Here is a 117,741-nt window from a genome sequence, read left to right as displayed (position 1 = left end):
AACCCTACAAGGTACATTAGGCTGGGGTTCTCTGCATATGCTCAGAGATGCATTTATCCGGCAACCGCAAACTCAAGCTGTGATCCAGCAGGGAAATAGATTCTGGGGGCCCCTTCCCTGTAAAAAAACCCCTCCAGCTCTGGAAGGGGTTTACTGTGCTACTGTTAGGAATAATACTGCACTCGCTCTTAAAATGTGGGTCCATATTTACCCAAAATGATACAAGCGAGAGATGTCAGAGGGGGGGGGAAGGTTTGCGGAGGTGCAGTGTGTGAAGCATTTAGGAGGGGAAATCTTGAAGTGGGGGAGCCCCCAAAATAGGCCAACGCAGACTGAGCATGCTCTGTGGGCACGGAATATTGCGTGGGGTGTGTGTGGAATGGAGTGCCCTGTGTAAGGGCCCGTCTGGCTGATGGGAATACTCCACGCTGCAATATTTTGTCGCAGTTTCTGCTGAAGAACTGAGCGTGCAGAAGGCAAATTCCCCTTTGAACTGCTCCTGGGGCCCTGGCAGAGGAAGACAAAGGATTTTAATAAGCGTGAGGCATCTTCCCAGAGGGGCGGTGGTGATTATCTGGGTATTTATGGGGTAAACTCAAAAGGCCTCCTGGCAGCAGGTGGCAGAGAACTTTCCAGAGGCAGCCCTGATACTGGCGAATGAAAACTGAAGCCAAAAGCAGCCCTCTTTGGCCTGTGGGTCACCCCGCAAAAGCCACACCCCAGTTTCCACCCCAAATGTTTCTGCCTGGCTGGAAATGTGTCCTGGAAAGGCCTCTTGCATGTCTGGGGGGGCGGGTGGTGAGAGAGACCTCGAAAACTTTACATCCAGGGCTCCGCCCACTTTTGCCTGCGGCCCCCAGAGTTGCTCAGAAGGGAATGTGTGTGGCCCTTGAGTCAAAGGTCCCCCCTCCCGTCTTCTCCTTTGTAAAAGTGTGGTGCACACTCTTGTCAAACACCACGCATGCAGGTGGCGCTGTAGGAATAATGTACTTTGGACATGCTCAACGGCACACCGTTTCCAAGTAAAACCTTCCAAGATGTTGCAGGTCTGAGGCCTCCCTCTAATAAAGGAGAAAGCGAGGGGGAAATCAATCTGTACACACTCAGGAACACTGTTGTTAGGTCTGAGTCAAGCAGCAACACCATAAAATTGGCCTTGCTTTACAGCACCATTAATGGGAGTGGCTCTGGCAGGCCTCTGCCCCAACACCTTACAGATCTACATTTGGATACATACAATGTTTTCAAATGGTTTTCAAAATTCTGGCCCTTCTTTTTTTACAAGCGAGTTTCAAAAGCCTGAAATAAATATTACCATGCTCACTTTCCTGAGAGTTAGTCCCCTTGGCCAAAGTAGGTCTTACCTCCGAGTAGACCTGCAAAAGAGGCTCGGCCTCTAAGGGGGGCTACAATCCCCGGCGCTTGCTTTCCTCGGGGCTGCTCCCGAGTAGACATGTAGCAGAGACATGCAACAATCCCAGGGCACGCTTTCCCCGGGAGTAAATCCAACCGAACATCAGACCATTTGCTCCCGAGAAAACAAGCAGAGAGAGAGAGAAGATCGCGCCCTACAATCCTCAAGTGCGCCTTCCAGGGAGTTTTAGTCCCGTGACCACCACACCATTTGCTCCCTCGTAGACACTAGGAAAGTGGGGAAGCATCGCGCCCCACAATTCCACGGCGCGCTTTCCCGAGGGTTCACCCAACACGCGCAAACACACAAAAGAGAGAGGATCGCGCCCAACAACCCCACTGCTACGCTTGGCCAGTGGAGGGGGGAAAGCAAATCCCAAAGGAGCATCCTGCCATTTACTCCCGAGTAGACACACACACACAAAAAGAGCGAGCCCCAGCCTCGCGCGCTACTACAACCATCCCCAGGGCGCGCTAACTCATTCGGGAGGCGCCCGGGCGCGCTTACTCCCGAGCAGACCGAGGATCGGGACCGGTCCCAGAAAAGCGGGGCAGCCAGCGGGAAGAGGGAGAAAGGAGAGCAGAGGAGAGGAGAGGGTCTCTCCCGTGCGCAGCTGGGGGCGGCGTCTGCGCGGCGTCGGGGGGCGGGTCGCGGGCCGGCGAGCGCCACGCGGGGAAGGCGAGGCGGGCCGGGCCGGGAGCGCCCGCTGGCGGCCGCGGCTGCCTGGCTCGGTGTGGCTGGGCTCGGCCGGCTGGCTGGCTGGCTGGCGGCGGCGGCGGGAGCTGCGTGGGGCTCGGCGGGGATGTCTTCGTCGCCGTGCGCTGCCGCCGCGGCACCGCTGGCCGAGCTGCTGGGCGAGGCGCTGGCGGCGCCCGACGGCTCGGCGGTGCCCGTGGCCTCGCTGCCGGCGCGGGGCGTCTCGCTCGTGGGGCTCTACTTCGGATACTGCGGCGCCGGCAGCAGCGCAGCCGGAGCCGCCGCCACCGCCGCCGGAGCGGCAGGGGCAGGAGCCGGAGCCGGGCCGGGCGCGCAACTGGCCGCTAGCCTGGCCGCCTTCTACGCGCGCTTCCAGCCGGCCCGAGGCGAAGCCGGAGCCGGAGCCGGAGCGGCGCCGGAGCAGCAGCGCCAGCAGCGCCTGGAGATCGTCTTCGTGTCGGCCGAGCAGGATCAACAGCGCTGGCAGGAAGCCACGCGGGCCATGCCGTGGCTGGCGCTCCCCTTCGCCGACAAGCGCCGGAAGGTGAGCGCGGCGCGGGTCTGCGGGGAACGTGGGAAGCGGGAGACACGCGTGTTGAGGAAGAGAGGGGGATCGGTGGCAGGAGGCCACGTCTCTCTCTCTCTCTCTTTCTGGGAAGCGTCCATGATGGCTCAGACCCTCCTTCCCAACCGCACATCCGTGCGCCCCTCTCCAAAAAACGGTGCTTGGAGAGGCCGGCTTGGGGGACCATCTGTCGTGGCCTCTGGGCGCCGAGAATAACTGTCCCGATCTTTCGTAGGCAGAGTCTGAGAACTCCGCTTAAACGCTTTTTCTGTAGCACAATGCTGCCTGTGCGTGTTCACTCCGAAGTAAGCCCCGTGGAGTTGGGAGGAGCTTTGCTCCGAAGTAAGCGCAGCGTAGCCTGAAAAGGGAGCGCGTAACGGGCCTTACTTTTCTACCAAAACTAGTCCGTCCGTCCCCCTCCCACCCGCCACTTTGCAACATGATTTTTTACAGCCTCGTCTGTAAGCATGCGTTTACTTCTGAAACAAATGCTGTTGCTTTGAACGCGGTTTACTCTTGGGTAGATGCGAGGCTGGGGTGGGGTTGCTGCTGTAAAAGGAATCCATAGTAAAGCAGGCGGTGGCGAGAAGAATCCAAAAATCAAAGCACAGAAATACTGCAATCCTATCCATGTGTCTCTTTACCTGTTGAACTTACGGTGTTTGGCACAAATATTTTTATTTTAGCAGGCATTTTAAGTTTTCTGATTTGTTTTGTGGCTCATTTTAAACTGTTTTTGCTTTTCCTGTATCTTGTGGTAACCTTACCTCTTGGAGAAGAGGCACAGAAAGGATCAAAAGATTAATTACATCTACTCGGAAGTAAACCCCCATGAGTTCCGTGGGGTTTACTACCAGGCAAATGGGTGTAGTTGAAATAAATGGGGTTTTCTGTGCTTGCTGAATGGGTTTTAAATCACCGTTTGGGACCTGCTTAAATCCAGGGACCCCCAAATCTTAGCCTTGGTATTCAGTTTGCAAAGAGACCCGTAAAAAAAAAATCTCCCACCCCAAATTTCCTCCTCTAACCAGAAATCCTGTCTTTAAATAATTTGCTGAAGGCTCCCCTGTCTCCGAAATCCTTTATTCCTATTCCAGCTGTGTTAATTCAGATTAAATTCCATTTTTTCATTCCGGTTTTAGTGAAACTGATAAGGGTGTTTGTCCGTTGCAAGGAGCTGGCGTAAACCGCCCAACCTTGCCTTGCTCCATCATTTTTCAATTCTTTACGCGTCTTATTTTGGGGTGGGTGGGAATCTACTGGTTGGTTCTCTCCTGTTCAGTTGGGGATGCTCCACATCAAATTCAGAAAACGGGATTTTGGTCCCCTGGCAAGGGAGAGCGGGACATCTTTTTCATTTTGCAATAATTTCCAGAGAATCCCCTGAAAGAATATTTTATTAGGTTGTATATGGACTGTCTCCGTATTACGGGGGGGGGGGGGAGATAGAGACTTCGTTAAAACAAAATCTGTACAACGCCCCACATGGACAATTTTGTTCCGCAGATGAGAGGAAGGAAAATATTTCATTAAAAAAAAAACCTGTTAAAAATGCATGCAATTCATTCCAATTCTCCACTCACCCCCTTAAATAATAAAACCCTAGGCCTTCTCTTTGATGCAAGGCCTATGGGTGACATTACAGCAGCTAGCTGTTTTCTACCAGGGGAATTTGGACTTTTGATTCTGATTTTAAAAATTAGTTGTGCGCACCCTTTTTTGGGGTGTGTGTGATTACGTGCATTTAAAAGAAAATTCCTTAATCTGGAAGCAAAGCTGACGCCCCCCCCAACCTGGTGCGCGGACCTCCTAAACCTTTTGGACTGCGACTCTCATGATCCCCAGCTGATCCCCTGGGGACTGATGGGAGTTGTGGTCCAAAAGGTCTGGAGGGCACCAGGTGGGCATTGCTTTCGGATTGAGGAACTTTTGCTTTGTAAGGCACAGTTCAAAGTGGCAAAAGGATTGTTCCTTGCTTGCTAGAACAAAAAACCTCTTAAGTTTACAGCAGCATCTAAAATATTTATTAATGCCAGACAATATAAAAAAACCAAAAGTTACACGAGAAATTTAAAATAATAAAAATAGTAATTTATTATTTATACCCCGCCCGTCTGGCTGGGTTTCCCCAGCCACTCTGGGCGGCTTCCAACAGAATATTTAAAAATAGAATCAAACATTAAAAATTTCCCTGAACAGGGCTGCCTTCAGATGTCTTCTAAAAGCCTAGTAGTTGTTTATTTCCTTGACATCTGGTGGGAGGGCGTTTCACAGGGCAGGCGCCACCACCAAGAAGGCCCTGTGCCTGGTTCCCTGTAACCTCACTTCTTGCAGCGAGGGAACCGCCAGAAGTCCCTCCCTGGAGCTGGACCTCAGTGTCCGGGCTGAACAATGGGGGTGGAGACGCTCCTTCAGGTATACAGGACCGAGGCCGTTTAGGGCTTCAAAGGTCAGCACCAACACTTTGAATTGTGTTTGGAAACGTACTGGGAGCCAATGCAGATCTCTCAGGACCGGTGTTATATAGTCCCGGCGGCCACTCCCAGTCACCAGTCTAGCTGCTGCATTCTGGATTAGTTGCAGTTTCTGGGTCACCTTCAAAGGGAGCCCCACGTAGAGCGCATTGCAGTAGTCCAAGCGGGAGATAACTAGAGCATGCACCACAATATACATCACTGATGTTAAAACATTTAACTGAAACCACGTAGCAAAATGCCATGCAGAATTGAGTTGACCAGGAAACAAAGGATTTCAGCAGGGGCCAAAAACGTACAATGAAGAAGCCTGTCTAATTTCAATGTGCGGGGAGTTCCGAAGTGTAGGGTGACATGGCAATTGTAAATGGGCCAGTTACACAGATCCCAGCAGTGAATGGGTATATATGGAGACGATCCTGCAAGTAAACTGGTCCCAAGCGGTCAAGGGCTTTACATACCAATAGTGACACCTGGATCTATGTTGATCTCATTTGTAGCCCCGTCAGCAGTGCAAAAGGAAGGGGCAGGCAGGGGAATCACAACTGGTTTTCTGACGTTACTCCTCTCTCCCCGTATTCAACTGGAAAGGCCACGACTCCGTGGCAGAACTAGGCCCATATAAGGCAGCTTTCTTTCTCGTTAAACCAGCCCTTAATTTTGGACCCTGAGGACTGGATCCTTGGCTTTCTTTTTAGGTGAGGTGTTTGTTGTAGCTCAGTGGTTTTGCAGAACGTCTCCGCTTCGATTCCCGGCATCTCCAGCTAGGTCTGGGGAAAGACTCCCATCTGAAACCCTGGACAGCTGTTGCCAGTCAGTGTGTAGTAGACCATACTGAGCTGGTCTGGCCCTGTAAAAGGCGGCTCCATGCCTTCCTAGGATCGCATCCTTAAGCTAAGCAGCCACAGAGTTTGCAAGCGCCCTGACTTGGGAGCCCGATATCCTTGCAGATCTGTGCAAATGCATGCAACATCATTCATAATGGTAATACATAGACCATGGGTAGGCAAACTAAGGAAGTTTGCATAGTTTTTCCTGTTGCCCCGGATCAGGTATAGCCATGATGGTTCTCTCTGGATGTTGCTAGTCATGGGTAGGCAAACTAAGGCCCGGGGGCCGGATCCGGCCCAATCACCTTCTAAATCCGGCCCGCAGACGGTCCAGGAATCAGCGTGTTTTTACACAAGTAGGATGTGCCCTTTTATTTAAAATGCATCTCTGGGTTATTTGTGGGGGGGCATAGGAATTCATTCATTCCCCCCCCCAAAAAAAAATATAGTCTGGCCCCCCACAAGGTCTGAGGGACAGTGGACCGGCCCCCTGCTGAAAAAGTTTGCTGACCCAGCTGTGGAGTAAGTCAAGATGCACAAAGCGGTTTTCTAATTTGCATGTGTACCCTTGCTTGGGACAAAAAAAACCCCCTAAATATTGGCTCTGTGCAGTGTAAGAAGGAGTAACAGCTAGTGGGCCATATTTCACTGCTGGCTTCCGATGTAAATATAGCAAGCGGTGGGGAACCTGTGGCATCGGACTCCAGATCCCATCAGCCCCAGCCAGCATGCCCAACGGTCATGGATGATGGGTGTTGTACTCCAGGAACGTTTGGAAGGCCGCAGGTTCCCTGGTATGTAGGGCCAGTGGCGAGAAAACAATATGGGACAAAAAGTACCTAAACCAGAAGGGAGTGATTCACATCTGCAGTGGGATCTTTCCAAGTCCTGGTCACACCTGGGCATGGATTTTCAGTTTTCTGTTTCCAGGCAGCCAGGAAGCATTACAGGAACGAATTCCCTTTGTTTCTCTATCCTGATGACTGACCCAGGAATGCTTAGCAGGCAGGTGATGAAAATCCAACAGATTTCTCTGCAAGGCTGCTAGATCTAATGAGACACTTCATTTTATGAAACTTGCATCACTCAAGGTGGTACCAAAAAAAATGTTTTAGGTAAAAACAACCCATTGTTTGCAGTGCTTTTCCCGCCTGGAAAAATAGGTGGAGGAACTCACCACAAAGTATGTTTGTTTGTTTATTGCGGGCCCAGTCGCAGTGCTGCTGCCACCCCCCCTCCCCACCAGGGCAGTGGCTAAATGTAAAATGTGATTAATAAACTCAAGCAGACAATGATGTGGATCAAAAACGGCCACAACTTTATTGGTTACAGATACAGGTGGATTTTTGGCTCGGGCATTGGGTGCATATCCATTCCAGCCCGGCCAGACAAAAAAGAAAAAATTAAAAGGTGAGGGAACTTACGGTAGTTCCCCCAAGTTTCTGCTCAAAAAATCCCCTGGTTGTTTGTATTTGTTTGTGAATCTCTACCTTGGCTGATCCGAAAGACATGAGCGGATTTGATGCTGCCGAGTTTGGGCTTGATCATGAAAAGGGAGCGGCTTTGTTGGACTAAGAATTATCACACCTTTTTTATATTGCATAATCCACTGCAGAGCTTATACAAGTTGCTTCCCTGGTTTCCCAGACTATCATGCATCGACGGCACTCCTCGTTGCACCATGAGGCCTAGGCCCTTGATTTTTTCTTCACAAATTCTCAGGATTCTCAGGATCCCACATCCTGCATCCCGTGCCGTATGTTGGTCTGTTAATGTGAAAAACAGGTGCATTACACCTGGCCCGGTCTGCTTGCAGCCCAGCCATCTTTGGAAACGGGCCTACTGATCCCAAACTCTTATCTAACTGATGCTTTTTATAGCAGGACCTCCTCGTAAGTCAGGGCTGGTGAAGCTTTATGAAGGCCAAGGGCCGCATTCCCTTCTGGGCAAGTTCCTGGGGGCCACATGCCCATGGTTGGAAGGGCCAGAGGGAAAAGGGGGCAGAGTAACATTTTTTTTGTCCACTTGGCTAGTTTTTACACTCTCCCCCCAAAAATCCTACTTGCAGGCTAGCAAAAGGCATGATGGGAGTTCAAGGAGATTTTCTAGCCCGGCGAATGAGAGGCAGCGAGAGAGTCAGAGGAGGGTTCGAAGGGCCTGATAGAAAAGTCTAGGGGGCCACATTGATTAAACATTACGCGGTAAGTAGTTTGCTGTGGAACAAAGTGCTTCGAATGGTCCCTGCCAGTCACTGAGTGTCATTATAAATGACAAATATGTCAGAAACGTGTTTTGGAATTGGAAGGAATTGAGTGGTGTGTGGAATTTCGAGGGTTTGACGTTCTCCGCCAGAAATCTCTTTTATGGCTGTTAGTTGATTCACGTGGAGGGAACAAAACCGGGTTTGAAAAAGGGACTTGGGTCTCCTTTCAGGCACTGGCATGACTTAGAAGTGACCTGAGCATGTTTGAGATCGATGTGGAGCGTCCCAAATTTTATTTTTCCAAACAGGAAGGATATTTTTTTTTCCTCCACCCCGATATTGAAGGGGTTGGGGTGCTTTTGGGTTGAAGGGTGATGAGATTCTAAAAATGAACTGCCCCCCCCCCCCCGGCCTCGAAAGGTGTTTGGATTCCACAGTCTCCCTTTTGAAGCGAAATTTCTGCCAGAGCTTAAAAATGGGGAAATCAGTGGCGTGGGATGCTGGGCGTGAACCCCCGAGGACAAAAGAAGACGTGTGGGGAAGTTGCCCAATTTTCAGTTGTTGAAAGTGGGTGAGCCGGTAATCCGCAGAGTTTAGCGCTGGGTGCAGACATGTGCTGCAGAGCTGTGGTAGCACAGGTCTAAGACGCATGCTTTGATTGCAGAAGGTTCAACCCACAGCATTGGGAGATTTGTTTATTTTGAATAAATTTCATTGGGAATCCGAAATCCGAAACTAAAACGTTAATCTAGATAAAAACACAGATCCAGAGAGCCAGCGTGGTGTAGTGGTTAAGATTGGTAGACTCATAATCTGGTGAACCGGGTTCGTGTCTCCACTCCTCCACATGCAGCTGCTGGCTGACCTTGGGCTAGTAGTCACACTTCTCTGAAGTCTCTCAGCCCCACTCACCTCACAGAGTGTTTGTTGTGGGAGAGGAAGAAGGGAAAGGAGAATGTTAGCCGCTTTGAGACTCCTTCGGGTAGTGATAAAGCGGGATATCAAATCCAAACTCTTCTTCAAAGGAAGAGGGAGAGAAAGAAAAAAGAAGGGGGAAAGAGAGAGAGAGAGAGAGAAAGAAAGAAATAGGGAGAGATAAATAGAAAAAGGATTAAACGAGGAAAAAGGAAATAAAGGGGGGGGAATTAATTTAAGAAAATAAAGAACCTCTGATTCTTTGTCTTTCCAGTATAACACCTAGCCAGGCTACTTTCTAGAAGCCAACATTATCTTCAGCCTTCAAACCCAAATGTCATTCATCCATTTTGTGTTTCACGCAAAAATTCATCAGGAGGTTTAAGACAGGCAGAAGAGAGCCCTAAAGACCCCACAGTGCGTACGTAGTAAGAATGTGGAACTCACTCCCACAGGAGACAGCGATGTCCAACTTAAAAGTGGATGTTAGACAGATCAGGGAGAACTGGCTATTAATGGCTACCAGCCGGGATGGCTATGTTCTGCCTCCATAGTTTAGAGGCAGCTTCGCATCTGCATCCCAGTTGCTGAAAACCGCAGGCGGGGAGAGAGGGCTGCTGTGCTCAGGTCCTGATGGAGCGCTTCCTGCAGGCACCTGGGTGGTCACTGAGCACAGGATGCTGGACTAGGTGGCACTGGCAGACTTCTCTTATATATCATATTTTCACCCTCCCTTTTCCACCAAGTTGCTCTGCTGCCCGTCAACTTGGAGGGCTTTAAAAGACGGAGAGATTCACGGGGGGGAAGAAGAAGAAGAGTTTGGATTTGATATCCCGCTTTTCACTACCTGAAGGAGTCTCAAAGCGGCTCACATTCTCCTTTCCCTTCCTCCCCCACAACAAACACTCTGTGAGGTGAGTGGGGCTGAGAGACTTCAAAGAAGTGTGACTAGCCCAAGGTCACCCAGCAGCTGCACGTGGAGGAGCGGAGACGCGAACCCAGTTCACCAGATTATGAGTCTACCACTCTTAACCACTACACCACACTATGGGTGACTCGTCACCACGATGGCTGCTCTCAGAGGCAGAATCTGGGACTTGGGATTAGCTCAGTTGGTCGAGCATGAGACTCTTAATCTCAGGTTCATGGGTTCAAGCCTCACACCGGGCAAAAGATTCCTGTTTTGCAGGGCGTTGGGCGAGATGACCCTCGAGGTCCCTTCCAACTTTGGAATCCTATGATCTGTGATCTTATTCTATGCCAATGCATTCTAGTAACTGGGAGTCGCAAGTGAAGAGAGACTCTACATGCAGTTTCTCCAAGGATCTGTCCTGTTCCCCCAAACGCCAGGGCTGCGGAAGAGCTCTGTGCCGCTCTGTGGATTGCCAGTTTCCCTCGATCCAAGCCGAGGTCGGGAGTGGAGAGGGATTCCTGCGCTTCCAACATGACCTGCGGTGTCTTCAGAGTGTGTGCCGGCGTGCGGCTGGGTTTTTGCGGCGGCAAAGAACGATTTCTCCCTTTCCGATTCAGTTCGCAGCTAATCTGCTCTGAAAGCTGTCGGGCGGCTCAAAGCGGCGTCCTGCTGTGTTGTTCCATATTTTGCTTTTATTTTATTTTCTCCCCACGGCACCTCCATGCGCTTGAGCGTCAAGAGAGGGCTGGACTCTGCGTGTGGAATGGCAAGGAGCTTCTTCGGAAGAAGACGGGGCTCGCGCCGATCCGATGGGAGGGTATGCTTGCTGGTTGCCTGCTTTGCGTTTGGCGGCAGTCTTGTATTTCTTCTTCCCCAGGATGCGGGCAAAACTTGTGCAGACCGGCAAGGCTGTGTTGGACGGTGCCCTTGCCACGTTTTATTCCAGATGCCGGGAAATGGCCCAGAGCTCCGTGATGGGGCACCTGCTTCGTTCCTATTCTATCTGCCCTTAATTCAGAACCATGAGGACTGGAAACCTGTTGTATCTTTATGGGGAAGAGCCATTGCTCAGTGGGAGAGCACCTGCATGCAGAAAGTCCCAGGATCAATTCCAGGCAGCATCTCCCGGTAGGGCTGGGAAACCCTGGAGAGACCCTGCCAGTCAGTGTAGACAATACCAAGGTAGATGGGTCCTATGGGCTTACTCAGTACGAGGCAGCTTCTTATGTCCCTATGTATCTTCCTCTTCCTCTTCCTGGATGCAAGTGGAAGGTTAGGGGGGGAAAGGTCCTGTAAGTCTGTAGCAAAAAGCTGGTTGGTGGAGGACAGCGACTGGCTAGCGCCTGTGACGTCTACAACACCCCCTTTCCGTCCCAGATTGTTGGAGCAGTTTTGCAGTTCTTGGACGATCTCCCCCCCCCCCTTTTTTCTCTTTATAAATCTCTGCTCCTTTAGATAAATAAATAAACTCCAATGAAAGGTAATGCCACAAACCAGTAAATGTACAGATGGTGTTTGCTTAAAACAAAACAAATAAATTAAATCAACAATGGGGCAGCCCACCGAGGCATGTAAGGAATTGCTAGAATGTGAAGGAGGCTGAAGGCGGGAGCGAAAAATCTTTTGCACCTTCTCTTCAAAGCTCAGGCTCTCGCCCTGAGCACTGAGTTTCCGAAGTGTGTCCTGGAAGCTGCGAGGGGCATGTTATTGTTGGGATCCTTGTGGGGCCAAACGGAGAAAATTTGGAGGGCCGCATTCAGCAACCTGCCTGAAATTCACTGCCCTTCATTTCTGCTCTTTAGTTGACACTGTTAAATATTTCCTGGTTTGCTCGGTTTCCCGAGCAGTAGCTCCGTTAAGCCTTTTGCAGCAAAACCCACAGTGTCTTGTGGCCCCTTAAAGACGTACAGATTTATTCCGGTGTAACGCAAGAAGGCTGCCTTACGCTGAGTCAGACCAATGGTCCACATAGTTTAGTATTGTCTACACTGGCAGGCAGCGGCTCCTTAGGGTTTCAGGCAGGGGGACATTCCCAGCCTGAGCTGGAGATGCCGCTGGGGATAGAGCCTGGGACCTTCCGTCGGTAAGGCAAGCGCTCTACCATAAGAGCTGTGTGCCCCTTCCACTAAAAGTGAAGTTAGATTCTAGTCCTCATGATCCAGCACCCAGTTCTCACAGTGGCCAATAGGGGTGCCTCTCCTGGGAAGCCCAGTAGCAGGACCTGAGCACCCTCCCTTTCCGTGGTGAGGCTCACGTTGCAGCAAGAGTCAAGGCGACATTTTCCCATCTTCGCCGTATCAAGCAGTTGGTCCCTTACCTCTCCCGCCCCGACCTGGCCACAGTGATCCATGCGACGGTCACCTCCAGGCTTGACTACTGTAACTCGCTCTACGCGGGGCTGCCCTTGAAACTGTCCCAGAAACTCCAGCGGGTGCAGAATGCTGCAGTGAGGCTCCTCACGGGGTCCCTGCCATGGGAGCATATTCACCCAGTGTTTTACCAGCTGCACTGGCTCCCGGTGGAGTACCGGGTCAGGTTTAAGGTGCTGGTTTTCTTTTTTTTTTTTTCTTTTTAAAGATTTTATTATTTTTCCATATGCATATATAAAAAACAAAACATACACCAATACACTAAAAATACAAACTACAATACACAATAAACAACTCAAACAACAACACAATAAACATAAGAAAAAACACATACAAACCTGTCTAAACACTAATCTTTATCTCATTCTTCTTTTTTCTTCTAAGCATAGGGGGACTTCCCCCACACCCTCCACTGCGTTATTAATCCAAATATACTTTAAGTAGCTATATATCTACTTTCATAACTAATAACCATCTTAATTGTCCTTAGATTCATTTACTAAAAACATAGTTCTTAATCTATTCCCAAAATCTTCAGACACTCTTATTTGTATCTTGTACTATAAAATTCTTACCAAAATTTTAACTTATATTTATCTAGCTAAAGCCTATTCGACAGCTAATTCTGCTCAGATATTCAGTTTTACACTATTAACTAAATAATCCTTAAATTTCTTCCAATCCTTCGACACCTTCTCCTCCCTCTGGTCTCGGATTCTCGCGGTCAGCTCAGCAAGCTCCATAAAGTCCATTAACTTCATCTGCCATTCTTCCACCGTTGGGATCTCTTCACCCTTCCAGTTTCTTGCCAATAAAATCCTAGCTGCTGTTGTGGCATACATAAAAAATACTCTGTCTTGGCTGGGTATCTGTTCATTGGTCATGCTCAAAAGGAAAGCCTCTGGTTTCTTACTAAAGGTAATTTTCATTACCTTTTTGAGTTCATTGTAGATCTTATCCCAGAAGGCTTTAACCCTTGGGCATGTCCACCACATATGATAAAAGGTACCTTCCACTGATTTACATTTCCAACACAAGTTAGTCATTGACGGATTCATCTTAGCGATTTTAACTGGTGTTAGATACCATCTATATAACATTTTCATAATGTTTTCTCTTAAGTTATTACAAGCTGTAAATTGGATACCTTCCTTCCACAGTCTTTCCCAGTCCTCTAACATAATATTATGTCCCACATCTTTTGCCCAATCTATCATTGTTGATTTAACCATTTCATCTTTCGTATGCCACTCTAGCAGCAAATTATACATTTTGGAAAGGTTTTTTGAATTCGATTCTATTAGCTCTGTTTCCAGTTTTGATTTTTCAACTTGAAAACCAATCTTCTTGTCTGCTTTAAAAATCTCATAAATTTGATGATATTGCAGCCAGTCGGTGACCTCGCTTTTTACCTGGTCATATCCTTTCAGTTTAAACGATTCACCTTCCTGCTGCAATATATCTATATATCTTAACCATCTTGCAGACATGTTGGGTCTCTTATAGGCCTTGGCCTCCACTGGTGAAATCCATCTAGGAGTCTTTCTCTCTAACAAGTCTTTATATCTCGCCCAAACCTGATACAAGGCTTTTCTAACTATATGGTTTTTAAAAGTCTTGTGGACCTTAGCCTTGTCGTACCAAAGATAAGCGTGCCATCCAAACATGTTGTCAAAGCCTTCCAAATCTAAAACATTAGTATTTTCCAATTTGAACCAATCTTTCAGCCAGCAAAAGGCCGCCGCTTCAAAATAAATCCTTAAGTCCGGCAGAGCAAAGCCTCCTCTCTCTTTAGAGTCCGTTAAAATCTTGAATTTAATTCTGGGCTTTTTCCCTTGCCATAAGAATTTTGATAGGTCCTTTTGCCATGTTTTAAAGCAATCCAACTTATCTAAAATTGGAATGGCTTGAAATAAAAACAGCATCCTTGGCAGGACATTCATCTTCACAGCAGCTATTCTACCCATTAGTGAAAGTTTCAATCTCGTCCATATCTCTAAGTCCTTTTTTATCTCGGTCCACAGCTTCTCATAGTTGTCCTTGTACAAGTTCAGGTTTTTTGCAGTGAGATTGATCCCTAGATATTTTACTTTCTTGGCAAAACTGAGGCCAGTGGATTCTTGCAGCACTTGTAATTGTTCTGTTTTCATATTTTTAGTCAACACTTTGGTCTTCTGTTTGTTAAGTTTGAAGCCGGCTACCTGCCCATACTTCTCGATTAATTCCAACGCTTTGGGGACACTACTTTCAGGATCTTGTAGGGATAACATTAAGTCATCGGCAAAGGCACGTACCTTGTATTCCTTCTCTCCCACCCTTATTCCTTTAATCTGGTTCTCTTTTCGTATCATATTTAGAAGAACCTCCAGGACCGTAATAAATAATAAAGGTGAGATAGGGCACCCTTGTCTTGTTCCTTTTTCCACTCTGATCTCCTCCGATATCACACTGTTAATTATAATTTTAGCTTTTTGTTCTGTATAAATGGCATTAATGCCATTCAAAAATCGTTGTCCAACTGCCATTCTTTCCAGATTTTTCTTCATAAATGTCCAAGAAATATTATCAAAGGCTTTTTCTGCATCTATAAACAACAGTGCCGCGTCCGTATTTATATTTTTTTCCAGTTTCTCTAGGATGTCCACAACTATTCTAGTATTATTACTTAGTTGTCTTCCTGGTAAAAAACCTGCTTGGTCTTTGTGTATATAATCCTTGAGCACTCTTTTTAATCTTGTAGCCATAACATTCGCAAAAATCTTGTAATCCACATTTAACAAAGAAATTGGACGATAATTTTTCATATTTGTCTTGTCTGTGTCTGGCTTCGGAATCAGTGTGATATAGGCCTCTTTCCATGTCTCTGGTGCCCTATCTCCCTCTAATATGCTATTGCAGACTTCTTTTAAAGGCTGTGATAGCCAATCTTTCAAACTTTTGTAATATTTTGCAGTTAATCCATCTGGTCCTGGTGCCTTTCCTATCTGCATACTGTTGATTGCTTCTTCAATCTCTTGTGTCGAAATAGGGTGGTTGAGTATTCTTAATTTGTCTTCTGGGACTTTTTGCAATCCATTTTTCTCCAGGAATTGGTCTATCTCTATTTCATCTATCTTCTCCTCCTTGTACAGTTGTTTGTAAAACCTTTGGAAATGCCATCTAATTTCCTCTGGATTCTCCACCATCTTTCCATTTACTTCCAAGTTATTGATGATATTTGCTTTTTGTCTTTTCTTTAGTTGCCAAGCTAGTAGTTTTCCACACTTATTTGCTGACTCGAAGGATCTCTGTTTCATCATTTTAATCTTCCATTCGATGTCCTGATTTATGATTTTAGCATATTGGGATTGCAAGTATTTTATTTCTTTTTGTATTTTTTGATTCTTAGGGTGTCCTCTTAGTTCTTTCTCTTTCCCTTGAATTAATTTCAAAAGTCTTTCCATTTCTGCGTTTTGTTGTCTCTTCTTCTTTGCCTTTTCACTTATCAGGAACCCTCTCATTACTGCTTTGCTTGCATCCCAAACAGTCCTCTTTTCCACCTCCGAATTTAAATTAAATTGAAAATACTCCTTCATCTTTTTTACTGCCCTTTCTACTAGCTTGGTATCTCTCATCAAGGTGTCATCCATTCTCCATCTAAAGGAGTCCTTGGAAATTAGTTTTAGATTTGCTTGTACAGGGTTATGGTCTGAAAATGTTTTAGGGCCAATTTCTGCTTTGCATAATTTCGGTGTCAGTTCGTTCGATATCCAAATATAATCTATTCTCGACCATGACTGCTGAGGTTCGCTGAAAAAAGTTGCCTCTGTTTCCATAGGATTTCTTAACCTCCAAGCGTCCACCAAATTTAAATTGTCCACCATTTCAAAGAAAGTCTTCGGCAGTTTCCCCTCGTTTGTTAATTTGGCCCTCTGAGATCTGTCCATTAGTGTGGAAACTGCCCCATTGAAATCTCCTAGGCATATTATTCTATAGTCCAAATATTCCAGCAGCATGTCATGGATCTTTTTATAAAAAATTGACTTGCCATCATTAGGTGCATAAAGTCCCAGAATCAAAAATTTTTCGCCTTGTGCTTTAATTTCAATTGCAATGTACCTCCCTTCTTCATCTTTGAATAGCTGTCTTGGGCTGTATTTCTCTTTCGCATATATTACCACTCCTCTCTTCTTGACTTTATCCGATGATATAAATTCTTGGCCTAATTTTTTGTTTTGTAGAATTCTTCTGTGTCGTCGAACCACATGGGTCTCCTGTAGACATATTATATCTAAATTCTTCTTTTCCAAACTGTAAAACACTCTGTGTCTCTTTGGTCTCTGGTTCAATCCCCGAACATTCCATGTCATCAGTTTTAGAGCCATTTTTTAAGTCTTTATTCTGATCCTCCTGTCGCTAGGTCTTTCTTGTCTTTTTCTGGATCACTTGGGTCTCCTGTTCCTGGTGACCCTGAAGGTGGAAGCACTCCTGGGGTTCCTGGAGGTGGGAACACTCCCGGTAGTCGGTACATAAACGCTGGGTCTAAAGCAGAACCCTTGAAGTCTTCCAAGTGTTTATCTAAGAACTTTTGCTTGTCAGCCAGGGATCTTATCCTGATTCTTTTTTCTTTAAACAAAAAAGTCAATCCTTCTGGAAATTCCCAGCTAAAGGAGATGTTTCTTCTTCTTAGCTCAGCTGTTAAATCGTTATATGGTACTCTTTTGTCCAGGAAAAATTTGGGGATGTCTTTAAAAAGGACAACTCTATTTTGCTGTACCACTAGGTTGTTCTTGTAGTGAAGGTCCAAAATATAGTCTCTTTGATATCTGTTGTTCAACACAATAAGACAGTCACTCACCGTCTTAGAGCTTTTCTTTCCTTTAACACCAAATCTGAAGGCCTTCACTATGAGTGCTGAGACTTCGTCTTCTTTCAAATGCCAAAATGTTGAAAATTGAGTTACGATGAAATCCTTTAGGCTTCCCTCCTCCAATTCTGGTAGGCCTCTGAGACGGAGGTTTCCTTCTCTCTGTTGTAGTTGCAGAAACGCAAGAGATTCTTCCACACTTCTCTGCCTAGATCCAATTTTTTCTATATTCTCCAGGTCAATATTGTCCAGCTTCTGTTCCACTGTCCGAATTTTCTCTTTTACTACCTTAATTTCCTCTGTCTCCTTTTTCAGGACAGTGACCTCCTGAGCAACTTTATTAATTTCTTCTCTATTCTTCCTCACGTTTTGCTCAATTTGACCAATAGATGCTTCAAGTCTTTGGGAAGATTCTTTTATTTCTGCTTGTAGTTTCTCTGTTGCAGAGTTTACTGTTGAATTAACAGAGTTTACTGAGGATTGTGTCTGTTTCACATCCTCAGAAACTTTTTTCAGTCCCTCTGTAATTTCTGCAATACTTGAAGTTAATTTCTCAATAGCCTGGGCCATTTGTTCTTGTGTAGTTAAAGAGAAGGAGCTCTTTCTTTGTTGTGTTTTAGCTCTTGTACTTTCTTGCATATCTTGTTCCCTTTGCAGCTGCAGTCTCAAGGTCACACCAGTTTTAGTAATTGTCCCAGACATTCACAGTAGAAAGCCAACAGTCCCAAAAGTCAACACCAGGTGGCCAGCAATTCTATCCAGATAACAAAGAGGCAACAGAGCAAACCAAAAGTCCCAGGCAGATCCAGGCAGTTTCAACCAGTTCTAACCCCCAAAAATAGGCAAAGATCCTTATGGTTTAAAGTTCTAAAGTCTCTCAAAAGTCAAGAAGAAGTTAGTTACCAACAGCCCAAGGCAACATAAAATTTTGTTTAGTGTATCCACCAAGTCCACAATGTTTCCTAGGCTGCAGACGGCCACAAAAAAAGTTTACTCTCTGGAAACAGTTGCAAAAAATAATCCAAGGGAGAAAAAATGGCAACTAGGTTACGCTGCCTGCTTACTGACCCGGAATCCTATCCAGAGGGTGAAGCAGTGTCTTCTTCAGTTGCCATTCTCGGTTTTAAGTCTTAATAAACAGTTTAAACAACTTTACAGTCACTTTAACAAAGTTCAGCAGAGTTAGCAAAACTTTTTCCCGTTAGACGCGGCTTAGCGCTCTTGCCGCTACCTCGCTCTGTCAGCAGTTCAAAGAGAGCGGGCTTCCTTTTCAGGTTCCTCTGTAAGATTTACACGTCAAAAGTCTTAGTTCCAGCAAGAAAAGCAGATTTACTTACAGAGTCTCTACAGCAGTCCAAGTTAGGAAGTGTCAGATGCTCAGGTAAGGCGAAATCGCTGCTTCGTTCCGCGGGGGCAGCCGACTCTTCAGTCCCGTGTCAGCGCTCCGTTCACCCGTTCTCCCCCCTTACGAGGGTCGATCGGGAGCGGAGATGGCACGTCTGGGACCCACGAGTCCGGAGTCCACAGGACGCTCTTCCTGTGGTTTTAAGGGGCCCGTGGCGCAGGCACTGCAGCCCCTATAGCCCACCGGGGAACCGGAGCTTCTCAGCTCCCGTCCGCCATTACCCGGCACCTAACCGGAAGTCCTAAGGTGCTGGTTTTCACCTTTAAAGCCCTATGCGGCCTAGGACCCTTGTACTTACTGGACCACCTCTCCTGGTATGTCCTGCAGAGGACCCTAAGGTCCATGAATAATAATAGCTTAAGGGTCCCGGGCCCTAAAGAAGCCAGATTATCCTCCACCAGGGCCAGGGCCTTTTCAGTGATGGCCCCGACCTGGTGGAATGCTCTGTCCCACGAGACTAGGGCCCTGCAGGACTTGATCTCCTTCTGCAGGGCCTGTAAGACAGACCTATTCCGCCTGGCCTTCAATTTAGACTGATCCTTCATTCCTTTTCCCCTTCCCTTTTTCTAGGAAGAAACCCTTCTGTGTTTTTTTTTTTTAAGTATATAATATTTATTAAGATTTTTGACATAACAAAAGAAAAATAACAACATAAAAACTACAATAACATACATTAACAAAACACAACACAATAACACCTTATTACTTCAATAGAAAAAATTTCAATTTTCCTCACATCTTAGTAGGACTTCCTCCTATCTCCTCCTTCTGCGTCCCTTGTGAATACCTTTTTCGTAACTTCCAAAACCTATATAATTCTAATCTATTTTCTAACAAACAACTTATCCATTTACTTATCCATTTATATCTCTTATCTCATATTATAAACCTTGTCTAATCAAAAATAACTGATTTCTAATCTACAGCCTATCTTATCCTCAAAATATATCTAACTTTCAATCTTACAATGCTCCTTTAAATACATTTTAAATTTTCCCCATTCTTTCTCCACCGCGTCGTCTCTCTGGTCACGGATCTTCCCGGTCATTTCTGCGAGCTCTATATAGTCCATCATTTTCATCTGCCATTCTTCAGTCGTTGGTAATTCTTCTGTCTTCCAGTTCTTAGCTATCAAAACCCTAGCTGCTGTGGGTCCCTACATTTAAACTCTTCCCTGGTCTCCTTGCTGGCCCTAGCAGGACTAACTTGGCCAGTTAGCCCTGGCGATGCTACATTTGTGTTGTACTTCATGCTGTTTTTAAGCTGTTTTTTAAATCGTTTTTAATCAATGTTTTATATTTGTTGTTAGCCGCCCTAAGCCCGGTTTTTAACAAAAATATTTTTTTAATTATTGTTATTATTATTTATTATTACCAGCAACATTCATCTTGCACCAGCATCGTTAATCTGTACTAGCCAATTCCTTCCTACAAAGCTGCTGCAGATTCTGATATATCTGAAACCTCAATTTTTGTTGAATCCGTCTCAACCAGCTCTTGATGGAAAGGATACCCTGGCCTTGGAAAGGCTAAAAAACAACACCTTTGTCGCTGTTTGATCCACAAGCGACAGCAGTGAAATCTTTTCTGTCGGCTCACCTGTTTTGAAAGCCTTTCCAGCGAACTCTGGACGGGCCCCAGAGAGCCTAATAAGTTTCCTTTATGAGGAATATCGAAAATTGAATCCTGGCCTGCCTTTGCTCCACACGCCCCCTGAGTATCTTTAGGGAAGCGTTAGGAGTGGCTGCAAATTTTATATTTTGGTTCTGCTTTTATTCTATGAGAACATAGCACTTTTTTTAAAAAAAAAAGTAAATAAATGATGGTGTCTTTAAGAAGGGGAAAAGGGGGTTGGGCAGGGGCTGGCATTCCCCAAAAGTTCAGTATTGTGGTTTGGATTTGTGTTCCTGCAGAGTGCTGAGTAATTTTGGAGGCGTGTGGGGATGTGGCTGTGCTTTGTAAGGACCTCTTAATCTGGGGATAACAGAGCTTTGCTTGTAAGCTTATAACTGGCAATTAACGTTGGGTGGATCAGGTTTCGAAACAGACGGTTTATAAAAACTGAAGGTTTGGCGCGCTCGGAGTTCGGGGAGGCAGCCTTGGAAGTGTGCATCTCAGATCTGAATGGGGGGAAATTAGTTGTTGTTTTTTTTTAAAAAAAGAACCCAGATATCTGTTGTATGGATCTGCAATTTGAGGCCTTAGGACCAAATCCAGCCCTCCTAACTGATAGCTTCCCAGTGGCATGACTGGGGGGTCTCTGATTCTCTGCCTGCTTGACTTGCAGCTGAACTCTTGCGAAGCTCATGCTACTTGCCTGAATAAACCTGAGCGCTTGCAAAGAGTGCTGTTGCCTCGGCTGAGTAGCGCAGTCTGTGTACGTTCTATAAAGCACCTACACAACCCAGGCATACAGTTGGTTTTAAATAAGATATTTGTTTCTGAATTGTCTTGCAGCTGACCTCTTGCAAAGCTCTCCTGAAATTAGTCTATGGAGGAGATGAGCTCTTGTAAGGAGTTCTGCTGCACTGGCTTTTAATTCTTTTTTTTAAAAAAGTATTTTTTATTAAAGATTTTCTTGATTTACAAGGGTATGTGCAGTGTGTCTCTCGTATTTTTCCCATGTAACATTTTTACAAATCAGTTTCGTTTGTTGAGACATTAGGAAGAAAAGGGGGAAAGAGGTGGACAAGGGGAAAGATGGGTGGGGTGGGGTGACGATGTTTCTATTTTACTTAATATATGTAGGGTTTGGTGTCAGCGTTGCTTGTGCAGGTTCTCTGTTGTTCGCTTGTGCTCCTTTTGGTGCTGGCTTTTAATTCTTGATTTTAAAGTTGCAACTGAGCTCTTGCAGAGGAGCTGAGCTTTGGCAGAGGTGTCCCGGTTTGATTCGGTGGTTTGCCGGAACAAGACCTGTGCCGATAGGAAGAGATCTCTCATAGCCTTCAGTGAGTCAGACCATATGTACTGAGTCAGACCATTGGTTCATTTTACTCCATGTTGTTTACACTGACAGGCAGGAGTTCAGGCAGGGGACATTCATGGCCTTATCTGAGAATTGTCAGGATTGGACCCAAACTTTCTGCATGCGAAGCAGAACCACAACCCTTCCCCATAGATCTGTGGGGGGCTGGACTGGCACCACCCCTCCTCTACAGAAGGTTGCTAGGTCCTGGTACCCAACCTGGCGCAAGTTGCTAGGCAACCGCAGCATCACTCCTCTGTCCTGTCAAACTGGCTGCCCCAGGTTGGTTATCTGAGCGGCAGCTTAATGGTGGGAGGTAGCTCCTCCCCTCACCCTTCAAATTAAGTAGGCAGGGGCTCATCTGATAATACCAGCTGTTGGACCCAGAGACATGACTTTTCTGGGAGATCTAGGAAAACCAGGAGCCAGGCCTAGTCGCTCCCCTCCAGATGTTGCACAGATGTTGTTCCGCTTAGCCAGAGAGAGAGAGAGAGAGAGAGAAGGCGATTATGATATTACTTGCATATGGGGCCTATTTATTGTTCCCTTAATGCTCAGAAAGTGCTGGGTTGAAGCTGCCCCAAGCTTGCAAAATGAGTCCAGCTGAACTGTCCTGCATCTTCCTAAAAGGTGTAAAGGGGTGGGGTGTGGGGGTATACACTCAGGGTTATAGCCGGTGCTAGAAATTCACCAAGTGCATTTTGTGACTGGCGCGGGTCCAACTGAGACCATGTGGAGATCTCTGGATGCCAGGTTGGCGACGGACATTTCCACCTGCCTGGCCTCTCCAGCTTTCTTAAGCAGGTAAGCAGATGAGCTTATTTAATTGCATTTACAGTATATCCCACCTTTCCCCTCAGGAGTTCATGGTTAATGCCTACAATGTCCCTGTGACTGACTCCCAAGGTCACCCAGTGAGCTTCCTGACCAAGTGGGGATTTAAACCCTGATCTCTCCAACACTCTGAACCACTCAATCACACTGGCTTCCTAGAGTTCTTCTGCTTTGGGGCAGCTCTATAAATTAAGTAGGTAAATGAATATGGGGAAAGCGAAATGCCCCTTAGAGAAGGATCTGAAATATTTCCCTTGGCCTCTGTGAGGTTTAGATGGGCCACCCTGGCCTGATCCAGCAGGACTCTCCTTATATTTTTATGACTGGTTAGAATTTTGTGCATCTCTCTTCACATTGCTTAATTGCTTTTTATAAATGCATTTTTAAAACGTTGCTTTTGCGTGTGGACGAGGGCCTTAAATTCAAATCTCTTCTCTTCCCCCCCCCCCTTGCCACATGCTTTAGCCTGTTAGTTTTTGGTTGACACATGCACACAATCCCACCCCCCACCCCCCACTTTTGTGGCTTTGTGTTGTAAGCATCGGTGGTGGAAAGGAATGCCAATCCTCCTTCCTGCCTGCGAAGGGAACAGATTCCAAATGTGTTTAGCACTAACGTGAGGCAGGGGATTAAAATTCTCCTGCGGCTCAGCAGAAATGCAACCTCCTTTCCTTTATTTTGCACTGAGCTTTTGCACTGGAGAAAAACACTGATGCTTGAGAGTCGTGTGTGTGTGTGTGTGTGTGTGTGTGTGTGTGTGTGTAGTCACTAGCCTACTGCAGAATGATAAAATTAACATTTTTTGTTCCACCCACTTTTGTCTCTGGCCCTGCCCACTCCTGAAATGCGGCCCCTGAGAGGTTTCCCAGAAGGCAATGTGGCCCATGAACTGAAAATGATTCCCTACTTCTGATAGATACTTGCAATCCCCCCCCCCCCCCGGAAGATCAGAGATTAGGGGTGTCGTTTGCATCAGTTGAAGGAAATTTTAAATGATGAAATTTGATGGGTTCTTAGCAGTGCAGTTCTCTACAGGCTTACTTGGAGATCATAGGGACTTGCTCCTAGGCAGCAGGTATATAGCATCTTTGTTGATCAAGCTGTCAATTCAACTGGTAGATGGATTTAAAAATAATAATCCCAGTACAGTGAAACCTCGGTTCTTGAACGGCTCCGTTTTCAAACGATTCAGCTCCTGAATGCAGTTTTTGAACATTTTCCGGAAGTCGAACAGCTTCCAGGGAGGTTTTTTCTTTTTTCTCCATTGACTTTGCCGACCGCCCTTTGATCCTCAGTCGTCTAACATTTCGGACAACTGAGGTTTGACTGTATTTATTCTGAAATCTGAAGAGGCAGAGCTTTCTTAAAAGTTTGGATGCCACAGCGATGGGTCTAAGCAGGCATCATAGGAAGGCTTTTCTGTTCTTGTTCGGTGGTCAAAGGCATGTCTCGTGCTTATCAAAAGCTTTTGGAAACAGGCTTAAAGGCATGCAGGACAGCTTGGGTTACTTGATCTGTTAGGATCGTGGAGCGGTAGAGTTGGAAGGGACCCCCAAGGGCCATCTAGGCCAACCCCCTGCGATGCAGGAATCCCAGCTAAAGAACCCCTGACAGGTGATCATCCAGTCTCTTCCTAAATGCCTCCTTCGGAGGTAGCCCATTCCGCTGTGGAACAGCATCAGAAAGTTCTTCCTGGTGTTTATTCAGAATCTCCTCCCTTTTGCAATTTGAATCCGCTGTTTCAGGCCCTGTCATCTGGAGCGGCAGGAAACAAACTCTCTCTCCTCTTCCGGGCTAAACATCCCCAACTCCTTCAACCGTTCCTCACCAGGCTTGGTTTCTGTATCCTTGAACACCCTGGTCATCCTTCTCAGCTCACCTTGCAGTTGGCTGTTTCCTCCATCTCTATCTTACTGGTTACGATGATGGGGCAGCTCAAGGGGAGCTAACAATCCTCAACTGTGGATTTTTCTCATAATCTCTCTCCCCACGCCACTGCCTTCCAGGAAGGCTACACACACACACACACACACACACACACACACACACACACACTTTTTAAAAAATCTGGCCTTGTGCTTTCACATCTGGCTGAAATCTGGACTGCCGGCGGTCAGGCCAGATGTGGCGGCTTGACTTGAGCATGAGGGATTATTTCATAAGGCGGCTTTCTTGTGGCAATGTCGAGGCTTGAAAGGATAAAAAGATATATGTCTGAGCACTTCCTTGCTGCCTTTTTTATTATTATTAAAGAAAAAGGCTGACTGGCGCCCACAGGAGCTCAAACGTATACAGAGGCTTCCCTGTTCCCAAATTGGTGGCAGTCACCAGTACACATCTATTGGCAGAGAATTGTACTAGGGTGCTTTGCGAAGATTCACCTCTCTGTTGTCTGTCCTGAATCTTTTGACAGCCCTGGGATGACTCCCATTGGCCCAGTTGCTGTGATGTCACAGAGAGGCGGCAGCCTGATGCGGGGCTACAGAGGAATTCTAAAATGACATTTAGGATATGAAATCCCAGATCGGTAAGGAACTCCTGGCAAACTGTACCACATATTAATAATTCCTGCTTTGCCAGGGGGTTGGACTAGATGACCGTTAGGGTGCCTTCCAACTCTATGATTCTGTGATTTTTGAAGGCCTTGTATAAAAGGGCTGTCGTGTATTATTTACACCGCTTTTTAGCATACCTCATCCCTAAAGCTCACAGTAGTCCACATGGGTGAAGCTTGTATGTAACTAGTCGCCTGGGGCGAGTAAGAATCTCCTTTAGTCAATCAGCCGAGAAAGGCAGGCAGGTGAACAGCTCTGGAAAATCTTCAAGACTTTCTGTAGTAAAGGTGTATACAATATTGGAGTAGAGCTGAACTTCACCCTTTGGGGGTGAAGTTTGTGTAGCCTCTCCCCAAAAGGATGGCTCATTGGGTGACAATGTGACAGCCTGAACCCACTGGGTATTTGTGTGTGTGTGTGTGTGTCTGTCTCTCTCTGTGTGTTTTGTCACTAAGCTGTTTTGGAGGTTGCAGAGTAGCCTAGGAGATGACAGGCTCTGCATCTTCTGGGTCGATTCCCCCATTGTGGCATTTTGATCTTGCTGTTGAGATGAAAGGAAACACCCCCTTTTTTGCATTCGAAAAGCAGGCCAATTCATTCTTCCGGGGCAGGGATCTGAACAACGGTATATATACATACATACATACATATACATATATACATATACATATACATATATATATATATATTCTATCTATCTATCTATCTATCTATCTATCTATCTATCTATATCTGTTGTGAGATCCTTGAGAAATCTCAGCAACGTGTTCGTATCAGCTGGCATCAACAGAGAGTAGAATATCTTAGGAAATGAGGTTTCAACACCCAGCATGAATTTAGGCCAAGTGGGTCTTGGGGGTGGGAATTTTTGGAAAGAAAAGAGGCTTTCTGAGGCGTTTTCAAGCAGCAGGAAAGCTGTTAACTCCCCTCCCCTCGCATCCCGAGGAAGCTGCTAGAAAGCCCAAACATTTTTCATATAGCTTCCTCATCTTGCATTTTTCAAAATTTGAATCAGAGCCAAACGGATACGATGATGAACATCTATGTCTCTTTTGCCCTCTCGGTGACACCGCCAGAGAGGTGGCGTTTCCTTCCCTTCAGTAACATAGGAACAACGTTAGCGGTCTTTTCCTTGGTCCATCCAGCTCAGTATTGTCTACACTGACTGGCAGCAGCTCTCCCCAGCGTATCTTGCAAGAGGTCTCTCTCCCAGGCCTGCCTGGAGATGCTGGTGACTGACCCATCAGACGTTGAGTGCATAAAGTACCATAGGTGCTGTCTCACTGAGCTGCATCTCTTCCCCTGAAAAAAAGCCAAGATTCCAGTCCTCATGTGTGACGGGAATGGTACAGTTTGAACCCAGATCTCACTCAGCTAATTTTGCTTTCCCCCCCCTCCCCCATTAGATTGTGAGAAGTCCTTTGGAGAGGTCCTTACTGAAGGGATTTTATGGTTGTAAAATCCATCGCTGTTAATAGGTTTCCTGGGGTGCGTGGAAACCGTTTTGAGATAATTTGCACAGGATAATTTACATAAGAAAAAACGAAGTTTGCATTGGTTTTTTTCAGTTGTCCTGGATCAGGCATAGTCATAATGGTTCTCTCTGGATGTTGCTGGACTATAGCCACATTTGCACCATGCATTTAAAGGGCTACAGTACCACTTTGCTTTTCCCCCTCCCCCAAAAAATATATATTCTGGGAGTTGTAGTTTGTTAAGGCTGTTAGGAGACCCCATATCCCCCTCCCAGAGTTCCATGTGAAGAGCAATTGATAGCTAAACCACTCAGTATTAAAAAGTTAAAACAAACTACAGTCGTACCTTGGTTCTCAAATGTAATCCATTCCGGAAGTCCGTTCGACTTTCGGAAACCAAGACGCAGCTTCCGATTGGCTGCAGAAGCTTCCTGCACTCAATTGGAAACTGTGGAAGCCACGCCGGATGTTCGGGTTCCAAAAACCGGAACACTTACTTCCGGGTTTTCGGCGTTCGGGAGCCAAAATGTACGACTACCAAGGCGTTTGAGAACCAAGGTATGACTGTACATGTGCAGGAATAGGGTGGCTAACACATGCACAAGTGGGAATGAGTGTACCTGCGTTGATTTGTACTGTTCAATTATCGTGTACACAGGTATGCAGGCTATACACTCGTTGGAAAGCTACATGTGAATACTTGTACACTGGTTGAATGCAATGTGCAAACATCCCTACTGTAACCTAAGGAACAGGGAATCCTGCAGCCCTCCTGGATGTTCTGAGACTACAAGTCCCTAACACTTTGGCCACATTGGCAGGGGCTGATGGGAGTCCAGTGGCACCCAGAGACCCCATCTTTGGCTTGGGGTTCAAGATCTGGAGAGAGCGGGATGCCTAGCAACTTGTCAAACAAACCAAAGCATATCCCTTTGGCTCTGTAACCTACACAAAGGAACGGAAGTGTTAAGACTCTCTGCAGCCCACAACCTGATCGCTCGACAGCACTTTGTGGCTTCTGTGGTCTGTGAGATGACGTCTGGATTCCCTTCTGCTGATGCTTTTGTGTGTGTCTTAAATTACGTAAGCAGCTTTTTAAAGGTGGCAGCAGACTGGTTCGTTTCTCCCCGCCCCCCCCGCCCCCCAGTCTGGCTTTAGACTGCTGAAGACGAGCCTTCACAATTTTGTACCACTAGTTATTGAGGATCAACCAGGGATTTTGATTTAGATTTTTTAAAGTTGCTTCACGAACTCTTAGCTACATTTGGGACTGGTGCCAAATCGCAGCTACCTGGTGCATAGAGCAAGAGGGTGTGGCCTTTTTCAGACCAGGGGCCACATTCCTTTCTGGGCAAGCTCCCGGGGGCTACATGCTATTTGAGGGCAGGAGCAGAGGGAAAAGTGAGCAGAGCCACAACTGTAAATGTAAGCTTTAAATGTAAATCTAGGCTTATTTACGCTCGCACTCCCTGCTCTCTGTCCTCCATAGATAAAGGTAAAGGTACCCCTGACCATTAGGTCCTGTCGCAGACGACTGTGGGGTTGTGGCGCTCATCTTGCTCTATAGGCCGAGGAAGCCGGTGTTTGTCCGTAGACAGCTTCCAGGTCATGTGGCCAGCATGACTAAGCCGCTTCTGGTGAACCAGAGCAGCGCACGGAAACGCTGTTTACCTTCCTGCCGGAGCGGTACCTACCGGTATTTATCTACTTGCACTTTGACGTGCTTTCGAACTGCTAGGTGGGCAGGAGCTGGGACGGAACAATGGGAACTCACCCCGTCACGGAGATTCGAACCCCCGACCTTCTGATCGGCAAGCCCTAGGCGTCCCTACCTGTCCCTACATGCAAAGAGTCACAATCGAGAATTCGAAGCCACATTCCCAGCCAGGCAAAAACCCTTGAGGGTGTGGATCAGGACCACTAAGGGGCCTGGGGACAGTAGGCTTGGAGTAAGGGGGTGGGGCACATTTGCAGAAGTTCTCCAACCCTGTTGTGAAGGGTAAGAAGGCATCTGAGGCACACGATGAGATACAACAAAATTGTGAGCACCATTTAAGAGAATAGCACATATAGGCAGGCGGGCAGGCAGGCAGGCAGAGACCCAGACCCACACCGTACTGTGGTGGGCAGAAGATTTGAAAACTGGCAAAAGGAGACCTTTCCACATAGGAACATCATTAACATATGGAGTTGGTTAATGCAGGATGTAAATGGTGCTCAGCTCCCCCCCCCCCCCCAGCCACTGCCCAGATTACATGGCTTTGTGGGGTGGGATTTACAAAGTCTTAGAAAGGTATGTGAAAGACTCAAGTCCATCGACCCGATATGTGGCAGCTCAGGGAAGACCCCATGTTTAGAGGCAGTGCATTTGAGTTCCAGATGGTGAGGGTGTGGAGGGGGGGGGGAGAGTTTGGCAGGCAGAAACTTGGAGGGGACCTCCTTGAGGGTTTTTCCCAGAGGCAAGATCCTGGAGCAGTTTGATCCAGCAGGGAAATGCCAGCATTTTTTATCCATTGTGGTATAAACCGCTGGAAAAACCATTTGGGAAGGGGAAGTGCCGGTGAACCAGCAAATGCAGCAGTCCATTTCCCCCTCCCTGTTTCTTTTTAATTTTCAACCATGTCATCATCTTAGAATCATAGCATTGGGTCAACCCCCCGCAATGCAGGACTCTTGGTTCAATCTGATCTTTCTGTTGGGGCTACACTGTGGTGGTGGTGGTGGGGGCAGTTGTGCCTTCAGTTGCGGGGAGGGGGGGCAAAATGCTGCCACCTGAAAGAAAGGGCTTGATCTGCAGCTTTTAGGCCACACTCATTATATACTACTCATTACGTCTCGAAAGGAACATTTCGTACAAAGATTACCACAATTAAGGACAAAAGTGGAAAGGACCTAACAGAAGCAGAAGACATCAAGAAGAGGTGGCAAGAATACACAGAGGAATTATACCAGGAAGATATGGAGGTCTCATACACCCCAGGAAATGTGGTTGCTGACCTTGAGCCAGACATCCTGGAGAGTGAAGTCAAATGGGCCTTAGAAAGCCTTGCTAACAACAAGGCCAGTGGAAGTGATGATATTCCAGCTGAACTATTTAAAATTTTAAAAGAGGATGCTGTTAAGGTGCTGCACTCAATATGCCAGCAAGTTTGGAAAACTCAGCAGTGGCCAGAGGATTGGAGAAGATCAGTCTACATCCCAATCCCAAAGAAGGGCAGTGCCAAAGAATGCTCCAACTACCGCACAATTGCACTCATTTCACACGCTAGCAAGGTTATGCTTAAAATTCTACAAGGCAGGCTTAAGCAGTATGTGGACCGAGAACTCCCAGAAGTGCAAGCTGGATTTCGAAGGGGCAGAGGAACCAGAGACCAAATTGCAAACATGCGCTGGATTATGGAGAAAGCCAGAGAGTTCCAGAAAAACATCTACTTCTGCTTCATTGATTATGCAAAAGCATTTGACTGTGTCGACCACAGCAAACTATGGCAAGTTCTTAATGAAATGGGAGTGCCGGATCACCTCATTTGCCTCCTGAGAAATCTCTATGTGGGACAAGAAGCTACAGTTAGAACTGGATATGGAACAACTGATTGGTTCAAAATTGGGAAAGGAGTACGACAAGGCTGTATATTGTCTCCCTGCTTATTTAACTTATATGCAGAATACATCATGCGAAAGGCTGGACTGGATGAATCCCCAACTGGAATTAAGATTGCCGGAAAAAATATCAACAACCTCAGATATGCTGATGATACTACCTTGATGGCAGAAAGTGAGGAAGAATTGAAGAACCTTTTAATGAGGGTGAAAGAAGAGAGCGCAAAATATGGTCTGAACCTCAACATCAAAAAAACTAAGATCATGGCCACTGGTCCCATCACCTCCTGGCAAATAGAAGGGGAAGAAATGGAGGCAGTGAGAGATTTCACTTTCTTGGGTTCCATGATCACTGCAGATGGTGACAGCAGTCACGAAATTAGAAGACGCCTGCTTCTTGGGAGAAAAGCAATGACAAACCTAGACAGCATCTTAAAAAGCAAAGACATCACCTTGCCAACAAAAGTCCGTATAGTTAAAGCTATGGTTTTCCCAGTAGTAATGTACGGAAGTGAGAGCTGGACCATAAAGAAGGCTGATCGCCGTAGAATTGATGCTTTTGAATTATGGTGCTGGAGGAGACTCTTGAGAGTCCCGTGGACTGCAAGAAGATCAAACCTATCCATTCTCAAAGAAATCAGCCCTGAGTACTCACTAGAAGGACAGATCCTGAAGTTGAGGCTCCAGTACTTTGGCCACCTCATGAGAAGAGAAGAATCCCTAGAAAAGACCCTGATGTTGGGAAAGATGGAGGGCACAAGGAGAAGGGGACGACAGAGGATGAGATGGTTGGACAGTGTTCTTGAAGCTACTAACATGAGTTTGGCCAAACTGCGAGAGGCAGTGAAGGATAGGCGTGCCTGGCGTACTCTGGTCCATGGGGTCACGAAGAGTCGGACACGACTGAACGACTGAACAACAACAACATTACGTCTCTGGTAATTAAGCTTGAGGGCAGATCAGAAGCAGCGGGTGGGAATCTTCAGACAAGCAGATTTGGGCTAACAATGGCCTCTGTATTTGTGCCAAGGAACACCCTGCAAGGCCACACCTCTCAACTGCCCTGTGTCCTTGAACTCTGAGCATGCCTCTTGGTGGCCTGGATGGAGAAGAGAAACACTCTTGTCTTGTGAGTGTACAAATGTGCATTTGTTGTTTCACTCACTTCTGCCTCTGGCATGTGGCCCCCAGTAGGTTGCCCCAAAGCAATTGTGGCCCTTGGGTTGGAAAACATTACCCAACCCCTGGGGCAAGTGAAATCGGAGAGTCTACCCCTACTTTGTTTTTTTCTCACTGTCCTCCGTTGTCTAATTTGTTTCTGTCTCTAATGGGTTAAGGCTATCAGGAGAAGGGAGTCTGTCCAGAGTCATTCTTTTGAAGAAAAAAAAAATATGGATGGAGATGCAGTTATTTGTTTGTTTGTTTGTTTTATTTTATTGCATTTATATCCCACATTTTTCTACAAGGAGCTCATGGAGATGGCTCTCCCCCTCCTCATTTAAGCCCCGCAACAACCCTTTTGGGTAGGTTAGGCTGAGAGAGACAGTGGCTTCACCCAATGAACTTTGTGGCCAAGTAGGGATTTGAACTCGGGTCTCCTAGGTCCTAACGCTCTAACCACTACACCACACCAGCTTATTATTATTCATATAAAACCATAGTCATTTCCTAGCTCTGAAAGAGATTTTTGGAACTCTTCGGTAACCTTGGTACCAATTTTCACGCCCAGCTTTTGCCCACAACATCTGGGCAAATGACTTGGTGGGTTTTTAAATTTTATTTTAAAGCAACCTCTATTGAGCTTTCGCGGCCAATGCAGCGCCGCCACCAAACCAGCTGCCTCCGGAGCATTCGCTTCAATGGCCTTGGGAAGGTGCATTGTGGGGGATTTTCCAGGAGAGAAATTGTCTTGCACGAGGGCATTGCCTCTGAGGCCAGTTGTGCGACTCAAGGCCGTCTCCCAAAGACATGCAGGGCGGGGCGGGGGTGATTTATAGATCCTTTGTCCCCACACAGAACATGATGCCCGCCTGGAAAATCGCTGTGTGTCCTTGCTTTCCTGGACGCTGATATACAGCCTTGTTAAAAATGATTGCTCCATTGCAATGCGAGGCGGGTGGAAGGAGCAGGGAGATGGCATTGATGCAACGGAAAAATAGACATCAACGTATTAAATCTGTTAATGGCAGCAGTGCAGGGGGGGTGAATAATGTGTGTGGTTGTGTTTTATGGCTGCGGCAAGGCTTCCTTGCGTCTTTGTCCCGTAACTGGCACATGTAGCCGCCGTTTTGTAGGGAAATATGATGGTTTGAAAAGATGTAGGGCCAACCAGCTGTTGTTATTATTTTAAATGAGAAAGGATATCCTGCATCTGAACAAGAACCAGGAAAAGCGCAATGGAAAAATGGTTCAAGAAGGTAGATGCATTGCAGTGGGTTGGACTAAATGACCCTTCTAATTCTACAATTCTATGATAATCTGTATTAGGAAGGAAGACTTAAATGAGTGTTTGGCCCTCCCAGTTCCCAGTTGCTTGTTCCCTTGTAGGCAGTTAACTTGGCTGCGTCGTTTTAGCACCTTCCTCCGAGAAGGTACTGTCCTTCCCATTTTCCTTCACAACAACCCTGCAAGGCAGGCTCGGCCATGGGAGAATCGCCGTGCCGAGCGAATGGGAATTTGAACCCAAGCCTGCGCTGTTCCTATTGGGGCAGTGGGTGGGGAATATTTTCAACCCAAGGGCCGCATTCTCTCCTAGGTGAACTTCTGAGGGCCACATGCCAGTGGGCGGGACCAGATGCAAAAGTAGGTGGAGCAACAAATGATATTTTTTTACTGGCCACACCCCCCTCCATTCAGGCCAAGCAAGGGGCATTACCAGAGTTCAAATGCTTCTTTTGGCTGCAAATCAGGGTTCATGAATGGTGTCGCCTGGAAGAGAGTCCTGGACTAGATGTGCCATTGGACTATCCAACGGACTCTTGCTAAACTCTTCTGCATGGGAAGAAAAAGGGAAGATTTTGTGACAGGGTGGTTTTTGTCTTATATTTTTGCCCCCAAATGTTTTGTGTTGAAGACTGACTGAATGCAGTTCTCTCCCCGAGGCTCTCCTCTCTCTCTCTCTCTCTCTCTCTTTTTCTCTTTGCCGTTCGATGGAGCTCATCCCTCTGGCTGGGATTTCCATACATGGAAGCGCCAGGGCTGCAGCCAGAGGGAGCGGCCCTGGATGCCAGTCCATCTGGGCCTCGGTTTCCCCCGCAGCTGACGCAGCGCTCAGGCAGATGGCTTTGGTTTCTCTGCAATAATCCCGCACGAAAAGGCAAATAAGACGGGATCCCACTGCTCAGGGAGGGAGTGGGAGAGCGAGGGTATCGTTTTACGGGCCATTCAGGCCAGCCAGGAGGTTTTTAACCTGTTCTTGCTGAGCTCTGGAAAATAACCTCATTTTTAAAAATATAAATATATAAAAATAAGAATAAGGCACTAGTTTTTCTTGAGGTTTGCAACCACCGCTTCTGAGAGAAGTCATATTCCCATGTTGTGGGTTCACTCTGTCACACTCTATATCCCTGTTTGCTGCTTCTAGGAACTGTAGTTTGCTAGGGGTGCTGGGAGTTGTTAAAGGACCCCATTCCTCTAGCAGAACTACAGTTCCCATAGTGGTTCAACAACCAATTCCTATTGCCAGGGTATTCTGAGAGTTGTAGCTCCCTGAGAGAAATGAGGGTTCTCTAACAACTCTCAGCACCTTTAACAAACTACAGTTCCCAAGCTTCTTCAAAGTGGTATAACAGTGCTTTTATTGCAAAGTGCGGACATGGCCATGGGACACAGGAGATCTTCCCACAGAGATTTTATATGAAGGCAGTATTGTGTGGGAGCAGTTGTCTTTGAGATCCCCTCTTTGGGGATTTAAAGGGATCAGGCCCAGAAATGGATAGGAAGTCTGTATAGTGCGCAAATCGTATGCTCCAGGTAAGCTGCCCCTAACAGCAGTGTTCAACCTCACTTATACTTTTGGAACACTCTTCAAGGGCAGACCCAAAGAGACAGTAGTCTAGTAGAGATGTATCCCAATCACATGCAACAGTTGCATCCCTCTGCGGGCAAGACAATAGCTTCGTGGCAGAGCATCTGAAGGTCCTGGGCTCAGCCCCTAGCATCTTCAAAATGCTCCTGTCAGAAACTCCGGAGAGCCACTGCCAATCAGTGTAGACAGTATTGAGCTAGATAGTCCCAGTGGTCTGATTCCAGAATAAGGCTGTTTTCTCTCTGCTGTCTGGAAGGTCACCTGAAACCCACCAGGCCAAAGGAGACCCCCTCTGATTCTTCTCACAGATTCCTCTCTGCTCAACAGGAAAGCAAACCTTTCCTGCTGTCCTTGTGAAATATTAACAGCAAGAACTGGAGAAATATGGACCATCCGGAACAAATTCCTTTATCGAGGCTTAGAGCATATTAAAGGCATCAGCACCCCAAGTCGGAATGGGCTTGGCCTGAGTTTCCTCAGAGAGCATCCCGGCCAAAGCAAACATCTGGTGCCAAAATGATAGCAAGATCTTATTACACTTGCTTTAAAAAGATGAGGCCCTTTTTGTGAGATAAAGACTCTGCATCCCCCTTCAGATTTCTCCTCCATACAAACTTTGCTTGCTTTCATTTAGCAAATGGGAGTTGCCTTCATCTCAGGGGAGTTTGGGCTGATCCAGTGGGCCATCTCTTAACATCCTTAATTGAGAATGCACCAATTCAGGATCGCTTAGTACAGTTTCCGTTGTGACTGGACACTGGTCTGTAGTGGTTAGAGCAGGGAGGTGAACCCTGCACACAGACAGTGGTGAGGGATGATGGGAGTTGTAGTCCAGCAATGCAGCCGAAGGGCCATAGGTTCTTCACCTCTAGTTATTGGGCAGGATTCAGGGAGACCCGAGTTCGAATCCCCACTGGAGCCATGAAGAAACTCACTGGATGGTCTTAACGTCATTCACTTTGCTCTCAGCCTAACCTGCCCTGCTGGGTCAATGTGAAGTTAAAATGGAGGGGGAACATGAGTAGGCCTACCACTCGCTCTTAGCTTCTGGGCAGAAGAAGAGCAATGGAAAAGGAAGGAAGGAACAGTTATGAGATGTTGAGTTAACGCTTCCGACGTGTAAATTAAGACAAGAAAATGAAGAGATGCAGAGATGTTGTTAAGAGATTATTTATAAGCTAGTGGTGTTGTTGTTGTTTCTTATTCCTGGTAAAAAATGAGGTGTCTGGTACTTATAACTGTTTTGGGGTGACAGCACAAAATGGCTGCCATGGTCAGCCCAAAAAAAAAAAAAGTGTGGCAAGGATACCCTGTGCTGGTGAGTCCCATTACAAAAACGAAGCAAAACAAGTTATTAGTGTACTTAAATAAAACTGGAGCATGCTGTACATTTTGGAAAGTTGTTTTTTCTGTCTGTTCTCTGTGCATTTGGACACCTTTTGTAATACCGTAATTGAATTTTGCATGGTGGTTCCTGAGGCCAAGGAGCTCGTTTTCATCTGTGTTTGGATACGGTAGGACACCATTTTGAATTTAAAAATGGCGGCCTGAAAATATTTAAAAGCCTCTAAAAACGTTTAAAATGTCAAAAGTAATTTCTTGTTAGAAATGTTCTGCTGTCACAAGAGAACCTGCCTTGTTCTGCTCAGAGGTAAGTCCTAGTGAGCTCAATGAGAGCTACTCACAGGGTCAGCATGTATCAGATTGCAGCCTAACTATTTCTTCAGGAAACCATAGAAGGAGTTGGGCTCATCTTTCGTTTATTATTTCGCTTAATTGAATTTTAAGCCCCTGCGTTTTTCAACCTGGTGTCTTCACCCTGGGCCCTGTGAGAGTCAGGTCCCCCCCCCCGGTTTTTTTAAGGGAGCGAGGGAGAGAAATTTATTTATTTATGCCCTGATAGGCTGTGTCAGGGAGGAAATTGAGTGAAGCTTCGTTGTGAGGAGAAAATTCTTGACATGGCTACATTTTTTTTGGGATGGCGTTCATATTTCAGCCGGACAAAGGCGATGACGTTTCCTGAAGAGGCAGTTAAAATAATTGTGGTTGTGGCAGGGTTGCTCCTCAAAATGGCACCCCTGTGCCAGAGTTTTCCTCAGAGAGAGAAAAAGGGGTTGATGGAGAGTAAAAGGTGTGGGGAGAAGGGGTAACTGAGAGAGAAACAGGTGATTTCTCTCTAAGGGGTGACATTAAAAAGTGGTTGATGGAAAGAGGTGTCCGAGAAAAAGGTTGGGGGGGGGAGAAGGGGTGATGGTGAAAGGGAAAATAGAGAAGGGGTGAGAGAGAGAAAGGGTTGATGGAAAGAGGAGGACAGAGAAAAGGGATAACAAAGGGGAGAGAGAGAGAGAGAGGGAGAGAGAAGGGGTGACAGGAAAGAGTGAATAGAAAGAAAAAGGGGTGATGGAAGAGGAGGAAAAAGGGGTGATGTAGAAAGAAAAAGGGGGGTGATGGAAAGAAGGGGTGATGGGGAGAGAGGGAGAAAAGGAGGTGATAAACAGGAGGGAGGGAAGGAGAAGTGGGTGGGTGATAGAGAGAAGGTGTGGGTGGAGAGTGGGGAGGGAGAGAAAAAAGGGGTGACCAAGAGACAGAAAAAGAGCTGGTGAAATAATAAAAAGGGGTGTCCCTGCCCTGTGATACTGCACACTCCTGCCTTTGGCCCTCCTCGCTATCAGCATGTGGCCCTCAACCCAACAATAAAGGAGGAGCGGCATGTCCACCTCTGGTACAAGAAGTCCCATTACGTGGCAAGTTTCCTTCCCGCCCGCCCCCTTGGGAACAATGCGCAGGATGAGCCATTGTGTTGCCTCAGTGTTACTGCGGTGGCTGAGGGGAGGGCAAAGAGAGGCTGTTTCCTGAGGGGTTTCTTTCATGTCAGACTCGGAGCTGCTGCTTTTTACGAGCGAGCCGGAAACATGCGAAGTGGTTTTATGGCGCTTCAGATCCTCCAGGGAGTGGGGAGGGAATGGCTCTCTGGGCGCACCTTAGCCCTCCATCAGGAAAAAAAACCCACATCCGTTAGCATCTCCCGGCACTGCGGCTGAAGAAATTCCTTCTCTGATCCTTAAATTTGGCAGGGGAGAGAGAAAGGGTGAAGTTTTCCTAAGCCAGCGAACCCGTTTTCAAGTCAGGTTTGCTGACAGGTGATGGCGGGACCAGGTTTTTGTCTGAGTCTGGATGTGGGCCAACCCTGGTTCAAATCCCCTCTTGGCCACTTATTGATGGCATCCGTATCCCGCCATTTCCTCCAAGGAGCTCAAGGTGACGCATACATAGTTATCCCCCTCCTCGTTTAATCCGCACAACAACCCTGTGGAGTAGGCTGGGCCAGGAGAGGACATGTCTGGCCCCAATGTCACAGCCAGTGAGCTTCATGGCTGAGAGGGGATTTGAACCCTTAGTACTCTAACCGCTACACCACACTATGCTGGCCGTGTTGCTGGCTGTGTGACTCTCAGTCATCTTTCATCCTAGCCTGCCTTGCAGGGTTGTTGAGAGGACAAAATACAGGGTAACACATGCACCTTTGCGAAGCTTTCCTTGGGGTGGAAATGTAGTGCATAAAATGTACGTGGAAATGGTACATAAAAAGGACGGGTTGCAGGCTGATTATTGAGGTAGAAATCACAGGTTGTTATGGCAAAATGTGACTCGCTAATTTTCCAGTTTCCCTTCCTGGTTAGCAGCAACATAATTGATTCCATAGTGTGAAAGAGTAAGAATTATCCACCTTCAAAGGACCCCTATCTATCTATCTATCTATCTATCTATCTATCTATCTATCTATCTATTTATTACTTATACCCTGCCCTACCAACTGGGTTGCCCCAGCCACTCTGGGCAGCTTCCAACATAATATAAAAACACAGTGAGACATTAAACATAAAAAACTTCCTGATTCAGGGCTGCATTCAGATGTCTTTTAAAAGTCAAATAGATGTTTATTTCCTTGACATCTGATAGGAGGGTGTTCCCCAATACAGTACAGGCGCCACTACCGAGAAGGTCCTATGTCCTGCTGGCTGTAACTTCACATCCCGCAGTGAGGGAACTGCCAGAAGGTCCTCAGAGCTGGACCTCAATGTCCAGACTGGGTGATGGGGGTGGAGACGCTCCTTCAGGTATACACGGCCAAAGCCGTTTAGGGCTTTATAGGTCAGCACCAACACTTTGAGCTGTGCTCAGAAATCCACTGAAAGCCAGTGTAGATATTTTGGGACCTACAGCAGCAACTCACGCAGAGACACAAGGGGCAACCTCTCCTGCTGTGCCTGTCCATTGAGAGTGGTTACATGATCCAACGGCACTTGATGCAGAAGATAAAGATCCGCTACCTGCCTTGCTCCCAGCAGACACTGACTGAAAGAAGGTAAGCCCAGAGTAGCAGATCATACAGAGACAGAGTGGGCAACCTCCTCCTGGATAGATTCTTTGGGTTGTTTTTTTTTTTTAAACAACAACTCAGCTTTTGTTTGTTTCACATTCATGCACTTCTTGTGGTGGTGGTGCAAGTTCTCTTGCAGCCCTGACACACACTTTTGGGGTGACTGAGTTAAAGGGGAGAGCACATCTACAGGCAAAGCTGTAGCCCATCTTTTTGGTGGGGTGGATCTCTGGCATTTTTTTTGCAACAGGACCTCTTTTTCCCCTTTTCCTTTTTTCGAACAGACGTCTCGCTCTGTTGCTGGCTTGCTGGGAGCCTCTGCCAAGAATGCAAATAATTAGAGCAAATTAAACCCAAACTTCTTTTTTCTGCCTGAGCATGTCCTAACCTAACATCTGCTGAATGTACAAGAAATCCTGTAAGCCTGGACAGGAGCAGAGATGGTTGAGGGAGGTGGGGGATGAAGAGTGGGATGGGCGGGTGGCAAACATCAAAAGGCCTCCATACATCTCAGGAACTTGCTCTGAGACTCCGTGCCTGAGATGGTAGAATCCTGAGGTGTGTGAGTAGGACTGTACCACTTCAGACCACGAGTGTGTGGTGTGTGTTATTGTTGAACTGCCCTCTGCTTTAATGGAACATCCTGCAAATTAAAAATGAACTATACCCCTTGAAAAAAGAGTACAGTACTTCCTGAAATTTTTTAAGCAACAGAAAGCTGGTGTGGTGTAGTGTTAGTGTTGAACTAGAGCCTTTGAGACCTGAGTTTCATATCCCCATTCGGCCAAGATGCTGAGTTGGGGTGACCTTTAGCCAGTCACTTTCTCTCTCATCCTCTCCTACCTCGCAGGGTTGTTGTAAGTGATATAGAGCATTATTGGATCAGTAAAGGCGAAATGTGAGGGGAATGGTGACCTCTTGAAATACTGCTTTCCTCATCCTCACCCGCCCTTCTTCTGAGTTCACCCTTCTTTGACCTTAGCTGTGTCCTCTGTAATATATACTAGTCATGAGGGGTAAATGGAACCTCCAGCTTCAGAAGCAGTTTATCCCCAAGTCCCGAATGCTGGGAAACAACAGCTGAAGATGGCTATTGCCTTCATGTCCTACAGTGATCCAGGATGTTGAAAACTCTGATACTATTTCTGCAGCAGGGTTCCCATCTTCAGCATGTAAGAGCCACCTAGACAGCATGAAACGGGAGTTTTTAGCCACTGAGAAGAAGTCTCCTTTTCCTTTGTAAGTGATTGGAGCCAATCAGAGTGAAAGGAGGTGAGCCAGTCACTGAGGATGGGCTCCTCTGGAGATGGTGCATGAGGGAAACACTGAGATGTATGCTCCAAACCTAAGCATTTAGGAACACTGAAAACAAGGGGCTTCCGTCTCAAGGGAATGGCGAGTGCAAGTTCTGTTCCCTACAAGGGAATTTCATGGAAAACACAACTTGAGTCCCACCGAAAGAAGATATTAGATCACTTCAAATCATTTGCCCATGTGCCTGCACAGAAAACAGTAGATCTAGCTGAAAGGCAACAAACACATGGAGATCTGCACCAAGCATTGCAATGCACCCCTAATTAATATAATTATTAGAGAGTTGTATAAACTTAGAAGGGGCATGGCTATGACTATCATGAACAGACCCTGCGCTATTGAATTTGCCGCTACACTACTGATGTCCTGATTGTGAGCTTCCCAGGACTGGGGGATCTGCCTGTCCAGTCTGGGAATAGAAAACTGAATTTTTATCTGATTCAGCCAGGCTCTCTGTAATGTCCTTTTTATTGCCTCATTCTCTCCGGCCACTGCTGAGTTGGAATTCCTCCCAGTTCCGGTAAGTGGGAGATTTTTTTCTTCTTCCTTTTTAGAACAGAGGCTGACGGCTTTGTTTTGAAAAGTGCTAGCAGGGTTTTCTGTGGGCTTTGGACTCGTGTCAGCTCGTTTCCTTCTCGGCCCGCCAACCCAGGGATCACCATAGCCAACAACTACTGTATCACGGTGCGTTGTTCCTCCTTGGCAAATGGGGTTGGTTTTTTTTTTAATCCAGTGCCTTCCTCTTCTGCAACTTCACCCTTTTTTGCATTCTCAGCTCTTTGCATTTTCATGCTACTGGCATCCGTTGGCTCAAATCCAGTTCCTTTTGGCCCAAAGGCGACAGCACTTCTCTCTCATTCCGCTTTTGGAGACCAAGAAAGGGTGGAACTTTCCCACCTTTTTCAGGCCCTGCTGATATATTTTGATTGGCTAGATTCCAGCAAGGAATCCTGATTGGCTGGTTTCTAGCTTGGCTCCCTGATTGGCTGGTTCCTAGTTCGACTCCCTGATTGGCTAGGAGGCTTATATAAGTGTTCTTAACTCCGGGGAAAGTCCTAGTCTTGAACAGTTCTACAGGGGACGATTACCTCTTTCTTAAATCCAATGTGAGATTGGATCTTGACGTCTTATTGATGATGAAGCACGTAATGTACTTTTGTCTTTCCCAGTTTGCAACACCCTAGTGAGGTAGGCTGGTTTCTTCTCCATTTTTCAGGTTGAAAATGGAAAAGAAAGGATACCCAGTGCATTAAATGGTACAGTCCTTCCTTGGAATTGTACCACTTCAGAATTTAAGTAGGGGATGCAGATTCCTGTTGTGTTGTTTGCCTGGTGTCCTTGGGTACATTTTATTTTATTTTATTGTTGGGAACACTCAGCTAGGCTCAAGGCAAAGCAAAGCAAAGCAAAGCAAAACAAACAAACAAACAAAAACAGCTGTTCTAGTTTAAATAGTGAAAAGAGAGGAAAATTTCAAAGTATTTGCCATTCTGGTCACATTTCTGTGACCCAGGAGGACCAGAAGTTACCTAGAAGCACTTGGATTTCCTGATAAAATTATGTTCTGGGAATAATTAATGTCTTAATGATCCCCAGATAGCTGTGGTCAGGGTAGCAAAAACATAAACAAAACAACTGTGGTTCTTTCCCCCACAGAACAGAAGAGACTCCCTTATACAAAGTCAGACCATTGTTCCATCTAGCTCAGGGTTGTCTGCACTGACTGGCAGCAGCTCTCCAGGTTTTCAGATAGGGGGGCATTCTCAGTCCTATGTGGAGATGCGAGGGTTTGAACCTGGGACCTTCTCCATACTGTATCCCTGAGCTACAGCTGTTCCCCTGGAAATGAACCAGGGTTCTAGTCCTCATGGTTCTTTATTAAAGACTGACTGATTAGGAATATAGGAAGCTGCCTTATAGTCAGTCAGACCCTTGACCTTCTGTACACAAGGCAAATGCTGTTCCACTGAGCTATGTCCCTTTCCCTCAATATTCCAGTTACAGGGCCAAATCAAACTCTAAAATCCTGTGTGTGTGTGTGTGTGTGTGTCTCCCAATAAACTTTGATGCTCTGAGTGTAGCCTGTGGGTGTTTCCGGTCAGTACCTGCCGCAGGGCTGCAGTTTGCCCCCACTTCTCTTCCCGGTGGTAGGCCTGTCTCTTTTTGCTAGCAGGTGAGTTTGGAGCCAGCTGCGGATCCTGCCTTTTCAGAGGCCCTTTTGAGCTTGAAAGGAGGGAATGGGGATAAAGAGAAACGGCGCACAGCGGGGATGAATGAACTTGCCCTACTTTGAACAAAAGCTTCCCTCGCTTACTCCCACTGTCGGATTTGAGGGAAAAGATGTTCGTGGCACAAAACGCCTCCTTTGCTACGCAGTGAATTCTGATGCAGGGAGATGGTGGCCGGGAACTGCTTTGGCAAGATCAAAGCTCTGAGGGTCCAGTTCTTTATTATATATAAAAAATTGCATTCATAGCCCCACTGTGTCCTCCAGGGTAGTGGATGTGGTTCTCTTCCTTCCCATTTTATTCTCAAAACAACCCTGTGAGAAAGTGAGGCTGTGAGGTTGGTGAGGCTGAGGGACAGTGGGGGGCCCAAGGTCACCCAACAAGTTGTGTAGTCGAGTGGGCATTTGAACTCTGGTCTCCCGGGTCTTTGAGTGCAGGGGACTCTCACAGATTGCACTTTTCCACCCAGACAATTTTCCTGCGCTTCTAAACCACCTATTGATGCGTATTGATCAGAGCTCTGTAAATTTCCTTCTCGTCTAGAGAAGGATTTGTCAGGAAACGTCACCCTGTCCTGATAAGAGCCAAGGATGGGTGGGGATTAGACCAGAATCCGCTTCTGATGACAGACTGTCTTTGAAAAATCCACCATAATATAATCTCTCCCTTTCAATTAACTTAAATGAAGCTTCCTCATCTTGAATCCCTTTGGAGAGACTCTAGAGCTAAATTGTTCCCCAGATTTTTCCTCTGCAGTCAGGTGGGTGCTAGCACTGCAAAGACCTGGGGGTCCAAAATGAGTTTGATCAAAATCCTAACTGGCCATCACCTGTTTGCTTCCATGAGAAGGGGAACAGAAGATTTTTCCAGTTTTGAGAGAAGGAAATTTTGCTCTACACACACACACACACACACACACACACACACACACACACACACACACAGTACATCTCTGCTGCTATGCTTTTAAACCCAGAGCTGTTTTGACAAATCCAGATCTTGGATCCTGGGGGCCTCTGGAGTCAAGGGAACAGGCTGGGATCCAGCATGCCAGACGGTGTCTGGATGCATTCAATAGACCTTCTGGCTCCAACTGTTGTCTGCCTGCTTTTCTGCTATAGGTCGGGATTGTCAGAGCTTGCAAGAGCCTCTTTGAATCCAGAATGTACTGACTTTAATTATCTTTGGGGGGAGGGGAGGGGAACAGAGAGAGAGAATTGTAGCTTCTCCCCAATTCCTCCAGACCTGGGTATTGCATATCTGAAAATTTAAGGGGTTAGCTGTCAGTTCACCCTTGGATGTTGGGGGGTGGGGTGGTTTGCTTCCCTGTGCTCAATCAGACCTAGGAGGCTGGCTATATTTTTAAAAGTGGCCTGTGGTTGCCTCTGACAAGTATACCAATTGCCTCCCAAGTAACTAGGCTAGGAATATATTTGTAAGAGCTGAATGTGGGGACTTCCTCGCTGGATCAGGGGGAAAAAGTGAATCTGAATGTTCTGGAACCTTCTTCAATCTGAGGACCACATTTCTATCCGGGAAACTTTCCAAGGGCCACATGCCAGTGGTGGGAGAGGTCAAAGGGGAAAGTGAGTGGAGCAATGAAGGTAAACGTCTGGCTTTGGGCTACTTTCTATACACGCACCTTCTAGGTCTGCTCCATGGCGTTTGTTTTCTTATGTAGTTAAAATCCTGGGTCAGCACCTCCACACACCAGCATTGGTGACCACACACTTGAGGTGATAGGTGATTTTGTCTACCTGGGCTCCACCATAACCAGCAACTTCTCTATCGATGGTGAGCTGGACAAGCGTATTGGCAAGGCAGCTACGGCAATAGGTCGCTTCTCCAAAAGGGTATGGGAGAATGTGATGCTGACGACCAATAGCAAGATGAAGCTCTACTAGGCTTGCGTTTTGAGCATGCTGCTTTATGGAGGTGAGTTGTGGGCTACTTACACCCACCAGGAGCGATGCCTCAACTCCTTCCACATGTGCTGCTTCAGGAAGATTTTGAGCATCACAGGGCAGGGCAGAGTCTCAAGCAAAGATGTGCTCTCCCAAGTCCACATCCCCAGCATGTTTGCAGTCCTGTCTCAGCAACGTCTACACTGGCTTGGTCATGTTCACAGAATGGAAGATGGCAGGATCCCCAAGGACATGCTTCAGGCACCAGGCCCGTTGGCAGACCCAACTCTGCACTACAGAAATGTTTGCAAACATGACACTAAGGCTGCCCTGTGGGATTCCCTTGCGGATGACCACCGTGCCTGGAGACAGACGGTGAGGTCATGCATCCATAGCAGTGACCAGAGGAGGATTGTCCTCTGGGAGGAGCTCAGAGAGAAGAAATGCCATGGTGCACCTGCAGCAGCACAACTGGACACCTTCCTCTGCCCCAGCTGCAACAAAACATGTCTCTCCCGCATCAGGCTCTACAGCCATGGTGGGCACTGCAACCTGCCAACACTCTGTGATTTTCACTTTTTATACGACTTGTGAAAAATGGTGTGGAAATCTTGTTTTTCAGATTAATGGGGGGGGGAGAGAGAGGAAACTTCTTTTCTTCTGTAAATACTTTCCAGCTTGGGAGTCAATCCAGAGAAACTCAAGGTGGGGGCGTTCAGGACACACAACCCAACACACTTGTGGAACTCATTGCTGCAATATGTGGGGAACACTGCCAGGTTTAGATGGCTTTCAGAGGGGATACAGCAAAGATGAAGGAGGAGAAGCCTGATCAGTGGTTAATACTCACAATGGCTATGTGGAACCTCCCAGTTTAGGAGCAGTCTATCCCTGAATTTAACCGTTGAATCACAAATGGGGAAAGGGCTGTTGTTGCACTCATGTCACTCTGTGAGAACAGGATGTTGGACTTCAACAGCCTCTGGGTCTGATCCAGCAGTGTTATTCTTACGTTATTGCCTCCCAGTTGTGGAGTCCACAAAAGTTTTCAAGATGTATCTGCTGTTTTCTTTTCTCCCTTTGAAGCCATTGGTGTGCTGCTCTGTGATGATATTGACCTTGAGTGTAGGCCAGGCACATTTCTTATGGACTAGAAACATTTCTCTACCTCCTCTGGAAAATTTTGTGAAGGTTGGAAAAAAGTCTAGGAAGATTCAGGGGATTGGCCTGCAGTGCTGCAGCTTGGCTTGCTGAGTCTCCAAAAAGAATTATCCACGGTACTTTTGATTCTCCTTTTCCAGCCCTCCATAAATCTTGCCTTGTATGCTATCCTGGAGCAGATGCCGAAAGCCTCTGTTAAATCAGACGCAAGCGGAAAGGCCTCATTCAGCCACCTGGTCTGGCCTTCCCTCTCTCTCTCTCTGTGGTCTGGCTTTGGGCTTCCTAGGCACCCCTCCAAGTTGTAAGGCCAAGGTCCCCAGGGAGGGCATCCATCAGCCGCCTGCCCTCCCCGTCTAGGCCTTTCCAACTCTGCGGCAGGTGGCATTAAACCCTCACAAAGAGTCCCGCTGCAAACGGCTCATCGGGTCCAGTGAAACTCCCCTCTTTGCTTCCCAGGGACGCTGTCCTCTGCCCACCAACCCTGCTATTGTGTCCTTCCCTCCCGAGAAGCGGCCCTGGTTGGCAACGAGCAGCCGCCACCACCTCCCCGTCCTAAGACGCCACATTCCTGCTTAATTGGCTAATGCCTTTGTGTTTACCTTTGGTTTGTTATGACAAATCGGACAGATTTTTCCTGGCGCTCGCTGCAGTGGTATCCAAACAAATCAAAAGAAAACTGTGCGTGGAGCCAAGTTCACTGTGATCCATGGAGGGTGTGTGTTTGTGCACGCGTGCGGAGGAGAGGGGGGGGGGGTTACGTCTGTTTTTTATTTTCTTCTTGTTGTTTACACACCACCATGGGTGTTTGTGATTCATGTTGTGGCTACAATCTCCAAAGCCATTTCCTAGGGAAAGGCCCCTTGGCTAACTTTCTCTCTGTGCTTTCCACCCGACATGGGCAGCTTACATGCTCGGCTATGCACTTTTTATTTGCTTACTACAAGGAGCTCAAGGTGGCGTACATGGTTCTCCCTTTCCTCGTTTAATCCCCAGAACTACCCTGTGAGGCAGGTTAGGCTGAGAGAAACAGTGACTGGCCTCCAAGGTCATACCCAGGGAGCTTCGTGGCCGACTGGGGGATTTGAACCCTGGTCTTCGAGGTCCTAGTCCAACATTCTAACCACTACACCACACTTGCAACCAGACCAGAATCTGCTGTCATCCTTCTCCTCCTTAATCTGATTTCCCCCCTCAATAGAACTCAGCAGGAAGCAGTATGGGGGCAAAACCAGACTGAGTTGGCTCTGCCTATCATTGTCTCTGGCTCTGCCTACTGTTGGGCTGGTGCAGCAATATAACAAGGGTTGCCATACGTCCGGAATTTCCCAGATATAGCCAGGATTTGGCCATCAGAAACAGCAGAAAGTAGAAAGATTTCGCTTGCAAAAAAAAAAAAAAAGTTCAGCAACTGTGTTGTGTCCAGATTTTCACTTTTTGAAATATGGCAACCCTAATACAACTGCTAGCACATTTGCCAAGCTAAGCAGGGTTTGGTATGGTTTCAGATTGGATGGGGGACTGCATCCTGAGATTCCTGGGAGCCGTAGTTTGTAAAGGGTGCAGAGAGTGGTTAGGAGACATATTTACCTCCCAGAGCTGCGGTTCCCAGTGTGACAAGGGATTGATCTTTGAATCGCTCTGGGAATTGTGTCTCTGCGAGGGGAGCTGGGGTGTCTCCTCACAACTCGCAGCACCCTTAGCAAACGTCTTTTGGGGGGGAGCTGTGGCTATTTAAAGTGGCATCATTTAAAACGTGGTGTGAATGTGACCCAAGACGCCAATCCTAACCCCTCTTGCCTGGCATGTTTAAAGGGAATGCTAGCTTGTTAAAAGCAATGACAAACCTAGACAGCATTTTAAAAAGCAAAGACATCACCTTGCCGACAAAGGTCCGTATAGTTAAAGCTATGGTTTTCCCAGTAGTAATGTACGGAAGTGAGAGCTGGACCATCAAGAAGGCTGATCGCCGAAGAATTGATGCTTTTGAATTATGGTGCTGGAGGAGACTCTTGAGAGTCCCATGGACTGCAAGAAGATCAAACCTATCCATTCTCAAAGAAATCAGCCCTGAGTGCTCACTAGAAGGACAGATCCTGAAGTTGAGGCTCCAGTACTTTGGCCACCTCATGAGAAGAGAAGACTCCCTAGAAAAGACCCTGATGTTGGGAAAGATGGAGGGCACAAGGAGAAGGGGACGACGGAGGATGAGATGGTTGGACAGTGTTCTCGAAGCTACTAACATGAGTTTGGCCAAACTGCGAGAGGCAGTGAAGGATAGGCGTGCCTGGCGTGCTCTGGTCCATGGGGTCACGAAGAGTCGGACACGACTGAACGACTACTGAACAACAACAACAAAAGCTTGTTAAAGAGGCTGAGAGCTGTCAGGAGACCTGCACCCACCGTGTGAACGTGGCCTTCATTGGACAGAACCCTTCTCCCAAATTCCTCCCCTACCCCTCTCTCCATTTGAATCTCCTGGCCTCTCCTTCCACACCCAAGTGTCCCCTCACCATTTTTCTTTTCCGGAGTTGTTTTCTTTCCACGTTGAAGGTGGCTGGCTCTTCCTAAGCTCCCCACCCCGTTTGCCCTATCCGGGTTTTGTCAGCATGCAAAACGATCTCTGGTCGTCTCCTCTGAGGTCTCTCTGGACACCTTGACGAGACCAAATCCGCTTTCTCCCGCCTGGCCAGCAATGGTTGCTGCAAAGAGAATTAACAGAAGAAAAGATCTGTTACCATTATGGTTAAGCTCTTTTAAACCACCACCCCCTGCCCCCCAGCACAAAAAAGCCTCTTGTGAAGCTTGAAAACAGCTGAGCTTTCATTCCAAAGCAGCAAGGCACCTCTGTGCTTTCTCTCTTCCTCCCACCCCCAAACATGTTACTTTAAATGTTTATTTCAAAGAAAATTAGAAGCAGAAAAATCTGTTGCATCTGGGATAGTTCTGGAAATGGCTTTCTTGGTTATTTTTTTTTTTTAAAGGGGGGCTCAAGGGACATGTTTGGGGAGGTAATTGCCCATCCCTGATGCCATTTGTAAAACTTTTATTTAAAGTTTTATACATCTACAAAAAAATACAACTTCAATATGGACGCAAAGTCAACAACAGATATATTGTACAAAGGCTTAACGTATTTGAACGAGGAAAGGGCGAGGAGGAGGGAAGAGGAAAAATAAGTAAGAGCAGATGGGTTTAGGACTATGGCAGGGGTCCCCAAACTAAGGCCAGGGGGCCAGATGCGGCCCAATCGCCTTCTAAATCTGGCCTGCGGATGGTCCGGGAATCAGCGTGTTTTTACATGAGTAGAATGTGTTTTATTTAAAATGCACCTCTGGGTTATTTGTGGGGCCTGCCTGGTGTTTTTACATGAGTAGAATGTGTTTTATTTAAAATGCACCTCTGGGTTATTTGTGGGGCCTGCCTGGTGTTTTTACATGAGTAGAATGTGTGCTTTTATTTAAAATGGATCTCTGGGTTGTTTGTGGGGCATAGGAATTCGTTCATATTTTTTTCAAAATATAGTCCGCCCCCCCAAAAGGTCTGAGGGACAGTGGACCAGCACCCTGCTGGAAAAGTTTACTGACCCCTGGACTACGGTGTTCCCAATGATATCTGCAGCTTAGCATTCTCTTGCATTTTGTTATACCTATTTTGTGAACTACCAACGCGTCCAGCATTCTGTTCTCACAGTGGCCAACCAGATGGGGTACCTCATCTGGCCTGCGGGCAAGAACCTTAATTGCACCACTGCCCTACGGTCAAACTTTTGAGGAGTGCCTGCCCATCAAAGTTCAGAGGGGCTCTCTGCGATTGGCACTGAGAGTGATCCCCCCCCCCACCATAGTGTAGCTGATCCCAGCTGTTTGAGAGCCCAGCTTGTAAAGGAGTTATGTCTTCCCTGCATCCCATATGATGTCAGGTGTGGGGCAGGTGAGTGTGGTTTGGGGAAAACAGCTTATTTAGGGCTGGAGGTTCCTAAGGCTTTTAAGCCATAGTCTGTCTGATTGCCCAAACTCTGTATAATAAATATAGAGTCACATGCTATATATTTATTAATTGTATTTACCGGTATGTCCCACCTGTTTGTCCAAGGAACTCATTTCATCCCCACAACAAGCCTGTTTATTGTCCCAAGGTCACCTAGTAGCCGAATGGGGATTTGAACTCTGATCTCCCAGAGCCTAGCCTGGCACTCTAACCACTGCGCCACACTGGCCTCTCTTTAACTACGATCCAAAGCCATGGTTTCTTTACTACGGTTCAAGCTCTTGTGGGCCCCATTGCTTGTCAGGGTTGCTGGGAGTTGTAATCCAAAAAATCCAATGCTTTCCAGGTTGTGGGAAGCTGATATCATTCACCAATCACACACACACACCCTTTCCCCCTGCGAGACTGATACTGTCAGGATTGCACCAGCTATGAGCTGTGGTGTTTTCAGACCATCCAGCAAGGCAAGCTACAAGAGTGTTTAGCTGTTGAAGCGATTATTGTAGCTTAGCAACGGAAAGAGTTGAAGTGGGGAGGGAGAAACACACCCTGTTCGGAGTTTCTTAGCAATATTGGATGAGACCTTTTTTCCTTTTTAACGGGAACAGCTATTTTTTTTAAAAAAGTGCAGGAATCTCTCCAGCCTCCAGAAAAGACGGAGCGAAAGGGATCCTGGCATCCCTCTAGTATGCTCAGGGAACAATGACGGAATAAGCCACTGGAGTTTAGGTTCTGCTGGAGGAATTTCTGCTGTGTTGTGTCCCCCCCCCCCCAAAAAAAAAAGGTGTCTAGGGGGGGAATATAATGAAAATGGCTCACCTTTAGGAATTTCACCATGTCTTGTTTGGATCTTCCATTTGTACATTTCTTAGGGACCAAGCTAGGGTAGCTGCTAGAGACTTGACAATTTGATTTACTCTTTCCACCTTCAAAGGCAGCCCCATATACATCGCACAGCAGTAGTCTAGCCTGGAGGTTTCCAGTGCCATAGGTGGCTGTGGTCTGGTGGCGCTGGATGGAGGGTTGGATGGCAGTCTACCTTCCAGGGTTGCTGTAAGAACAGCTGGGAGAATTCAGCCTGGGAGGCTGAGAGGAAATAATCACTGCTCATGTATTCCCTGCCATATTAATCATGACTAGAAAGTTGGACCATTTATCGAAAGCATTTATATGCCACTCCTTAGCCAGAAAAGCCTACAGAACTGCTTACAAATCAGTTTAAATAACACCAGCTTGCATTCTAAAAGGATGTGACACAAAAGGAAAAGGGGATAAGGTGGGGAGAGGAAAAAAGCAGGGAAGTTCATCCTTTGCTTACCCCTGCAGTAGTCCAAATGACACATACTTCTTTTCATCAAGGCGTTGATTCCCTTAACTTCCCCTGCCCCATGGACCACTTGAAAGTTTTTTTGTTCTGCCTGTTAATAACAATTGTCCTACCCTGTGCTAAATGCTGTATGTTTTGTTTCGTTTTTTGAAAAAACATTGCTTCTTTTATTTCTCGTATTTGAGTGTGTTACAATGTGAATTCCATACAGTTCAGATTGTAAGTGTTATTCGCTGACACGATGCTGAATGAAGCTTGCAGGCCACACCATGCACCAAGAGACATTGAATTGCATTGTTTGGTTGCAGCAGAGCACTTGGTTTCAGAAAGACAGCAGTTGCAGCCTCCCAGCCTAGTATGAACTTGGATTTGATGCGATCTCAGCCTCAATCCTTTTAGTGAATGGAGCAAATGTGAAGCTTATTTCCCCCACTTGATCTTCTTGGCTTCCTGGTTCCCCTTCCTTCTCCACCCTCCTCCGTCTCTTCTCTCTCCCTCTCTCTGGCAAAACTGACCTTTTTTTCCTCCTGACCCTCCTGAGATCCAGCTGCGCAGGCCCTCTCCAGCTCACTTAAGCATCTGAGCTGCTGCCACATCGCTTGACTTGCAACGGGAGGAGAAACCCGCTCGCCTGTCTCCAAGCCAAGGAAAGCTGATGCAACCCCAGCCGCCCTTCCTCTGGGTCTCAAGGGCTGCAAAGCCCGGCCAAATAAACAGAAGGCTTTGGCCGCCTTTAAGTGGACACTCCGTCCAGAGCCTTTGCAAACACATTCCGAAGCTCCTCTAAAGCCTGCGGAAACTCCATTAAAAAAAAACCCTTTTGGCTCTGGAAATGTTTTAAAGTGCAGGCCTGCTGCTGTCAGGGTGAGCAGTTGGTTGAGTGAGGACTGCGTTTTCCAGAGTGCGGCCTTCCCCACAACCCCACCTCGCTTCAGCTCCTGCAGCTGAAGTTTTACGAGGTTGAACTGACCACCTGGCAGGGTTGTTGTCTTTGCTCATGCATCACTTCTGAATAAATCTGTGCATGGCTCATACAATCATTTTGGAGGAGGGCTGGTAGAAGGCCAACGTTTTTAAATGGTGCGTTTTTAAGTATCGCCGCCAACCGACACGATAGCATCTTATGCATGGCATGGGGGGCGAGTGGCCAGAGAAAAGCTTGCACATAGTTAAACAGTGGAACTTGCTGCCAGAGGAGGCAGCAATGGCCACCAGCTTGGATGGCTTTGAAAGAGGACTGAACAAATTCACGGAGGATAGGCTATTGATGGCTACTGGCTGCAAGAGCTATGGTCCACTCCCATTGCTGGAGGCAGTTAGCACATGCCCCTGAATACCAGTTGCTGCCATTCATGAGTGGGGAGAGTTGTTCTCGTGCTCAGACCATGCTTGTGGGCTTTCCTGTTGGGGCATCTGGTTGGCCACTGTGAGAAGACTTGGTGCGCCATTTGCCTGATCCAGCAGGTCTCTTCATCTGTTCTTTTTATCTTATTTTTAAAAATTTTAATTTATCATACCTGGCGCCACTTGGGACATCTAAGAAACCCAGAATAATCTGTGTGGTTTTGAAATCGTTTATTAAAATCAGCGCTGCTTTGAACAGTTTGGTGCACCATCTTGATTCAAAATGGCCCCTGGTTGTAACCGGAAAAGCCAGTTAGGTCCCTGCCGCAAGGAGCTTACAGTTTTTGAACCATGAGACAGCAACTGGGAGGAGGGAGAGTGGAAGGGGCAAGAGGATTCTAAATATAACTTCACTCCTTGCTTTTGCAGTTCATTACCACATCTCTCTCTCTCTCTTTCCCCCTCCGTCTAGTTGAAACTCTGGAACAAGTTCCGAGTGTCCAACATTCCCTCGCTGATATTTATAGATGCCACTACGGGAAAGGTTGTGTGCCGGAACGGCCTCTTGGTAATTCGAGATGACCCAGAAGGTAAGGCTGTGTGTTTAATGCTCTTGCTTGTCACGCCAAAGGAAATCTTTGCATCATTGCCTCTTGTGGGTCACGGTTGCCCTTTTCTGAGAGCATGGCAGAGATTGAGGCAAGCTGATGCACTCAGGCGAGCCTCACTGAAGACTTCTTGGGGGGGCATAGGAAGCTCCAGCTCTTCTCCTAAGAACAAAGCAAGATTCCAGTCCTCATTGTTCGGAATTACAGGCTGATTTAATTAGAATCTCAATATACTGCTTTCTAGCTCAGTTTTGTCTACACTGACTGGCAGCAGCTCTCCAGGGTTTGGGGCAGGGAGTCCTCCTCAGCCCCACGTGGAGATGCCATTGAGGATTAAATGTGGGCCAATTGCCTTCTCCATCTCCTGAGCCATTGTGAGGGTTTAAGCAGTGCTTGGCAACTGAAGCTAGCTGCCATATTTATTTCCCACAATGCACTTTCCTGCAATGACACCAGCCTTGGGCCTGCATGATGGCAGACACAGTTTTGGATTCTCTTTTGGGGGGGATACAGGTCGAGACAGATGGGGTGCTGCTGTGATGTTGCTAGTCGTTTCTCTGCTTTATGCTGTGCTCCTCCTGCTCCTGCTCCAGGTTTGGAGTTCCCTTGGGGGGCCCGGCCATTTGGCGAGGTGGTTACTGGGCCTCTCCTCCGAAATAACGGCAAGACCCAGGAGAGCAGTGCCCTTGAGGGCTCCTACGTTGGCGTTTACTTCTCTGCACACTGGGTGAGCTGTGCTCTTAACTTTACTTACCACTTTGGGGGTGTGGGTGGCGAACGGAGCTCAAGGGTGCACACGAGCATGTGCAGAGTGCCTTCCCCTTACAACTGAGTCGTCACAAGCAGAGCCATGTATTGACTAACGTAGTGATGAATTGTAAGTAAAGAATAATCAGTGATTGTAATGGAAAGAATTCTATTTTTAATTAATGGCGGGGATTTTTGTATGGTTTGTGGCTCAGAAAATTTTATTATGATTCAGACACCTTTTGTAGAGCAGCTGTGACTGCCAGCATCCCCCAGCAATGTATATGAAGTGCATTTGGAGTGATTTCGTACAATCCTAGCATTGTAGAGTTGGAAGGGACCCCAAGGGTCATCTAGTCCAACCCCCTGCAATTCAGGAATCTTTTGCCCAACATTTGTTAAACTCTTCATTTGCATTGCACTGGCTTTACCTGTGCCGAAGGTTGTAGTCCACAGTGTTTCTTGTTTTGCAGTCTGCCTGCCTACACATACCTACTTAAGTCATTTTTGCCATGTAGCGGAGCCTGAAGGGGAGAAAAGCACTTGCTCCCAGTTGACCAAACCCTTTCCCCGTAGGCAATTCCTACTCGCCATGAGGCTGCCTGTGTAATAGTAATGTACCACCTTTTCCATGTTATTCCTTTTGCAGTGCCCACCCTGCAGAAGCCTCACCCGGGTACTAGTGGAATCCTATCGTAAGATCAAGGAATCTGGTCATAAATTCGAGATCGTCTTTGTCAGCGCAGACAGGTAAGAGCTGCCTCTCTGCCATTGGAACCAGCTCCTGCTATGCTTGGTGGGGAAGGGGCAGGACGTAGGGATGAAAGGCGATCTGCTATTGGCCAGTCAGAATGGATTGGCAGGTGGTCCATGGCACTGGGGAAGCAGGTGCCAGAAGCAGGCGGGACAGTAGCAGGGGCTGTATGTCATTAGCAGAGCTCTGAGTGTGGAATCAAGCATTATGAGAGCCTCAGCTTTTGGTTTTCTTAAAGCAAAGTTTCTAGTCCCTAAGATGCGGTTCAAAGGTGCATGTGAACCGTTGCCTGGTGAAATGTTAAGCTACAGAGCTCTGGACCTTGACACATAAGCACTTGCGTACATATTTTCCCAGGCTTGTTACCTATTGGAGAGGTTCTGTGTCCTCACCACAGAGGTGCCAAAGTTTAGTTCCTAGAAGGTAATCAAGGGATTGGTAAGGCAGGCATGGAGAGAGAGAGAGACAGAGACAGAGAGAGAGAATTTGAGAGCAGAGTCATAAACACCCAGGGAAGAGCCTGCAGAGCAAGGGAAGCATCAGGAGGGTAGTCAGGAGCAAAGGAAGGGATGGAATCTAATGCAACAAATGGCTCTCAGCTGCAGATTAACAATACCCATCCACAGTAAAAGGAATTCAAAGACAGCAACTGATATCTGTAAAGTTGGGTGTCCTTTTCCAATGAGTTGCAGTGTGGCTTTGAGATCAGGGGTCCTGCTCAGCTCCTGGCGTTCGAATCCAAACTCAGCAGACAACCTTAGCACTACATTTCCATTGTGCAAGGCTATTCTCTGGTGGCCTTTTCCTGTGGCTTTTAGAATCCCTGTGGTACCTCCTAGGCAGCTTTTTTATATATCCCACAATTTTACAGACGTTGGGTTTTGTTTTCTTTAGAAACTCTGCATCCCATTCACTCCTGCTTTATTTATATATACAGTACAGTATATGAAGAAGAGCAAGTTTCTAGTCATTACAGTGGGGAAAGTACACTTGGGTGGGGGGAACCATGTTGGCAATGCCATTGCTGGAGTGTCTGGCCCCAGAGCGATGGATGGATAAGTTTCCTTAGTATCAACCTTAGTATGGCCTTTATAAATCATAGGGTGCACACAATCTCCCTGCCCTGCTGCCTGGCCCCACCCCCGTGCCATATCCACAGCACCGATCAGCTTCATCCCCCTTCCCAAATAATAGATTTCACAACAGCAGCCCTGTGAAGGCTACTGCAACCAAACTGCTTTTGTCCGCTGCAGTCCAGACCTCGTTCCACACTGCAGGGTTGGTGTTCCTCCTGGAAAGGGTAAAAGGCTGCCTCCTTTTGCTTCTCCCCCTCCAGGTCGGAGGATTCGTTCAAGCAGTATTTCAGCGAGATGCCCTGGCTAGCCGTCCCGTACGCTGATGATGCTCGGCGCTCGCGTCTCAACCGGCTCTACGGCATCCAAGGTGGGACAGAAACCCTCTTCGGAAACTAACGTTCCTAATATTGCATGTGTAGTGCGTAACATACTCGTGGTCCTTGCTAGAAAAGGTTGAGCCAAAACAAAAAGGTCATTGATTAGGTTTAGTATTGACGTAATGTTCATGTTTCCTTATATCCCAGTTATTGGGATATTTGTGTAAAACTCTTATAAAATGTTTACTTGTATGCAATTCTTATAAATGTCTTAAAGTCGAAAAAAAAACAACAACCCTCCAACCTTGCTTGCAGAAGGTCCCAGATTCGATCTTCCACATTTCCTGGAAGGGCTGGGAAGGTGTCCCAGTCTGGAATCCTTGAGAGCTGCTGCCAGTTAGTGTCGACATTATTGAGAATAGATGAACTGATGGTGTAACTCAGTAGACGGCAGCATCTTACATTCTGCGCATTCCTTGCCTCACTCTCCTCCTCCTTCTTTTAACTCTGCCTAAGAGGGAGGTTTTCTCGGATCTACCTTTTGCCTGGTTTTGTCATTTGCTCGTTTCCTTTTGTCATTTTCACCGCTGTGCCCTGCTGATGACCTTAGGAGCTTTCTAAGGAAACACGAAATAGTTAATGATAAACATGCAAAATCAGTACACCCCTGCCAAGAACCAAAAGACAGTGAACAATGATTTAACTATTTAAAAAATGCTACATGGGATACGAAATTTTTGAATTCAGCTTAAGAAACCTTTGATCTTGGGGGTGGGTGGAATTTAACGGTTCAAAGAATATGCAAAAGTCCCTAACTGTTAAACACCTGAATTGTAAACATTTCAATAAATAACAAGGGGATAGCAATAACTGTGGTGTATTTTACAACAACAACAACAACAACAACAACAACAAATATGCTGTCCATCTGACTGGGTTGCCCTAGCCACTCTAGTCATCTCCCAATAAAATATTAAAAACATAATAAAACATCAACAATTAAAAACTTCCCTTCAGATGTCTTCTATTTAATAACAATATTGTACGTATTTATACTTGCCAAATTTCTGGGCTCAATGTCATCACTCCATAGAGGTGGAGTGGGGAACTTCGGGTTTGGGTTTGAGCTGTGGCCCTTGAAGCCTCTCCATCTGGCTCTTGAGATGCTTCTCAGGACACACCCTTCACCCAGCCTTGCTTCAGACCCTCCTTGAATGTTTTTGCCTGCCCTGGGAAAGTGTCCTTGAACTCTGATTCATGCCTCTTTCTTCCTTGGATGAATGAAAGAGCGAATATTTGCATTCACATTTGTTGCTCCGCCCACTTCGTCTCTGGCCCCACCCACTATTGGCAGGTGACCTGTGGAAGGGAAAGCAGAAAAAAGCTCCTTCACTTTTCTTCTTGAGTGATCAAGAAAGGGAGAGGAAGGGGTGGGGCTATGCAGATTAGGGCAACCTTCTGACTCTAAGGCTCCCATTAAGGGACAAAAGAATGGGCTGTGGCTTTGCATGGCTAGGGAGGCACGAAAGTCCCCTTTTTCTCAGCCCCCACAAGTAAACTGGAGCTATTTGGTGTACATTTGGGCCCATGTTGGATGAGGCTGGTGGGAGCTGTACAGGCGACTTCCCACTTAACGCAGAGGTAACGTTCTGGGGCCCTGCGTCACTGCGTGCATAAGTGAAATTGTGTAAAGTGGGGAGCACCCTCCAAACGCCCACTTTGCCGCTCTCTCTTCAATCCATACCAAAAGTACTGTATCCAAAAATAACCACAACTAGAATTGGGGTCATCTAGAGGCTGGAGGATAGACAGCAAGACGGCTGCTGCGCTACCCCGCACATCAGTTGTTAGGTGGGGAGGCTGAGCGCCACAAACAAAGCCCCTCTGTGCCTCTGGTCTGTTTGGGGCTTCCTCCACCCTCACTGATGTCCTCTTTAGACTCCAAGGAGGGTCTCCTCACGAGTCACGAGGACTCTCCAGCTCTCTCATGCCATTTCTGGGTTCAAATGGAATTGTTTAATTATTTTCCAGCGCTGCGCACAAGTTGGTTGCGCGTAAGTTGGGGGGACACCTGCAGCCCAAAATATGGCTGGGGGCTGATGGTTGCTGGAGTCCAGAACACCTGGCAGGGGCACCAGGCTGAGGAAGGCTATGCTAGAGATGTTCCAAGCTGGCTGCGTGTGTCTGGTTCTGTTTTCCTTCTTGAGTAGGGAAATGACAGCCTTTCTTGTGCCCTGGAGGTGGTCTTTTCTTTAACTTTATTTTTTTCTGCCAAAACAAAAAAAGAAAATCAAATCTGCAGGAGGAAATTGTACACAGACTCCGAGAGCTTAATTTGGGGTGTGTCTGAAAGCTTCCATTCACAGCGCTGGGGAAGGGAGGGCTCCCACCCTCATCCCCACAAGCCCCTGACCTTGGGAGGGGCTGTAGCTCACCGATAGAGCATGTGGTTGTGCAGGCTGAAAGCCACCAGTTCTGCATCTGACACAATCTCCCTTTAAAAGAATCAAATGGCAGGTGGTGGGTTAAAGACCCTTCTCTCTTTGAGACCCTGAGGAGCCATTGCTAGTTGCTGCAGACTTTTGGGGGGGGGGATAGACTGCCATGTTGGAACTACAACTCCCAGCTTTCCTCTCTGTTTGCCAAGCTGCCTGGGGCTGATGGGAGTTGGAGTCCAATAACATCTGGAGATAATCTTGAGCTAGATGGATCTGTGATTTGACTCTGTAGAAGGTCACTTTCTAGGTTCCTTTGTTCAGGGTTCCTTGTTGCCAAAATAATTGCAAAAAGGGAAACTTTTTCAGCCTGAGGGCCACTTTGCTTTCTGGACAAGCTTCTGGGGGCCGTGTGCCAGTGGTGGGCAGAGCCATAGGGGAAAGTGGGTGGAGCAGCAAATACAAAATTTTGTACAGTGGGCTAGTTTCTACTCAAAGACACCCACCCCTCTTATTCTCCATCCAAGCAAGCAAAGGATAATGTTCAGAGTTCAATGGCACATTCTCAGCACAGCAAAAATATTGAATCAGGGACAGTGAGGGCTGTGACCTGTGAGGGAGACCCAAGGGCCAGATAGAGAGGTCTGGAGGGCCACATTCATTCTCTGAAAATAAGATTAGTCAGAGTTGTTTTGCCTTTTGCTAGAACGCAAACATCTACCAACCTGAAGCCAGGTGTGAAGTAGATGAAATGTAAGACTTCAGCTTGCCTCCAGTTACGTTTTACTTTGAGTAGACCCAATGAGATTAATGGGCCCAAGTGTATAGTGTCCATTATCTACTGCTCTAAGTAAAACATAGTTGGCTTTGTGCCAAGTGGTACTGAATGCTTCATGTTCCCTAGGCCTTTCTCATCTCTAATGGAGCTGAAATTACTACCATTATTTATTATTATTACATGGTTTCCCCCCATTTAATCCTCACAATCACCCTACGAGGTCAGCTTGCTTGAGAGACTGTGCATGGCCCATTTTCACCCAGTGAAAGTTTCAAGGCTGAGCAAGGAATAAAAACCCAGTTTCCCCCAGGTCCTAGTCCATGACACCGTCATTTGCTTCCTCCTCCTTCCAGATCAGGGTATCGTGCAGAGCGGCAGCACTTAGACTCCTCAGTAGAACTGAGCTTTGTTTTGCTGCTGTGTGCCTTTAACTCTCTTTCTCAATTTGCTTTTCCTCTCAGCACACAGTTTGGGGATTTATTTCCCTCTCTCCCTGCATGTCGAATGATCACTTGGGTTTTTTTTTTGGTGGAGGTCACTACACAAAAGCAGCTGTTGCAGGAAGAATGCAAACAATGTGGGGAATGAGCTGAAAGCTCCGAAGGCAGCCGGCTTGTGGGGCAAATTCCTGGCAAAGACTTGGCTGGCAACAGCCGGCTGTGAACCCTGATCCATATTCTTTGGCCAGGGGTGAGGACATTACATTGAAATTTAAAACAGAAGCAGAGGAATCATAGAATTGGGGAGCTGGAAGGGACCACGAGGGTCATCTAGTCCAACCCCCTACAATGCAAGACTCTTTTGCCCAACGTGGGGCTCGATCCCTTAAGAGAGGCATGGTCTGCTGACTGAGAGAGCTTGATTGCAACAGCTGTGCCACAAAAAAGACACAATGACTGTGATATTGCTCACCAATTTCAGCACCTCAAAAAAAAATCCACCTCAGATTTATTTTTTATTCATTCATTCATTCTTAATGCACTGGTATATACCACATTTCAACACATAACTTACAGCTTACTCTTTTCCTTTTTTTTTTAAAAAAGCAAGTTCCTAGTCCTTATGAAAGCTTTAAGACGGCCAATGTGGCAGGGGCTCAATAAGCAAGGAAGCAGCTCCTGGCCTGGTGAGCTTCCAGTTTGAGCCCTGCGGCACCCATCTCTCTTGACTTGTTACTTCCATCCTTCTAGCTTAGTGCTACATAGAGCTTGCTCATGAATGAATTTCTCCTACCTCACCCCCCAAAACAAAAAACCCCAGTTTTATTAACTATCCTACATGAAACCAGTTTCATGCTGCCTACTAGAGAAGGAGGCAGGCTCCTCACTGTTTAGCCACAATTTAGGGAAACCTGATTCCTGGACAGCTGAGTGGCAGGTGGTGGCTGCAGGCGGGACATTGCTTGACACCTGTCAGATTTTTTTTCCAAGGCAGCAGGGGGATCAGGGCAGTAGGGGTTCTGAAGAGAGGCAAAAGCAATGCAGGGATCCAAGGTGGCTGGCAAGGAGGGTAGGGAGATGCCCAACTGGCTAAACATTATGTGAAAGTTAACATCAGAAGAGTCCAGCTGTAGAATCAGGCCGAAGGCTGGATTTGCCTATGTGCTGCCATCACTGAGGGCAAGCGAAGTCAAAAGGTGAGTGAGGGCAGCATAGGAAGAGGCTGGCCACTGGATCAGGCCAGAGGCCCATTTAGTGCAGCATCTTGTTCTCACAGTGACCAGCCAGAAGCCAGATTGGGCTATATGCTGCCATCACTGAGGGCAAATGAAGTAAGATTGCAGTCTTTATGGTTCTGAGTAAAGATCTTTGCAACTAAGTTGTGGTTTTCTTCCTCACAGAGCAGAAGAGACCTCCTTATACCAAATCAGACCATTGGTCCATCTAGCTCAGTGTTACCTGCACTGACTGTCAGTGCAGGATTTCAGACAGGGGTCCTGCCCAGCCACTGGGGATTGAAGCTGCGACCGTCTGCATGCAAATGCTCTGTTACTGAGGATCACTGTCTTCCTCTTTGTACGTGTCCTGCCCACACAGAGGCTCACCTTGCTGTTTATCTTTGTCCTCTCCCTATCCCAGGCATCCCGACCCTCATAATCCTGGACCCCAAGGGGGATGTGATCACGCGACAAGGCCGGGTGGAGGTGCTGAACGACATTGAGTGCCGGGAGTTCCCCTGGCACCCCAAACCCGTCCTGGAGCTGACCGACTCCAACGCCGTCCAGCTGAACGAGGGCCCTTGCCTCGTCCTCTTTGTAGGTAAGGGATTCCTCCAACTGCGGCAGCCGCTTCCCCTCCTGCCTCTTCTTCTCGCCACTCGGAAGGTTGCAGAGATCAGAAACAGCACCTCTCTTCCTGAGAATTTTAGAAGTGGCTTTGGAAATTTTCCAGTCCTCAAGATTGCAACACACACCTTGTTTCTAGCCAGAAGCAACATACCAGGTGGAACCTCAAGCCGGGGGGGGGGGATGGTGTCAGGTGTGGCTCTCCATATGCCTCTGTCTGGCCCTTGGGACTCTCTCCAAGCCATGACCCTCATGGGCCAGTTTCAATCCCTCCTTGTTGGTTTTTTTTTTAATGGGCCTGGCTGAAAATGTGCCCTTGAACTCTGAACATGCCTATTTGCTTGCTTGGATGGAGAATAGAGGAGAGAGAGAGAGAGAATGTGTGTGTGTGTGTGTGTGTGTGTTAGAAACTAGCATACCATACAAAGGCAAAATCAGCATTTCTTGCTCTGCTCACTTTCCCCTCTGCCTCCGCCCACTTATAGTATGTGGCCCTTGGGAGATTGCCCAGAAGGGAATGCAGCTCTCAGCCTGTAAAGGGTTCCCCATCCCTGGCTTAGAGTGCTCCCCAAACCTGGGATTGCTGTTAGGCTTTCTCCTCTGTGACCACAACCTGCAGCTATAGAACAAGACTTGTGTCATGGTTAAGGAGGAAAGTTTGTGACTCCGTTCCTGGGCTTGGATGGCGTGTTAATCCCAGGCATGGGGAATCAGTGGCTCTTTGGGCATCAGTGGGCTATAACTCCCATCATTCCCGGTTGCTAGCCACGCAGGCTAGAGCTGATGGGAGTTGTAGTCCAACATCTGGAGGCTACCCCTGCTCTGGAAATCCCGGGAAAGAGCAAAGCAGCTGCGATCTTCTCTTCCCCGGTGTGTTCCCACTAGCAAACCCAGCTGTTGTTTCCGGTTCTGAATCTGGGTTAGGGCTTCCATCCCAGTGGACATCTTCACTCTGTTCAGCATGAGGCCACATCTCCCCCCTGCAAGCAACACCCCACCCACCCAGGGAGATGTGGTACCTTAATCGGATGAGCTGTTCCCCTGTTGCAGCCATGCTGTGCCTGATCAGTTCCCTTACAATGGCGGCACTCCAAGCCTCACATTCATCCATTTCCTGTTTCTGCCCCTGGAGTCTTCTCCCCCTCCACCCAACCGAGGACTCAAGCTGTGTCTGAATGTGGTTTTCTGCAACCCCCCTGGAGTGCGGGGCCAATTGCGCTTCTTTCACGGCACGTACATCTAAGCCCCCCCACCAACCCCAACAGCTCTCGGTTTGTATCGGCGGCCGTGGGGTAAACGGGGGCGATGAGCGTAACACCTCCCCACGTAATTAATTCTTTTGCTTTAGATTTGATCTCACGCTTAACCTTTTGTAAAGCGCTGTTTTGTCTGCAAAGTGCTTGAAAATACACAAGCGCTTTTTCGCACGAGCGCACACTTGAGACCGTTTAGTGCTTGGAGCGGCTCGTCTTTTGCGACGCCACTTGTGTAAGCTGTACATCTCCTGCCTTTATCGCAATTGTGTCCTTCCCTTGCGAGGTGCTTAGGGGCACACACACACACACACAGGAAGGCAGACAGACCCATGGACACGTGGATATTCAAACTAGGCTCTCGCCATTTTGTTCCTGTTTTCTGGTTGTAACAGTACCAAATCTGGGTTTAAATGCACTCAGATTGCACCGTTGAGATTTGTTTCGCTCTGAAATGTTACCTCCCCACAGCCCCCCAAAAAGTGTTTTGGGAAAGGCAGAATTGGATCAGGGAGATAGATAGATAGATAGATAGATAGATAGATAGATAGATAGATAGATAGATAATTAAGACTTGCTGCTGCTTAAAATAATTATACAATTTTTCATAATGCTGTAGGTGAAATGTATTCTGAATGGGAATGACTATACATGCTTGAATGCAAAAAATAAAACAAAATGATAACGTCCAACAAAATCAATGTGACAGACAGTAAATTGTGCTTAATGGAGGCTATATTGCAATCAGTAGCAAGTATATGGATTTCATTACAGAAATAAATAGCGCTGAGACAGAAGGTTTTTTTAAAAAAACAACAACAACCCAAAATGATATATCCAAATAGATGCCTGATCAACAGAATTCACATCAGTTGATTGGGTATCTCTTCAGATATATTTTATTTAATACGGCTTTAAGGATGTATAGCAGTTCCCTTTGTTTTAGTGGAATCCGTTTTTATCTATGTCCTCATCAGTTCTCGAGGTGTGTTATATGGTGACACAAACACGATAGTCTCCGGTCTTAGACGAAGCTGCCTTTTTTTGTCCTACTGGGATGGGGCATCTCTGCTCACCAGCCTGGTTCTCCCCCTCACCGCTGCCCCCTAGTAATTCACTCTCCTCTCCTCTCCGCTTTCTAGCTCTCTGTTCAAGCTGAGCTCACTGTGACCCTTCTTATTTATTCAGCAAAGCGCTGCTGCGTGAGGGTCCTCCAACCCACCGGGAACCCGACTCTTGCAGCCGGGGGGGTGGGAATACATTGTTGCGCTCCCTGCGGGTGAGTGGGGAATGATTGATAGGGCGGCCCCGTCTGGCTAATGATGGGCCACTCTGGAAGAGAGTTATCCCAGCAGCATAATCACATCCTCCCCCCCCTTCCATGCTTGCCTGTGGGGCACAAATTCAGCAGGGGAACAAATAATCCAGGAATCGTTTCCAGGGGTTCGGTTAGAGGGTGGATCGTGCTGTGTCCAAACGACCTAGAACTCTTATCGGTTGCCATGATGACAAATGTCAAGCCCTCTGCTAATGAGTACCTGTCATTACTCTACCTAGGGAAAACCTTGTCCTTTCTTTCCTTTCCTTTTTTTTTGCCTGGTTTAGGGCTGTTGTTTTTGTATTTCTTTTTTTAAAAAATTTATATATACATGTATATGGAAAGCTTTACTGATGCTCCGTCCCTATATCATAGCTGTCAACTTTTCCCTTTTTTAAAGGGAAATTCCCTTATTCCGAATAGGATTCCTCGCAAGAAAAGGGAAAAGTTGACAGCTATGCTCTGTATATATATAATCAAGGCAATCAATAATTCAATTAATCCAGTCATCTCATATCAAAAGGAACCTATGCTAATTGTGCAATTAATTCAGCTGAATATTTGAAAACCTTTCAGTTTACCCAATTCCATTCCACTTTTTTATGTCCGTCCGTCCCCGATTGATTCTAGACCAGTGCATATTAAAATACCCGACAATGGCCGCTTAATACAATAAAAGTGTGCTGAAATGATAATGTAAACATAATAAAACTGCAAGACAGTCCAAAATTTTAAATGCAGTCGTTAGCTACAACAGCACATGGCTCACAAATGCTGTTTTAAATTAGCCTGAATGAATGACAGCAGTTAATATTTCATCTGTAGCTCTTTTTCGTAGTTTATACATATCACCCAGTTATTATAAAATTCTTTCTTTTATATATTTTAAATATGTTATTTTATTACTTTATTTCATTACTTATAATGTGTAGCAAAAAAGACTGACAAAGTATTCCAACAATTCAAAGAAAGAAATTGTTTTTCTATCTTCCTTATATGGTTTATTTTATTTTATTTTTTGTTTATACCCTGCTCTCTGAAAAAAAAGAATAAGTAGACGACATGGGAGTTAACACATAGCTATGGTTGATGAGGCTGTTTCAGCTTCTTTGCCTTACCCTAGTATATACATTGCCTTGATCTGTGGAACTGGCACCATTACAGGCGCCACATAATACTTGTTCTGCCTTTGTAAGAAATCCATCATTTAATGTGGCCAAACCCACCCTTTGGAACTCCCTGCCTCTTGACATCAGGCAGGCGCCTTCATTGAACTCTTTTCAACACCCGCTAAAAACCTTTTCGTTTAGGCCATGGGTAGGCAAGCTAAGGCCCAGGGACCGGATCTGACCCAATCGCCTTCTAAACCCGGTCCGTGGACAGTCCAGGAATCAGCATGTTTTTACATGAGTAAAATGTGTCCTTTTATTTAAAATGCATCTCTGGGTTATTTGTGGGGCATAGGAATTTGTTGATTTGCCCCCCAAAAATATGGTTCGGTCCCCCACAAGGTCTGAGGGACAGTGGACCGGCCCCCTGCTGAAAAAGTTTGCTGACCCCTGGTTTAGGCAAAACCAGACATGACATGTAGAATGCTGGCGTGTGTTTTAATCTGTTTTTAGCTTATTGTTGATTTTAGTTCTTTTTCGAATGCTTTACAGAGAGCGGTTTTTACTGATAATTTTATTGGTTATTTGTTTGTTTATTTACCCACCCTTCACCCTAAGGTCTTGAGGTGGGTTGTAGCATTATTGTATTATTCTTTTTGTAAACTTTTTTGAGGTTTGTGCTTTAAAAAAACACATTAAGTAAAGTAGTATGTATATATTTTTTTTACAAAGTAAATAAATAAAGTTAGATTGGGGTAGCCACTGGGGCTCCCTCCAGATTTCGTTGGCTGCAAACCCCTTCATCCCCTGACCATTGGCCATTCTGGCAGGTGAAGATGGGATTTGTCGCCTGACAGAATCTATACCTCTATAGAGATACTCTACAGCTTCCCTCCCCCTTCACCTCTGCACCACTCTAGCTCCTGAAATTCCACTTCAGGTGCTGCTGATGCTATTATCATTATCATTATTATCATTATTCATTTCTATGCCGGTTTCTATTTTTAAGAGGAAAAAATCTCAAAGCTGTTTACAACACATTTAAACACCAAATAAAATAATCCAAAATAAAACATGATTGAAGAAAGTAAAATATGAAGTATACATTCAAAGCAACATAATTAAATCGAAATTAAACATTGCAAGGGAGGTCAGCTGCAGAATGCACATTTAATGCAGCAAAGTTAATAACAACAACTACTACTACTACAACAAGGGATAGGGACAAGGGACTTTTGAAACAGTTGTCGTGAAAATCAATGGGCAAGTTACAGGTGCCTTCTGACACTTGAATTGCTACTGCATTAAGTTAGATACCAAAACCGACACCTTCCCTCCCTGTGGCTTCTGAGTTTCCAGCAGGCATTGCTCCCATGTTTTCCAAACATCTTTGTACCCAAATGGACTAGAAACTTGATTTTTTTTTTAATAAAAAAAAGAAGCTTTTGATTCTCTGGAATCTAAATTTTGGAGCCAAGAACACATCATGCTTTTCATGGGGTTGTGATGAGACTCAGGACCTGGCTTCCTGTGACACGCCCCGCCCCCCCCCCCCCAACACGCATACACACTTAACTGCTCTGAAAGTTCCCCAGAGAATTCAGCTGTCCTTTCAGCTGCGGGACACCCTCCCCTATCGATCCAGCCCAACAGCAAAGCCCCGTTTTGCAGTCCCCCGTCTCTCCATCTCTCTCTCCTCATGACCCCCCTCCTTTAAATTAAACAGCAGGAGCCCCAGAACAGCTTGGAGGGGTGTGTGTGTGTGTGTGTGTGTGTCTTTACACAGAGCTGCATCTGTGACCATTATTAATCAGCTTTGTGCCGTATATATTTGCCACCTACTTGGGAGGTCAGCCTGGAGGCACAGGAGCTGGAGCGCAGCCAATTAGCTTTGTTGGTGGGGGGAGAAGGGGAGAAAAAAAATTAATCCCATTATTAATCTTTCTTCCCAAATGCAAACACGGAGGGTGGGTGGGATTGTCTGTGTCTCCAGCCTCTCTTGTTCTCTGTTTAAATTTTTAAAAAGCAAGAGGAACAGGGAGCTCATCTCACGGGTCTTTGCAGGCTGACACCCCATGGTTGAAATTACACAGCCAATCCAGACACAAGCATCGCAACATTCAAAATGTTCCTGATCGAGTCAGCAGTGTGGCTTTGGCCTCCGGGGTTCTTGCGGGTGAGGCCTGCACATTCCAGCCGGCTTTAGACAAAGAGACTGTCAAAGCCCCAAACCGCTGCCCTTAACTCGGAGCAGGTCGGAAAAGGGGACTGTTTGTAGAAACCCCCAAAGCAGTGATCTATTGTATAACTTTTAGGAACGTGCGAAGCGATAACTTTATATCAGATCCTGTTACACAGATTGCCCTGTTAGGTATTCATTTATATTTCAAAAATTACCTGGAAATGGCTTGTATTGTTTTTAGAGATTGCTTTAAATTCAGTACCCTTCAGTGCAAGTGGCGGTAGGCCTGTGAATCACCAGGAGGAGGGGATCACGAGTGAGGTGGGGCTGTCGCCATTGCACCCCGCTTCCCATGTGGGCTTCCCTGGCCCCTGTGAGAACAGGATGTCAGGCTGCATGGCCATGGGCTTGATCAAGCAGGGCTCTTTCGTTCATGTACTTGATTTCACTTGCCGTCAGTGATGGCAGCATGGAGTCAAATCTGCCATTTGGTTGGCCACTGTGAGAACAGGATGCTGGATTAAGATGGGCCTCTGGTCTGACTTAATGTTTTAAGCTGATTGAAGAAGTGTTTGTGTGTGTGTGTGTGTGTGTGTGTGTGTGTGATGCTTTCCAGTAATAAATGCATGCCACAATTTCAGAAAGCACCGTGGCTGAAACAGCACCATAATACAAGCCCTCCCTGGAGGAGTTGCTTTTACAAAGTGAGGACTAGAACCTTGAAACTGATACGGATCATTTCCCTCCACATCTCTTGCCCTGCAGATTCCGAGGACGACGGGGAGTCCGAGGCCGCCAAGCAGCTGATCCAGCCCATTGCCGAGAAAATAATTGCCAAATACAAAGCCAAAGACGAAGAGGCGCCTCTGCTGTTTTTCGTTGCCGGAGAGGTACGGCCGGGGGGGGGGGGAGCCACGACAGTGGGGGAAAGGGGTGGGTCTTGCATGGGCAAGCAACAGAGTTGACTGCTAATGCTTGTGAGCTGCTGATTCCTCTTAGGGAGGGCATCTGTGTTAAAAGCTGAAAGCCACATCACTAGGCCTCCTGCCCCTTTCCCCAGTGCACCCTGGGAACCTTTGTGATGGGAAAGGGTTCTTTAACAGAACTCCGCATCCTCACCAGACTACAAGACCCAGAATTCCTCAGGGCAGAGGCGAGGGAAGTGTCATCAGCCAAGGTGATCTTTTAAGGGCCTTGGGCTTGGGGCAAGGCCAGAGTGAGCGGAGCAAAGGATGCAGCGTAAATTTGTAGAGGAAGTTACTTTCCAGCTGCAGAGGTGTCTCACTCTCTGCAAACTCACATTGGGGAGGAGATGTGGCCTAGGGAGAGGACCGAGGGCCAGATAGGGAAGCCCTGAGGGCCGATCGGAGTTTCCCCACCCCTGCTGCTTTAGGCAAAGCCGTGACTGCTATCCCAGGGTCAAAGAACGCAAAGCTGTAAAGCTGCTGGTTCAAATCTCAGGCCAGCCATGAACTTTCTAGGTGGGCTTACAACTTTCTTGCAAAGGTAGGAAAGATGTCATTTTACAGATGTGCTTCCTTGTCCTCCTTCCTGCAATACTTAAAGATAATAGCTTGACTAAGGCCCATATCATGCCAACAGCAAGTTACCAAATAGAAGTCCTACCTAGAATATACCATCACAGATTACAGTTCATGATTGTGGCTTTCATACAGTTCAATATTTTCTCAATGAATAAATGGAAATCTTGCCTATCAGGTGAGAAGCTTAGGCTAGACCACTTTCCCCTGACATGCTACTTTCTATGTGGAACAAATTTATTCTGGAGGAGCATTTGACCATGTGATCCCTTCCCTTCTCATATCCAGTCTGATGTGGTTCAATCCAGAAACGGGAACTTTAGCATTTTGCCTGCTGTTGGTGAGCAAGCGAGGCTTTACAAACTGTTAACTTAGGCCTCCACCTGCCTCCCCAATCTGCAAAAAATAATACTGGCCCTCCTTGCAGGGCGGTTTGTAAGGATTGATAAAGCTAATGCCAGCAAAGCACTCTGCACCCATTTTAAAAACATGCTTCTTAAATCATAGAATCATAGCGGGGAGGTGTCATGAGGGTCATCTAGTCCAACCCCCTGCAATGCAGGAATCTTTTGAAGAGTCTCATGCTCTACAGACTGAGCTATGCGCCTTTAATTGTTTGAGAAGCACACAGTCCAAACACTGTCCCAGGCGCATGGTTAGGGTGACGGCTTTTGGGAACAAGATGAGGTCGTGTCCATTGAGATTTAACTTGGAAACCTGACCCAGTTGCTCAGAGCTTTACTTATATTCAGAAGTGGCAAGCCTGTGTGTGTGTGAGAGAGAGAGAGAGAGCACTTTTGTTTGCCAAAGAGTTGCAAGGGATCATTAAGAGAATTTTCAGCACCCCGGACCAATCTCAAATCTGGTTCTTTGCACATTCTCAGGTGTCCTGTTGTCTCCTTATGTGTGGGCTTCTGGCAGTCAAAAGGGGTTTGTGTGTAACCCCCATGTGCCAGGACATTTCCAGACTGCTGACTGCCGTCTCCCTTCCAACCTGGCTCCCCTCAGTAGCTTTTGCTGACTGGCTTCTATTTGGATCGGAGCCATCAGGGCTTCTCATGTACAGCCGTACCTCGGAAGTCAAATGTTCTGAAATGTTCGGAAACCAAAGTGCAGCTTCTGATTGGCTGCAGGAAGCTCCTGCAGCCAGTCGGAAGCCGTGGAAGCCCCATCGGACGTTTGGCTTCCAAAACAACATTCGAAAAAACGGAACACTCACTTCTGGTTTTCAGTCGTTCGGGAGCCGGAACATTTGACTCCCAAGGCGTTTGGGAGCCGAGGTACGACTGTGCTCATTTGCCACCATTAGTTTGGAACAGAGCCTTCCTGTCCACAGAAAGTCTATCTCTGAATATCAGATTCTGGGGACACTGCAATAAATAGGCCTTTGGCCTGATCTAGCAATGTGATTCTTATGTTCTCTCACCCCACTCCTTTTTATTTTAAGGAGTTTTGGGGGCTGAGTATGTAAATCAGGGGGCCTTGACCGCAACACTGCTCAGCTTTTCAACCTGGGGGGGGGGCAATGGGACATGTGGCCATTCCCCTTGTTTCCCAAGCAAGCCAAACAAACGCAGCATTCCCTTCCTGCCAGAGACCACCCCTCGTTCCCCAGACCTTTGTTGCTCCTCCGTCCATACGCTTCCCCCTGCCCCGGGACCCCCTAACATGTTTGAGATGCCTGCCTGCCTGCCACCCACCCCCTGGGATTTCTGAATGCGCTCCTTGTTGTAAGAAATGCCTTCTAAGACAAAGGTCTCCTGCACCCTATTCCCTCCCTCCCAGATAGCCCCGGGAAATTCCCTTCTCTCCCCCCCCCCGCTTCCTCCTGCTTTTCTCCCTCTCGCTCTCCCCCCCCCGAAGCCCCTCCGCGGACCAGCCCCACATTGACAAACACAGCCCTTCATTCATTTCCAACGCCATCTGCTTGCAGGCTCCCTGACAGCCGCCTGAATGACCCATTCATCACCCACGCCGTAGCTCCTGGATGACGCCCCCCGGCGTTGTTTTGCGCTAACCCTGCGAGCGAAAGGGGGCTGCAGTAACGTGCACATGCGCCCGGGGTGGGGGGGAAGGCGGAGAGGAAGGGCGGCTCCCACCACGTCCACCGCATTGATTTACGGGCACTGCGCTTTTTTGCGGTGGGCGGAGCTTCCCTGCGCCGTTTCCCCCCTTTTAAAAGCAAATAATAAACGGACAAGGGAGGGGTGAAATAAATAGGGGACAGTGAAAGGGGGGGGGGACTCCCTAGTCCCGCACCTGTTGGGCACCGATAATAGGGGGTTGGCGGGACCCGCCCTCGCCAGCTGTCCTTGGCCCCTGAAGGTGCTGGGAACGCCCTCTTGCCTCTGGGGACCCGACACAGCGACCCCGGGGGGCTTCTGGGGGCACGGAGGGTCCTTTGTGGAAGACGGAACAAATGTCAAAGCCTTTTTTGAGGCCCTCTGAGCTGGTCGGAGAGTGGGAATCGACGGTGCTGGAGATTTCGGAGAACTCTGATCCCGGCATCTGGCAACAATGCCGCCTCTCCCCCTTCGTCCAGAAAGCATCTCCAAGATGCGGCTTCCATCCTCTATAATGCGCCCACCACCGTTGGGTCGGCCTGAGGAGGATTGGTTGCAGACAATACTGGGGAAGGGGCAGCGTCTCTGAGCACCCCTGGACTTGGTTGACAATTCCTGCGTTCCTCCCCCCCCCCCCGCCCCCTGGTGCCGCGCCTGCGTGCTCCAGACATTGATGGGATATTGGGCGTGGAGGGATGGGCGCCCGCCATTTTGTCGAGGCAGAGAGGCAGACCAAGATGGATGGAGGCAGGCAATGGGGGTGGGGGTGGGGGAGAGCTGCGGTCGAAGAAAGAGGGGGGTGCTCAGGGTTGGATAAGAGTGGCCGAGTAATAAATAATACTTGCCTATTTAGCAGAGGAGGAGTTGAATATCCGCTGTGTCGTGATGGTTAGCTGATGAATCTGCCGCCCTCCCAAGACACGTTGGAAGCCAGCTCCCATCAGCCCCGGCGGCTAGCATGGCCACTGGTCGGGGATGATGGAAGTTGGAGCCTGGGGCTCTCTGGAAGGCCCTGGGGTCACCATCTCTGGGCTCAGAGAGTAGCATCAGAGAGATCTGGCTTCAAATCCCCACTCAGCCATGAAGTTGACACTTTCCCTCGTCCTAGCCCACCTTCCAGGAGTGTCGTGAGGTAAAACGAGGAACTGTACGCTGCCTTGTACTTGTCGGAAAGGTGGGGTGTTGATGCAGTTAATACATAGGAGAGTCTAAGCCCTTCGTGTGCCTAGGTTAGCCGTCAACAACACCCCCAAAAGGTAGGCTGTGGCCATGTTGCAGACAGGGCTGGGGGTGAAAAGCAGAGAGGGTTTGTGCTCCTGGCCCTGAGGAGGTGGGTTTTGCTTTTCTTTTAATCGTGGCTGTCGCGTCTGCCTGCATCTCCTGCCAGAAAACCCGGGGAAAAGAGGAATAAATCTCACCAGGGCCTTCATGGCTCAGAATCCTGTCTCTCGGCCCACGCAGGCTGCAGTCACTGTGCCAAGACCCAAACAAAGCAAAAACTGCCTTCAGCAACACACAGACGTCACACACAAACAGATCCTTTGCATCCATCTGCTTCTTTATTTAGGTATTTATTGCCCATTTCTTTGGCACTCCACCTTTATCAGGCAGGGTGGGCTGATCTGTCCAAGATATCGATGTTTTGTGTGGGTGCTTTGGCATACCTCTTTTGCCACCTTCAGGTATCTCTAACCAAGCCTTATGTGGGAGTTAGGGATGGATTCGCATTCCAGCAAAAGAGATTCTGACTAAAAATTAGGAAGAGCTTTCTGCCATTCGACGGTGGAACAGATTCGCTTGGAAGGCGGTGGACTCTCCTTCCTTGGAGGTTTTTAAACAGGTTGGATGGCCGTCTGTCAGGAATTCTTTAGCTGCGATTCCTGCATTGCAGGGGGTTGCACTAGATTAACCTTTGGGTCCCCTCATGTGATTCTTTCTCCTGCATCACTCTAAGGCTGTCTTTTTCTTTTTCTTTTCTTTTCTAATTCAGCCATGAGGACTAGATCCTTGGCTTCCTTTTTTAAAAAAAATGCAAGTGGAGCTTCTCAAGCTGCTAAAGAGCAACCTGTCGCACCACTTAACCACAATTTGCAGCGTTCTCTGTTCACAGCCTCCCCCCCCCCCCCGTCTGCGTGATAACAGAGCCAAAATAAATAGGGAAACTCTTAAGGCTTCAGACAGCTCTCTCTCTCTCTCTCTCTCTCTCTCTCTCTCTCTCTCTCTCTCTCTCTCTGTGTGTGTGTGTGTGTGTGTGTGTGTGTGTGAATGAATGGGAGGAGGCCTTAACCTTTGGCCTGGCTTTCACCCTTTCTAAGCAGAGAGGGGAGGTGGGGGCATTATGCTGCACACACCCCTTTGTACTGCCCCCCCCCTCGGTTTTCATTGTGGCTTGACTGACAGTCAGGGTGAGAGGGTGTTGCAAGTACAGACAAAAGGCAGCTTCTTTTTTCTCCATTGCCCCCCTCTCTGATTACACCAGGCTGCAGTGAACACAAGACCCTCCTGCCTAGTGGATGATAATATTTATTTTACACGGTGCCAGCAGTTCCCGAGATGCTTTACACAGTTTCATAAGCAAAAAAATGTGTGGGGTTGTTTTGGGGTATTTTTTAATGTCCCACACCAAAAAGGGTTTACAATTCAATCAAAAGGCCCCTCTAGTCTGGAGCTCCTAGCCGCAATGGCTATGTTCCCCTTCCACTTTCAAAGGCACACTGTCTCTGAATAACAGTGGGTTGGGGATCGCAATGACTCCTGCCTGAAGCCGTGCAGAGCGGCTGTCAGTCACTGTAGACAATAGTGAGCTAAGTGGACCATTTTTTTGACTCTGTATAAGGCGGCTTTCCATACTTAAAGCATCCCTTTGTTCAGAACCATAAGGACTGGGATCTTTTAGGGGGACACAGGGAGCGGCTGCTACTCCACCTAGCCCAGAATTGTCTTTTCTGATGGGCAGGGGCTCTTCAGGGTTTGGGTCAGGGGGTCTCTCCTAGCCCTGCCTAGAGATGCCACTGGGGATTGAACCTGGGGACGTTCTGCATGCAAAGCAGGGGCTCTCTGCTGCTGAGCTGCAGCCTCTTCTTCCGCTTTGCAGGCAGAGCGTCCCAGACGATGCCCTTTGGGGATTGAGTCTAGGCTAGGGCTGGAAATATCCCATGTCTAGAGAGCGGGTGCCAGTCAGTGCAAGCAATACTGAACTGGAGGGAGCAAGGGGATATGGAAACTTCCTGTCTCTTAGATTTTGGGATAATGGGTCTCTCTCTGCCATCTTTTGCAGGATGACATGACTGACTCCCTTCGGGACTACACCAACCTCCCGGAGGCTGCTCCTCTTCTCACCATCCTGGACATGTCTGCCCGTGCCAAGTATGTCATGGACGTTGAGGAGATCACACCCGACATCGTGGAAGCTTTTGTGAATGACTTTCTAATGGACAAGCTTAAACCGGAGCCCATCTGAAGAGAAGAAGAGGCAGGGTTGAAAAGGGGAGGGGGCCTCTTTTTTCTGCCCCCACTCCCAGCTTGGACCTTATTTAAAAAATTGCAGGATTTTTTTCTCTCTCTCCAGCTCTGTGCACAACGTTAACTCTTGACGTTCTTGTGGTGCCTTGTTTTTTCCAAACACAGCGGTTTCTCTCTTCTTGATTTCCCCTCCTAAACAAACTCTTTTTAAAAGGTGCTGCATTTCAGCTGGGAGATGCTGGTCAGAGGAGGCTTGGCTTATAGTTTTTGGGGTTGTGAGGGGAGGTGGGAAGTGGGAGATTTCCCAAGAGCCCAGGTGAAGGGAGGTGGGAAGTGATGGATTTCCCATGGTCCCAGCCAGAGCTGTGGTTGCTTTCTGTTTTTTTTTTTTTTTAAATCTCTGCTCATGTAACCTGTCCAAACAAAGCAGTAACCAGATCCTTTATCAAAGCCCAGTTTTTCCATCTTTCCAAGATGACATACAAGCACCCACACCTAAATCCAGCATATGTAATATTTTGGGAGAAGGGTAGGGTAGTTAACCCATCAAAACTGTTTGCCTTTCGAGGCTGAAGAAAAATAAAAGCTTGCAGAGTGGGCCACTGCCCTCCTGGCTATGTTCTTTTGAGGGGTAGGGGAGTGAAGCTAAGATCCCCTAACAAATACTCTGTTATCTTCTTCCAGCTGCACTCCCTTAGGGTGTCTTGCAGTGGGGAAACAGCATCAGGTTTCCTAGGTGAGGGTCACCTCTCCAGCTTTGCTGGAATGCTCCTGGTTCAAAATGCAAAAGCATTTAATGCTCACCTGTACTGCGAATCGAAGTTTCTCTCTCTTTCCCCTGAATCTTCCTACAACTTGGATCGTAATCCAGTTGTCCTTGCCTTTCTCTCTTTGCAATTTGTACACAGCAGTTGCATCTTGGGAGCCTGTAGTTGCCAAGCCACCTTAAAGGTCGATATTAAAGACTCGGGAGCCCTGGGATAATGAGATTTCCTCAGGCCCCATTAAAGCACATGGGGGGTAACGGGACGTGCCCGTGGAGTCTCTGTGTGAGATCTTGCTGGTGCTGCCACTGGACCGTATAAATTGAGATAGGGCAGTGTAGCAGGACAAATTAGGGGCCTTGGGAAATGTTTGCATCCTCTTGCACTATCTTTTGCCCCGGGGGAGGAGGGGATGTCCTTGCATTTTTTAGCCTAGCTTTGAAAATCAGCAATTTGACTTCTTTTAGGAATGACCAGGCACAATTCTAAATCAAGTAGGTTGTTCACCCGCTGTTTAAAACTTTCAACCGCGGGTTGGTGGGGTGTTTTGGTAGTTGCCTGTTTTTGCTAAAATTAGCGCCATTTTGCTGCCCCTCAGACATTCAGGCGAGTAAAGACTTCAACTGGCTCAGTTAAGTGGGGTGTGTCGCCTGAGGTGTAGTCAGCCATTTGCCCAAACTTTCAAGGGCTCAGAGTAAGGTGAGGAGGGGCACACATGACTCTGCCTCAACTTCCCCACCCTACTGCGTTGTGTGGCTAAAGATATGCAAAACATTTCTAAGTCACATTTGCTCGAGTGTAAGCAGAAGCTTCTGCCTGGTCAGGTACCCCAGTAAAACAAGCTCCCTGGTTTTGAGAGGGGTCTGTAGCTGCCATCCTAACCTTCAGGCCACTAGCAAGTAGAGAACTTTCCAGTCGCTCTGAATTGTTGAATTCCACCTTCTGCTTTGCAACCAACTTTCTGCAGAGTGCTTTCTTCCACTGACTTTAAAATAAAACCCAGGACTCTCTTAGGTATGTTTCTCCTCCCTCACCCTTTTTTCTTCCTTAATCCCATGTTAAATACATCCCCCCTAAACATGCAGCTGATAAAAGCTTGAGCAATTCTCGATAGAGGTGACTCTGGTGTTTTTAGCCATTTTGGCAAGCAAGGTGGGGTGGGTTGGGATTATGCTGGGATAGCACAGCCAGATCCTCTCTCCCCAACCCCATCGTCTCTCTCTCTCTCTCTGGCAAAGTTGGACGTTGTAAAAAACAAACTTGTACATGGTGACTGGAACTTTGTAATAAAACCCGTTCTAGTAACGTCAGCTCGCCCAGAGTGTGGTTTTGCTGTCAAGGCTGCAGAGGCAGGTTGCGAGAATGTGAGGACGTGTTTGGGCAGGATAGTGTGGGAGAAAACTCTGAGAGAAACTCATGGCAAGGGGCCTTCAGGACAGATCCCCCCCACCCCATGTTTTCTTGCAAAATGGAGGTGATTTGTTGTGTTACTCCAGATGTTGCTGGACTACAAGTCCCATGATCCTTGGCTGGGGCCGCTGGGAGTTGAGTCCGTCAGTCATTCACAGGGGCTTCTGATTTGCTCACCCTGTTAAATTGTCATATGCAAGAGGCATTGTTTTCAGGGACCTCTGCTTGGAGGTAATACCCAGGAACCTGGAGTTTATAAAAAGGCCTTGATCAAGTAGAGTGATGCTTTAGGTCACAGATCCAACAGCTAGGAAGTCCTGCTTCCTCCAGACGTCCCTCTTTCTGCAGAATGCAAACCGGGATGGGGTGGTGAAGCTGAATTTGCCACTGCCTAGAGCAGGGGTTGGGGAAGGGACTCTGTGGCCCTCTAGCTGGAACCCCAACTCTATGATCCATAGCCACCCCGTGGCTGATGGGAATTGAAGTCCAACAACATCCAGAGCAGGGGGCGATGGCAGCTCTGGCCTTCCGGATCTTGAAGGAGTGCCGCTCTCATCCCTGACCATTTGAAACAACTGCCCAGAGCTGATAGGAGACCAGCCTATGACCAGGGGTTTCACAGGTGCACCGATCCTGTCTGGGAGTAAAGGTGGATAAAGAAGTCTGTCAATGCTACACTATTTCATGTAGAGTCCCCACCCTTTTGCCATTGAGTGCTTCTGTGAGTGTTCTGCCACCTTCTGGTGAAAAAGAAGCTTAGCAGCTTGAGAAACACATATACTAAGAATTTTCATAAAGCTCCTGTTGGAGTGGCCAGAGTGGCAAGGGTCAGAGTTGGAGGTTCAAAAGGAGGGGAAACATTTAAAAGGCATTTCTGGCAGATGGCAGCATTCAGGCTTCCTTTAAGGGTGGGCAGAGCACAGCAGAGCAGAGCAGCCACCTGTCAGTCCAAACTGGCTTTTACAGAATGTTTAAACCTTGCTGGCAATCTGAAATGAGGCGAAGACTCACTGCCTCAGTGGCTTACTAGAAACACACTCAACAAAGAGAGAAGGGAGCAAATCCAGAATTTATTCTGTACAACTCTGGACTCCACATAAACAACGGGAAGATCTCTTTTCCCAGCAGAAAGAGAATTAAAAGCTTGATCTTTAACCAGGATGACCAGTTAGCAGATTTATCTTTTAACTTACTGGCTTAATGCACTAAAACGCTATCTGGGTAAGAAACCTGAGCATCCGATTTGGACAAAAGAAGAGATTGGGAGGGCTAGGAAGGAAATAAGAGATCCACCCCCCATCAGGAGCTTACAGGCTCAGCCAGGAAGGGTCATTCAGCAGGAGAAAGAGACACCAACCGGAAAGAGGCCTGAACAAATGCATTGTGTGGAGGGACTACAGCGAGGGAGCCTGTGGCAGCTTGTGGTCGCCCGCTAGAGGTGACAAGCTGCGCCGTGCCCTTGGCAAGGGATCAGAGAGGACCCGGTGAGGTCACCCTAGAAGCTGTGCCAGAGGCTGAGTCACGCACCCAGCAATGCACCTTCGTTGCCAGAAAAGGGAGGAGGAAAAAAAGATGGGGGGGGGGGATGAAGCTGGCTTTTAAAAAAGTACACGCTGGCAGATGCCACAGCCCTGGGGCGCTTGGCTACATTGATTTTGTGCCAGCTTCACAGGGTGAGGGCATCCGGGCCAAGGCAAAGCTTTCTTTGTTAGCTCTGAGTTTCAGAATTCAGAGAGTGGATTGTACCACTTTAGCCAGCCAGGTGTGTGAGCGTGGGGCAGGGTCCTATTCTGGAATGTCCCTCTATAGTTTTTTTCCTATCAAAGTATCCCTGCATGGAGTTAGCTAGAACCTCAAGGAAAGATCAAAACATTTCCCCCTGAAGTGCTGGTTTTCTAGATGCAGGGACCTGTGTTTTTTTTTTGTGTGTGTTTTGTTTTCCTACCCAGGGGTGGAAGGAATTCAAATGCACAGGCACTCCACGTACATATGCCTCCATAAGCCCCAGTGATGCAATGTGGGAAAACAACCAACTGAAGCAGAAAAAGTGTAAAAATGGGGTTGAATGTTTCTGCGGAGCTTTCTTGCAATCTCACTTGCCTCCCCCAGAGAGCCATTCTTGGCAAACAGCCCTTTGTAAACTATAGTCTCTTAAGAGACACATGCCCCCTCCCCTCCCTGTTCATTTCAGTTCTCTTCGGCAACAGGGCTGCACTGAGAGTGCGGTGCCACCAAGTCAGAGAGAAGCCGGAGTGGTCCTGAAGGGGCTTTCTGAGATGGAGGGGCCAAAACCAAAAAGGGCAATGTTTGTTTCTCTGAACACCCCCACAGGCAAGACTCTGGTATCTGTTCCTCAACAGTTCTGCCAGATCCTGGAAACGGGGTTTCCCCCTGCCTATGACAGGTTCATCTGCCTCTTTCCCTCGAAGAGGAGGATGCTGGCAGCCATGGCACAGTTCAAGCTGTCCACGCCAGGGACCACCGGGATGACCAGCCGCTTCCCCCCGGTGCTCTCGGCCAGCTGCCTGGCTTCCGTGCTCACGCCGTGGGTCTCCCCACCGATCACCACCGCCGTCGCGGGACCCTCCATCCAGGGCTCGGAGTAAGGCTGGACTTCCAGCTGGGCCGGTTCTTCCCCCTCGTCTCCGCTGCCGTCCAAATCAGGGTCCCAGTCCTGCAGAGCTGGCTTCCCTTTCATGTTGTAGGGCCGGGAGACCCAGCCATGGCTCGTGGCATTCTCTGCCACTGCCGGTGTGGCCTGTGGCTGGGAGCAGTCGGCCACGTGCACACAGCTGTCGGGGAGGAGGTAGCTTGGCAGGACCCCCCACTCCAGGTCGGAAAGGATGGAGAGGCGGAAGTGGGCTCCCATCCCTGCCCGGAGGACTTTGGGCTCCCAGGCGTCGACGCAGCCTGGAGTGTGGGGAGAGGGAGAAGGAGAAATGTTAGAAGAGTCTGGCGCAGTCTTGTGGAGAATGGCACACTGCTGACCTACAAATATTTTAAGCAGCCAGCTAATGACAGGTCTGTAGCCTGTGTTAGCATTTCATTTCATTTCGCTTTCAATTTTTAATTTGTATACCTCTTTTCTATATTACTATATGCAAGGTGGTTTACAAGCTGAAGAAACAGCAAAGATTGAACACCTTATAACAATCTGATCCAATACACACAAGAAAGGACCTCAGGATTCAAGCACCAGTGCATTCTCCCTGTGACCCTCCAGGAATGTCTTACTGCCTTTGACAGTGGAGCCAAGCATTGGATGGCTAGCAGCCCTGCTGGTAGATGAAAAAGGCACAGCCCTCCTAAGCACTCCTCATTCAAGGAGCCTCTTCAGATGCCACTCAGCAGCTGCCAGCGAAGGGAGCAGAGGGAGAGGTGAGAAACTGGACCTCTACAGTTTGCTAAGAGACTGACTCAGGTTCAGCTGGTCCTAAAAGAACTCTGAAATTTTAAGAACCAGGGCCTGGATTTGCTTTTCCCCTCCACCCTCCCCATCCCTTTTTCCTTTTATGTTGTGACTTTTAGATTGCAAAGCCCAAAGGCATGTGTTGTTGTTTTTTAATTGTAACAAATGCTTCAAAAATATGAATAGAAAAGTAAATTTCCACCAGGTTCTATTCTATATAAACCTTTCTCAGCCTAAACAAAATAAAATAAAAAATTTCGTGTGCATGCACACTTCTTCAGATACACTGAAACCAAGTCACCAGACCCTTAAATATAGTGAGGAAGTGGGGAGGGGTATTACTCAGAAGGGTGGTGGGAATGGGTGATCAGCTGATAGGTGTGGAAAACATGTAGACGACTGATAACTGCAATTTTTACAGGGTCCTACAGGGAAAGGCAAGGGGTGAGATGGCTAAAGATAGCTTTGTCATGTATAATGAGATAAGAATCCAATGTCTTTGTTCAGACCAGGTTTCTCCATGGTTTTAAGTTTGGTAATTAGTTGCAATTCAGCAACTTCTCTTTCCAGTCTATTTCTGAAATTCCTTTGTAATAAGACAGCTGCTTTGAGATCTTTTATAGAATGTCCTGGGAGATTAAAGTGTTCTCCTACTGGTTTCTCTGTCTTGTGATTCCTGATAACAGATTTATGTCCATTTATCCTTTGGCGTAGGGTTTGGCCTTATTTTGTTTTGACTATGGCAGACCAACACAGCTACCTACCTGTAACTTTCTCAGCCTGATGCCTTTCAAGTTGGGGACAATTAATTCCCATCAGGCCATAGAATGCAAATAAAGAGAAAGGTGGGGCTTTCGGGTTCTCTGGATCTGCTCTTTTAGCTCCCCACCTTTCTCCCCCCCCCCCAGCCCCCTTTCCTTTTGTGCCAAGTCTTTTTAGACTGCAAGCCTGAGAGCAGTGACAGGTAATATTTATGAGCCCTCTCCCCATCTGCAGTTTCCAGGAACTATTATTCAAAGGCATATTGCATTTTCTGCCTCACCCTCTCGTAAAGCTGTCCAGGTTGGTGGCAGTCACTGCCTCTTGTGGGACCAACCAGGTTCTCTGGGAAGACTGCAAACAGGTCCTGCCCCAAGGACCAGAAGCAGAATTGGAACCCAGCTCTGATCTATCCATAGAGCGACGCTCCCCACCTTTAAGAAGCAGCACCCTGCTGCACCCTGCTCCAGCTGCTGACCTCAGGAGGGTGCCCATGTTCCCTGGGTCACGGATGTTGTCACAGATCAGCGAGAGGGGCAGCACATGTTCTCGCTGGACTTCTGGATATGCCATTTTGGCGTGGTCTGGTCTGGAGAAGATTCCTGGGGAAAATGCAGTCAGGGAGGATTCCTTTAGAAGAAGGGTGGAGGCTCCTCAGACCCACAGCCTCAAATGGGCCCCTTGAGACTCTCCCAAAGGTTCTCCCCAGGCCACACCCCCTACTGGCCCTGCTTCACACACCCCATGAGTGCCTGAAATTCTGGAGTGCCACTTCCAGTCAGTGCAGAAACTACTGAGCTAGATGGGTCAATACAGTCTGATTCAGTATAAGGCAGCTTCCCATGTTCCTCTTTAAACCAGCCCCTTATAAGGACTAGAATCTTGTTTTAATTTCAGGATAAGAGCTGTGACTCGGAGACAAAGTATCAGCCTTGCCCTGGTTCAATTTCCAGCACTTCCAGGTTGGGCTGGGAATATCCTCTTGTCTGAGACCCTGCAGAGCTGCTGCCAGTCAGTGTGGACATTACTGAGCTCAGAGGGACCGATAGGCTGCCTTATACACAGCCTACGTTCCTGATGAACTTACCAATCAGACCCTGAGATGTGATGACATCAGACCAGGTCTTGAGGTCTTCATACTTCACCTTGACAAGGCTGGCGCCTTTCAGCTTGTCCACTGGCAGCTCCTTCAGATGCTCTATGGTGCTGAAGAAGAGTGTCTGGGGAACGGCGCCAGCTGCCAGCGCATCGGTGATTAGTCGCCTGCCCTCCAGCAGGATCTTCCCATGTCTCTCGCGAAACGACCTAGACTTGGCAAGCGTCACCACTTTGCTGCAGAGAAACAGATCCATCAAGCCCACAAGCTTTCCTCCCCTCTTCCCCATGCTGGTTGACAAATGTTATCTGTAGCCCCAAAGGATGACAACCACCAAAGGCAACAGAGCACATCGGCCTGCTCAACCAGAGGTGGTTCTTCCAACAGGAACAAATCCAAAATGTGCACAACTGTTTCCATTTATAACAAACCCCGCAATACCAGGAGAATGGTTGTAGCTCCAAGGTAAAGCCTCAGCGTTCTATTCACAAGGCCCCAGGTTCAATCCCTGGCATCTCCTGGGAGTGTTGCCTTCCTGAAATCATGGAAAGCCACAGCTAGGCAGTGCAGACAATTCTGAGCTAGATGGACGGGTTGCTCTGACTTGCTATAAGGCAGGTTTCTATATCAACCCATCCAATCTCCATCACATCCTTCTGCAGCCTTTTTCTGCCCAAAAAAAACCTAGAGAGAATGTGTATCTATGGTGAAGGAAGGAAGCAAACCTTACCCTGCTTCCAGAGCCACATGGAAGACTGACTAAATGAAAACCACGTGGGTTTAGGGACACTGGGAAGTTGCACTGCCTTGCTTGCCAGAAAGCATCATTGCAAGGGGGAGAATAGCCCAGCTCGTTTGCTTTCCTCTACCCTTCCCTTCTGTTTTTCCTTTCACGTTGCAAATACTCAAGACTGCGAATGAGCAGACAGATATACAGTTGGCACTTTTCCCAGATAGTTTAAAATCGCTTCTTATTAATTTTTAATATTATTATTATAGTAAACCAATGTAGTGCAGCAGCTGGAGTGTTGGATTAGGCACTGGCAGACTAGAGTTCAAATCCTCTCAGCCGTGGCAGGATTCGTGTGGGAATAAAAGGGGGGGGAACCTGCTCCTTGGAGGAAGGGTGGGGTTTGTACAACAAACATTTCCATCCTTCTCTATGTCTCCCATCCACCCAGAACTGCAACTCCCAGAGGCCCTTGCGCGCGGCCTTTCTCGCCCGAGTGTAGTCGTTCCCCATCCGTCCTCCCCCAGAAGCCTTGCGCGCGCGCGTGGCCTTGCCTAAGTCTCTTGTCTCCGGATTGCGCCTTCTCGAAGCGAAGTTCCGCTTCTTTGCGTTTCGGCCCCTTCTCCTCCTTCGCGGCCGCTGCCTTTGGGGCCTTGCTCTCCGAGCCGGCCTGGTCTCGAGGCTTCTTCGAAGGTCCGGCCTTGGGCTGAGGAGGGCCGGGGACGACCCGTCGCTGCTCCTCCCGCGCCTGCGCGACGGAGGGCAGCACGCGGACGGGGCTCCTCTTCAGCGCGCGGACCCCTCGCCGGCTGGCCGCGCTGCACAAGGCCGGCCTGAGCAGCAAGAAGGGGGCTCGCGCTCCCCTCATGAAGGCCGACATATTGGTTACTGGCGCGGGCGTCGATCGGGATTTCCCCTTCTCAGACTATCGCGAGATCTCCGTTACTAATGGCAACAGCGTCCTTTTTTTATACCGTCCCAAAAAACCATAGAGATGAAAGAGGGGCGTAAAAACGTTTGTCCGCAACTTCCGGGGGACATTCGGAAGCGGCCATTGGCTGCGAGTCCCTTGTAGAGATATGGCATAGTAGATTCTTTGTTGCGATTTCCAGTATCACACTTTTAAGACGCACCAGACATGGTGTTCACCATAGATATATAAAGTTATAGAGACACCACTCAACGTTCGTGGAAAATCATGAATTATAGAAGCTTTCAAAAACAAGTTTATCTGTTTAAAGAGCGCTGTCGCCTCAAATCTGAACGTGTCTATATTTTAAAAGTTGCCTCAGATGTAGGTTGCGTGTCGTGACGTCATTCACACGCGCCAAAAAGGAGAGGATAAATCCAAAACGAACCCCACCCCCTGAATCAGGCGACCGCTGTTGCTTGCGAACCACTTCTGTGTGGGCGGATTTGCGCGTGAGGTGGTTTGGGTTGAAAGACAAGACCCTGAATATGAAGGCTCGGCGGGCGCTGCATTTCGTGTTCAAAGTGGGCGACCGAGCTGAGACCGCGCGCTTCTACCGGGATGTACTGGGCATGCGCGTAAGTGGGGGCGCGAGACGGTGGGCGGTTAGGAAGCGGCCTTGGCAGTTTGCGGGGAGGGCTTTTTGAGGCAGGGATGACGTCACCGGCTACGGGTGCCCTAGGGCCCCAAGCGACGCGGGAACGAGTTTGTTGGGTTTTTGAGCGTCTTCCCCTAGAGCGACTAGTTAATTACGGCGGCCTCTTTGGCCCAATCTTTCCTACAGAGGCGCCGTTTGCTTTCGTGAACGTTTGTCGCTCCTGATTACGCCACAGAGCGGCGCACTTAGTTTTCCAGGAATGCATTCATTTTTTTATAATTTCAGAAAAATTACTGTGTGTGTCTCTCTGTATCGTCACATTGCGTTTAAGATCACTTTGGAATAATAGTGTTAAAACGCAATATTAAAAACAATTTAAAAAATAGTGTCCCCAAACCATGCACCTCACAAGTGTCAAAAGCCTTCTTGTATGTGCCTGAATGTTAACTTGTTTTTTTTTTTAAACAAACAGGTTCTAAGGCATGAAGAATTTGAAGAAGGCTGCAAGGCCACTTGTAATGGGTACATTGTCTTCATTTTGGTTGTTCCTCATCAAAGCGGACATTTCCCTCGACACTCTTGAACACGCATAGGCAAACTCGGCCTGGCAGATGTTTTGGGACTACAACTCCCATCATCCCTAGCTAACAGGACCACTGGTCAGGGATGATGGGAATTGTAGTCCCGAAACATCTGCCGGGACGAGTTTGCCTATGCCTGCTCTTGAGTTTTCGGAGGTGGTAGCCCCAAAGGGGTGGAGAGCTCTGAGGCAGGTGCTGCTGCCTGGCAACGCAAGCTGCTTCTGCCAGTAGTGCCTGTGAAATAAATGCTCCCTCGCTTCCCATTGGCTGACCTTCTGTGACGTCATGGGACAGGCACAACAATTCTACATGTGTATAGTGCCAGTGTCTGGGTAGAATGCTGCCCTTCAGATGAGTGCAGCGTTGGAGAGGAGTTGTGTACCATTGATAAGAGCAGAAGGCTGGGAAGCTAGGTGGGAAACTAATCAGAATAGAAAAAGCTGCCTTAATCTGACCTGGTATGTCTGCCCAAGCCCTTTATTACCCTCTCTGACTGGTAGTGGCTTTCCAGGGTTTCAGGAAAGAGTCTCGCTCAGCCTTACCCAGAGATGCCACAGATTGAACCTGGGACCTTCTCATGCAAGGCATGTTCTCTGCCATTACATTGGCATCTGAGTAAGCTGAAGAACCCCAGGGGAGAGTGAGATGTAGGGATCCCCCCCCCCCGTGTTATTGCAATACAAATAAAAGGCATCTGTGTTTCTAGCCCCTATGATGGCAAGTGGAGTAAAACGATGGTGGGCTACGGTCCAGAAGACAATCACTTTGTCGCGGAGCTAACCTACAATTACGGAATCGGAGATTACCGCCTCGGCAACGATTTCCTGGTAGGCACCACTCTATTCAGTTGATAAGTGAGAAGGTTTGCAAAGTACGTTGGTTCTGGGATCGCTAAGGCTTAGTTTCTGCTCAAAAGAACAAGTGAAATGAACAAAGCACTGAGTAGGCCCTGGGAGTGCGGTGGGCCACATTTCTCATTATAGAAAAGTTTAAAAGCTCTGTGGTTGCTGTTGGGGGTTTTTGGAGTTTGCATAGCAAAGGGACTAGATCAGTGAGCTTTCTTGGACTGTGTGTTCTGAGGCTTGGAGTCTTCTTCGATTGCGGTAGGGTTAGGTGTACTGCAGGTGTTAGGAAACCTTTGGCCCTCCTGATGCTGCTAAACTACAAGGCCCATCAGCACCAGCAAGCATGGCCAATGGGCACAGAGTATGGGAGCTGTAGTTCAGCAAGATCTTGCTGAATGCCCTCCCATCAAAATATTCCGGGGCGGTTTTAATCTGTTCTTAATCCATTTTTATTTTAACTTTTTGAAAGTCTTAAATTAATTGTTATTTTTTCTTATTGATGATTTTATCTTTTTTTGTAAAATTGCTTTGAGGGGTTTTCTTTTACAATCAAGCAGTGTATAGGTTTTAGGAATTGAAAAAATAAAGTAAATAAAAATGGTCGTGTCTACAGAGGCCAGTCAGAAAGCGAGACCTCTGAAGCCGATCCAACAGTTTGGGCAGGTTCAGATCAGGGGTCAAATGTGGCAGGCGGGTGTTATTTTTTATGCTTCTGCTACTACTACTACTACTACTACATTCATATCCCGCATTTACTCCAAGGAGCTCAAGGCGGTGAGCATGCTTTCCCCCTCCTCTTGCCATTTTATTCCAAACAGAACCCTGTGAGGCAGCTTAGGCTGAGAAAGAGCAACTGGCCCCAGGTCATCCAGGGCTGTGATTCTGGGGTTCTTATTCTTCTTGCCACACCAGGGGATGACCATTGTGTCCAGCCAGGCTATGAGCAATGCCAAAAAGCTGCAGTGGCCGCTCAAAGAGATCTCAGCAGGCGTCTACGAAACGGAAGCCCCAGGAGGATACAAGTTCTGCCTGGAAGACAAAACGCCATCAAAGGAAGGTAAAGAGGGGGTCGCAGCCTGCAGAGCCCCCGTTAGCCTATGATACTCTGTAGTTAGGATCAGTTACAGGTGGGTAGCCGTGTTGGTCTGCCATAGTCGAAACAAAATAGAAAATTCTTTCCAGTAGCACCTTAGAGACCAACTGAGTTTGTTCTTGGTATGAGCTTTCGTGTGCATGTATCTGAAGAAGTGTGCATGCTCATGCCAAGCTCATACCAAGAACAAACTCAGTTGGTCTCTAAGGTGCTACTGGAAAGAATTTTCTATTTTGTAGTTAGGATGACAGTGGATTCATCTGCCCGTGGAGATTCAGCCTTTGGGGGGGGGGGGAAATCTTTTCCTTCAAGTTTATGCAGGCGGTTAAGAATACCCCTTTCAACAATTGCTAACTGATTTCTGGTTTTAATTTTTTTGATATGGCTTTCATCATATTGTTTTTATGTGCAATTGCTGCAAACTGCTCAGATTTTTTATAATAATGAATCAGCAGTACAGGCAACCCCCTATTGACGCGCGTTCAATATGTGTGTGACTGTGCATACGCTCACTGTGCCGAACCCCCGGAAGTGACCTAAAAAGAACTCAGCTGGGTGGGGGTAGAACTGGGTCAGAATAGGGTGTTTGCAGGCTCTTAAAAAGGTGTTTCAAATATACGCAGTTTCAGTGACGCGTGCGGTGCGCAGAACATAGGTAAAGGGACCCCTGACCATTAGGTCCAGTCATTTCTGATTCTGGGGTTGCGGCGCTCATCTCGCTTTACTGGCCGAGGGAGCCGGCGTTTGTCCGCAGACAGCTTCCGGGTCGTGTGGCCAGCATGACAAAGCCGCTTCTGGCGAACCAGAGCAGCGCACGGAAACGCCGTTTATCTTCCCACTGGAGCAGTCCCTATTTATCTACTTGCACTTTGATGTGCTTTCGAACTGCTAGGTGGGCAGGAGCAGGGACCGAGCAAAGGGAGCTCACCCATCGCAGGGATTCGAACCGCCGACCTTCTGATCAGCAAGCCCTAGGCTCTGTGATTTAACCCACAGCGGCACCCGCGTCCTCTGCATAAATTGGGGTGGGGGTGGGGTAGGTGCTGCCTGTATATAACCAGTTTTTATAAAGAATAACAATAAAGTTGGGGAGAGGAACTACCAGCCCTCAGCCCCGAATTTCTTGCAACCCTGAATCCTGTACCCAAAGCCCATCCATTCCTGAAGCTCTTCCATCCTCCCAGATCCTGTGCTGAAAGTTACTTTGGCCGCGTCCAGCCTGCAGAAATCTGTGGACTACTGGGCCAAGTTCCTGGGCATGAAGCTGTACGAGAAGGACGAAGAGAAGCAGACGGCTCTGCTCGGCTATGGAGATAACCAGGTGAGGCTGAAGGGGCACCGGGCAGCTGAGGGGATCTCAGGACATCTTCCAGGTATGTGTGGCAGAGACAGGGGCTGTGCCATTCTGACTTCTGCAGTGGTTGGGAGTCTTTGGCCCTCAGTACCCAGCACTGTTAACAAACTATACAGTTCCCAGGATTCCATTGGGGAAGTCATGTGCTTTAAATGGATGGCATGAATGTCACCGCTCTCTTCGCAAGCCCCACTTCTGCTGTTACTGCTGAGGCATCAGTCTTCGTTGCAGACCCGATGGCCTGATTTCCTTTCCTTTCCTTTCCCCCTTCCAGTGTAAGCTGGAGTTGCAGGGCATCAGCCAAGCCGTGGACCACGGGGCAGCCTTTGGGAGGATCGCCTTCTCCTGCCCCAAGGAAGAGGTCAGTGGGGATTGCTCACAAGATTTGTCAGGAAGGGGCTTCCGCTCAAGTGGTAGATGAAAGGTCCCGGGTTCGGTTCCTGGCGGCATCTCCAGGTCGGGCTGGGAGAGACTCCTGCACGAAATCTTGCAGAGCCCCTGCCAGTCAGAGTAGAGAACACTGAGGTAGGCCCAGTGGCCTGGACTTGGTGTCAGGCAGCTTCTGGGGTTCCTAATGTTCCCAACAAGACAAAGGCAACTTTACCTTGAAATAAACGCCTAGTGGGGAAATACCAAAAGCATGCAACACCTGTTCATAAATAAAAATGACGAATAGCTACCAATCTGTTCATTAAAGTCCTTCTTCACGCAGCACATAGTTGAGCTACGGAGTTCACACTTGCAGTGGCAGGTATGGCTTCAAAAGAGGATTGGACGGTTTCATGGAGGAAAAGGCTACCAATGTTTACTAGCCACGATGGCTGTGCTCTGCCTCCACGACTGGAGGCAGCAATGCTTCTGAATGCCAGTTGCTGGAAACCACAGGAGGGGAGACAGGATCTACCCCCTCTTCTTACAGTCTTAATTCAGCTAGTTCTTGACTACTTTAAATGCATTTGTTTGGCTTATTTATTTATTTATTTGATGACCTTTGGATCCCAGCTTCCCTCTAAGGAGCACAAGGTGGCGTCCATACTTCTCCTCCTCCTCCCCCCTCCCCCAATTTTATCCCCACAACAACCCTGCCAGGTAGGTTAGGCTGAGAGACAGGGACTGTCCCAAGGATCTTTGTAGCCAAGTGAGGATTTGAACCCTGATCCTCCCAGGTCCCAGTCTGCCACTCTAACAACTACACCTTAAACACAACTGAAAGGGATTCCTCAAAAACTCTTTGGCATCCAAGTTCTAGATTTCTTTCATTAAAGGTGCTCAAAAAGATTTTCTAAAACGAGAAGTGAGCTTCCTCTTCTGTTCCCTTCCCTCGCTCAAAACGGACGGAGTGGCACTCTGCTGATTTCCCCTTCCCCGTTTTGTTTGTCCTCCCAAGTTGCCTGGCATCGAAGCTTTGATGAAGAAGGAAGGCCAGAAGATCCTGACCCCCCTTGTCAGCCTGGACACGCCTGGGAAAGCGACGGTTCAGGTGGTCATCCTGGCGGATCCCGTGAGTGCAACCTCAAAACAGCTTTTGTGCCTCCGATCTAGGTCAGGACTGAGGGCTCTGTGGCCAGGTGTCTCCAACTCCCACCAGCCCCTGCTGCATCAGGGCCAGTGGTCAGGGGCGATGGGAGTTGTAGTCCATCAGCACCTGGAGGGCCACAGGGTCCCCTATCCCTGATCCCAAGAAGCAGCATTCCCTACTTGTGTGCAAGAGATGGAGGAATGCCTCTGTTTAGCAGAGGGTGTCCTTCCTGAGAGAGGAGAATGCCTCTTCTTGGAGCAACGATTGACAAAGCTGTAGACCTCCAAATGTAGGACTTCCAACTCCTACCAGCCTTGCTAGCAACATCTCTATGGGTTCCTGTATATGTAGTGCACGTGGAGAGGAAATTTTAACACATCGCAGAGTTCCCAAAAAATAAACCAGAGGCAATTTCATCCAGCAGAGCTGTACTGCTACTGAAGGCAAATGAGCAGAATGGTCACAAATCCAATGCATTCAGGATTGGCACAGTCCATAAGAAATGCAGTTACAGCAGATTTACCTTAAACTTAACAATAACTTACAATAAGACTAAACCTTAACACTATAGCATACAGAACAGAACACCACACCAGAACAAAGAGAGAAAAGAGAAAGTGTGAAACAGAACCCAGGCTCCTCCTGGCCTGACTATTATAGTTTGCATGACCTTGACAGAAAACATAAGGAACCAGTTTAAACCAGCTGTACTCGGCTTCCCAGAAGGAATAACCCAAACACCAGAAACCTTCTTCCTGTTTCTTTCACGTAGAAAGAAACCTTCCAGAACACTCTTGAACTAAGCAGAACAGGAAAGATCTCTACACATCAGATCAATGAAGAAATGCAAACTGACAGTATATCCCCCAAATAATTACCACCTCCCTTGAGTAGTGACCGCGACCGCCGTGGCAAAGTCGCTTCCCTTCCAGTGACCCCCTTGCTGTTCCTCCTCTTCAACCTGCTTTAGGATGGCCACGAAATCTGCTTCGTCGGGGACGAGGCCTTCAGAGAGCTTTCAAAGGTGGACCCAAACGGTGGGAAACTCTTAGACGAGGTGAGGCTCCCCCTTTCAACGTTTATTCCAAATTAAAGGTGATCCAAGGGCTCAGCTTCTCTCCACCGCGGTGTGGCTCACGGCTTTTCTCTTCTCTCCTGCAGGCAATGGCGGCCGACAAGAGCCACGAATGGTTTGCCAAACGTAACACCCCAAAGCCTTCCGCTTAAGCCTGGGTGGGGAATCGTCTGGTTAGCAGTGGAAAGGGGGGGGGGCATCGACCATACTTTTCTCTGCGTGTGGATGAGTATTGCTGCTATCGCTTGGAACTCCTTCTCTTTTAATTAAATTAATTGCAGTTTCCTTCCCTCCTCTCTTGAATCTGTTCCTTTCTTGTGTGTGCATGGAGCAGGCGGGGGCCCTCTTGGCTGCGACAGATGCAGCCTGCAAAGGTGTGATGATTAGCCAAACCAAACGCCGCTGCATGTCATTGTCCTGTACAGTGTTTCAAATGTACACATCCCTTTGAGAACTTTTCTGTCCGAATCAGCCAGCAAAATATTTATATAAATAAATAAATAGTCTATCCTACTGTACGTTCCTGCTATCTAAAAGGACAGGCCCCCCCTTCCCCCAAATAGTTGGGACCGTACTACTCTATCTTGCAAAATGTGTGTATGTTTTTAAGTGCCACATTCTTACTAAATTCTCTGCACCTAATAAATTCTCGGAGGCCGTTGCCAGCAAACAAATGGCAGAGCTCCAGCCTCGCGTGCAGAAGCTCCCACAATTCGATCCTCAGCATCTCCAGGTTAAAAGGATTAGTTAGTGGCAGGTGATGAGGAAAGAGCTGCCTGAAACTTCGGCGGCAGCTGCCAGTCAGAGCAGGCAGTAGTGGTCTTGATGGAGGAAGTCTCTGAACTATATAAGGCTGCTCCCTAACCTGCTTAAGCACATCAGGAAAAGGTTTAAGGAGCAGGTTTGGTGCTCCTTTTCAGGCAAGGCATTTACCGCCACCCCCACGGTGGTACAGTCCTCCAACCCTAGCAGGGCTGTACCACAAAACGGAGCCCAACGCGCCGCTCCCAATCTGAAACAGAGAGAGGCAGCTACAAAATACTGCAAGGTGACACTGGAGACCTTCTCAAGGGGCCCTTTATTGCCTTAACCGCCAGAGATCGTCAGGGCGGAAGATGACAGAAGCGACCTGGAAGCCAGGTCCCTCGCAGTCACTTTTTCTTTTTCTCCAGCTCCTCCACCTTGGTGACGTGGACCTCCCCGGTGGCTTCCTCCTCCGAAAGGTCTCCGTGGTTGCTCCCTGCCTCCCATTTCGCTTTGTATTTTAGGTCGTGGTTGGCCAGGCAGGGGGAAGCCCTCTTGTGCAGCAGATCCATGATGGAGACGGACCCTTTCACTTGCGAGACCAGGGCAGGGGCTTTTTCAGGCTCAGCCTGTGACATGTTGTCATGAGTGCCCCTTCCTTCAGACCTGTGCACAGGGCCTTCCTCGAGATCAGGCGCGAGTCATGCTTGAAAGGGCTGTCCCTGGTGTTCCAAACAGAGGGCAGGAAAAGGAGCACTTCTTAAATCTGCTGCTTATTATTATTATTATTATTATTATTAATTAGTATTAAGGTGAGCATCATCTGACCCCATATATGCCCTCTTAGCTGTTTGGATCACTGGCCCTGTTATGGGTGCCACGTAACAGCCATTTGTAGTGTGGCAGCAGCTACACTTTGGAACTCCCTGCATATTGATATGAGGCAGGCATTTTCACCATACTCTTTCCGGCGCCTGCTAAAAACATTTTTGTTTAGGCAAGCCTAACCAGATATTTGGAATGCTGATGTGTTCTCAGTTTGTTGCTAAATGTTTTGAATGTTTTAATTGCTTTTACTTATAATCTTGCTCTTTTTTTAAACTGCTTTGAGGATTTCTACAACCAAGCGGGATATACATTCTATGGAAAAATAAATAACATAAATAACATAAATACATACATACATACATACATACATACCTGCCCTTCACTCTAAGGGCCCAGGGTTACAGTAATTAAAACACAATATTAAAGACGGCTTAAAAATCACAGCAATAAGGTGGGTTCTAATCATATAATGATGACAATAACCGTGTATGTTTTGCTCAGAGCAATATTACAGAGCAGTAAGGAATTGCGGGAAGACCTTTCATGGTTTTAAAAATGCATCGCCTATAATTATCTTCTGACACAGCACCCTTGTAAGGTGGCTGAGTTCCGCAGCAACAAAAGGCCCCCTCGCTTCAGATTCCCAAAGCTGTCATTCTAGTGTTGCCATATTTCAAAAAGTGAAAATCTGGACAGAAAATTTGTTGAGCCTTTTTTTTTGTTTTGTTGCAATGCCTCAAAGAAATTGGTAGCCTACAGAGAGAGACGCTTGTCTGGATGGTGTCGGGCTCAGACTCGCATCAGCCCCAACCAGCATGGCCGATGGTCGTAGACTACACGAAGCGAACAGCGTGCCCCCTCCTCGGGTTAGAGTCGGGAGGGGGAACCCTGTGGCCTTCCAGCTGTGGCACTACAACTCCCATGAGCCCCAACTAAAAAGGCCAGTAGTGAGGAATGATGGCCGTTGTAGTCTTATCAGCATTAGGACTGGGGCAGCCTGGGATTAAATCTCCACTCACCCCAAAATACAGCGGGGCTGAGCGCCGACCCGTATGCGTTTTATTTGCTTGCAAGCGCTTCTGCGGTGCCACCATAAAGATAGAAATGCAAGAAAGCACTCTGCACATGCCCAGAGACGCGTCCCTCAAGCTATCCCCTGCACAAGCCCAGGAGGCGATTTAAAAGATGGCAGGTGCGAAACGTCGAGAGCTTGAGGAGAATGTCTGCTGCCCCGATATTCCCAAACCCCGGCGCCCTTCTCGCTTTGCAGTCGGGAAACTCCGGCACCTGCTGCTCCTAATGAGGAAGGATTAAGAGAAAGAGCCGCCCCCCCCCTCCATCCAGGGCCTTTTTTTTTTTTTTACCAGCCGGTGTAGGCGGGCAGCAGGATGGCTCGGCGGCCCCTGCGCCGTGCAGTGTTGCGCAGGAGCCTGCAGAGGTAGCTGTTCCGTCGGCGCTTCTGCTTGCGCAGCCCCGTCTCGCTGGCTGGACGGGATCCGCCCAGGGACCGAGAGATCCGGGAGGAGGAGCCGGGATTCAGCGCGCCCGCGCGGTTGGAAAGTGACTGCTGTAGCGGCGGCAGCGGCGGCGTGGCGCGCCTTGGCCGAGTCCGCCCGTGCGCCCCTCTCCAAAGCTTTGTGCCGTGCGCCCTGAGCGCACAATGGACGGGGCCGCCGCCGTCTCCAACTGCGGAGCCCCGGAGGGTCCCGTCGCCCGAGTCGCTGCCGCCGTTGAAGATCCCGGCGCGGGCAGGCGGCGGAGGAGCCCCGGTCTCGGCCATGCCGCCTTCCCCTCGCCTGCCGGAGCCGGGCTAGGAGGCAGCCCCGAAGCCATGGAGCTAGGTAGTTGAGGGGCTGCTGGCCTTTCTCTCGCTTCCAGCTACTCGGAGTAGACCCTTTGGAATGAACGGAGCCCAGTTGGTCGCGGCTGTTCATTTCAGGGGGTTCTGCGCTGGTTTTCTTAAGCGGCCTTTCCTGCCGAGGAGCGCATTTGTAAGAAATCAAATCTTTTAGCGAGGGCAACACGCACACTTTTGAAATCGCCTCCTACTGTCCTCTTTTCAGAGCCTGGGGGGGAAAACCGTCTTTAAGGAATCCCACCCAGCTGTGTAGTCAGTAGACGCGGGTTTTAAGCTTATTGTCTATTTTAACTCTCTTCTGCATATTTTAAATAGCTGCTTTTAACCGTACAATGTTATTGTCCTTGTGTGTGAACCGTTTTGTGGTGTGTGTATATATTAACCATCAAGCAGTTTTATGAAATTAATCAAAATGAATAGGGAAGGTTCTGCATTGAACCCTGAGCCCACTTAGTGGCCTTCCAGGCATGGCCAAACTTGGCCGCCCAGCTGTTTTGGGACTACAATTCCCATAATCCCTGACCACTGGTCCTGTTAGCTAGGGATGATGGGAGTTGTAGTCCCAAAACAGCTGGAGGGCAGTGTTTGGCCATGCCTGCAGGCTTAAGCAAAGCCAGGTGTCTCTCTCGCTCAGCGTCTCCATCCCTGGAATATGGGCTGGTTATAAGACTGACTTCGCCTTGCCTGCAGGGTTGTTGTAATTGCCAGCTAGGTGATGACAAATTGGTTGATGGTGGTTATAAAGAGAATTACTGTTCCTTTTTAAAATAAAATAAAACCTGCCACACTCTGCAGCAGGTGTGCTCAATGGCGTTATCTCTTTTCTTAATTTTATTGGGGGGGGGAACTTGTCTTCCACTTAACTGTAAGCAAAATCTCCAAAGATAACCTTACCCCACATTAAAAATATACATTAAAATGATAGGTAGAAATCAAAAACCTGTTTCTTAAAAAATTCAAAATAAAATTAAAGCTGGCTGTTAAGCTAAAACAGATTCAAATGTATATTCCCCCCCCCCTGGAAATAGTATTTGGCAGGTGGTGAAAAGAATGCAGCTAAGGCACCCCGCCTAACATCAAGAGGCAGGGAGTTCCAGAGAATCTGGATGCTGCCACCATGGAAAATCTATTCCATACAAGTGCAAAACGACTATTATGTGGCACTTTTCCGCAGATCAAGACGGTCGAGAGGGTACACGTGGGGTCCTGTTGACCAACAGTGTTTCTCACAGAAGGGTATTGGGTTCGAACCTCCACACTTCCAACTTAAAGGATCGTGGAGTAGGTGGGAAGGTCTCGGACTCAGCAGCAGAGCCGCTTTCTGGCATGTAGAAGGTCCCAGGTTCATTCTCCAGCATCTCCAGATAGGGCTGGGAATTCACCTTTCCCTGTAGACCTGGAGAGCGGCTGCCAATCAGTGTGGGCAGTATTGAGCTAGTTGGACCCAGTGCTGTGAGCCTATATAAGTCAGCTTCTAATGTGTCTCTGCCCAGGACCGAAGAGTGCTGCTGCTAGTCAGAGCGGGCCATATAGGGCTGGATGGATTAAATACATGTCTTTGCCTTCTCAGTATGCCTGTCTTTGCTTAAACAGGGCCGGTGACCATCTGCGGAGAACTGAGTGTGTTGCACGGGGGGTTCCTGCTGGCTTCCAGCATCTGCCACCCCAAACCGCTGTCGGAGTTGGCCAAGTCCGACTGGCCCCAAGTGGGGAAGCCCATCATCGACGCCCTGGAAGAGATCTGCACGTCCCATTCGTCGTACCCGCCCGAGCCCGGCGCCTGGAAGAGGAAAGCCGCCGTGGTCCTCTGGTCCAAGATCCTCCTCTCGTCACCCTCCATCTCCGCCAACCAGAGGTGGAAGGAAGATGTCTTCTTCTCGGCCAGCAACATGATCCCGGAGATCAACCACACTGTCCTCTTTGAGCTGTTCAAGGCTGTCAACGCCCCGCGGCTGTTTGCCCAGTTGCTGCTGGTGTTGCCGGAACACGTCTGCCGGAAGGAGCTGGAGACCTTTGTGGGGTATGTGGCCAATGAGACTTCCCCGGCCGACGTCTCATTCTTCTTGGACGTCTGGTGGGAAATTCTGAAGCATAAGGAGGGACAGGAGGACAGGCTGATGATGCTGTTCCGCTCGGTGTCCCACCAGTATCTCTCGGAGCCTGATGAGGTGGGGCAGCCCCCAAAGAGATTCAAGAGCAACGCACCTTCTTTGCTAGGTTCCTCCGTGGCCGCTGGCGTCCTCCCAGTCTTGACCGAAGGGTTGAAGCTCATCAAGGAGAGCGTCGAGCCGGCCAGGATGAAATGCTACGCTCTCGCCAACCTGGCAGACGTGCTCTCTGCGTCGCTCGTGGTGCAGCATGAGGTGGACCCGCTGCCGGTCCAGGCTTATTTGGAGAAGATCTCCTCCGTGGTAACACTCTGGAGCAGCGACTGCGGTAGTCAATACAGCAAGCAGGAACTGGGCGAGCAGGTGAAGGAGGCAGAGAGGAGCATCAGCTTGCTGAATGCCGCACGGCTGCCGGGCGAAGCGCTGCCCGTTGACGTGGGCTTCCTCCGGGCCTTGCTGGAGGAGTGGTCCCCCGCTCTGCGGGAGCTGCTCAGCGACCCCCAGCAGATCTGCTACGAGAGCTACCGGCTCCTGGAGGCCCTGGCCTCTCTCGAGAAGAAGCTGGCAAGCTGCGCCAAGCAGGAAGACCGCAACAGAGACGCGGCGCAGGAGATGTCGGCGCTCGGTGACCTCATCGCGAGCTTCTTGAAGAAAGTGAGCCCTGAGTTGCGGGGCAAGAGCTCCGGTGGTGACCTCCTGCCTTCGGTGGCCATGGTGGTCATCGAGAAGAAGATGGACAGGCACCAAGAGATGTGCTCCCTTTTTGCTTCGGAGAAAAGCTGGGCGTTCACAGACGAATGGGTCGCTTGCCTCGTTCGGAACAAAGACCTGTTCAGGGAACCAGAGCTGGTCTCAAAATTGCTGGAGACGGTGGCGTCTGCTGACTCCTCCATGAAGCAGGAGCAGCGAGCCACGGTGGCGAGGGTCCTGCTCGAGTGCTACATGGACCTCTCCTTGCCGGATAAGAACAAAGTGATTTCGGGCGTCTTGGCTGCTTGGGGCAGGCAGGGTCTCTCCAGGGTGTCGCAGGCTTTCTCGGAGGGGTTCCAGGAGGACCTCAACGTGGCCTTCAACCAAATCATCCAGAGCGCCTCCGGAGAAGGCTTGAAGAAGGCCGTGGCTTCCGTGTCCCGGCTGGTTGTCCTCAACCCGGAGGCGACCATCAAGAAAATGAGCAACTTAGCTGTGGCCAATTTGGGGACGCACCAGTTCTTGGCGGAGATCCTGTGTTCCTTCCCAGCTCTGAGCTTCCGGGAGACTCTAGACCTGGAGGAAGCACCCGTCAGCCTGCTGCTGGGGTGCCTGAAAGAAGCTGTCTGGGACCGCCTCTCGTCACCCAAGGAGAAGGAGCAATTCCTGGAGTTCTTGGTTTATCTCTTGCAGCCGAGCGGAGCAAGCCCTCTCCTCTCTCCGGCAGAGGTGACGCAAGCCCTCGTCCTCCCTTTCCTGAAGGCGGGCTCCCCTTGCGTCGAGCTCTGCTTGCAGATCCTCAACAAAGTCCTGCAAGTGCCGCTGCCCCCCAAGGAGGGCAGCTGGCTCCACACCTGCCACCCTTTCCCGCTCCTCTTGTGCCTCTGCAAGCTCCTCGATGGCTTTGCCCAGTACTGGCACGAGCCGCAAGACCAGCACGGCTGCCCCTTGGAAGCCAAGGACTTGGTGGCCGCCAACCTAGCTCAGCTCTGCGACGCCCTCTTGGCGCAGAAGGACTCCCTGTCGCCCGAGCTGTGGGCGCAGTCAGTGGCTTGGCTGCACAAGAAGGTGGCGGCCTTGGACTGGACGGTCGGCCTCCGCCTGAAGAGCATCTACGGGGAGCACTTCAAGAACGAGGTCCCGGCCACACTCTTTGAGGTCTGCAAGCTCCCGGAGGGCGAGTGGACGTCCTGCCCGCTCCCGAATTACGGTGCGGGCAGCGGCCTGCTGGCGTGGATGGAGTGCTGCTGTGTGTCTGCCGCAATGCGGGAGCAGATGCTGGCGCTGCTCGCGGTCAACGTGGACAACCCCGAGGAGGTCAACCTCTTCAGCAAAGGCTTCCTGGTGGCCCTGGTCCAGGTCTTCCCTTGGTGCAGCCACAGCGAGTGGCGGAGGCTGGTTGGCGTGGTGCAGAGCCTCCTGGATCAGGAAGTGCTGTACGTGCCTTATTCGCTGGAGTACGTCCAGTTTCTGCCCCTGCTGAACTTCCGCCCGTTTTCCTACCACCTCCAGTTCTCGGTGCTTCTCCTGAGGGCGTTTCAGTTCCTCTGCGGCACCAGCGGCTGCACATGGTTGCCGGCCGAGGCGTGGAAGCATGTGGCCAGACTGTACTGCCTCGCCGTGTCCGACCTGATGGGCTCGGTCAAGGGCATTGCCCGGAATCAGTGGCAGCCGGCCCAGGAGAAGAACAACGTGACGAGAGAGCTGTCCTTCGTCTACATCCAGATCTTCTGCCATGCCCTCCACGTGGCTGCCATGCTGCCGGACGACAGCACCGGCGAGCCCCTCCTCCTCCTCTCCCTCGAGATCCTCTCGCAGTACGAGATGCTCTACGACGCCGACGAGTCCCTCGGCAGCGCCCTGAGGAAGGCCAACGAGAGGCACTTCCTGGAGTCCATCGCGGAGAACGTCACCAACAAGGAGCTGCGGACGATGCTCCTGCAGAAGCTCCGGAAGCTGTGAAGCCGGCTGCAGTTCGAGAACTGGGAAGCAGGTGGCGCGATCCGTACGGAATCAAAGGTGCCTTCTGAACCTCAGGGCCCTGGTTCGTTCTGCAGGCGTCTCCCCAAAGGAGCAGTGGGAGATCAGGAACCTCTATAATAAACCTTTTTATCACTTTCCTTGTTGATGGTTTTCGCAACTGGCTAATCAGTATTTGTTTGTTTGTTTAAATAGTTGTATGCTGCCATATCATAAAATACACATATCCGAGTGGTTTACAGCAAGGAAAACGTAAAACGTGTATTGTAAAAGCACAAAAAAGCTTAAAAATGAGCACTGGCAAACCATTGCGGAAGGATGCACTCTTAATTACCTGCCTAGTCCTGGTGGAATTGATAAATTTTCGGCATGTGCTTAAAAGTTGGCAGAGAAGGTTCCTGCTGAGTCTCCAGTGGCAGAGAGTTCCGCAGGACTGGGCCCATGGCACTGAAAGCTGCTGTTGTCAAATGAGACTCGCCGACTTGGGGGATGACCCACAACACTCCTTCAGATGACCTCTGTGGTGAAGATGGGATATAAGCATTTTGGCGATCCCTGTTTGTTGTTATTTTGTGATTATTGGAGTGTATCTCCTACTAAATTCAACTCAGACTCCTGAAACTGAAGCACTTAGATTAGTCACATCCTTTAATTTCAGTGGGTTTACTCAGAGTAGTATGAATGTTGGATGCAGCTGGTCGTTACCAATTCATTTATCAATCGCCTTTTACTTAGGTCTCAAGGTGGTTTCCCAGACTTAACACTGAAAGAGCTAAAAGAGTTTTAAAATCTGTGGCTAGTATGCAGCATTAACCATGTGCAGAGCAAACTCGCTGAAATTAATGGACGTGGCTTGACTTGGGCCCATTAATTTATCTATTCTGCAACACACTGCAAAGAGTTTTTGTGGAGTGAGAGCTGCTATTTCTGGGGCTTGGAGGAAAAACGTTCCAGCAGAACGTAGTTACCTGTTGGTGGTCTCTCCTGTAATAGCAAAATAATGATTATTAGGCACCCAATATTCCCCTCTGCATCACACCATTTAACGGCTAAAGCCTCTGCAAGAAGCACAAAGGGTTTCACCGGATGAGGCATTCTTTGCAAAAGGTGACGGAACGCATTGCCACAAAAAGTGGTCAAAAAGAAATCGCCAATCTCTTAATGCCGTTACGCCAACCTGTGGCACCTGGGCACTTAATTTGAAGGGTTCCTTATATTTGCACTCTCTTAGTTGGGCCAGATCCTTAAGGCTCGTCTTTCACCTCCCTAGTTCTGCTTTTAGGTTTTTAATCAGTTGCCCGTTACACTTGATTTTAGCCTTCTGCTAAATCCTTAAGCAGCAGAGCTTCGTGGTTCAAAAGAGGGCGTCTTTGAACAGAGCCCGGGGTGATCTCCGGTTCCCTGATTGGTCCAAGGCAAACAAGGGGCCAGAAAGGAGGAGCTAAACAAGCTCTGTTATCGGGCATGGGGAACATTTGGCCCTGAACTGTGACTCCCATCAGGCCTGTTGGAAGTTGCAATTCGGCAAGATCCGGGAGGGCCGTGCAGGCTCCTAACCGCTTTAGTTCATATTAATGCTTAGTATTGCTACAGAGCAAGGTGGCAAACCGCCAACCCCCCTTAACAGTGATGTTGCTAGTGTGGCTCATGGCCAGGGGGATGATGGGAACTGTAGTCCAGAAACTCCTGTCTGGCACCCGGTTCCAGGAGGCTGTGCTATCATCACTACTTCCTACGGAGCAGCTTAATAAATCAAAGGGAACACATGGAAGAGAAACAAAAGCAGTGTTAGAAATTCAGAAATAAAAGCTAGGCCCCAAATGGCTCCTTAAACCAATTAGAAAATTCTTTCCAGTAGCACCTGAGAGACCAACACGAAAGCTCATACCAAGAACAAACTCAGTTGGTCTCTCAGGTGCTACTGGAAAGAATTTTCTATTTTGTTTCGACTATGGCAGACCAACACAGCTACTCATCCTTAAACCAAGGTTACAGTCACCAGAGTACAACAATGTCTGGTTGCCATTTTGGGGCAAGACGGCTCTAAAATTTTATTTTTCAAATGATTGACTGACTGCAATTATCAGTGAAACATCTGGCTAGTTCAGATGACAACACTGAGCTGGGTTAAGAGTGTCGAGAACTTAAGAAATGTCACCTTATCCAGGGACAATCCACATACCTATTGGCCGATTCCGGCCTCTTTTTCTTAATGGTGACACAGACCATTCATAACATAGGGATATTCTTCACAGATGTGAGCTGGGCAGTGAAGACAAGCATTCACTGCTGCTCCACAGGAGCATTTGGGTTCCTGAAATTCATTCAGATAAAATATAACGGATAGAATTCTACAGGATGTGAAAACAGTCAAGATCAGGGGTCAGCAAACTTTCTCAGCAGGGGGCCGGTCCACTGTCCCTCAGACCTTGTGGGAGTCCGGACTGATTTTTTTTTGGGGGGGGGGGGGAAGGACAAATTCCTATGCCCCACAAAAAACCCAGAGATGCACTTTAAATAAAAGCACACACATTCTACTCATGTAAAAACATGCTGATTCCTGGACTGTCCGCGGGCCCGATTTAGAAGGCGATTGGGCCGGCCCCCGGGCCTTAGGTTGCCTACCCATGGTCAAGATCCAATGATCCCCAGGCATGCATCTCCAGGTTGCGGAGACATCTGGCACCATCCTGACACCTAGGTATCTTCACTCGGTCACAAAATACACCTGGCTTATTTCGAGCACTGAACAAGAGTCAACAATTCAAATTTCTCAACGGGTTATCTTTTTATTTGTCTGCTTTCAAATATATATATATACCAGGCCTGTAGTCTTGCAGGAGAAAACAGTGAATCCAGTGACATAAAACCATTTAATATGGAGTCTCTCTTTTTTTCCCTTCCTCACCCATTTCGGCAGGGTTGTGTCACAGTGATAGGAGACTTGTCCTCGGGTTGCTTGACGATGTCCCCCAAAGAGTAGCGTGTAAACACTGAAAGTGGTTATAGGGTTTTGGGCGGCTCCTAGGCACTTGTTTGTCATCTTTTGGAGAACCCAAAACCCGTAGAATCCTCTGATTATGAGGGACGCAGTGAATACTTATTTACAGTACATTCCTTTCTGGTTTTGCAATATAACGTTGAGCGTTCCCAGGGAGGGAAATATGCTTCTGTCAATCTCTCTGCTGCCAATTCCACTGGGCAACTTCAAAAGCCATTCTTAAGATGTTTGGCACGTCTAACCACCTCTCGTAGCATCACTTGGAAGTCAAAAGACAGCATTTACCGGTAAATATTGTAGAACAGGGATGAGGTTTGCTGTTCTCTCAACCTCTTATCATATCCCTGGCATATGATCTTCCTTTCAAAGAAAAAATAACACTCAGGCCTATTGGAGCAGATACAGTATTGTAAACCAGCGAGTTGGCTTATTGAAGGAGGGGAAAGAAAAATATCTCCTGGGATTTGTGCAATTTCAGAGACATTTGAGGGCTGTTCCCTGTCCTGTTGTACACAAGGCACCTTATTGGTCTCAAGGAAAATAATATTAATAAAGGAAAGTCTGGGAAATATAGGCATGGTCAGAGCTTCTGGCAGGGGTGGGGGCTGTCGTCAGACAATAGTTCCCATCATCCCTGAAAAGGACTGTGGGAAGAGATTTGAGGTTTCAAAGTGACTCCACAGCGAGGAAAAGCTACAGCATTTAGGGGGCGAGGGTTTAGTTTAGGAAGTAAAAAAGGAGGGTTAAATGAGGTAAGAGGAGAAGATAACCTCCCCATCTTCTGTTCTCCACAATGCATGCAGTGTGGAGAACAGTAGATATGAGAGAGAGGAAGAAAACCTCCCAAATGCAGCGGTACCTCGGTTTTGGAGCATCTTGGAAACCAAACATTGCGGTTTTCGAACGCCGAAAACCTGAGAGTAATTGCTTCCATTTTTGAATTGGTAGCCGACTGGCTTCCGGGTCGTTTTTTCTTTCTTTCAATTTTCTCCATTGACTTTGCAGACCGCCCTTTGCGCCTCGGTTGTCAAAACGTTTCGGAAGCCGAACGGTCTTCCGGAATGGGATTACGTTCGACAACCGAGGTAAACCGCCATACTAGAACCCAACGGGGACATCTAATGAAGCTGAGAGCTGGAAAACTGAGCGGAAAGAACTTCACCCAGCGCCGCTACGGAATTCGCTCCCCTAAATTGTCGTGAGGGCGGCCATCTTGGTTGTCTTTAAGAGGGATGAGGCACAGTTGTGGAGGATAAATCTGCTTATCGCTGGGCTGCAAAAGGCAGGCTGGCTGTGGTGTCCCAACACTGTCGGGGGGCAGTAAAAAGCCACTGAATTTGTCAGTTCCTAGGAATCGCAAGTGGGGAGAGTGTTTTTCTGTTGTGCTCAGGCCCTGTTTGGGGGGCACCTGGTTGGCCACCGCGAGGACAGGAGGTCGGGCTAGGCGGGCCCGATCCTGCAGGGCGCTTCTGGTGACGTTTGGGAACCTCTGGAAGAGCACCACAACCTCAGAGGAGACGCCGGTTTGTAGCCGCATCAATCCGGAGGCTGTTCCTACGTGGTACTTGCAAAGGAGTTCCGGAAATATCAGAAATAAACAAGGAGGTAGAAAAAAAAAGACCAGCTGCTTCTTGGCCAAGCTGAGCAGGGTCTAGAGACAACCCCCCCCCTCCCAGCCTGTGATGTCATTGCCCCTCTATCCACCCCCCCCAGCTTGACCAGAAAGTAAATGGGCACAAGAAGTGATGGGGGGGATGGACACCCCTGTAGGAAAATGGATTGCACCAGTGATGGGGAATTCAAATGCTGCTGGACTCCCAATTCCCAGAAGCCAGCGTGGCCAGTGGCCAGGGGAATGATGGGAGTTGTAGTCCAGCCCCATCTGGCAGGCCACAGCTTTCCGTAGAACTGTACAGCTGGAAGGGAGACAGGGGTCATCTAGTCGAACCCCCTGCAATATGGGGTTTTTGGGGGCCAAGGTGGGGCTGAAACCCCCGACTCCGAGATTGAGAGTCTCACGCTTTACCAGCCGAACTACCCCTGGGTTAGACCCAAGCCCCACCTGTGGCAGACTGCTTGTATTCCAAACAGGGGGCCACCGTCGACGCGGAGCCAGGTGCGAATTGCGTGCGGAAGCTTCACCCTTGTGTGACGCTGGCACTGCTGGCACGGGGATTTTAGGCCGACCCCTGCAGGGCCCCGGCAAAAATACTCTTCTTACAGACAGGAGAAGCTTGCCCCAATGAAACACCAACACATATGATTTGGCCCCGAAACCAGGTCACGAGAGGGGGCGATCCCCGCACCGGCCTCCAGCTGCCTGGTCATTCCCCCCCCTGCACCAAATATGATGACCAGACTGCCCAATGCCCCATTTTCTTTCCCAGCATAGAATCCATACCCTCCACCCCATTTTTACAGCTCGGGGAGTGGGTAGAAAGACAGCTCGATTTTGCCAAACCGGTCCTTGGGTCCCAAGCTCACGATTCGAGTCCTGGGGCGAAAACAGTTCACAGTCCTCCTGTGCGGAAAATGTACTCTGGGTTATCTGCCCCCCCCCCACGCAGCCTTCTTCACTTCAGCAGTATAATGGGGTGGAGAGAGTCATTTTCTTGCTCCTATTGAGAGCATGACTTGGGAACCAATAAACCCTTGATTTCACAGAAGCCGAGAAACCTACAGCTGACATATCCAGTGCCCCTTTCTGCCCACCCTTTTGTCCCAAGAAAGGCCAGCGCTGGCGGAGGAGAAGGGAAGGATCCTGGCACTCTGCCCCCCCCCCTGCAAACTGGAAACAGCTTCCAGGAATCCCAGCCCATTTTGAGCACCTTGGTGGGTGAGGACGGGATGCTGGGCGAGGTGTGCGGGTGGCCGGATCCAGCAGCACTCTTCTGGCGGTAGACTCCTCAAAACACAAAACAAAACAAAAAGCAAACCGGCCTTGCTCGCACCGTATGGCAACCGGATTTCACCCGGGGGCCATCTGCAGAGGTCGTTGCCTGTCTTATCCTGGGCAAAGCCCACGGCGTCCCGACTGAGAGGTCTCTCCCGAGAGGCTGGTGCAGAAAGTCGGGGGGAGGCAGGACCCAGCCGCCGGGGACCAGGTCTCAGGCCGCCATTATCTGGCTCGGTCCGGGGCAGGTGGGGCGCTGTACAGCCTCAGGGCCTTGCGGCAGATGAGGACGAACCAGTAGAGCTGAGGGGCGATGAGCAGGGCGTTGGCCACGTTGCAGTGGAAGGGGATGTGGAAAGGCACTTTGTAGATGGGGAGACCCGCTTGGCGGGCGTAGGCCCAGTACATGAAGGGGAACAGGACAATGCGGCACAGGAAGAAGGTCACCAGGATGAGGATGCCGTTGACTTTGTGCAAGGCTGAATCCTGCATTTTCAGCTGGGGAAGAGAAAGCCGAGTAAAGCGGAGGTGGAAATAGTTACCGTATTTTTCGCTCCAAAGGGCGCACCGGACCATAGGGCGCACCTCGTTTTTAGAGGAGGAAACAAGAATATTTTTTTTCTGGTTTTCCTCCTCTAAAAGCCCTGCTTTTTTTTGAGGATCAACTAAAAGTTATGCAGCTTTTTTTGCAAAGGGAAAAGCCCTGTTTTTTTGAGGATCAGCTAAAAGTTTTGCAGCTTTTTTGCAAAGGGAAAAGCCCTGTTTTTTTGAGGATCAGCTAAAAGTTTTACAGCTTTTTTGCAAAGGGGGGAAAGCAAATCTCCTTTTGCAAAGGGGGAAAAGCAAAGAGGAAAAGCCCCGTTTTTATGGGGTTCAACTCACATTTCTGCAGCTTCTAAAGGAAAGGGAGCCTTTTCTACAGTTTCTAGACAGATAATCTAATCAGCCAGTCACATGTCTCTGGGGAAACAAACAACCACCCTCTGCAGCACATTCAAAAATGGAAGGCGGGGCTGAAAGGGAGCCGGGGACTCTTATCTCTCTCCCGATCTCTTGCTGATCAGCTGCTGAGTGGGGTCCTTTCAACACCCCCTTTTCTCTTTGTAAAATAAAAAGCATGATCCTCTTTTGGCCCCTGGGAAATTCAGCTCCAGGGACCACCATTCGCTCCATAAGACGCACAGATATTTCCCCTTACTTTTCAGGAGGAAAAAAGTGCCTCTTATGGAGCGAAAAATACGGTATATACATCTATTTAAACAACAACAACAACAACCAGAAACCCCTAGAGGTGCAGAAATTATTATTAATCATCCTAATCTGACTGGGTCGCCCCGGCCACTCTGGGTGGCTTCGAACAAATTATAAAACCATACACCTTATTTCCTGCAACATCCTCCTCCTTTGTAGAGGACAACAACTCAGTCGCGCATTTGCAGTATGTTTCAGAGTCACTGGTGCAGTCCATTTAGCGTCTCTTGGGGGGGTGCCTGTTGCTTCTCTGCATGATTGCACGGCTTTTGTTTTTCATTAAAAAAAAACAAACACCAGTGGCTCGTGAAGAAATGAAGGCAGGTGCCTGCGACAGCAGGAAATTCTGTGTTTTGCCATCTGAAACACAACTGCCCTGAGCCTCAGAGCAAAGCACATCTCTACTTTTAGCCAGGGAGTAAAAGAAACGGGTATCGGACCCCGAGTGTCTCGAGAAAGCCCGGGGTTGCGGTTTTACCTGCAACAGGATCTTGCCCAACGATACAAAGGGGGTGCTCAGCTCGGCCGTGTAGATACAGCCGACGAAGAAGTCTCCCAGCTCACCTCTGAAGTGCTGTGGACAAAAGCAGTGGAGAGAATTTTAGGGATTTGTGCGTCTGTGTGTGCAAGCCATCAACCCTAAGCAGCTCTTTCTGGAGTTGGTGAGGAGCAGTAGGGAATGCTTTTCAGTGTGAGGGCCACATTCCCTTCTGGGCAGCCTTCCGGGGGGGCCTGTGTGGACAGCTCTTAAGATATCACAGCCATATTTTGCATCACAGTTCCTGAAATCAAGGAACAGGCTTTTGCCATTCTTCGGATGCCGTTTCAAACAGAATTTTGCACGATGGTTCCCGAATCAAGGAGCCCTTCTATGCTTGCATATAATCCAAGCTGAGTCTCCTCATGAGGCCGGAGGAACGTCGCTCGGCTGTGAGTGTGAACGCTGCTCCCTGCAAGGCCCTTTCCACCTGGCCTAGGGGGCAGGGCCCACACTCACCAGCCCTATGTTAAATATGCATTCTGTAGTTGACCTCCTTTGTAATGTTTTATTCTGAAATCTGAAGAAGAAGAAGAAGAAGAAGAAGAAGGAGGAGGAGGAGGAGGAGGAGTTTGGATTTGATATCCCACTTTTCACTACCCGAAGGAGTCTCAAAGCGGCTAACATTCTCCTTTCCCTTCCTCCGCCACAACAAACACTCTGTGAGGTGAGTGAGGCTGAGAGACTTCAGAGAAGTGTGACTAGGCCAAGGTCACCCAGCAGCTGCATGTGGAGGAGCGGAGACACGAACCCGGTTCCCCAGATTATGAGTCTACCACTCTTAACCACTACATCACACTGATAATATTTTAGTTTTCTGTTATGTTGCTTTGACTGTGTACTCTATACAGTGGCACCTCTGTTTAGGAACGCTTCAGGTTACGCATGCTTCGGTTTACAAGCTCCGCTAACCCGGAAGTAGCTGCTCCTGGTTGCGAACTTTGCCCCGGGATGCGAGCGGAAATCGTGCGCCAATGGCATGCGCAGCAGGAGGCGCTATTAGCAAAAGAGCGCCTCAGGATAAGAACTGTTTCTGGTCACGAACGGACCTCCGGAACGGATTCAGTTCCTAACCACAGTTGCCACTGTATTTGACTTCCTTCAGATTGTTTTATTTATGTTTTATTGATTTTAATGTACTGTAAACCGCTTTGAGATTTTTCTTAAAAATATAAAGCGGTATAGAAATTTAAAAACAAACAAACAATCGGGCACCACTGCGAATCAAGACGGCAGGCTGGGCCTTTCAAAACGGCACTGATTTTAACCAAATTTTGCACACGGGACCCAAGATCAAGGAGCGGTCTTTCGGCTGCCTTTTCGGGTACCGCTGGTCGCCATTTTGAATCAAGATGGCGGGCCAAACCTTTCGCTGCCAGTTAATCATGGCAGTTACAGACACTTCCCAGGAAGCTTCCACACTTATGTCTGCGCAGGTGGGCATCTCCCAGCCAGCATGGCAGAGCACCCGCAGGTAACACCCAGAACGTGCCAAACTCCTTGAGAAAACCGAAGGGCTCTCACCGTAGCCACCGGCGTGAGGACGATGAGGATGAAGAGGTGGTGAGTGACCATCAGCCTTTCTCTCTGCAGGAAGCTGTTGACGCTGGCCAGAGAATGCTTCGGGGTGGCCTCCCCTTTCTCCTCGCCCTTGTGCCAGTGGCAGAGGTACATGACATAGATGTCATAGGCCATGTAGGCGGCCACAATCCACATGTACTCTTGCGCAATCCAGTGCCTGTTTGGGGAGGAGAAGGGAGGGCGCAGAGGGGTGGGGTTAAGGGTGGGCATTCGAGGGCATCATGGGCCGAGGGCCAAGGACCTGGAAATCCCTCGTTTCGAATTTGAAACGTGCATTCCAAGAATAATAATAGGTTTAAACTTCAGGTTGTGCCAATGCTAGTCCTGTGCGCAGCAGACCCCATTGAAGTTAAGGGACATCGCGAACCCGGGTTCCTTATTCTCAACGGGTCTACTCTGAGTAGGACTCAGTCAGATACCACCGGTTGAAATTTTAGATTCAACATTTGGCAAAAGGTCCCGCCCCCAAAAAATGTTTCCATTCCAGCTGGCTGTCATAAGAACTACCGCTGCATTTTAAGAATCGGTTCGCGAGTTTGCTTTCACCCCTCTTCCCTCCCCATCCCTTCTTCCTCTTGTGTCGTGTCTAAGATTGCAAGGCTGCAGGCAGGTGCTGTCTTTGGGGTGGGGGTGGGCACTGTGTGGTATCCCGGTTAATATCCACTAAAAGGGCTCATCTTCCTCCACAAAGCTGTTTTTTTATTTTAAATGGTGGAATCTGAAGCTTCAGGTCTTCAAGGGCGGAGAGAGGTACCTTTTTGTTTTGGTCCCTTGATGCAATTCGTTCTGCAAAGCTTCCCTTGCAGTTAATTATGCAATGCCCGCCTTGTCAAAATTGCCTGTTGCAAAAGTGGCGACATTTCCCCCTATTTTTCTGGGACAGAGTTTTGCACAACTCGGGATCAGTTCAGCCAACACAATATGCCACCCCTTTAAAAAATAATTCATACCCAGCAGTCTGGGCATTCCTAATCCTCGTGATTTTTATTTTTTATTTTAAAGTGGCAGAGTGTCATTGGTGCACACAGCATGGCGTTTAAAGTTGAGCAACGGAGTGCAGGTCTCTGCTCCCAGAAGCTTGCAATGGATATTTCCAAGAAGGGAGGAGAAAATGGAAGGAGGTATGGAGACAATAGGAGCCAGTGGAGATATGTTAATTTGGGTGGGTGGGGGGGAGAACAGAGTGAAGGTTTAGAGCGGGGTGGGGTGGGGGTGGGGCAGATCTGTGACCCTCATGTTGGACTCCAACTCCCATCATCACTGGCAACCGGTTGTGTGAGATGCTGGGGCTGTTGTTGTCTGGAGCGAGCCAGCTGTAAATCACACTGAGCAAGCTGGAGTTAACTCTTTATTAGCAAAACCACGATGTGCACAAAAGTATTGTCTGCACTGGCTGGCAGCAGCTTTCCAGGATTTCAGGCAGGCTTTATAAGCACAGCAACTCATTTCCGGTAGGTCCTGCCGCCATGAAGCTATTGCAGACTGAGGGTCCCCTTCTCCCCACAGCTGTCTAAGTCCCTTCCTCTCCAGGGTTTTTTTCCAATCATTCGTGAGTGGGAGTGCTGACACTGGGAGACCATATACGTAACACCGGCCCTGAAAGACTTACATTGGCTCCCAGTACGTTTCCAAGCACAATTCAAAGCGTTGGTGCTGACCTTTAATGCCCTAAACGGCCTCGGTCCTGTATACCTGAAGGAGCGTCTCCACCCCCATCGTTCAGCCCGGACACTGAGGTCCAGCGCCGAGGGCCTTCTGGCGTTTCCCTCGCTGCGAAAAGCAAAGCTACAGGGAACCAGGCAGAGGGCCTTCTCGGTGGTGGCGCCCGCCCATCAGATGCCAAGGAAATAAACAACTACCTGACTTTTAGAAGACATCTGAAGGCAGCCCTGTTTAGGGAAGTTTTTGATGTTTGATCGTGTTTTTAATATTCTGTTGGGAGCCACCCAGAGTGGCTGGGGAAACCCAGCTAGATGGGCGGGGTATAAATAAAATAATAATAATAATCTTCAGAGACTGCGCCTGTGTGTCCCCAATCTCTGCTCTGCCCTTTTCATGCCTCTTCTGGTTCTGGGAGATAAGTGTGGAGGGGAGCTTGTCGCAGAAAGAGGGCGAGACACCCACGACTCTTCACCAGCCATCTCTCTTTTAGCCTCCTGCATCCGACTCCCTTGCTTTAGCTTCTGCCTCTGTTTCTGCACTTCTCTCTGCCACAGACTCTACCAGCTCACTAAGGTCTATTACCTCTTCAGCTTCCTAGTCTTCTCCCTCTGATCACTCATCGTTGTCCCACCACCAACCTCCAGACTCTTGAGCTTTCTTCTCTTAGCTGGTTCCTCCCATCATTCCTCTGTGTCCTGCCACTCCAGGACAGTTATCTACACTGAACCCCTGCCTGAAACCCTCGAGAGCTGCTACCAGCCAGTGTAGGCAGTACTGATCTAGATGAACAGCTTCCTATGAGGAGCATTGCCAGCCTCCAAGCGCTTTCTGCAACTCAGGGGCATCTGAGTCAGAGAATCTGCACTCCAGGTCTGGATCGGGGTCTCAGCAACAAAGGAAGCTGCCTTTGTAGAGTCAGACCACGGGGTCGATTGGACTTAGTATTGTCTGCACTGGCTGGCAGCAGCTGTCCAGGATTTCAGGCAAGCAGTCTCAACCTGTCCTACCTGGCAATGTAGGTTGGACCTGGGTCCTTCTGCATGCAGAGCAAATTCTCTCTACCACTAGGCTAGGGCCCTCTCCTCATCACATCACATCACAACACGACCTAATTCCAATCTGGATGAGGGTTGGACTAGATGACCCCTGGGGTCCCATCCATTCCATGGATTCCGTGAAATACGTCAAACCCGGAAGCAAGGGCTGCTTGATCTCACACACCTTTATCCGGAAGCAAGCCTCTCCGGGATTTGTTCAGGAGGAAGATGCTTGCAATCCAAGCATCCTTATCTCTCGCAGGTGAAAGTCCTCTGATAAGTGCAGGTGAAAATCTGCACACCTGGCTTCAGTTTACAGCCCCACGGCCTCTCTTTAATTACCTGTCGTGCACGACGTCCTTGCAGCTGAAGATGACAATGATCCCCGAAAGAGTGGCCATCGTGGCCTGGACAGACGACACCAGCCTAGGGAGAAAACAACAGTCAACAAGGTTTGTACACTGTAGCTGGACTCCAGCTCCCATCATTCCCCTGGCCACGGGTTTTGCCAGCAGGGGCTGATGGGAGTTGGAGTCTAACGACACCTGGAGGGCTTCAGGTTCCCCTGAGCTAGATCTGCAGAATCCTACAAGTTAGGGGGGGCGCAGCGTGAAGAAAGTGGACACAGAGATGTGCCTCCCAACTCTACAATTCCAGGATTCTGCGACTTCCTGATTCGCAGCTTATCATTTGAACTTTGGGGTGGGGCGGGGGAAATCGCTCGGTCTTGCCACAAAGAGGTTCAAACTGAAACTGGCAAGGTCACCACGTCCCGAGAGACAAAGTAAATACTCTTAAGTCAATAAACAGTTGTTTCCCTTTCTCGTATTTATCCATTCGTTCTCTGGCAGGATCGTGTCCTTGGTGGAGCTTGGCCTTCCGTAGGGTCACCAGTTTGCATCTCGGTCCTCCTGGGAGACTCGTGAGCCGAGAGGAGAAGAGATACGACGGCCAACTTCCAGGGTATTTTGAATGGTGGGGGGGCTTTTGCCAGTGTGCCCCCAGCCATGGGGCATCTGTCTTCCCCAAATACCTCCAAGGATTTCCTGGACATTGAAATGTTAAAAAAGGAAGTGTTGGGTGCGAATTAGCAGGGGCGGGGGGCGGGGGGGGGCCAGGGCAGAGAAATGAAAATCATGGATTGTCTATTCTCCAAGGGAGTGGAGGGTGATTCTTTTGGGCAAGGGGGTGGGCATTCTCCCCACCAGATACCAAGCAGCCTGTTCTGACGGTGGCCAACACAACGTCCCCAAGCAAAGCCTCCAAGCAGGATTTGAGAACCACAGCAATCACAGTTTGCGTTTCCCAGCAAATGGTATTCACAGGTAGACTGCGCCCGGCCATGGAGGGAGAACATAGCCACCATGGCTGGTGGCCATTACAGAGGGTTGGACTGGATGACCCCCTGGGGTTCCTTCGAACTCTACGATTCCACGATAGCCTCATCCATCACGAATTTGCGTAATCCTCTCTGAAAGCCATCCAAGTTTGTGGCCATCCCTGCCTCCTGCAGTTGGGACTTCCACAGTTTAGCTCTGCGCTGCCTGAAGAACGGCTTTCTTTTATCTGCCCTGAATCTCCCGGCCTTCCACTCCATTGGCTGGCCACGGGTTCGAATGTTACGAGAGGCAAGAAAAGCTTTCCTCTACCCACTCTCCTCACACCGACCCATCTTGTTCTCATGTTGTTATGGACAGAGAGAGGGGAGGGGGGGAAATGTCATTGTAATTCAGCTTCTTGCCAGGATGCAGGTAGCTCAACCAAATCTCTCTGGGTCTGGTGTGAATGGAATGGTCAACCCGCTGTTGACGCAGAAACACAAGGGTCTTCTGAGGAGGTTCCCTGCTGCAACTCTGCAGGGGTTGCTGTTCCAGGCTCCCCTCGCTCAAAATCAAGAAGCGCACCCCCAGACCAGAAACAAATTGGTTTTGTCATTTAAGGCTCCCGCAGGACCAAACTGCTATTTTGCATAGGAGGCTGCCCGGCACATCTCTGGGTGATACCCTGGGATTTATTTATTTTTTGTGCAGTCAGACAAAAAACTACTGAACCCTAAGGAGAAGCTGCCACCGATACAGGATGTAAGCAAGGACCAAAATATGCTTTTGTCTGCAATGATTGGTTTAAAAATTATCATCGGGTGTCTGATGGGGCATTTGTGCAGTTGGGAAATCTGCTTTAAAACAAAACGCCGAGTCCCTGTTCTGCTCCTACGCAAGTTCGGCCACACCTCTGAAACTGCTGTGACTGGTTCTCTCTCGCTCCAAACGTCAGGGAATGGCCTGCCCTAGGATGAGGCTACCCGTTGCACCCCTGCACGAATCCCTGCTCCAGGATTCCCGTTTCCCAATTCAGAAGCACTCCCAAATTAGCATCCTGGGACAATATAGAGAGGTTGGTGTGTTCCTTTCGGGGAGAAGAGCCTATGATCTTGGGCACTCAGTCTGTTAAATGGATGTACGAGTGTGCCCTGAAGTTCAATGTCGAAATTCTTTTGATGTTTAAAGAGCATTGTGCATCTCAAGCACGCAGCCTATGATTCGGTTTGGGAAGCTCTGCTTTCAACAGCTGGGTGGAAGGTTTGTGATGAAGACACAGGAATCTTCAAAGGGTTTTCTTTTCAGAGATGAGGAACGATGCATTTCTAAGTGAGGCCACCAGCCATCAGGACCGACCGGTCAGTTGCAACCGCTTCCAACTCTGAATTCCTCCAGTGGGGGGGGGGGTAACCATTCCACACCCCAGTCAGAGGCTAGCGTGACGCTGTGCTTAGTGTGTTGGGGTCAAGCCCGCGAGGCCTGCGTTCAAATCCCGCCACCTTGAAATTCACTGAGTGGCCTCCAGCGATCCAAGAGGGCCGATTCAGTCAGGACAATAGCTTGTGTCCAGGGGCAGGGGAAGGCTTTTCAGCCTTGAGGGCCACATTCCCTTCCTAGCAAGCTTCTGGGGGCCATGTTCTGCTGGTGGGCGGGGCCAGAAGCAAAAGTGGGCGGAGCAACTCTCTCTCCAAGCAGGAGCCGTGGTCAAAGACACCTGATAGCTAGGTAAAAAATTGGGTGTGTGGCCTAGGTAGACTTCCCAGAGCCAGGCAGAGGGGCCAGGAGGGCACCCCACACCTATCATGGACAATACTGAGCTAGATAGAATCAAGTCACTCATTCCAACCCCCCCCCCCTGCAATGCAGGAATCTCAGCTAAAGCATCGATGGCACAAGTTTTAATTACAGGTAGGTAGCCGTGTTGGTCTGCAGTAGTCGAAACAACAACAACAAAAAATTCCTTCCAGTAGCAGCTTATAGACAAAGTTTGTTCTTGGTATGAGCTTTCGTGTGCATGCACACTTCTTCAGATACACTTCAGATACCTTATATATAGTGAGAGGGTGGGAAGGGGTATGACTCAGAAGGGTGGTGGGAATGGGTGATTGGCTGATAGGTGTGGTAAACCTGTTGACGACTGTTAACGACTGCAATTGGTCTTACAGGAAAAAGCAAGAAGTTTTAAATGTTTTGATGTTTTATTGTATTTTTAATATTTTGTTGGAAGCCGCCCAGAGTGGCTGGGGAAACCCAGCCAGATGGGCAGGGTAATTATTATTATTATTATTATTATTATTATGGCCATCCAACCTCTGCTTAAAAACCTCCAAGGAAGGAGAGCAAAGCAGCAAGCTGTGTAAATTGGGGCAGAGACTCAGCCAAAGCACCGTGTCCATAGTGGCAGAGCATCTGCTTGGCATGCAGAAGGTCCTGGAATCAACCCCCGACCTCTTCAGACAGGGTTGGGTAATGTTCCCTGCCGGGGAATCCTGGAAAGCCACCAGCAGCGAGTGTCAATAATACGGAGGAGGGTGAACCCAACAGCCTGACTGCGCAGAAGACTCTGTTCTTGTGTAATAGTGAGGGCCACGGCACTGCTCCTTCGAACTCGTAGCCTCCTCTGCAGCAAGATAAACACCCAAACCCATTTCGCAAGCGGCTCCCCTTCTGTCCCCAACTAGGATGGTGGAGAGAGAGTGGAATCAAATGTGCAGATGACACCAAGCTGGGAAGGGTAGCCAATGCCGCAGAAGACAGAATTGGGATTCTAGATTAACTCAGTAGACGGGAGAACTGGGCCAAAACTAACATGGATTTCAATAGGGATACTTAGGCAGGAAGAAGCAACTGCACAAATATAAGGTGGGGGGGGGGGAGGAGGAGACACCTGTCTTGCCAGTAGGACATATGAAAAGGATCCAGGAGTCTTAGTGGACCATAAGCTGGACATGATTCCACTGTGTGATGCAGCAGCAAAAAAAGGCTACTGCAATCCTAGGCTGCATTAACAGGCTGCATCTGGAATACTGTGTCCAGTTCTGGGTGCCCTAATTTAAGAAGGATATTGACAAGCTGGAATGTGTGCAGAGGAGGGAGAAAAAGATCATCATGGGTGTGGAAACCAAGCCTGATGAGGAATGCTTGGTGAAGCTGGGTCTGCTTAGCCTGGACATGAGGAGACCGAGAGGAGATATGATAGCCATCTTCAAATATTTCAAGGGAACAAGCCTGTCTTCTCCTGTTCTGGAAGGTAGGACTCAAACCAATGGCTGTTTGACAGTGGAATGGACTCCCTAAGCAAAGACCATCTGCCACAAATGCTTTAGTTGAGATTCCTGCATTGCAAGGGGTTGGACTAGATGACCACTGGGGTCCCTTCCAACTCCATGAAATGTCTGTCCTACCAATAAATTCGGAACAATCTTGCTTCTCCTTTCCTGTTCCTTGACGACGTTTCCATCCCAACTTTTCACCAGACAGAGCTGTTCCCAACTTCCCCCACATAACATATTGAGCACTCCATAGCTAAAACTTCCCGCCATCTTTCCTACGACTCCAATGACTGAATTTGTACAAACACGAATCCTCCCGCTCTGGTTCCTAAATTGCAATTATATCATTATATGAATAGTGGTGTTTTTTGTTGTTGTTTTTTTAAGAAGAAAAAAGTGCCATGAAGAGATATTCACTCGCTCAACATATGCAGCCTAATACAGAGCAAAAACCATCCGTAAATTTGACTCAGTATTGCCTACACTGACTGGCAGCCCCTCTCTAGAGTTTCAGGGGGCCCTACTGCATGCACTGACCAGCAGCAGCAGCAGCTCTCTGGGATTTCAGACAGGGGGCCTTCCCCAGCCCTGACAGGAAATGCTATTGGTGATTGAACCTGCAGCCTTCTGCATGCCCAGCATGCAAGCTCAGTATTTACTGCACTGACTGGCAGCAGCTCTCCAGAGTTTCAGGCAGCCCTACCCAGAGATGCTGGGGGTTGAACTTGAGACCTTCCGCATGCAAAGCAGATGCTCTGTTGCTGAGCAACAGGAGCCATTCCCTGTGGCTCCCTAAGGATAGATAGTCTCTTGCCTGCCACACAATCTCCTCTTCCATCTGGAGTGGAATGTCCCTGCCTAATCTCTGCCCTGCCCTTAAACTCCTGTTGAAAGCCTTTGCCCTGCCCTTAAACCAGCGTTCCTGTTCTTAGGGAGGCAGGGATAGACTCCCCTTCCTCCCACGGGCCTTAAGGGGTCCTCTTCCCTCCCCTGCAAGCCCCTCTGGATCCCCCAAACAGAAGTGGCAAAAAATGCAAAACTAGAGCAATTGCATTTATTTGCAACCTATATACCCGGACTGAGGAACCTTCAGGTGCTGTTGTTGGATTGCAACAGCAGCAGACAGCAGGGCCAATGGTTAGGGGTAACGGAGGAATCCAACAACATCGGGGGGGGGGACCTCCAACTTCCCCCGAACCCGCTATATGGGATCCTTCTGTATTGTTAAGGAGTCCAACTGGCCCCGTTTGCCTTTTCCCAAAGCCCGCCCGCCCGCCGAGGAATCCTGTGCTGCTCGTAAGCAGCCGGCTTTGCTCTTAAAGCAACAGGCAACCAAGCCTGGATGGAGAAGAGGTTTCTGAAAGTTCGCGCCAGCTTCTTGCTTTCCCTCGATCCCGGCCACGGAGACCTGGATCCCTCCAGCCTGGGGAGGGAGAGGGAGAAAGAGACAAAGACCCGCCGTCTAAAGGGTAGCATCCAATTCTAGGGCTACACACATGGAAGTTAATAGATCGCAGTGAGGCTCGTTGAGGCCGGCGGGTCTACTCTGAGTCGGGCTTACGCCGGATCCGACCCGGGCTAACCGCGGCTCCAGAACTTTGCGCCGGCTTTTCATTCAACTCCATCCGGTTGCATAAGAGGATCCGGGTGGAATGCCTTCCCTTTTCCTCCTCCCCCACCTCTCCCCCCCCTCCCCGCACCTCCGGCTTCCCATCGGTCTCCCTCCCTCTTCCTCTCTCCCCCCCCCCCGGTGCCAGCCGGTACCTGCCGCTGAGGACGATCCGGTCCTTGAGGCTCCATGCCGGCTCCAGCCAGCGCAGGGTGCGGACGAAGACTGCGAAAAGCCCCGGGAAGAAGAGAGCTCCGAGAGCCAGCGTCTGCCACATCCCTTCCCCGGCTTCCCGCGAGCCCTTCCCTGGCTGCCGCCCGCCCAGGCGCTCCGGGGATCTGCTCCAGAGACGGAAGAAGCGCTCCCCAACAGGACGCCCGCCTCGAACGCCGTGTTTGTCAACAGCAGGCCGGGCGGCGGCGGCGGCGGCGGCGAAATAGGAGGCGGAGCAGCCGCCGCCGTCGTCGGGCGGGAGAGATAGTGAGAGATTAATGGAAGGGGCGGGGGGTGGGCTGCCTTTTGCAGCGGCCGGCCCTTTCCCTCCCCCTGAGTCGGTAGGAGCGACAATGTGGGGTGCAGGGAAGTCGAGGAGGAGGAGGATCCTGTGTCGTCCGTCCCCTATAAATAAATTTTAAAAAAATCTCCCGCCCCCTCGGGAGTGAACCCTTTGCAAGATCCGCTGCCGCCGCGCCGGACGGATGGAACGCTGGCTGCCTGAACGTTCTGCGCGATGGAACGCTCGGCGGCCTCAACGTTCCAAACCCAGCCGCGCGAACGTTCCAACGTTCCACGCTTTGGAGAAGTTGCCCTCTCCCCCACCGCCCGAGGCGTGGGCGTGGCCGTAGAGTTCGCGGGACGTTGGCGGCGCGCTCCGAACCGCGCGGGCTGGCCGCCGGGACTTCCGAGCGTTCCACCCGCTTCGAAAGGGTTCGGCCCCCGTCGCGAACACCCCGTTCCATTTTCTCCGCTGAATAGTGTCAGGAAAGGGGTGGGTGGGGGGGTGGGTGTTGATGTATAGATCGCGGTGTGTTTGGTGCATAATAAGGAAGAGGCGCCTCTGGTGTTGGACAAACAGGTTTGTAGGCTTATTTTAGTTTATTTTTAAATGAATCCCGCCCCCCCGCCTCGCAACAAGAAGCTCCCTCCAAGCTGGCGTGTTTTAGTTTCGTTTTTTAAAACAAGGATGACGTAAGGTGTACTTAAAAGGGGGGGGGTACAGGAAAGGGGAGCTTTTTCCAGCCCGAGGGCCGCAATCCCTCATGTTGGCGGGGGCGGGCCAGGACAATGGTGGGTGTGGCTAGGGGCAAAAAGGGGGTGGAGTGTTGGATGTGACTCTCGGAGAAGCCTACCGTTCAGCAAAGCAAAGTTCTCTATGCACAGCCCTCTCCATCCTTTCTCCATCCAGGCAAGAAAGAGAATAAGCACATTTTAGCGGCACATCCCAGTCAGGCAAAAGCGCCAGAGGAGGGTATGAGGCATGGCTGGTGGGGGCGTGGCCTAGAGAAATGG

At 48.6% G+C, this 117,741-nt stretch overlaps 5 protein-coding genes across 5 annotated transcripts; 3 read left to right on the top strand and 2 right to left on the bottom strand.

Annotated features, from left to right (window-relative positions):
- Window positions 1-1,316: 1,316 nt before the first annotated feature.
- On the top strand, window positions 1,317-73,961 carry NXN (nucleoredoxin). The gene is made up of 9 exons (XM_033172590.1): window positions 1,317-1,334; window positions 1,932-2,654; window positions 52,204-52,321; window positions 52,933-53,066; window positions 53,736-53,836; window positions 55,177-55,283; window positions 60,525-60,704; window positions 67,358-67,482; window positions 73,474-73,961. The coding sequence occupies exons 1-9, from the start codon at window positions 1,317-1,319 to the stop codon at window positions 73,654-73,656; spliced, it is 1,689 nt and encodes a 562-aa protein (XP_033028481.1). The 3' UTR covers window positions 73,657-73,961.
- A 3,805-nt stretch (window positions 73,962-77,766) lies between these two features.
- On the bottom strand, window positions 77,767-82,787 carry MRM3 (mitochondrial rRNA methyltransferase 3). The gene is made up of 4 exons (XM_033171788.1): window positions 82,381-82,787; window positions 81,088-81,332; window positions 80,435-80,602; window positions 77,767-78,742 (listed from the first exon to the last, which is right to left on the bottom strand). Exons 1-4 carry the CDS (start codon window positions 82,704-82,706, stop codon window positions 78,228-78,230), a joined length of 1,254 nt encoding a protein of 417 aa, XP_033027679.1. The 5' UTR covers window positions 82,707-82,787; the 3' UTR covers window positions 77,767-78,227.
- A 1,922-nt stretch (window positions 82,788-84,709) lies between these two features.
- GLOD4 (glyoxalase domain containing 4) lies at window positions 84,710-90,013 on the top strand. Its single transcript, XM_033172589.1, has 7 exons — window positions 84,710-84,802; window positions 85,733-85,877; window positions 87,098-87,234; window positions 87,542-87,628; window positions 88,655-88,768; window positions 89,757-89,843; window positions 89,948-90,013. Exons 1-7 carry the CDS (start codon window positions 84,710-84,712, stop codon window positions 90,011-90,013), a joined length of 729 nt encoding a protein of 242 aa, XP_033028480.1.
- Window positions 90,014-93,027: 3,014 nt separating this feature from the next.
- GEMIN4 (gem nuclear organelle associated protein 4) lies at window positions 93,028-98,146 on the top strand. Its single transcript, XM_033171913.1, has 2 exons — window positions 93,028-93,274; window positions 94,885-98,146. Exons 1-2 carry the CDS (start codon window positions 93,094-93,096, stop codon window positions 98,049-98,051), a joined length of 3,348 nt encoding a protein of 1,115 aa, XP_033027804.1. The 5' UTR covers window positions 93,028-93,093; the 3' UTR covers window positions 98,052-98,146.
- A 5,940-nt stretch (window positions 98,147-104,086) lies between these two features.
- Window positions 104,087-116,680, bottom strand: TLCD3A (TLC domain containing 3A). Its single transcript, XM_033172357.1, has 5 exons — window positions 116,388-116,680; window positions 110,375-110,458; window positions 107,277-107,490; window positions 105,693-105,788; window positions 104,087-104,461 (listed from the first exon to the last, which is right to left on the bottom strand). Exons 1-5 carry the CDS (start codon window positions 116,507-116,509, stop codon window positions 104,189-104,191), a joined length of 789 nt encoding a protein of 262 aa, XP_033028248.1. The 5' UTR covers window positions 116,510-116,680; the 3' UTR covers window positions 104,087-104,188.
- Between the last annotated feature and the right edge of the window lie 1,061 nt (window positions 116,681-117,741).

Source organism: Lacerta agilis, chromosome 15, assembly GCF_009819535.1.
Source record: "Lacerta agilis isolate rLacAgi1 chromosome 15, rLacAgi1.pri, whole genome shotgun sequence".
Lineage (NCBI taxonomy): Eukaryota > Metazoa > Chordata > Lepidosauria > Squamata > Lacertidae > Lacerta > Lacerta agilis.
Note: the sequence above shows the minus strand (reverse complement) of the source record. Positions and strands in the feature narration are given on the sequence as shown.

Bases quoted from the DNA above. Each gene is read 5' to 3' on its own strand.
- NXN (XM_033172590.1), top strand. The intron at 55,284-60,524 runs GTGGGACAGAAA...TCCCTATCCCAG, and splicing joins CCGGCTCTACGGCATCCAAG to GCATCCCGACCCTCATAATC. The intron at 60,705-67,357 runs GTAAGGGATTCC...CTTGCCCTGCAG, and splicing joins TTGCCTCGTCCTCTTTGTAG to ATTCCGAGGACGACGGGGAG.
- MRM3 (XM_033171788.1), bottom strand. From the start codon at position 82,706: ATGTCGGCCTTCATGAGGGGAGCGCGAGCCCCCTTCTTGCTGCTCAGG. The intron at 80,603-81,087 runs GTAAGTTCATCA...CATTTTCCCCAG, and splicing joins CACATCTCAGGGTCTGATTG to GAATCTTCTCCAGACCAGAC. The intron at 78,743-80,434 runs GTGGGGAGCGTC...CCCACACTCCAG, and splicing joins CAGGGTGCTGCTTCTTAAAG to GCTGCGTCGACGCCTGGGAG.
- GLOD4 (XM_033172589.1), top strand. From the start codon at position 84,710: ATGGTGGGCTACGGTCCAGAAGACAATCACTTTGTCGCGGAGCTAACC. The intron at 87,629-88,654 runs GTCAGTGGGGAT...TGTCCTCCCAAG, and splicing joins TCTCCTGCCCCAAGGAAGAG to TTGCCTGGCATCGAAGCTTT. The intron at 89,844-89,947 runs GTGAGGCTCCCC...TCTCTCCTGCAG, and splicing joins GTGGGAAACTCTTAGACGAG to GCAATGGCGGCCGACAAGAG.
- GEMIN4 (XM_033171913.1), top strand. From the start codon at position 93,094: ATGGACGGGGCCGCCGCCGTCTCCAACTGCGGAGCCCCGGAGGGTCCC. The intron at 93,275-94,884 runs GTAGTTGAGGGG...TTGCTTAAACAG, and splicing joins CCCCGAAGCCATGGAGCTAG to GGCCGGTGACCATCTGCGGA.
- TLCD3A (XM_033172357.1), bottom strand. From the start codon at position 116,509: ATGTGGCAGACGCTGGCTCTCGGAGCTCTCTTCTTCCCGGGGCTTTTC. The intron at 105,789-107,276 runs GTGAGAGCCCTT...TTTTGTCCACAG, and splicing joins TCCTCACGCCGGTGGCTACG to CACTTCAGAGGTGAGCTGGG. The intron at 104,462-105,692 runs GTAAAACCGCAA...TCTCTTCCCCAG, and splicing joins TGGGCAAGATCCTGTTGCAG to CTGAAAATGCAGGATTCAGC.